The sequence below is a fragment of the Dermacentor albipictus genome, chromosome 8, assembly GCF_038994185.2.
Source record: "Dermacentor albipictus isolate Rhodes 1998 colony chromosome 8, USDA_Dalb.pri_finalv2, whole genome shotgun sequence".
Taxonomy (NCBI): domain Eukaryota; kingdom Metazoa; phylum Arthropoda; class Arachnida; order Ixodida; family Ixodidae; genus Dermacentor; species Dermacentor albipictus.
The window spans coordinates 28,967,730-29,111,908 of NC_091828.1; the positions used below are offsets into that span (position 1 = coordinate 28,967,730).

A 144,179-nucleotide genomic window follows, 5' to 3' on the forward strand; every position below is an offset into this window, starting at 1 on the left:
TAAACAATAATTTTTTTTATTCTGCGCCCACGTGGGGGCACCCTAGACGCTTGAATTGTTTCGTTCCGAACTGGTCACCGATATTATTATTTTCTGTTTAGGTGGAGTTCTAGTTTAGTCACGTTAGAAGAATATCATTTCACATGCGGTTTTTGAGTTCGTTTCGATGCCTTCGTCGGAATTAGGTAAGAAAGCAGGTGTCTGCATCAAAATTATGTCATATAAGTTCTATACAAATATACATGCTCATCGTGTGCTGGCCATCGAATTAAACATACCTACAAAAGCACCAAAAGGGAATGTGGCGTTTCGTAGTGATTAGCTGTGTGGGGCGAAAGAAGACATACGCTCCAATAAATACAACATCAAGCTATTATCTTAAAATCATTTCTTCTTGATACAAGAGACTATGTACTGACAACAGGATGGGAATGTGAGATCAACAGAAATAATTACATCAGAGTATGCAATGAGTAAAGACCAGTCAACTAAAAATAGTGCACAAGACATGACAATTGCCTGCAGCGCAGGCTGGTATTGTGACGGTACACTAACTCTTCCTGGACTAGGTCCACTGAATCCTTCTTTATGCAAGTGCGAATTTCATGCAATGCTGTCAGCTTGCGATTGCAATCCCCCCTCCCTATCTCTGCATACGAATAAAACCACTCGGTGCCCAAACTCGGATTCACAGCTACATGAGCTCCACTGAAGAGCTAAAAGTCCTCTCTACCGTTGCGAGCGTTCTTCGCCTGCTCCCACTGTCGATGATTTTTGTACCTGCCCGTCTAGCCCGCATTGCAAGTGCAATGCTCAAGCCAGTCATATATACGATCCTCCCGCGTCCCCTCCCCCGGGCGCACACCCCCACATAGCACTTCAGATGCTTCATGTCACGCAGGACATTACACGTGTTTACCGGTTCTTTGTGAGAGCGCGGAAAGCTTGCACAGAACAGAAAAGACCACCTGAAAATGGACACGCTGTCCTATCTACTTTGGTCCGTGGAACACTTCATTCTTGACTAAAATGACAGCGACTGTTGACACGTATTGGTGCTCTGTTCTGCGCCCACGGTGATTTTTATTTAGCCATTCTTCTTTAAGCTGCGGATCACCTCTACTAAGGAGACAAGCAGGGCATCGGAACAGCGTAAGGCCTTCAAGCTGAACACCTGTGCTTGGAAGCTGGCTGCAGGTTTGTGATTTTAAGGTCGGTCTAATGCATTGGGGAAACAAGAGAGAACAATGGCCGTTTTGACCAATATGCTATGCCTTGACAAGAAGGTCAGTAGTGGCTTGTGAGCGGGGTGTTCGCCAGCACTGCACAGATGGTCTGCGGAACAAAACATTCTTAAGGTGAGAGGATGCAGAGCGAATCCGATTCTAGTATTTGCTGCGTTATGGCGAGAGGTGAGCGACGCTTTCCAAAAGTGGTTAGCAGTGCTTAATAACAGTACGGAAACTAGACGTATCACACTGCAATGTAGCTAAAGATCATCGTCATAATGAAGGTTCTCATCATATGGGTGCCTTACGACCGATCATGTGAAGCCTTATGTAGTACAGCGAGAAATAAGTGAGTAAAAAAAAGCATAATGCCAGAGGCCATGGGCACACATCTTTTCTGAAATGTTCACATTCCCCGTACTTTGGCATCAGGTAAAACTGCACAACATTCGCAAAACTTCCCAAATTCAAATCTTGTTTGTTCTTCAATTCCTGTGCTCACCGACGTTATCAGTGTTTTCATTCATGCAGTCTAAGAATATTATGTCATAGCCAGTAGTGAACAATTCTTGTTAGCCGAAAACGCGGCGGAACCGCCAACATGATTACGGTTGATGAAAAAGCATCGTCGATGACTTATAGGTTTACTTTTCGTTTTGAAAGCTATTTCGTTCAGCCAATATCTTTTTTCTGAAACGATAACGCTGAAAGAAACTGCATGTTTATGAATCTCTGCTGAAAATAACAGTTGCAGGCCAAGCTTTTTTCGCAGATACGTTTTCCCAAGGCACTCAATCTAACCCCTTGAAACGCTTCATTGCCTGGCTTTTACTGTAATTACAGCGTTTTAGCTCCGATGAGACTAGCGTATACTCGCAATTTGCATACGCCCGCTTAGCTTGAACGCTAGTGAGCTTGCGCACAACACTCATGAAGGCAGTAGCGCCAATGTAGCTCCTCTCGCTCCACTTACAAAGCCCATTGAGCGCCGGGTGAGAGTGAATAAACTTGGCTAAGTGGTCGTTTTGCCATTGTGTTGCTGCCGAGATGCAAGCGCGTCGCTCGCGTATCGGCAAGACGCACTTATGGAACGTGAAACTTACGAAGTTCTCTACAGTGCGGCAGTGCCTGAAATCTGAGCAGAGTGGAATATAAGCGACCGCTCTAAAAAACGGTTCATTAGGTTGACAGTGGCGCAGCGATGAAAACACGATCATATAGCATCCTGAGGATACGAATGTAGTTGTTTAATAGGGGAAAGGAAAATTCTGGTTCTTTGTCTCAAGGAACAACAGACCGCTCATTATTGCATAGTCAAGTCAAAACATCCCTGACAGAAGATACTTTGTTGAGATGCTTACCGCCGGAGACGCACGTCTTTTGATGTTCACAGCCGCTACGAAGGCGCAGTTAAAACACAGCCGAAAGCTTCTGCAGGCGACCTACGCGAGGAAAACGCGAGCAACGATGCAACTGCGTCTTATACAACACGCATGTGGGAGCGTCTGTTGGTAAATAAGGCGTGAAGAAAGGTTATGGTTGACTCCTTTATCACAGGAACCGGTGAAACGCAAAAGTAAAACGTGGCTTCATAAAAGCCGTTCATTGCACGTGCCGTGGCACTGTGCAAGTCCGTTAGAAACCACAAGCGTTCGTAAGCAATACATGCGAAACCGAAGGGGTTGATAGTTTTTTCTTTCGTAAACTGACGGGTTGATGCAACGAGAGACATGATGTTCTGGCTGGTGCCCGTGTCGTCGATTTCATTGGCGGGTGGCATTCTGCTGCCCCGGTCGTTTCACCGAAGGTACAAATATTTTGATCCGGCTCCCTAGTGTCTTGGGCAGCCGGTTGTGTTGCGGCGAGTTCAGCTTCAGGAATGGGAATGGAAATTCCCAGCATGCGCCGCGAAGGCGCGACGGTGTTCGATTTCACGAAGGCGTTTCTGTTCGCGAAGTGTTGTTGGATTCGCCGGTCGACGCAGCTGTCTTTCTGCGTCGCTTTGCGAAGCAGTAGATGGTGGTTTTGGTGAAAAACGTTCATTACAGGAATGAGATATGTTAGCCCCATAATAGGGCTCTACTAGATGAAGTCCCTAGTCAGGAACTTCAGTGGTCGAAGGCGGAAGCCTGGCTTTCTGGACCAAGGCCTCCTGGGCATAAAGATCTAAGCAAGCAAGCACGGTCACTTCCCAGTCCTCTCAGGTTGGGTGTGGGCTGGGCGTTAGGGTCCAAGTGCACTGACAGGCCAAGACCGTGTGGTAGGCATCGGCTACCTGCTCACAGTGCTGGAAACTGTCGTTGAGCGTAGGATCAAAGTGTTCCATCGTAGTGGAGCAGAATACCGTGCTAGAAAGAAGACTGAGGAGGACGCGTTCGTTCGGCTTTCTCAAAACGGTTAGCCGGGGTGAGATACTGGCGGCGACCAGCCTTATGTAGGCTGGAATTTCTCTGAACCTAAGAAGAAGGCCCCCTTCTTACTTGTGGGGAGAGTTGTCAGTAGGTACCCAGGAAATGAATGTGCGGGCAGCCGCATTGGTGGCTTCATTCCCCTTTGAGCCCTGATTACCTGGATTCCTGATTATGCTTGGCAGTGGCATCAGTGTCACTCATGCAAGCTCGCAGTATTCGTTCCGGGAGTGTGGTTACCCGGCCTGCATCACAGTGGCTGCGTGCTTTGTGTGAGTTCGTGATAGTGTGTTTAGAGCGAGTATCCGAGGCAGCGATTGCAATGGCTACCTGTTTCACCTTTATAGATCCTGGTGTATTAAACGAGAGTCCGTCCAGCTGTCTATGCTACTGGATAACCGCTGTCATTTACCACCACCGCGGGCTTGTGCCAGCGGTGCTCACTCCCTCTTTCACGGCGCCTTTCCAGCACCAGTGGACATGCTTTCCGGCGACCGCTATGAACCTCGCGATCCATCTATGTAGGGAGTAGGTGAACAAGTGTGGCGAGGTGCCATTAGCTAGGGCACCTGTACTCTCTCATATATGTGAATGTTATGTTTCATGGGTTACTCACAGCCAGTAAATCACATCTAGATTATGCTTCAGCCAGTCTAGTTTACTGGCTGATGAGGTGAGTCTCTTTGATTTTGGAGAAGTGGTCAACACTCTTAGAGCGAGGAGGCGTCCATTGAAAGTGGAAATGGGAATATCATGGGCTCCTTTTACTCTTTTACCTAGGATGACTTTGACTTTGCCTTCATAATGCTTCCTAAGGTGGACGTAGGACACCTAATATAAGATTCGGCTGGTGAAAAAAGTGTGGGCTGGCCACTAAGCATCCTTGCTTCTGAGACCAACTCCCTGGATGGAGACCCATGCCCTACACAATCCATCTGGTCCCCAATCTTCCGTAGCTTGGCTAGTGTTGTGTCCACGCGTAATTGGTTGTGGATGTTTAGACCAAGTATTCTGATGTCGCCCGATTCGTGTATGGGACCGCTAGGTACGGAAATTTTGACAATCGTATTGTCTTTAAGGGAGCCCGTGATGTGGACAAATTCCTACTTGTTTGGGGTACATTGGAGACTGCAGCGGTGACCACGCAAGCTGCTGCTTGTAGGCCTTCCTCCATGCGGCCTAAGTTGCATTGTATCACCCAGAGTGTGATATCGCCGGTGTACAGCGCGTGTTCTTAATCTTCAATACCCTGCAGTTGTGCCGGGAGGTACATGATTGCAATGCTAAAGTATGGGGTGGCAGCACTTCCCCTCTTGTATCCCCCTATTCCCCTGTTGTTATGGCCCATATTCATTGTTCTGAAGATGGATCAGTGCAGCTCTGCTCGACAAGAAATCCTTAACGTAGTTGAAGTTGCTTCGATAGTTTGGGTCTCACTGAGGTCTTCAAGAATTTTTGCGTGTTTGACATTGTCGAAGGCCCCGTGGAGATCTGAGTCAAGGACCAACTGATCGTGGTGCTCCATTGTGGCAGGCTCTATTACCTCTCGATCGAGTTTGAAGAGAACGAGCTGCGCTGATTTCAGAGGCCTGAAGCCGAACATTGTGTCCGCAAACATATTGGTGGCCTCAACGTATTCTGAGAGGAGATCTCGCACCATCGTCTCCACGAGCTTCCACACGATGGACCTAAGTGGTGCATGTTTACTGGCTTGTCGGCCTTTGGAATAAAGGTGGCTAAAGCTGTCGTCCAGTTTGTAGGTAAGGGGATTTATTATTTCCAAATCGTGCTATTGTATTTCAAGACATCAAAATACTCCAGGTTAGGGAGATTCGCCAAAGATTTGACCGTAACCTTGTCCCACTCATGCGCGGTTCCTCGTCTCATTTTAGCCAGTGCCGCTTTGACGTCGTGAAGCTGGAAAGGTTGATCCAGCTCCGGCTTATCTCTGCCTGCATAGAGGCACTCCGCCCCACGCGAGTTTTGTTGTTAGCATAAGTACCTGTCTCTAAGGATTCCCACCAAATGTGTTGTTGTGCCCTGAAAATTGTGTAGACTTCTTTGGAGATGACGCTCAGTCTCCCCTCTAGTTTTCGCGGGATCAGTAAGGCCCTGCAAGAGTCATCTTTTCTTTTGAGACACATTGTCTGTGGCTCTGTTACACTCCTATGCCCAGTTAGAGTCAGCTGAGAAGTATAATTTGCTGCTTGTTGGGTGATACCTTTCATTGCTTTGCGAAAGCTGCGGTTGAGGTTTTGACGTTTCCAGCGTTGAGTGAGTCCCTTGCGTACGTCTCAGAGATGGAGTGAGTGGCTGTCTACCGCAGGGTGTTCTGTTGCTTGGGTGAGATTTTAGTGTTTCCTTAGAGTAGAGGGTAGTGTGTTGCTCCAGGACACGAGACTGCGCAAGCAGGTTGGAGGGAAAGTGTGACATGCGGAAAGCCTGCCAGTTTGGAAGCTTAGCTTGGGTGAGAGCTTGTTTTAGGGGTCTAGGAGGTACCAACATATTAATGATGCAGTGATCGCTGTCAAGGGTGTCTATCATGTTAGTCCACTCACCGTATTGTGTATCTTTCTTGAGTTTGAGATAACGCCAAGGGAACCGATTGACTGAGCTAGCTATTCGCGTCTGGTTAGCAGCATCGGTATGGAGGGTGATGTGCAAATTAGAGATACGTTCTGCAAGATTGCATCCCCGGGCCTCCTGTCGTTTATAGCCCCAAAGCCGGCTAGGGGCGTTAACATTCCCCACAATGACTAGAGGCTCTCGACCTGCCAGATTTAGTGTCCGACTACGTGTACGTGTATGTATACCGAGGAATCTGTCATCCGCAGGGGAAGTACCGTAACCATTGTGTAAGAATAGTCATTGTTAAGGTCGAGATCGACTTCTTGAACTGTGTTTGGCTTTTGTACCAACAGGCAGGTGGATGGGTTTCATTGAAACCTGTTACAGCCCGTGATTTTACTTGAGCACGAGGGCCACCAGGGCCACAACGGCCGCAACGGTGTCTAGGTAGAGACGAAGTTCGACTAAGTTCTGTCGGTCCCGCAAAAGTCTACAATTCCACTGTATTACCAATAAGGGTTCGGATCTCTTTTCATTTTTCTTGAAGTTGTTCTTATCCACAATGCTTCGTTTTTGAAGGGATTGAATTTCGGATGGATTCACTAGCAGAACCGTACCGGCACCTTGTAATGTACCAGTAAATCAGAAAAATCTTCGCGTTCCTTGTCCTCTGTTGCGCGGAGGAATTTGCTCGGTTGCCCGCCATCCCTCATGGTTTCTGAGGGGTGGAAGGGCCTTGGGTTTGTTTTGATCCATTGGTCAAGGTATTGAGTCACTTGTTGCGTAACTAGTGTGACCATTGCTGCGTTCGCAGTTAAATGGGAGATTGGACTGCATGATTGGTATTTGCGAGTTGAGACATCTGTCCCGTTAAGGCCTGTATTTACTGCTCCATGGCGTTAACCCGGGCCTCTAAGTCGTTAGTAGGTGACTTGCGTGCTGACGCTAGGGTGTTGCAGAAACATGCGGATACCTAGTATTCCTAGTCATCCATGGGTCCTCTCGGAATCGCAGTGTCTGCCCCGGTATTTTCAAGTGCGAGCACATGAATGCACAGTGGGCGACGAGGCTTGAGAAGTCACTCCTGCCCAGTTACTCACCTGTGTTCAAGAATCGCCAAAAGGGGTAAATCCCCAGCTTTGAAACCTGCCGGCCTTGACCCAGTCCTGGACTGCGCGACATTCTGCATCCCCTGCGTTGTCCGGCCCAGTGGTGCTTGTTCGGACTTCATCGTCACTTCAGCAGAAAGCCTGAAATCTTCATGTGTAGGGGTGGGGGTTGTTGTCCTCCCCATTGCTGCCGCGTTGATGAAGTTGCCCCTTCTCTTGATTGGGTCGTTGATCACGGCCGCTGCAGTTCGCGGAATTTTCCGACATGCTCTGAAGATCGCGTGAAGTGGGCTCCTTTGCAGATTATGCACAATAGTGAGCACTATTGTTCTGCAAGTCCATCCCTTGTGGAGGAGACTTGTTTGACGCGGTAACCACATCTTCCTCACTCTTGATGGCGGAAGTTATCCGCCCTGTTGAGCACCATGCCGAATCTGTAGCACGCGGGAATGGTCTTCTTGTACACTCTTAAAGAAAATTACACTACAGTAAAAGCTCGTTAATTCGAACCGCAAGGGGAAGCCGCTTCAGTTCGAATTAGCGAAAGTTCGAACTAATGAAAGTGAAGGAGGGCAACAGTACACTGCGATTTGGAAGCAGTAGGGCATGTCAGAAATTTGGCGTGTCAGAAAGTGATGGCGTGTGCCCGCGGCACACGCCATCTTCAAGTCGAAGCTCTGGGTCCGACTGTGCCACACCACCGATGTTAGCCGAGGCTTAACACCATCACAATGAATCGCGACGGCCGATACCTCCTAAGCTGAAAACAGAGGTGCGCAACCGATGAAGACTGCCGAGACAAAGACGCTGAACATGTGAAGGTGGCGAAGGCCCTGATTCGTTGGTTCTTCATTGCAAGCGCAGCTGCGACGTACTTGATTCGCTGTGTTTTGGAGCTTGCCGTGCCATCTCCGCACAACATTAGCAGCTGTACAAGATTTGCAAAGCCTCCGAGATTCGCAACGTGCAAGAAGTCTCGGAGGTTACGTAGAACGGAGAGGCGGCAGCCGCCGCTGCCTTCTGGCTGACCCCGCGTCAGTTAGATTTTTTTCCGATTTTGCCTTCTCTCGCCGTTCTCTCCGTTTCGGAGGCAATACAGCCTTGTGTGTAGGCAGTAGGCGCGCTTCTCTGGCCGTGTGCCAGGCGAGCGTAGTTCGAATTATCCGTGAGGGAACCTTCTCGCGTTCGAATTAACGGACTTTTTTATACATAGACTTCTGTGGAGCTTGGCCGGACTAAATCATGCAGTTCGAATTATCCATAAATTCGAATTATTGAAGTTCGAATTAACGAGCTTTATCTGTATTTGGCCCGGATGTTGCCACACAGAAATATTAGCCATCTGTCTTGCCCGCATTTCATTCCTTCAAGGCTGCGAGCCCGGTATTTGCAGTCACGAGCGGCCCGCGCATTATGAGCATGACAGGAAATTCTCGACAAGAAAGTAGCTAGCGCAGTGTATCCAAGTAAGCAAACGCAAGCAAGACAGATGGCGATTATGGTTGTGTGGTAAGATACGACCGAAAGGGTGTACATTTCTTTGGGAATTTATGCCCTCAGCGGGACGCATTCATATTTATATTGTATGTAACGAGGGAATCTTCGGCCCACAAATCTAACCACCTCTTCTGAATTGAACTACCGCTTCTAACCACCTGAAGCTAATTCAGCTTCAGATGACTGCGGAATCGATCGAAGTGTTTCACTACCTGCAGGTTGAAGTCTTTGACCAGCTTGTCACCTACCGGTCTAGCCTGCGTGACGCGGACGATGACGCTCTGCTCTCATAGAGGTCACACATTGAAATCCCTGGTATCCTCTTCACGCACGTATTGAGTGACCACCGATACCATGTCACCATGCTTGAAAGCCACCTTCAGGTCCAGGGTACCTGGGGCTTCAACTTTACGATTAGGTCCTTGGAACAGTGTCTGGGCGTTTTGTTTCGGGCACCAAGTGCAAGCCGCCGTCGTTTGCAGCAGCCGCGCAGCGCGAGAACCTTCGGGATTACCGGCACGGGGTGAATTCCCTGCCGCCGCTCACGTCAGCGGCGCAGCCATTGCTCACCGTGTTCGCTTTTTGCTGGCATTGCCATGGCGTACAACTACTTGAAGACACTCACTTCCCTTTGTCGGTATGTCCTAATTTTGGAGAATATGCTTGATTTCAGAGCAATTCGTGGATGTCGGGTGGTACCCGTTGACCTGCGTCACTATGCCCGCGAAATTCCCTGCGGGGGCTGCGCAGAGCCTAGCCCTCGTGAGAGTTAGCTTGATCACGGCCTGGCAAGATCTTTAGATTAGCGTCAAAGTGCCGAAAATTAGCCAACCAACCCCAGGTCGTGTCTGCAGGATCCGTGCAATGTTCGTCATGGAATGACAGCAAAAATTTCGGGGTACAGTATGCTGGTCCTCGGTTCCAGTCGAAAATGCATGGAGCCGATGCGCCGTACGTCGGACCTCCCGGAACGCTATATGCGCCCGAAGCAGTAGATGGCGTGTAAGCACTGTTGATGCATGTTGAAGCTACACCCGGTAGACTACGAGACGTCACAGGATAATCCGACGTGAATGACAAACTATATGCGGAAACTGCATCGTCAACTCAGCAGAAGGCCTGAAAGCCCACACGCGTCGACACCTCGTTGGAGCTTCCGCTGCGCAGGAACGTTCGAAGCGCTCACTGTGGGGGCTTGTTCGTGTCATGATACAGTACTTCGCTTCAGCACTTCTCGATGGCGGCTCCATCTATGTCAAGATGGAGCATGTTTTACGGATTCGCGCCGACGTCACATCCGTTACATGAAGTTGATGGTGGACCCCGGGATAAAACACCTTCGCGTTCGAAATCAGAGAAGACCTGAGCAATTATGAGTTGTGAATTCAAAAACATCATTGGTTATTTACACACCGCTGAATGGTCGATCCAGTTATAAACTCCTCGCGGGGAAGCTAGTATAGACACTTGGCACGTTTTACTTTGGCCTTGTCGAGGCGCAGCTACAGAGTTTGCCCGGACAAGTAAAGCGCTGATAACACAGGCTTCCGAGAGCGAAAGTGACGCGGCGTCGCGGCGATGCCATTTCCCTTCACGCAACACATGGTGCTAATACGGCAGCAGGTGTTCCCTAGCGTTCGCTCCGTTCCGTAGAGGCGCACTCATGACGCCGCGTCGCAGCCAATGGCAATGGTAATGGTAACGGTACGAGGGTTTCTTGCCCAATGGGCTGTTTGAAGCTTTTACATCAAGAAATGACAACAAATTTTGCTTCATTTACGAAACACAAGATTCATGGTAAAAGGGAATTTACTGGCGAAAACGTCATAGTGTGCGCGGTATTCTTTGGAGGTGCTTATTTCCTAAAATATGGCATTCCTGGCTTCAAGGGTAAATCAGAAGCTTCATAAATAACGATTGTAAAGAGTGCTGTGCACTGTATGACAATTCCCCAATGCCGAGCACCTGCCGCATTTTTATGGCAGCCTCCAGAAGAAAGCTGGGTTAGTTGAAATGTATTTCAAAATTTAGAGATATTAATTTAGCAATTGAAAAGACTAGAACGACAACAATGGGATCACAAGCGTCATGCCCTGTGTACTTCTCACTCTCGTCTGCGCCTGTTTAGCGCTATTCGAATATGTCCCACTGCAAAAACCCACCGGCTACGGATACGTTTGCTGCCAATCATCCCACGAGAAACCATGCTCATCTCTTTTACATTATCCAACGCAATTGTCTCTGCACCTATATTCTGATTAGACAAAGCCGCACTGCTATGAAATTGGCGACATATATTACTAAATTTGACATAGGTTTCACTTCGAATCAAACGATATGGTAACAACATGGATAATGTGGTTAAATGCTTACCCGAAAAAACAAGGTGAAGCAAAGCACAAGTAACTAGCTATATTTGGGAAACAGCTTTTTTTATAAGCTTTATGCCTTCATGTTCAACACCCACGCATTTTTTTCATTTTCAGGCCCCAAAAGCTGCAGACGAATGAAATAGCAATGAAATTCCTGCATTACACGTATTTTCTCACCTGCTTTTGTGCCGTGTTCTGGTTTGGCGAACGTGAGTTTTGTTTTATTGTTGGTAATAATTGGGGATAAAACATTTAACCAATAAATATTGTAATATTGTACTCTTCTGTAATTTTCGTTATGCTAGAATAATTTGATTTGTCCCCCAAAACTACTAGGTCGCTAGCAGTTCGCTATCCGACTGCTTCAATAAGAGCAGTTACGAAACTCCGGATAGGTAGGGTGTTTCAGAATTTAATACGCTTGTTTGCCAATATTACTTGGTTCTGTTGACTGTAGCGTTACCTATTGGCAAAGATAGAAACTGCTGATTGCTGATTCTTGTCTCGCGCTGCACTCGGAAGAAAGTTCTATCGCATTTCGTAGAGTAAACATGCAGCGGGATCAAAGTGATTCGTGACGTAGAAGCACTCATGGGTCTCTAACTCCTCATTTTTGTCGATTGCAAAGTGCAATGCTCGGTCAAATGTGGCCAAGTGGTTTCATAACTCATCAAGCGTCCATTATTGTTTACATTAGTGTTTAGGTTTTGCAGACGATGTTTCTCCAACTGAACACTTTTTCATGTTCTAAGGTGACTTGTTGCCATTTTAGTTGCAGTGGTGGCCTCTTTGACCGAAATGCACTAACCTTGCACTTCACTGCCCTGTTTTTTGTTTGTTTCTGGATGAGCCGCTTTACGCAAAGCATTTTCTGGGTGCATTTCTTCCTGCTTATGCGTGCACGAATCTTAAAACATCGCAGCGAGTTTGCTGAACTGCTGAATTCATTGGGGAAACAGACAGTGGTAACAAACATGATTTTGCGTGAATGATGAGAATTCTACTTTATTCGGTTTTTCAGTGTCGATTCATGAAATTCAGCATGATGCAAAGTAATATTTGAACATTTTTTGTGTGGCATAGTGTTTCACAGAACGCAGCAGAATGCGCTTTCCACGAAAGACTTTGAGCTCGTACAACAAGCGTTTCGCTCCCACGCGAAATGTGTTAGCGCATGTGCAAGCTATTGAAATAACACAAAAAAGACAATGGTGTTCGCGGCATTCTTTCAGTGTTACCTGCTAGCTCACTGCAATGCAGTACGTTTCTTCGCACTGCTGGCGCCTGGTAATGTGATTAGCCTAGCTGTACGCATCTCGCTGCTGTAGCGTTTGTGTCTGCCATCGATTCATAATTAAAACTAGTAACAATCGTTTGCGACCGATTGCACTGCTGTAATTCGTAAAGTGTATCGTTTCTCACTCTACCCTATCAACGGCTAGACGTATGTAATGCAATAACCACCTACGTCCTACGCATTCTATCTGCAATGCTATGCAAAGTACAAAGGGGCCCACTTCGGTAGCATACGGGATCGCAAACTTCTCGCGAAGATTGCATGTATAATGCCCCACCTATACGCCACACATATTTTCCAAGAAAGAATAACTTAAGTCATAAAAACGTGGCATAAAAATCATACGTGACAAATACTTTAAACACGGTCATCAGTAAGTATTATGCCGTTGACGCACATGCGATCACTTCAGTTAAAAGCCTTTTCATTACAGTGAAGGGCCGCGGCTTTCCAGACGGAGTTTCGCTGCGGGCGCATGATACAGTGTGGGATCCTTCATACGTTTTCAGTGCGCAATGTAACAAGAAGCATGGCAGGGCACATTTCAAGTGAGACTGACAAATTTCGAAGTTAGTATATGAGGCTAAATTGCATAACTCCTAGCTACAAAATCGTTCTAGCAAGCGCTAAATTTATTTATCAGTCACCATTGCGTTTTTACCAGCTTTGTGTTCGGCGAGTTTGCCAATTTCTTTCCCACAAAGTTGTTCGACCGTCTCCTCATCGGCATGGGATCTGAACCAAAAAGGAGATACCCCTTTTTGTCTGTTTTCCATCGCTTGAACGGCTGTACAGTAGACGTCCACTGTTCTAGATGACTTGGGGTGCCTATGTGTCAATGGCATACAGCGGCCACGTTGGTCGTTTCGAGTACGCCAATACAAAACGTAAAATAACAGCGATGGCATCAGTGTCACAGTGATTTTCGACAGCGTCGCAGAGTAGAGCTTGTAGCTATTTAACCTTGTATTAAACAAAGGCCGGCGTATGACAGCGTTGCTACGCAGCCATCTGTAAGTGAAAGGAGCGCACGCGGCGGCGATCGCAATGGAGAATGCAGGGATGAGGTTTTGAATTGTTGGCAGCGGCGGCCAGTATGTTTCCTAAGCCCCGCAGAATCGTCCACGAGCATTTGTGTGTTTCACAACACACACACACACACACACACACACACACACACACACACACACACACATATATATATGTATAGACATGTTCAAATTAGGAAGGAGAGTTCACCTTGCAACCATTAACCTTCCTGTGTACTTTTTATCTTGCTGCTACTGTCCTCGCGTGCAATAATGTTCCAACATTGTTGCCAGTTCGATCGTAACGTATGCTCTTTGTTCCAGCCCCATCTTTAAAACGCTGAACATATCCGTGCTTCGCTTCTAGGTCACTTGTTCTATGTCCATTGTCATTTGACAAGCGCTTTTAATTCTATGCACTTGGGTTTGCTGAAACTGGAGCAATGAACGCGGTTATCCTGCTTCAGTTGGTACATAGCGTTAACTTTTGAGCTATCCGAGCTACTAACCTGCCCACCAACGCAGAGCCGGACTCTTCTCGGCTGAGCGTGTTATACGTTGACTTGTTTAGTAAGAGCTCGTTCTCGTCACAAACCACCAGGGTTGGAATTTCTACCGATGACTTGGAATATGCAAAAAAGTGACGTGACAGGACCGTGTATCGTGGAAGACATGCAACGAAGCAGATTTTTGCCTGAAACGTCCACGGCAACACGAACTCTAAACGCGAACGGCAGAGCGGAGCTCACGATGCTCGCGACAGCGATGCAAATGATGGCGCGGCTCTTGGAAGGGCATATGGGCTCGCAAGGTAACGCAGTCAACGCGGTTAATGGTGACGACGCTACACGACCGTTCAACGAAAGCACTGCAATCCAGATGACTACAAGTCCTGAGCTCACAGCGACTCTCCCAACGTTCTCCGGAACAGACAACGACAACCTAGACGAATGGATAACTTCCGTGGAGAGAATGTGTGAGAGATGTTCATGGAACGAAATGGCTACGCTAAACGTCGAAATTTCCAGAGTTCGCGGACGCGCAGCAGCTTGGCATCGCACGGACGGCGTAAGCCTGAAGAGTTGGACAACTTGGGTAGCAGCTATACGAAAGGCGTTTGACAAGCAGCCAATGTTTCTATCTAGCAAATGGGTGGAGAACGTCAACGCACGGCGACAGAAAGAAGACGAAACCATAACTGACTGCATGTACTCCAGTCTGCAACGTATAAAACCCGGCAAGTACGCCCTAAGCCACGACGACATTGTGGACTGGTTAATTCAGGGTGTGCAATCGGAAAGTGCAAGCCCTGTGCTCGCGGCGTTCCACGACCTGAAGAAAGGGAGCGTGTCGGAATTCATCAACTATGCACGATGATTCGACAGGCGCATGGCATCGACGAGAAGCGATGGCACGCACGTGAAGTCATTCCCACGAAACAAGGCACCGAAGAACGCCCTGAAAGGTGACCACCCGCAAGGCAAGCCCACGAGATTTGCCGTGGACATCTGCGCTCGCTACCTTCAGCGGGGGCACCGGGCAAAGGATTGCCCGAAATCCGACACAGCACTGAAGAGAATCAGGTAGCCGCCGCACGATGAAGAGACGAAAGAGCGGCGCGAGAGCAGTGCACCAACTGCACCGTGACAGCGCGCTCGGGGAACAACGTAATCCTTGTACCAACGAAGAGCAATGTCACAGAGACGCTAGCACTATGGGATACGGGATCAACAGCAACTCTAGTGTCATCAGCGTTTGCAGAACAGCATAACTTCCATGTTTTACCAGACTGGGACTGCATAGTCATGTTACCATTCTGAGACTCAACAGCTCCTCTCGGGGCAACCTAAGATCACATCGCCATCGAGAATGCAAGCGCAACCACCGATGTAAAAGTGGTGAACAACTTGCCACATGACGCTGTCATAGGGACTAACTGGCGACAGTGCATCAAATTCAATTACATAGAGCGATACACGAATGGAACACATACGCTTGAGTGGATAGCGAAAAACAGGTCAGAAGAAGCGCCTGAAGCGGAACATCGTAAAAACAACACACCACAACAGCCACTGTGCAACGATGAAAAAAAAGCCACTGCGGCAGTGTGGGGAACTGTTGACGCGAACAACCTCCACAAGCAAGGGAGTCCCAAGCTTCCATCACCGGAGGAAGTGCGACGTGAGATATTACAGGTGCAACGGCAGATTTCCTTACGGATGAAGTAGAAAGGATGAGGTCAGTACTCATCGCAAATATTCATCTTTTTAAAAACCCGGCAACGAACTGGGTCTCTACACGCATGCCGAGCGTACGATTAACCTCCCCGATGAGAAACCAGTTCGTATGCAACCTTACACAACAAGTAATGTGAACATAAAGTTGACCTGTCAAAAAACCGAGGAATGGCTAAAAAAGGGCATTATCCGCAAGTCGAAGTCGGCATATGCCTAAACTGTGACTGCTGTGGACCAGCCCCACCACGAATCAACACCAAAAAGAATGTGCGTCGACTACCGTTTCCTGAAAGCAAAAACCATCAAACGGGCTTACCCAATGCCAAGAATCGACACACTACTTCGCAAAGTGTCAGGGTCACGACGTTTCTCTAAACTAGACGTGAAGAAGGCTTTTCTCGCTGTCCCAATACGCGAAGATGACATCGAGAAGGCAGCATTTGTGACTTACGAGGGACACTATGAGCCAACACGTATGATCTTTGGCTTGTGTACAGCACTGGCAACCATGCAAAGCATCATGGACGCAGGCCTGCAACCGCTGATCGACAACGAACGTGTTGTTGTGTATATGGAACATACATGCGTATTCACTAATAACATTGAACAACACATCCGAATGGTGAACGACGTTTTAAAGACACTGACGGACCTGAACCTACGAGTGGACTTAAGGAAGTGCAATTTCACTGCTGACTCTATCAGCTTCCTAGGGTACATAATTTCGAGAGACGAAGTTGCCATAGACCCACGACGTACGAGTGCCATAAAACTATGGGCAACGACGCTCGAAAACGGAAGTGCGATCATTCTTAGGACTGACGCCTCACTACAGGAGGTCCACCATAGATTACGCAAAGATCGTTCCACCACTGACGCAGCTTACCAAGAAGGATGCACTACTGACATGGGTTGTTGAATGCCAAACAAATATGGACATACTGAAAGAGAGACTGACTGAAGCACCAATACTCGCAAACTTCCACCCAGCACTCCCAACACAAGTTCACGTCGATATGTCGATGCATCATATAGTGCGTTTGGGGCTGTCCTTTCGTAGAAAAATGCGGACGAAGCACGCATTGTAGAATACGCAAGTAAAAAGGTGTCCGACTCAGATATGCACAAACACTCAACAGATTTGGAGGCAATTGCCATGCACCGGGCTGTGACAGACAGATTTCACCAGTACCTCCAAGGGCTACAGCACTTCGAAATATACACGGACAACTGGGCGCTAGCGCACATCATATCAAACAAGAATCCGGAGAGGCGATTCGCTGGCATATTTCTCGACCTGATGTCATACAACTTCACGATTCGCCGCACGTCAGGCAAGACAAATGCCATCGCAGATGCGCTATCACGAGTTCCAGAGAAGACACAGAGCGTCTTTGTCCTGAAGGCTGAAGACAATCGCCTCAGCAGAGCACGATGAGATGATCCTATGCTTGCTCAGGTCATCGATCAAGCTCGAGCAGAAACGAAGGCTACACCGTACAGGATAGTACAAGACAGACTTGTACACGTCACCACAAAGGGAGAACGAGAGAAACATTGCATCGTAGTACCACAAAGCTTAATGCAGGCAGTTTTGACGTCCTACCACGACGAGGACGGCCATAGTGATACTTCTCGGACACTCATAAAAGTCCAGCAACGCTACTTCTGGCACAGCATGAACCGTGATGTTGAAGATTACGTGTGAGGATGCAAAACGTGTCAAAGGTACAACACTAAGACAGGAAAACAAAGCGGTTTGCTAAACCCGCGCATGCCAAGGCAGACACCATTCAACGCCATTGCCATGTTGGGCCAATCCACACCGAGGACACCAACAAGTAGTTCATAACGGTTGTTGATGTCACCACGAGATTCATCACTGCACGTGCTGTACCAGACAAGTCAATGGAACACGTGCTACGTTTTCTTGAAGAGGACATCCTATTCACATTTTAGATGCCGGAAACTGTGATAACAGACTATGACAGAGTGTTCACTTCACGAGCAGCAACACGTTACATCAGAGACAAGAGCATCCACTACAGGTTGACCGTACCCTACGCACCCGAATGAATGGTCTTGTCGAGCGCGAAAATGCTAAAATCCTGGCAGCACTCAGAAAGAACTTAAATGACAACGTGGATCACTAGAGCGTATACCTAAAGGAAACAACGGTCCAGGTGAACAACCAGCCGCACGTTGGTTTGCACATGTCACAATTTCAACTGCTGCACAATTACGTGCCCCGTCGAACCATCGACAATGAGCTGTCGGCGCCAAGAGAACCGCAAGACAAAGCAGAAGCTAAGCGCCAGGAAGCACGAACTGCGCTAATCGACTACTTGCATGAACTAAAGCTCAAGTACAACTCCAAACACAAACCACCATCTTTCAATGTTGGTGATGAAGTTTGGTATCACCAAAGTTTGGCCAATGTACGACGGACCCTACACGATCACAGCGGTAGAGAAAGAAACGTACACCATCTCCAAGGGGACAGAAGAAGCGAGGCTGGCTACAGCTAGGCAGCTAAAGCATTTCCACACGCAACCCGACTTCAACTGGACACATTCCCAAGCCGCATGTGAAGAAGCAACCACGGCCTGTGACGAGAATGATCACGTCCAAGCCAAGTGTGATACGTGTGTCAAACTACCACTAAACGAAGGTGAACAGACGCAGTTTCGAACAGCTGACGGTCGGCAATGTCGAAAGAACCCGCCGCGGTGGCTCGAAGACCAGGTCACCGAATATTGCGAGGAAGCAATAGATTAAAGTCCCGGCCGTTTTAGCTGAGGGACTATAGAGGCACCTGTCGGCAAGCGGGAGAAGTACGGCAAGCGACTGGCGAGTGAGGCGGAAGAAGACGTCACGGGGCACGTGGGGATGAGCGTTCGGAGCAGGAGGACACGCTCGCCGAGAGCTGATCGTGCAATCTGCAATCATTGCAAATAAATCCAGCTGTTTTTTTTGACCATCGGTTGCGCCATCGTGTGCGTCAATCACTGACATATTGCTTTTGGAAAAGGTGTGTTTCACGTAATATAGCAATGTATCCATGCTCTTTCGCCCACGCCACTCTGAAGGTGGCCAAGGTGATGGCGGTAATGGTCGCAGTGTGTACACTACTCGACGTTCTCATGGTTGTCGTTGCAAACATGCAGGATGATAGTTGATCTGTGTCATCCGTGCATGGCGTCGTCTGGAATCCCTGTCTGCGTAAATGATCGAAGCTGCCGTTTGGCGGCGTGGTTGTGTACAAGTTGTGCTGTTAAGACGAATAATTTAACGACATTCGCCTTTCTCCGGCTTCAACCCTCCCTCCACATCCCGCGGCTAGCGGAGTTTGTCGTAGCGGTGGTGCCTGCCAGCGTTCAGCCGAATGATGACGCATTCAAAAGGGCTTAGCATGTTCAGTTTAGTAGCAGGCATGTCAAGCGAGTTCAACTGCCGATAAGGGGTCTCTTTGTGCTTGCAAGGATGCAGCAACAGAGTGAAGTACTTCACTGCAAACCCGTACACACTGCTCAGCAGTTGCACTTTTGAGATGCCGAGGTACGTTCAGGCGAAGGAGAAACGAGTCATAGTCGACTATACGCCGTGAAAATGCTGCACTGTAGACTCAGACAAAGTCGGGACACCTGCTGTTGCATTCGCAGCTGCAGGTGGTTCGTGCTTGCGGTAATCTGTAGGTCATTAGCGAGCATCGCACTCGTGGATATGGCCTTCAGGCATCGGGAATTGCGTATTTCGTTTCCCTGTGTGCTCAGTCCGCCTCTTCGTGTCCGTTGTTGTGCCAATACCACAAGCCCGGATTCCGAGTCTACAAGATGGAGAATTTATCCTGCGAACGCCATTTGGACAAGCCCGGGGCTGCGCCGAAAGGCACAGCGCCCTAATTCTCCCTTGAAAAGTCAAGGTGCTGAGCCGTCAAGCAGCGGTGTCCTGCAGAGAAGCATCGGCCAGCGACATGTCCAAACGTGCAACCAAGTGCCAGACAGCCCGGCGCCATACCTCCTTTTGCCCGGAGGTCACCACGCGCGCCAACTTTGAACCGGGTGGCCAGCGCGGTCGCTGGTTGGACCTCTCGGACGACCGTCGAGTGCTGGCTTTGTATTGGGCCGTTTGAGTGACAATGGTTTGTCGGGGCATTATAAGCTGCGACGACGCCGCCTGGAAAACCGGATCCGCCGACCCACCGGGAGCTGAGTGCCGCTCTCGACTGGAGTGAGATGTGTAGCACGTACAGTCGCGTTTGCTGTGAGCTCTCGGTCCCAGTGCCGATCCGATCTTGTCCTGTATAATCCTGTATAAAATGTACTGTATATAGTGTATAAAATCCCTTTCGTTATTCTCACCGACGCCTGACTCGGAGTCTTCGCTACCAACGCTCTGTCACGAAACGGGTGACGAGCGCTACGGGACCACCTCAAAGTCGTAATAGTGGTGGCAGCGGTCCAAAGTCTTAACACCGTGCGTGTTTTAAGACAACGAAGAATTCGCTGGGCTGCTGCCCTTCGGGAAAGTTTTCCCGCATATCGAATACGGTAGTGGGAACATGGCATTTTCGTAGTTCTTCTTTTCCCGTATATTTGCACTATTTCTTATTTGTGCCAGGCAAACAGAAAATGAATGGCTACACTTCTGTAACGATTTAGAACACAATATTGACCTATATTCATACAATGCGAACGCTGAAAGGATGTAGGATTTTAAAATTGCGTATTTTATTGCACAGAAAAAAAGGTACACTGGCTGTACAGTAAACTTCTCTCTTTATGGAAGCAAATGTAATCCTTTCACTAGTAGCTACCGTTGTGCTCGGTCTCCTCGTCCCACTTGTGACACTGCATGGGCTGGCTCACGGACACCAGTTATAGCCGTGGCATTTTATTCTTCCCTGCATGGTCCAATCAATCAATCAATCAATCAATCAATCAATCAATCAATCAATCAATCAATCAATCAATCAATCAATCAATCAATCAATACCTCTATACTATTTCCTTTGGAATATTAGAGGAGAAGCATAACTGCGAGTCAGCCTAGTTGAAACAGATTCATCTTAAACGTTTTTGTGCGCAAACAGACAGGGACGAAGAATAGAGGCAACACAAGGACGAGCGCTTTCTAACAACTGGTTTTTTTTGAAGAACCACGTCCTTAAATACCCACAGATCTGCGCGATCTAGTCGACAGAGCACGCCTATAGCGCTTATGATACCCGCAGATCTGTGTTATCAAGTCACGAGAGCCCGTAAATAGTACATATAACACTTGTGATAAAAAGACGTGGACAAAAGCCACCCGGTCAACATTAAAACAGCAAGGTGCATAAAACAACCACTTACAATAAAATGCGTTAAAGATGCGATGATAGAAGCGAATTTTCTTTATCCAACAATGAAACAGAAGGATGGCTGATGCATTTTCTTTTTTGTTTTTCAATGCAGTGTGCTTCGGCAATTTCCCTAGCCGTTTGATTCCTATGCCTATACAGAAGGTCTATGCTACTAAGATAAGGTGAACAATCCTGTTTTTGGCAGTGGATTGCCAAATGCTTACTAGGGCGAGCTTTCAGGCTCGACAAGTGCTCCCTTAACCTCGAGTTAATGCATCTCGCAGTCGGCCCTACATATACATGACCACACGTCATAGGAATCCGATAAACAACGTTCTTCGCGCATTCAACAAATAGGTTCTTGCGCGGATGTTTAGCACTACATTCTTTCTTTACGTCATCCTTACTTTCGAACCTCTCTTTAACCTTGGAACACACACTACCTGTTTCGTTTTTTGCCGAAAATACCACTTTTACTGCGTAACTACCAGCCACCTTTTTAAGTCTGTGTGAAAGGCCGTGCACATATGGAGTCACTGAAACCTTGGAAGCTACATTCTTCTTCCTTTGATTCTTTGTGCATTGTGCTTTATCCTTTTTAAGTTCGTTCATTTGTCTAGCGCACGACGCCAGCGTCACAGCGAGCGGGTACCCAGCCTTTCGCAACCTACCAACTTGCTCAAAAAATGCAATCTTTACGGTGTGGTGAGATGACTTCAACAACGCTGACCGGAAACACGAAATGACTATCCCATTCTTCAGAAGCCGGGAATGGTTTGAGGCATAGTTCATTAGCCCTTTTCCAGCTCGGGGTGAGAATGACGAACACACATGTTCCGGTAGGAATTTGAAGTTGACATAAAGCAACTGTAGCTTATTATCTACAGGTACTTCCGAAGTAAATGTTAAGCCCCTGCCCAGAGAATCAAAGGCTTCTACAACCCTATTCCTAAAAGTACCGTTGTCTACATGACAGCCTAAAATCAGGTATTGATCGATATATATGTATACCTTACTTACTACACCTTCTAAATCTTTGGCCAACTCGCTGTCTATGCTTCCACAAAAAAGGCTACTTAGAATGGGAGTACCTTTGACACGATGCACACACCCCTTGCCTGTATATGCGTTTCACCACAGAATCCTACATGTGTATTCGCTAAATAAAAATGCAGAAGTTCAAGAAAGGATTCAACGGCCATGCCGCACGTAGTGCGGAATGACACCTCGTCATTCTCACTTGTGCAATCTTTAACACTGCACATCAGGGGTCCATGCGGTAAGGCATAGGAAAGATCTTGAGCATCAATGCTGAATGCCCAGCTGCAGCTTGTACTATCTGATGACAGACAATTCACAAGGCCTTCATAGTTTTTCAATAAGAACGGATCCTGTACTTCTAGGGAATTCAACATTTTTTGCAGGAACTCCGCGACCAGAAGCTGCCAACACCTTCGCTCGGACACAATTTGCCTAAATGGAATTTCTTGCTCGTGGGCTTTTGCCGTAAAAATATCTCCAATTTCATTCCTTTTGAGTTCTATACACGTGACACAAGCTTATCTTGGTCCCATTTTTTCGATAGCTCCACCGCTTTCTTTTTTTAGTTCTCTACATTCACATCACATTTCTTAAAGGACTTGTTCACCTATAGGAAAGCCTTTTCCAAGTAACAATCATTTGGTACAATAACCAGAAAGCCTTCCTTGTCTGCTTGAACAACACGCAAATTATTCTCAACCAAATACTTAGCAGTCCTATCAATATTGGGTCTGGATCTATGGCTCACCAAAGCTTTGCCCACCACGTCCACACATTCCACCACACATCGTTCTTTTTCTTTCTCTGGTACACTCCTGGCATTGTCCCTTGTAAGTGCTAACCTGTCGACGATGTCGATCCTTGGTTCCACGCAGAACTTTCGCCCCCAACTTGAGAGCCTGTTGATGCCGTTCTTTCACCGTTGCGCCCCCTAGTAATAGAAGACGTCCCTCTGGCACTTCCCTTTTATTCTTCTTCATCAATTTTCGACGAACATCGTTCCATACAGCCTCAGTCACAATATTTGCCTGTCTGCACCAGTCCCGAAAAGCCTTCACGTTAAAAATACCATCGGAAGCAGACGAACAGGCCACCTTTAGACATTCTTTGAAATGTCTAACCTGTCTCCGGCTCTCTGATCGCAAGATCTTGATCATTCTTCTCCCGTGTCCTGCAGGCAGGGGCAACCATCCAGTCACCAACAACACCTCATCGGGGCATTCCCTAATTTCAGGAACCAGCTTAACACCCGTGCTCTGCCCTCACAGACCTCGATAATAGGCACCAGAACTGCTGGGTTGTTTAAGCTATAGTTCGGACAAGTAGAAAGATGGCCGCAAAAACTAGAAATGAACTGAAGTATAACTGCGAGTCGGCCTAGTTGGAACAGATTCATCTTAAAACGTTTTGTGCGCAAACAAACAGGGACGAAGAATACATATTTTTTACGGCAAAAACCCACAGGGAAGAAATTCCGTTCAGGCCAATTGTCTCCGAGCGAGGGTGTTGGCAGGTTCTGGTCGTGGAGTTCCTGCAAAAAATGTTGAATTCCCTAAAAGTACAGGATCCGTACTTATTGAAAAACTCTGATGGCCTTGTGAATTGTCTGTCATCAGACAGTACAAGCTGCAGCTGGGGATTCAGCATAGGTGTTCAAGATCCTTACTATTCCTTACCGCATGGGCCGCTAATGTGCAGTGTTAAAGATTGCATAACAAATAAGAATGACGAGGTGTCATTCCGCAATACGTGCGGCATGGCCGTTGAATCCTTTCTTGAACTTCTGCATTTTTATTTGGTGAATACGCATGTAGGATTCTGTGGTGAAGCGTATATAGAGGCAAGGGGTGTGTGCATCGGGTCACAGGTAGCTCCCATCTTAAGTAGCATTTTTTTGGGAAGCATAGACAGAGAGTTGGCCAAAGATTTAGAAGGTGTAGTAAGTAAGGTATACAGATGTATCGATGAATACTTGATTTTAGGCTTTCATGTAGACAAGGGTGCTTTCAGGAATAGGGTTGTAGAAGCCTTCAATTCTCTGGGCAAGGGTTTAACATTTACTTCGGAAGTGCCAGTAGATAATAAGCTTCAGTTTCTTGATGTCAAGTTAAAATTCCTACCGGAACATGTGTGTTGGTCATTCTCACCTCGAGCTGGAAAACCGCTAATGAACTATGCCTCAAACCAATCCAGGCTTGTGAAGGATGGGATAGTCATTTCGTGTTTCCGGTCAGCGTTGTTGAAGTCATCTCACCACACTGTAAAGATTGCATTTTTTGAGCAAGTTGGTAGGTTGCGAAAGGCTGGGTACCCGCTCGCTGTGACGCTGGCATCGTGCGCTAGACAAATGAAAGAACTTAAAAAGGTTAAAGGACAATGCACAAAGAATCAAAGGAAGAAGGATGTAGCTTCCAATGTTTCAGTGATTCCATATGTGCACGGCCTTTCACACAGACCTTAAAAGGTGTCTGGTAGTTACGCAGTAAAAGTGGTATTTTCGGCAAAAAACAGTATAGGTAGTACGTGTTCTAAAGTTAAAAAGAAGTTCGAAAGTAAGGATGATGTAACGAAAGAATGTAGGGTTAAACATCCGCGCAAGAACCAATTTGTTGATTGCGCGAAGAACGTTGTTGATGAGATTCCTATGACGTGTGGTCATGTGTACGCAGGACACACTGCGAGATTCATTAACACGAGGTTAAGGGAGCACTTGTCTGGTCTGAAAGGTCACCCTAGTACGCATTTGGCAATGCTGCCAAGAACATGATTGCTCACCTTGTCTTAGTAGCACAGACATTTTGTATAGGCATAGGAATCAAACCGCTAGGGAAATTGTGGAAACAGACTGGATTGAAAAACAAGAAGGAAAATGCATCAGCCATCCTTCTGTTTCATTGTTGGATAAAGAAAATTCGCTTCTATCATCACATCTTTACCGCATTTTATTGTGAGTGGTTGTTTTATGCACCTTGCTGTTTTTATGTTGACCGGGTGGCTTTTGTCCACGTCTTTTTATCACAAGTGTTATATGTATTCTTGACTTGATCGCGGAGATCTGCGGGTATCATAAGCTGTATAGGCGTGCTCTGTTGACTAGATCGCGCAGATCTGTGGGTATTTAAGCAAGTGGTTCTTCAAAAATAAAACCAATTGTTAGAAAGCGCTCGTCCTTGTGTGGCCCATATTCTTCGTCCCTGTTTGTGTGCGCACGAAAAGTTTTTTTAGACGAGTAGACAGACCAAAAGCCTATTAGAGCTTCACTAAGGTCCAGCTTCATATTACAGCTAACAGCACGTGTAGAAGGTAGCATCTTTCTCCAAGCAACCTAACAGACGCCCCAAAAGTATTCATGTCTATGAAATGTCACAAGAAAGGACACACACACAATGTCAGGAGCATACTCGGCATTTTATAAATGAAACACACTTCAAACGGCCACAAGAACACGAAACATGTTATTCATACAACAAAAGAAAACAGGTAAAAATAGAAGTACTAAGCAGAGCGAACAACAGGAGGGCTTATATATGATGTTTAGACATTAGTCAGGCATTCTAATACAAAAGTCCTATGCACCTATGCTCAGGCATACTGGTGCACTGGCAGATCCTTTTATTTGCAGTGCTGGAGCTACATAAAGGTTCTATGTGATGCTCGACAAGTAAATTAAAGATAGAGTTTACTGTGTGAGTGAAAAATCCCTTGCTGTAATAAGCACCAGTAGTGGAAACATAGCATTTTTTATAGCTTCTTGTTTCCCGTATACTAGAATAATTTTATTTGTGCCTGTGAAACAGCAAATGACTACGCTTCTGTAATGATTTAGAACTCAATCTTGACCTATAACTATACTTTGCGAGCATAGCAATGATGTTCGATTTTGAAAATACGTACTTTGTTGGGCAGAAAAATAGCACACTTGCTATACAGTGTACTGCTGCTTTTTTATTTTTGAAGCAAATGCTATCCATGGAACCTTGTAATACCAGTGGTGCACTAAGCAACGATTCCTTATGGAAGCTGTCAGAACACCAACGAGTTTAACATTACATTTGATTTTGGCAGGAACGAAATATCCCATTCATGCAATAGCAGCAACAGCAAAGGGTGGCTTTTTAAGCCGATGTCCGACGTATTCATTCGAAGTATAATTACTCAACAAAATCCTTCTTGACTGTGTTATTATTCTGTTCCTCTGTAACTGAAGGGAAATCTGTTACGTGATTGCGTGTTGGAATTTCCCGGTGCAAATTTACTCAACGGAGCCTCTAGGCAATTCTCAAATACAGGTGGCTTATCTGATGGAGATCCACTCTCGAGCCTACCGCACTCATCGGGTACCAATTCTCTGCTCTTCCCTATGGCAACGCCACACGCGCCGGCAGTAGGATATTTAAATTTATTCGTCAAACCAAGAAAGGAATGCCGCAGCATCACTTTGAATTTAGGATCATACACCTCTAGAGTGAATAAAGGGAAAATGAGACATCCACCTGATCGCAGCAATTGCTACAAAGGAAACCCAAACGGGTTCCTCGAAAGAAAAGCCTCATAGTTGAAGAAAAATTCGTCATGGTCCGGGACTCAAACCCGGGAACACCGCCTTTCCGGGGCAGCCGCTCTACCATCTGACACCTTGGATTGACACCTTGACATCTGACACTTCTCTCCACCTTGCGGGTTTTCGCAGAACTACTACGTCAAACCTCTAGAGTGTTGCATAGTGCACTCGCAACGTTGCCTTTCAGGTGCTCCATGACGTGTGGTCCGACAGCTTGCTATCAACAATAACAAGATCACACCAGGGATAAAAACACTATATTCCATACTGAATCTGGCACCAAGCTATCAGTGCCACGGATTCACGTTTTCCTAGTCTTCTTAAAGCCTGCCATTTCGTTCTCGTAGCCTTTCGCACTGTAAGTATATATATATATATATATATATATATATATATATATATATATATATATATATATATATATATATATATATATATATATATATATATATATATATATATATATATATATATAATTTCCTCAATGAAGTCATGCGAACGAGTCTTCTAGAACGAATGCATTGTTTTGTACAATTGTCGGGTAAGCGCCGTTTATATACTGTATTTACTTGTATAAGCTGAAGCTCGAAGCTTCATTGAGTGTCTATAAGTCACCCTCGTGTAAGACCCGCACCTGTTGACAATTGAAAACATGCTAGGAGCAAGATTCAGTTTTCAAAAAATACACCTCCTCAAAATATCATCCGAAGGAATATGTATGGGTCGGAATACCAGATGGCACGGCGTCGGAGCATTGTGGGATGCATAAAAGATAGCTTTTCCTTATGCTCTCGACAATAAATTCGACTGTTGCATTGTATAATCTAGCGCAGCCACACGTCGAGATTCATCGAGCTGCAGAAAACATAAGCGCTTCCGAATTACGTTTCAACAAAAATGGCGGCCGCAGCCAGTATAGCCAGATCACTGTAGATTTTGAATATAGCTTATTATTGTGCAATTAAATATATCAATGGAATTGCTCGCCTCTCTATCTAGCTTTGTAAATATTCTAATTGTCTTCGAGGGTTCAGCACACTGCTCAGATGCAATGTGGTCGTAATCAACAGAAACAACTATAGTTCAAGGCGCAGCACAGGTATGGCGTGAAAGCAGGGGTCAGCGAGCGACGAGCGACGGTACCCAAATTTGATACAAGGCATGGCTGTTATAACAGGCCTAGGTTTTAGTCGGGCTTGCAAAATGCTTACACAGCAAATCGAAGGGATTAAATTTAGCCAACAAAGGCAACGGTGGTTGGGAACGACATCTAAACGACTGCCATATAGCATTGACGAGGTTCGCTGAGCGCCCAGACGATGGCCATTCGTACTAGCGCCATAGTTCAAAAACAAGAAAGGGGCTGGCAGATGGAATGGCACACTGTGGTATAAACTTTTTTAAACAGGGTTGAAGTACCTCAGACAGGCTGGCCAACGTTTCGATAGGTGGACCTATCTTCGTCAAAGGCGGCCTCGTCATCCTCGGCGTGTTAGTTTTAAAGGGTTAGTGCAGTGACGTCACGTGCGGGTGTTGTCGCTGGCGGCTGGTTTTAAAGAGAGAGATTACAAGAGGGAACAGGCGCTGTCGTCCGACGTCTGTGAGCCTCATTCTCAAGACGAAGGGACAAGAGCGTGAGAGTGGGCACGCGGGGAGGAAAGAAAAGAAATAGAAGCAGAAAAAAGGGAAAAAAAAGCAGGGGGGTGCCAGGGCCGTACCAAGACACAACAAAGGGGGGGTGAAAGAAAAAGAAAGAGAAAAATGCAATCTTTAAGAAATACGGGGGCTTGGGAGCGTGTTGGGAATGCGAAAGGTTAGGAGGTAATCCGGGGGAGTCGTTGGCGGCATGTTTTTGAGGCATTAGAACGGCCGGTCAAGCAATAGGTCGAGTAATTTTGAAATAGTTAAGGTGGCGACGGGGAGTCTGCGGTGCAATGTGTGGGGTGATTGAAAGGCAGCGGCATGGTCTTTCAAGGGGCACTGCCCCACGCGCTTAACGTAGGTGTCGTTACGGCGGCATCCAGAAGGCGATGGTTGAGGCGCCGAAAAAGGCATATTGACTTCGGAATGTGTTGTCGAGGGGGTTTCAAAAAAAAGACTAAAAAAGGGGTGAGGGGGAAGGGGGGGGGCGAAATCGGTATAGCAAACAGGAGGGCGACGCGTGCAGAAGCGGGCGCGGGCAAGTGTACATGGAAGAAGGGGATCGTACACTTGGTATAGACGTAAAATCCTGAAAGAGTACATTAAATTGAGTAGTAGGCAGGAAATTTTTTTTTCTCTTTTTCCTTTCTTCCCCTCTCCCCCTCTCCCCCTTTGTTTCCTCCGAAATGAAAGAGTAGGTGAGGTTAAGAATAAAAGTTGGCTGGTGGCCTAATGTGTTTTGTGTATTGGTTGATGATATGAGAGTTTCAGATTTAAGTTACAGCTTTTAAAGATTCTAAGTTGCCGCGTGCCAAATTAATTCCTGTCGGGTGTAGGCAATTAAACTTGTGTATGAGGTATGATTCCGTGTACTTCCTTTCGCGAGGGGAACGGAAATTTGTTTGTAGTATATAGAGCCTTGCTTTGTCAAACATATGTCCATGTTCATTAAAGTGGCTGGCTACTGCTTTGGGTAAATTGTGTTTTGTGTCCGCGCGGTGACCATTGAGTCTTGTATTGATTTGTTGTCCGGTCTCACCTATGTATTGTTTGCTACAAGCGGCGCATTCTAGACAGTAGACTACATTGCTTGATGTGCAGGTGAAAGCCGAAGTTACTTTGTGTGTGTAATTCGACGCTGTACTTTTTACTGTAGTAGTGGATTGAATGTGTTTGCATGTAGAGCACCTGGGGCGACCACAGGGATTGGTTCCCAACTTCTTCTTTTTCTGTAGTTTGGCGTGCACAAGAACATCTTTAAAATTAGTGTTGCGTCTGTAGGCTACTCTGGGAGGGTCGGGAAAAATCTTCTTAAGTTTCTGGTTGCTGGTGAGAATCGGGTAGTATTTGCTTAGGATGTTATTCACGTTTGGGAGTGCGTTTGAGAATTTAGTAGTAAGAAGAGGCGTTGTTGTTCTTGTGATCTTCGGGCGGGGCTTGAGGACCTCGGCTCGATCAAGTTTGGTTGCAGCGATGTAAGCTGTTTGAAGGTCACTGTTTGGGTGGTTCCTGTTTGATAGCGTTTCTTTAAGGTGATCGAGTCTATCTATGTAGTCTTGGTTTTCAACGCAAATGCGACGTAGTCGTGTGGCTTGGCCTTTAAAGATGCCTTGTTTGCAATGTCTGGGATGGTGGCTGGTATATTCTAGGTACTGTTGTTTGTCGAAAGGTTTCCTATACAGCGTTGTCTTTAGTTCACCATTGTCAATGTATATTGTTGTGTCCAGAAAGTTTATGCGCTCAGTTGAGGATTCTGATGTGAATTTTATTGTTGGGTGAACAGAATTTAGAAAGGATACATATTTATCTAGACTGTCTTGGCCCTGTCCCCAGATTATGAGTATGTCGTCTATGTATCGTAGGTATGTGTGGGGCTTGGTAGTGCAGCGCGATAGGAAATCTGTTTCTAGAATCCCCATAAATATGTTCGCGTAGGTTGGTGCAAAAGGCGTACCCATGCTTGTACCATGTATCTGTAGGTAGTAACTCTCTTCAAATTCGAAGTAGTTATGTGTGAGAACTAATTCAAGGAGAGACAGGTAAACTTCAGTAGAGTGTTGTGCACTGTGTTTAGACAGCGTTTGTTTTATCGAAGATAAACCATCAGGGATTGGAATGTTGGTGTACAGCGCCGTGACGTCTAGTGTTGCGAGAATTGTGTTGTGGGGTAGTGTGCCTTTAGTATTAATGTCTTCTATAATTCTCAGCAGGTGGGGCGTATCTTGTACAAATGACGGAAGTGTTTTCGGCAAGTTACCAAGGTAGTGGTTAAGGAATGTGGAGATGTTCTCTGTCGGGGTGTTGTTTGATACTATCGGACGGCCTGGGATAATAGCAGTGTATAGTTCAGCGGATGGAATTTTATGAATTTTCGGAAGGAGGTAAAAACGTCCGGCAGTTTTGTTGCTTGGTTTAAGAAATTTGTATTCTGATGGTGTTATCAATTCATCAGCCAAAAGTGATTTCAGCCTGTTGGTAATTGTCACTGTATAGGACAATGTCGGATCGTTATCTAGTTTGCGGTAATGTTCTGGGTTGTTTAGTTGTCTGTAAGCCTCGTGCTTGTATTTTTCTATTGGCCAAATAACTATACTTCCACCCTTATCTGCTTCCTTAATAACAATGTCATTCCGGCAGCTCAGATTTGAAATGATATGACTCTCCGACGCAGTTATGTTTTTAGGTCGCTTAGATGTCTTGGATTGGCTTATAATTTCTTTAGTGATAGTTTTAAGGTATATGTCAAGTTCTATGGCTTGTTCTGGTTCGGGAGTCCAAGTGGATTGGGCTCTAAGTGGTGTCGTCCCGGTGTCTGGTGTGTCTGCAAAAAAGTGTCGCATACGCATTCGTCGGGAGAATTCTGAGAGGTCCTTGTGAAGCTCGAATTCATTTATTGTGTTGTTCGTGGGGCAAAAGTTTAAGCCCTTGCTGAGTACGGCTATTTCTTTTTGACTTAATGTTTTAGAAATGTCTATAACATTGGAGCGGTTTAGTTCTGTGGAAATTTCCTTTCTGTCTGGTCCTTCTAAGCTCGAGGTCCCTCTTGTCTGGGTGTGGTGGCTGTTTGGCTGGAAGGTTGTTTTTTGATTAAAATTTGCTTTTTTCCTTTGTTTTTGAACCAATTTTCTAGATTGTTTTTCGCCGTAATGTTCTAAATCTCTCTTCTCATCTGGTGTCAGGGTTATGTTCCTAAGTCTGTGGTTAAAAGTTTCGATTTGCTCTTCGCAGTGTTCTTTGAGGATATTCAAAAGTGAAAGTGAGGCATTATGTAATGTTGTTTGCCAGTTTGCGCGATGGTGTGGTGGGAGTGTTCCTAGAGCTGGTACAGCCTTGAGTGTTAGGCCTTTAGGAATTATATTTTTCTCGGTGCAGCTTGTGTAGGTTTTCAGATGGGAGGTGTAGCTCACATGTTTTTTGGTAAGTTTTCTAGCCTGTAGGAATTCGGTGCTTCGTGGCATTGAGGAATTATTGATTTGCGATGTCTGTCATTTACTTGTCTTCTTGCGGGCAGATTTGCGTGGGGTGTTTTTCCGTTCGGCCGGTTTATTATCGTATGCCTGGCTTAATTCGATCTCGGTCTCTGTTTGAGTTTGTGTGTGTGCAGGCAGGCGTGTGGGGGTCTGTGTGTAGACTTCGGTGGTGGGTTTTCTGTTGTCTGTTGCCATTGTGTCTGTTTGCATGGTGGTTGATGTCATTTTTGGTGGTGTGTGTGCCTTCTGGTTCTTTTCACATTCCACTGTCTGTGTTCCAACTGTTCTTGTGTTGACTGTTTCACTTGTGCAGTGGCTTGCTTCACATTCCACTGTCTGTATTCCCTGTGTCCTCGAAGTGACTGTCACAGTTGTGTTGTTCGCGGTTGCACGTTCCGCAGAGTTGGTGGAGGTGGTATTTGAGGTGGAATTTAAAAGAGTTTTTCTGTACTTGTCCTTAATAAAGGACTTGATGTATTGGGAAACTAGCTCTATTCCACTGCGGTTCAAGTGGAAGCCATCCCAAGCTAGGTGTTCGTGTGGTGCTTCGTGTATTTCCGCGTGGTGCATGGAGTCAACATTGTTATGGACGTTTTCTAAGTTGAAAATTAGTGAGTTTAGCTTGTTAATCTCCTCATTGTGTTTCATGAGTGCATTAGTTTGGTAGAATAGTGGGCGGTGTTTGTTTTGTAGGCGGGGAGCGACAGTCGTTATGGTTATGTGTGCGTTCGGGCGAGCGGCTTGAATGGTTCTTATTACGTCGCTCATGGACTCTATCGTGTCCGCGGCGCTTTGTGTTCTCAGGTTGTTTGTGCCTACATTGATAATAAAGTGTGTGGTGTCAATTGGCGCATCACATACTAGCGGTAGAATATCTGATGTTTGTGCCCCACTAAGGTGTTTTATGTATGGCGCGTGTGGGCCTGGTGGAAAATGTTCCTTCAGGTATCTGTACTGGCTATCTCCAAGGATTGCTACATGGGCAAAGGATAACAAGGGGCACTTACCCTGTTCCGTCATCGTCAGCTGTCATGGAAGTCCAAAAACAAGAAAGGGGCTGGCAGATGGAATGGCACACTGTGGTATAAACTTTTCACACATAACTACTTCGAATTTGAAGAGAGTTACTACCTACAGATACATGGTACAAGCATGGGTACGCCTTTTGCACCAACCTACGCGAACATATTTATGGGGATTCTAGAAACAGATTTCCTATCGCGCTGCACTACCAAGCCCCACACATACCTACGATACATAGACGACATACTCATAATCTGGGGACAGGGCCAAGACAGTCTAGATAAATATGTATCCTTTCTAAATTCTGTTCACCCAACAATAAAATTCACATCAGAATCCTCAACTGAGCGCATAAACTTTCTGGACACAAAATATACATTGACAATGGTGAACTAAAGACAACGCTGCATAGGAAACCTTTCGACAAACAACAGTACCTAGAATATACCAGCCACCATCCCAGACATTGCAAACAAGGCATCTTTAAAGGCCAAGCCACACGACTACGTCGCATTTGCGTTGAAAACCAAGACTACATAGATAGACTCGATCACCCTAAAGAAACGCTATCAAACAGGAACCACCCAAACAGTGACCTTCAAACAGCTTACATCGCTGCAACCAAACTTGATCGAGCCGAGGTCCTCAAGCCCCGCCCGAAGATCACAAGAACAACAACGCCTCTTCTTACTACTAAATTCTCAAACGCACTCCCAAACGTGAATAACATCCTAAGCAAATACTACCCGATTCTCACCAGCAACCAGAAACTTAAGAAGATTTTTCCCGACCCTCCCAGAGTAGCCTACAGACGCAACACTAATTTTAAAGATGTTCTTGTGCACGCCAAACTACAGAAAAAGAAGAAGTTGGGAACCACTCCCTGTGGTCGCCCCAGGTGCTCTACATGCAAACACATTCAATCCACTACTACAGTAAAAAGTACAGCGTCGAATTACACACACCAAGTAACTTCGGCTTTCACCTGCACATCAAGCAATGTAGTCTACTGTCTAGAATGCGCCGCTTGTAGCAAACAATACATAGGTGAGACCGGACAACAAATCAATACAAGAATCAATGGTCACCGCGCGGACACAAAACACAATTTACCCAAAGCAGTAGCCAGCCACTTTAATGAACATGGACATATGTTTGACAAAGCAAGGCTCTATATAGTACAAACAAATTTACGTTCCCCTCGCGAAAGGAAGTACACGGAATCATACCTCATACACAAGTTTAATTGCCTACACCCGAAAGGAATTAATTTGGCACGCGGCAACTTAGAATCTTTAAAAGCTGTAACTCAAATCTGAAACTCTCATATCATCAACCAATACACAAAACACATTAGGCCACCAGCCAACTTTTATTCTTAACCTCACCTACTCTTTCATTTCGGAGGAAACAAAGGGGGAGAGGGGGAGAGGGGAAGAAAGGAAAAAGAGAAAAAAAAAATTTCCTGCCTACTACTCAATTTAATGTACTCTTTCAGGATTTTACGTCTATACCAAGTGTACGATCCCCTTCTTCCATGTACACTTGCCCGCGCCCGCTTCTGCACGCGTCGCCCTCCTGTTTGCTATACCGATTTCGCCCCCCCCTTCCCCCTCACCCCTTTTTTAGTCTTTTTTTTGAAACCCCCTCGACAACACATTCCGAAGTCAATATGCCTTTTTCGGCGCCTCAACCATCGCCTTCTGGATGCCGCCGTAACGACACCTACGTTAAGCGCGTGGGGCAGTGCCCCTTGAAAGACCATGCCGCTGCCTTTCAATCACCCCACACATTGCACCGCAGACTCCCCGTCGCCACCTTAATTATTTCAAAATTACTCGACCTATTGCTTGACCGGCCGTTCTAATGCCTCAAAAACATGCCGCCAACGACTCCCCCGGATTACCTCCTAACCTTTCGCATTCCCAACACGCTCCCAAGCCCCCGTATTTCTTAAAGATTTCATTTTTCTCTTTCTTTTTCTTTCACCCCCCCTTTTTTGTGTCTTGGTACGGCCCTGGCACCCCCCTGCTTTTTTTTCCCCTTTTTTCTGCTTCTATTTCTTTTCTTTCCTCCCCGCGTGCCCACTCTCACGCTCTTGTCCCTTCGTCTTGAGAATGAGGCTCACAGACGTCGGACGACAGCGCCTGTTCCCTCTTGTAATCTCTCTCTTTAAAACCAGCCGCCAGCGACAACACCCGCACGTGACGTCACTGCACTAACCCTTTAAAACTAACACGCCGAGGATGACGAGGCCGCCTTTGACGAAGATAGGTCCACCTATCGAAACGTTGGCCAGCCTGTCTGAGGTACTTCAACCCTGTTTAAAAAAGTTTATACCACAGTGTGCCATTCCATCTGCCAGCCCCTTTCTTGTTTTTGGACTTCCATGACAGCTGACGATGACGGAACAGGGTAAGTGCCCCTTGTTATCCTTTGCCCATGTAGCAATCCTTGGAGATAGCCAGTACAGATACCTGAAGGAACATTTTCCACCAGGCCCACACGCGCCATACATAAAACACCTTAGTGGGGCACAAACATCAGATATTCTACCGCTAGTATGTGATGCGCCAATTGACACCACACACTTTATTATCAATGTAGGCACAAACAACCTGAGAACACAAAGCGCCGCGGACACGATAGAGTCCATGAGCGACGTAATAAGAACCATTCAAGCCGCTCGCCAGAACGCACACATAACCATAACGACTGTCGCTCCCCGCCTACAAAACAAACACCGCCCACTATTCTACCAAACTAATGCACTCATGAAACACAATGAGGAGATTAACAAGCTAAACTCACTAATTTTCAACTTAGAAAACGTCCATAACAATGTTGACACCATGCACCACGCGGAAATACACGAAGCACCACACGAACACCTAGCTTGGGATGGTTCCACTTGAACCGCAGTGGAATAGAGCTAGTTTCCCAATACATCAAGTCCTTTATTAAGGACAAGTACAGAAAAACTCTTTTAAATTCCACCTCAAATACCACCTCCACCAACTCTGCGGAACGTGCAACCGCGAACAACACAACTGTGACAGTCACTTCGAGGACACAGGGAATACAGACAGTGGAATGTGAAGCAAGCCACTGCACAAGTGAAACAGTCAACACAAGAACAGTTGGAACACAGACAGTGGAATGTGAAAAGAACCAGAAGGCACACACACCACCAAAAATGACATCAACCACCATGCAAACAGACACAATGGCAACAGACAACAGAAAACCCACCACCGAAGTCTACACACAGACCCCCACACGCCTGCCTGCACACACACAAACTCAAACAGAGACCGAGATCGAATTAAGCCAGGCATACGATAATAAACCGGCCGAACGGAAAAACACCCCACTCAAATCTGCCCGCAAGAAGACAAGTAAATGACAGACATCGCAAATCAATAATTCCTCAATGCCACGAAGCACCGAATTCCTACAGGCTAGAAAACTTACCAAAAAACATGTGAGCTACACCTCCCATCTGAAAACCTACACAAGCTGCACCGAGAAAAATATAATTCCTAAAGGCCTAACACTCAAGGCTGTACCAGCTCTAGGAACACTCCCACCACACCATCGCGCAAACTGGCAAACAACATTACATAATGCCTCACTTTCACTTTTGAATATCCTCAAAGAACACTGCGAAGAGCAAATCGAAACTTTTAACCACAGACTTAGGAACATAACCCTGACACCAGATGAGAAGAGAGATTTAGAACATTACGGCGAAAAACAATCTAGAAAATTGGTTCAAAAACAAAGGAAAAAAGCAAATTTTAATCAAAAAACAACCTTCCAGCCAAACAGCCACCACACCCAGACAAGAGGGACCTCGAGCTTAGAAGGACCAGACAGAAAGGAAATTTCCACAGAACTAAACCGCTCCAATGTTATAGACATTTCTAAAACATTAAGTCAAAAAGAAATAGCCGTACTCAGCAAGGGCTTAAACTTTTGCCCCACGAACAACACAATAAATGAATTCGAGCTTCACAAGGACCTCTCAGAATTCTCCCGACGAATGCGTATCCGACACTTTTTTGCAGACACACCAGACACCGGGACGACACCACTTAGAGCCCAATCCACTTGGACTCCCGAACCAGAACAAGCCATAGAACTTGACATATACCTTAAAACTATCACTAAAGAAATTATAAGCCAATCCAAGACATCTAAGCGACCTAAAAACATAACTGCGTCGGAGAGTCATATCATTTCAAATCTGAGCTGCCGGAATGACATTGTTATTAAGGAAGCAGATAAGGGTGGAAGTATAGTTATTTGGCCAATAGAAAAATACAAGCACGAGGCTTACAGACAACTAAACAACCCAGAACATTACCGCAAACTAGATAACGATCCGACATTGTCCTATACAGTGACAATTACCAACAGGCTGAAATCACTTTTGGCTGATGAATTGATAACACCATCAGAATACAAATTTCTTAAACCAAGCAACAAAACTGCCGGACGTTTTTACCTCCTTCCGAAAATTCATAAAATTCCATCCGCTGAACTATACACTGCTATTATCCCAGGCCGTCCGATAGTATCAAACAACAACACCCCGACAGAGAACATCTCCACATTCCTTAACCACTACCTTGGTAACTTGCCGAAAACACTTCCGTCATTTGTACAAGATACGCCCCACCTGCTGAGAATTATAGAAGACATTAATACTAAAGGCACACTACCCCACAACACAATTCTCGCAACACTAGACGTCACGGCGCTGTACACCAACATTCCAATCCCTGATGGTTTATCTTCGATAAAACAAACGCTGTCTAAACACAGTGCACAACACTCTACTGAAGTTTACCTGTCTCTCCTTGAATTAGTTCTCACACATAACTACTTCGAATTTGAAGAGAGTTACTACCTACAGATACATGGTACAAGCATGGGTACGCCTTTTGCACCAACCTACGCGAACATATTTATGGGGATTCTAGAAACAGATTTCCTATCGCGCTGCACTACCAAGCCCCACACATACCTACGATACATAGACGACATACTCATAATCTGGGGACAGGGCCAAGACAGTCTAGATAAATATGTATCCTTTCTAAATTCTGTTCACCCAACAATAAAATTCACATCAGAATCCTCAACTGAGCGCATAAACTTTCTGGACACAACAATATACATTGACAATGGTGAACTAAAGACAACGCTGTATAGGAAACCTTTCGACAAACAACAGTACCTAGAATATACCAGCCACCATCCCAGACATTGCAAACAAGGCATCTTTAAAGGCCAAGCCACACGACTACGTCGCATTTGCGTTGAAAACCAAGACTACATAGATAGACTCGATCACCTTAAAGAAACGCTATCAAACAGGAACCACCCAAACAGTGACCTTCAAACAGCTTACATCGCTGCAACCAAACTTGATCGAGCCGAGGTCCTCAAGCCCCGCCCGAAGATCACAAGAACAACAACGCCTCTTCTTACTACTAAATTCTCAAACGCACTCCCAAACGTGAATAACATCCTAAGCAAATACTACCCGATTCTCACCAGCAACCAGAAACTTAAGAAGATTTTTCCCGACCCTCCCAGAGTAGCCTACAGACGCAACACTAATTTTAAAGATGTTCTTGTGCACGCCAAACTACAGAAAAAGAAGAAGTTGGGAACCAATCCCTGTGGTCGCCCCAGGTGCTCTACATGCAAACACATTCAATCCACTACTACAGTAAAAAGTACAGCGTCGAATTACACACACAAAGTAACTTCGGCTTTCACCTGCACATCAAGCAATGTAGTCTACTGTCTAGAATGCGCCGCTTGTAGCAAACAATACATAGGTGAGACCGGACAACAAATCAATACAAGACTCAATGGTCACCGCGCGGACACAAAACACAATTTACCCAAAGCAGTAGCCAGCCACTTTAATGAACATGGACATATGTTTGACAAAGCAAGGCTCTATATACTACAAACAAATTTCCGTTCCCCTCGCGAAAGGAAGTACACGGAATCATACCTCATACACAAGTTTAATTGCCTACACCCGACAGGAATTAATTTGGCACGCGGCAACTTAGAATCTTTAAAAGCTGTAACTTAAATCTGAAACTCTCATATCATCAACCAATACACAAAACACATTAGGCCACCAGCCAACTTTTATTCTTAACCTCACCTACTCTTTCATTTCGGAGGAAACAAAGGGGGAGAGGGGGAGAGGGGAAGAAAGGAAAAAGAGAAAAAAAAATTTCCTGCCTACTACTCAATTTAATGTACTCTTTCAGGATTTTACGTCTATACCAAGTGTACGATCCCCTTCTTCCATGTACACTTGCCCGCGCCCGCTTCTGCACGCGTCGCCCTCCTGTTTGCTATACCGATTTCGCCCCCCCCTTCCCCCTCACCCCTTTTTTAGTCTTTTTTTTGAAACCCCCTCGACAACACATTCCGAAGTCAATATGCCTTTTTCGGCGCCTCAACCATCGCCTTCTGGATGCCGCCGTAACGACACCTACGTTAAGCGCGTGGGGCAGTGCCCCTTGAAAGACCATGCCGCTGCCTTTCAATCACCCCACACATTGCACCGCAGACTCCCCGTCGCCACCTTAACTATTTCAAAATTACTCGACCTATTGCTTGACCGGCCGTTCTAATGCCTCAAAAACATGCCGCCAACGAGTCCCCCGGATTACCTCCTAACCTTTCGCATTCCCAACACGCTCCCAAGCCCCCGTATTTCTTAAAGATTTCATTTTTCTCTTTATTTTTCTTTCACCCCCCCTTTGTTGTGTCTTGGTACGGCCCTGGCACCCCCCTGCTTTTTTTTTTCCCCCTTTTTTCTGCTTCTATTTCTTTTCTTTCCTCCCCGCGTGCCCACTCTCACGCTCTTGTCCCTTCGTCTTGAGAATGAGGCTCACAGACGTCGGACGACAGCGCCTGTTCCCTCTTGTAATCTCTCTCTTTAAAACCAGCCGCCAGCGACAACACCCGCACGTGACGTCACTGCACTAACCCTTTAAAACTAACACGCCGAGGATGACGAGGCCGCCTTTGACGAAGATAGGTCCACCTATCGAAACGTTGGCCAGCCTGTCTGAGGTACTTCAACCCTGTTTAAAAAAGTTTATACCATAGCGCCATAGTTGTAATCCTCCGTAGTGAGTTCCCGGCTCGCGTATTCGGTGGCTCTCTTGTAAATATTTCTCCGCTTACCGAGTACAAGTCCAAGATTGGTTCCGCCGGCTTCAATATGAACTTTGACAGGCGCGATCGGGTATATCAGAAGATAACGGAAGCCTGATATATCAGATAGGTTCTTGTTGGCGTTGGAATATGGAATTCAGATATGGGTCAAATGTTAGTGCGGTGACATACGCAATAGAATATTCAGAAACGATGTATTTTGGTTCTCTTTGACGTAAGAAAAAGTGAGAGTTCCCTAAATTGAGTTGCGTGCCAGTATTGGTCATTCATTTCAAGACATGCTAAAGGGCTGAAGTTATGTGGCGAAATCGCGAGCAAATACCGCGGAGCCGTTAAAGTAATGTAAGCCCTTTGTCGGCTAACAGGCATTCAAACATTTTCTTTATGCTTCTTGAGAGGGTAGCTGTCGCATCACGCAGGTATAACGGCTTAGAGAGAAAGTCATTACCCCACCTGGCGTAATTGTTAATGTCCATGGCTCCTTCTTAGATGCGTTTAGGTATGCGATAGTTTTTCTGTGAGATAAGACTAATACTTAATATGGTTGCGCGAATTCTCTATGCGTCTGTTTGATTTTCTTCCTGTTTAATTCGTACTCACGGGTACAGCAGTATTGAGCCCTCACTCGTTTGTTTCTTGCATTGTGACTCCCTATTCAATTTTGCACTATCCTTCATAGCTGCACTAGTGTGTAGAATAAAACACCCTAGATGTCCTACGGAAATACATTTCACGTAATGTTTCTGCTTTTCACAATTTTTCATCATTACTGAGTATGAATAAGGTGACCAAAAACGTACCGTGAGATAGGTATCTAAAATTTCTGTAGGATGCTGTGAAGGAAATTCACACAAAGAATTAAAAGTGGTCATATTGCATGGGCATCATGTGGGAACAAATGCGCCTGTTTTTTTACCTTTCTGGCATTGACAATATCTTTCACCGAGCTCTAGTTCAAAATCGCTAGTTAAAAAAATAAGAGTGCCTGCCAGCACAGGTTAAAATAAATCTTCACAACATAATGAAAGCGTGGCGAAAAAGCCATAATTTACATTTATTTGAATGGGCTACAATGTTCACGTAGGATAATATCAATATGGTGACGTGGACCCAGAAGAGGTTTTGCTGGCTTGCGCGAGCGCCTGCTCCCGGTACACAGGTGCCGTAGTACGGGAGGAACCTAGCAGATAACCATCCTATTCAAACGAGATTTGCGAGCATGAGCTTTACACAGATGGTTCAGCAAGCTAGCTTTGTTGCAATCCTATTAAAATTGCGCAGAAAAGCAATGCTCGCGTGGGGTACAGTATTGGTCGTGGTGTTCACGAAGGGTAAAATACACGTAAAATAAATTATTCGCCATCATTTATCATCGATCTATGTTACTGTTTTTCATTGAGACAGTTCCATTCGAGAACATGAATAATCTCTATAAAACAATTTCTTCGCCAAAAAAATAAATTACATAGATTTCCTTACGTTGTTCTTGTTACTATAACAATGCACATAAAGTGAACACATCCTGTGAAAGGAGGCCATAACTGATAATGACCTTCTGCATGACAAGCACCTTCTGCAAATAAAATGAAAGGACAAAATAACAAGGCAATTGCGTATAAGGTTGTCATATATACGTATGGCTTGTTTACGAGAAGATTGTTTTTACGCGTGCTCACCAACATAATTTTTTTGTATATAATACTGCAACACGTGGTTACCTTACTATTGCCTCCGCAAGATATTCTTAAATTTTCTTGACTACGTTAGAGGATCATCCCTGCAAATGGCTCCTTCTCGGTTTTCCTAGATATAAAAATGAGAACACTTCTACAGTGGCGTTGCGACAAGTGAGATGGTTTTGCATAGCAGTACGGTTGTGCATTCATTACAAAGACGGCGCCGAATAAAACAACACACGAAGAAGGCAGACACAAGACAAGCATGTAGGCGCCTACACGCTTGTCTCGTATCTCCCTTCTTCGTTTGTTGTTTTATTCGGCGCCGTCTGTAATCATGCTTAACCTACTAGCCCACCAGCACATGCTCAGTGCATCTATTGTACACGTTCTTTTGCATTTCTTTCCGTTTTTTAGCAATTCATGGTTTTGGATTTAAATCAAAACAAGGTAGAATTTGGGAGACTGTAGAGAAAGTGAGTACATTAAGATTTCTTAATTCATTCAATGAAATAATAACTGATTGGAGCATTTCGCGCGAAAAGAAGTAAATTGTTGATGCACTTTTCTGTACCCAACAGGCTCCTGGGGCTCTGAATAGTGTGTTGATCAGTGCATGAGACAAATATCGAGGAACATATTTGATATCATTTCGCCTATTCTGAGGAGTTTAACGATGTCAATATGGAGAAGATCAATCCAGATAGTTTATGTACATGTGGTCATTTTGAACAGCCCACAAAAAAATTAGCGCTGCTTGATTTCTGTAACAAAGCAGGTTTCCGCGGAATTAGCGGCTGCTAAGTGCCTAAGGACAATTGCAAATTGTCACCAATACATTTGTAAAGATATAGCTTTCGTTGGCCTTGGAAGAAAATTATAAGGTTCCCGCCTGCATCACGGTCTTGAATTGTGAGGCTATGCACCGGATAAATGCAACTCAACCCATAGCTTCTAAACCTTCAGACGTCGTCAAGGTTATTAAATGCTGAAAAGAGCAAACGCACTATTTTTCATTCACGAATCTTTATCTACATATCTAAATCTATATATCTAAATCTATATATGTCTAAACAACTGAGCAATTTGAACGTATTGACAACAATAAATATCTGGAAGGTAAATTTGATAGTGACCTTTATTGGAAAGACCGAACCAACACCGTTTGTAGAGAGTTCTCCTTCAGCTGCTAAACTTTCTACGTGCACGATATACTTTGAATCAACTTTGCTAGGGTCATTGTATTTTAGCCCATTTTACCGCCACCTTAGCTATTGTCGCGAATGCTGAGGCCAAACATTCGGAACTTACCTAACACAGTCACTCATTTTAAAATAGTGGGCTGTGTGTATCATTACTTTACCACTCTGCACCATCAAGTAGCCCTGTCTTTTACAGACTACGTGTTGTGTCGTTTATAACTATCTTGAACTACAATGTCTCCTGCCTAGTAAGCAAGATAATAAACACAAAACACCTATGCCTGGTTACGCCTTCACTTTGGCATCGTTAAACACACGACATGCAAGCAACGGCAAGCTTTTCCTTGGTTCACCCCGAAACAGCCAGCTCATCCAACCAGCGCGTCGCACAGCACGCACCGGCCATCCTGTCAGCGCCATCCCGCATCGTGCCCACACTCCTACATTCCAGAAGTCATTTTTTTTTGTACACACAGCCGACGACTGGAATGACCTTACCTGCAGCTAAGCTCTAGTCCCAGAACCCGCTGATTTCAAGAATGCCATCGAAGAAGTTATGTACTGCTCATAATTCTACTCAACAATCATTGTTATCCGCCATTCATGCGCCCCCCTCCCCTTATGTAAAGCCTCGTCGCGGGACCCTTGAGGTACAAACAACATATAAATAAATAAATAAATAAATAAATAAATAAATAAATAAATAAATAAATAAATAAATAAATAAATAAATAAATAAATAAATCCTCATCTCCCTGTATATGCTTCAAGGTGTACGTAGAAAGGCTAACTGAATTTTCTGAAGCTAAGATGTGGAATGACTTAGCTCTTGAAATAAAACTTGCAACAAATTTCGACATAATATGTAAGCGCTACTTCCTTTTTACAGAAGCACTGTCTTAAGCTTTTTTTGATGTACGTTTCTTAGTGTGTGCTACCCATAGTCCTTCTGGGATAGCGAAGCTGTATGTAGCTAAGGTTGTGTGATTGATCAAATACTTCATTTGAAAACAAGGTACTGACGGGTGACCTTGTTGTTGGGCAGCGAGGAGCCCCTGGGCCCGGGCGGCTTCTTCAGCTCCCTTGATGACCTTGGCCTGCATGTCAGGGTCGGAGCTGAGTGTATTTTTCGTGTCCGTCAAGAAAAGCTGTCACCATCACTGGCTCATACCCCTGTAAGCTAGGAAAAAATGCAATGGCTCATAACGCGAGAAAGTTCATGGTACCTCACACTGCGTGCGTTACTTGCGATGACACTACCACTTTGGTCGTTGTCGGGGATATAAATGAGGACGTGGCGGGACCGAAAAGGGGGTGGTTTACGCGTTTCGCACTGCAGACATATCGCTGGCGATGCCACACCGATCCGGTCTAATCGACCAAGTAGTGGCCTACGTGCATCGATTTGACATTATCAGATACTGTGTTTGCAGTTGGAAGTGTGCCAATGTGAAGACGTTCATGGCCGTGCACTTTGCATTGGTTGACTATGATGACATTACCCCTGCGCTCATTTTGGAGACTTAAATGTAGACATTTTAAAACCAGAGAAGAAAGGCTTAACGTGGCTTATGACAGAAAAAATTTGGTTTGGAGTATCACACTAATCCCAGTCACTCAACTACTCTGCAACCGTCATTTCTATGTTTAACTTTGACCAATATTCTAGGAACCAAATCAATCAGTGCACACCACAATACTCACAAAGTTATCGTCACTGCGTTAGGAAATGCTGAAAATAAATGCGTGTACCCTTGTCTAGCCCTGTGGGATTTGCTACGGCTTCGCTGGTCATCCACCTTCACAGAGTGGAATTGTTGCTTAATAATTTTTTTTATCTGACGTGCGTGTTCTCTTATTATTGTAGATTACTGAGTGGTTCTTCATATGGGAAAACTAGCTTTTTACTAATCACTAGTTATGTATGGCACTTATCTGTATTTGTTATCAGTAGTTTTTAGTACGCGATTGCTAATCATTTTTGCTTTGGCCCAACCACTGAACCAATATAAATTTTTGTAGATCAAATGATGAAGTTCCCTTTTCGATTTGTTGATTGATTGAAATCTCTTGTGTAGCAAGTTTTTCCTCGGCCGAGAAAGTACGAATACCGAAAAGAAGAGTCAAAGAAAGATGGTCACATCAAATAGGAAAATGTCTAATATGTTATCAACTCAATTTAGTAGTAGTTAACCGCCTCAGATCGTGCATTTGTTGTAGAGAGGTAGGGTTTCTTGTGAAAACGCCGCTGTGGTTGGTCAGTTGGTTGGAGCATCGCACGTGTAATGCGAAGACGGGATGGTGCCCCACCTGCGGCAAGTTTTTTCATCCGTTTTCAATTTTATTAATTTACGATTTCTTTATTTCAGTTACTGAGTACAAGTAAATTCTCATGTGTTGTCCATGGTGTTTGTAGCTTCTCATTACAAGATTAATACTGATCCAGCTCATTGGTTAGCCCGTTTTCTTCGGGCTCATATATATATACATACATACATATATATATATATGTATATATATATATATATATATATATATATATATATATATATATATATATATATATATATATATATATATATATATATATATATATATATATATACGTGTGTGTCTGTGTGTGCGTGCGTGTGTGTGTGTGTGTGTGTATCCTTGTCTATGAATGTGCTCGCCGCAGACATTTGAAGTTTTGTCGAAAGAAGACATCGATTGACGCAACTGGGTCAACATGAGTGACATTCTCTGAGCAGATCATTGCTCGCAATTTGTCGTCTTTCTAGAATGAGAAGAATGTAAATATCCCATGTCTGTTATTCATTATGAAAGCTAACGTACATTTGAAAACAATTTTCTTCATCAAACCATCCATATATTTGCCAATAATGTGGTGGGGTTTGCTGCGATCTCTGTTGTGCTGTAGAGTTTCAGTGTAGTTCAGTGGTTCTGTCGGTCAGTCGTCTGGGTTTGACAGCTCTTGTAGTGGCGCCCAATTTGCGATCTTTCGGGATACCGCATTAGCGCGTTCATTACCATAGAGAGAGGCGTGTCCAGATGTCGAGACGATACGCACCTTGTATAACGCTGTCGGGTGCAATGATGTAAGGACGCGCTGTGCGTGCTTGTCATCATCCATTGTGTCAGTTCTGCAGGTGATCTGGTAATCCGTGACCGCTGTGTTGGGCCCATCCGCTGCCAGTATATTTCAAACGCGTACGTTGGCTAGGGTGATAGCAGCCTCTTCCGCCGTGCCACTTTGCACATAGTTGAGCGTGGCCGAAGCCCTCAGAGTGTCTCTACTACCCAGTTCGACTAGACACAGGGCACGTCTCTGTGGGTACCTAGCCACGTCAATGTATAGGACCGGTCTGTTCGAAGCGTCATCGCCAAAGAGTCAAGCTAGGGTTTGCGCTCTTGCCTGTCTACAACCTTTGTGTTGGTCAGGTTGCATATTCCAGGGAACTGGGGCCACGTAAATTTTGTTTCGAATACTAAGCGCGAAAAGTGTATGGTCTTTCTTTTGTGGTTTTCTCGGTGTTTTATCCTATAGCAGGGATAGATTGAGGCACCCCTGCATTTTTCGTTGGAGGCGTTGCAATTGGCTGTTAAGGTGACCCTCGACTAGTTTTCGGATGGTGCTGTGCACTCCGAGTCATAGTAGGAGGGGCGTGGACGCTTGTAGGTGTAGTCCCAGTGCTGGCTATAGTGCATTTAGTGCTGGCTATAGTGCATATAGTGCGGGTGTGCATATTGTGCTTCTCGGTCTGAGTCACGTTATGATAAGGGCGGTGGTAGATTGATCTGCTAATTTTTAGGGCTTGCACGATTCCATGTACATCTTCTTCTTGGGGTCCTTGAGGGTGGTTTGTAATGCTCTTCATGATGTGCGTTACTTGGGTGGTTTGTTGGCGTAGTAGTAGTAGTAATAAGTAGGGTGTGCGTGTCCTTGCCATTGTATTGTGCGTAAAGGCCAAGTGCATGACGGGACCACCGCTTTTTTTCAATATCATCAGGGTTTGAGCCACCTAAGGCTTTCGCCCTAGATGGAGTAACTAATGCGCACGTCTAAATAATATACCAAAGTGTGGCGCTGATACGAGGTACTGGAGTGAAGGTATACGCCTGGTGTTTAAAATGACGGCTTTAATTTTCTTTTCAACATATAGCTTAGACCTTGTGCAGCGCACAAAGTGCGCGCACTCAACAATTACTGTTTTTAAACACACAAATGGATAAAAAAGTGTCCCACATAGGAGTCGCAAAAGTGAAAAAAAAAACAAAGTGAAAAATGCCAAACGCTACGAAGCCATTAGCAAGCTTTGCATTGGAGACTGAGAGTTCGAGGCGAATAGCTATCAAGCCGCCCCGGAGAACACTTCCAAGGGCCTGATTAGGAATATTTCCAAGAGCGAGAGCCCGGCAGACATCATCGCTGATCTAGTAACGCAGCGCAAGCCCGGAGTGCTGCACGCGAAACGCATGAGCAACACGGACAACATAATCGTTTTGTTCGACGGATTCCACGTACCGAGATATGTATATTAAGGACCTATGCTCGTCAGATGCTCCCTCTACAGGAAGCAGATTGACGTGTGCTACGAGTGCGGAAGGCTGCGACACCGCGCCGACGTCTGCCCCAATCTCAGCGACAAGATTTGCCGTGGATGCGGACGAAAGTATCCATCGCCTGACCATCGATGCGAGCCGCGGTGTCGACTGTGCGGCAAGGGACACTTCACGGGAGGCCGCAGTTGCAAGGCGAGATACAAGACCCCATACATAGTTAAGCGTCGCCAAATAGAGCGAAAAAGACAAGAAGAGGAAGAAGCAGGCACAGCGTATGGCAGCGGTTACAACAGCTGCAGCGACTGTAATGGCAACGCCGGCTACTACCTCAATTTTGCAGTGATAGACCGTCATTCAGTCCCCGACAATCGAAGAGGACGCTCAACTAGCCGCGGCGGGAAGGGCGGTGCGGGAAAATCCCGATCCCCATCCCACTCTCGCAATCGAACACAGAGGCCGAGAAGCACGTCGATGACGCGCGGTGGCGGCGGTCCGGGCACCGCAGCTGTGGGCTACATCAACCAACAAAGTCAGCAGCAGCAGCCATAGCAGCAACAAGGTCACAGGAGCACTGGGCAACAGGTGAGCTGGGCGGCTGTCGCCGCTTCTCCCGGCGGCGGAGGCGCTTCGGCGGGCCGCTCTGGTGGGCCTACCGTCGGCGGCGACGGTGGGAACGAGCTTGAGCGAGCGATAGAACGAGTCCTAAAAGAACGTTTAGAACCATTAGAATCAATAATTGCCGAGCTTAAACGTGAAAATGCGCTCCTTAGAGAGGAAAATATCAAATTGAAAGGTGAGGCTCCACAACCGCAGCAACCATCGCAACGTCAAACGACGATGCCGCCGTCCTCGGCGCCTCGATCACCGACTCCATCACGGCCTGAGCCGGCCGGGAAGGACACGGACAACGAGGGCAGCTCGAGGGAGACGGCGGATGAACGCGATGATCGTCCCGTTACCGCGAAAAGGATCGCACTAAATCCCGCAAGGCCCGAGAGCAAACAGGGTGCGGCCGTTATGAGAAACTACAGAAACGTGTAGACAACATCGAGAAGAGCCTCGAGGAACGTTTTACAAAACAGACGGCTCATATGAACGAAATGTTCAGTAACGCGCTAGCTAAGCTCTCTGAACAAATAACACAAATGTTCGCCGCGCACTTGGCGCGCATAGACGACATTGAAGCGAGGCTATCGCCAGCTGCAGGCAGACCAATCAGAACAATGAGCAAGCCGTACGCTAGACAGCAACAACACAATCAGCAGCAGCAAAACACGCTTACCGACGTAGAGACGCAACCGCAGGTGCAACCGCAGCAGCAACCAAGTCGCCTCGATGGTGACGGGTTAAATTAAACGTAGGCATCACCATGGCTACACACGCAACGAAGCACACAAACACTGGGAAACAACAATACACAATCTGGCAGTGGAACAGCCGGGGCTACAGGAGGAAGCGGGGTAATCTCCAGCAATTCATACGCAGCCGCGAGACGAAACTGGACGTGATCCTTTTACAGGAGACAAACCATCCGGTCAAACTTGCTGGCTACAAAGCCATAGACGCGACCGCGACGGAGAACAGGCAAAGAAGGAAACGAGCTACACCCCGCGTGGCGGGTGGCGCTAGGCCGGGGGCGATGGTGCCGCGCCGGCCGTCTCCCCCGCCACGCCTGTTGCCGGTCGCCGCCGTGCTCGTTCGACGCAATGTCACTCAGACTGGGATACATAGCGCAAAAATTTACTGTGTTCTGCTTGTCCCTGTGTCATTTTTTGCGCTATGTATCCCAGTCTGAATTAACCCACCAACATGCCCAAACTTCTTCCCTGGTAATATCACTGTGGCGCAATGAGAACTTGCCTGCGTAAATATACCTCATGTGTTCGTAGAATTAATCCCTAAGAGCGGCCGAGGACTCTTCGTCCTTAACGTGTATAGTAAACCCACGCTGCAGCACAGATTCGGGGACCTACTGCGGGGCGCACGCGCGGCTTCCGGCGGCGAGCCTCTACTTGTTGCGGGCGACATTAACGAGCCCCACGGAGCCTAGGGCTACACCCGAGAAACAACCAAGGGCAAACACCTTTGCGAAGACTCGCAAGACCAAAGGCTTGCACTGATCGCGAATCCCGCCGATCCTACACGCAGAGGGAACAGCGTGAGTGCCGATACGTTACCAGACCTTGCGTTCGTTTCAAATGTTACAACAGCGCACTGGCAAAATACGCAGGAAGATTTGGGGAGCGACCACGCGCTGATCGAGATCACGATAGGCACGGGCCCGAGCGGTCGTGGTACTAACCCTGAGGGCAAAGGTCGTAAGCTCAAACTCATGAAGTGGAACACGTTCCGCAAGAAGCGAGACGAAGCGGGGCGAGGCGACGAGCCGATTACGGACATAGACGAGTGGAGCGAGACGCTCATAAGGAACGTAGGCGCAGCAACTAGCGACGTTGTGCCCGAAGCGAACCTCGAAATAATTGACAGTAGGCTCCTACACATGTGGGAAGCAAAGCCAGCCCTCCTAAAGAGATGGAAATGCCAAAGACATAATAAGGCGTTGCGCAAACGCATAGCACAATTAGACAGAGGCATCGAAGAACACGCTCTTCAGGTATGCAGGGCACAATGGGAAGACACGTGCAATGGCCTCGAGAGGCAGATGATCGGGGCGAGCGCTTGGCGCCTTTTTAGACACCTATTAGATCCGGAGTAGACTCGGGCCGCTCAAGACCACAAAACTCGTAGACTAGTCAGAGAATATAAAGTCGATAACTTCCTCGACGCAATAAGTGACCGTTACTTTAAGAAGGCCGAAATCATCCAGCACGCCGAGTACGACGGCGTCACAAATGAGAAACTGGACGCGGAATTTAGGGAATCGGAAATTCGGATAGTCCTGTTCAAACTCAACACTCGATCGTCGCCCGGCCCGGAGTGGGTTACCAACAAGACTCTCCGCAACCTAGACGACGAGTCAATCTCCCGACTCGCGGCCTACGTCAATGAGTGCTGGCGAGAGGGTTCGCTTCCCGAAGCGTGGAAATGGGCCCGCGTTATAATGATTGCTAAACCTGGCAAGCAAGTTACGCTCGATAATCTAAGACCGATTTCGCTTACGTCTTCCGCCGGCATAGTCATGGAACACGCAGTTCTCACCCGCGTGACCGACTTTCTCGAAGATCATGACGCGTTCTCGCATACCATGCTAGGATTCCGCCGCAACCTCTCCGCACAGGACGTATTGCTTCAGCTTAAACACCAGATCGTAGACGACACTACCAGCTCCACTAAAGAAATTCTAGGCTTAGATATCAAAAAGGCCTTTGACAACGTTAAGCACGAAGCGATCTTAAAAACAATTAGAACATTAGGACTAGGTCAAAGAATGTATAATTACGTTAGAGATTTCCTCGCGGGCAGGCGCGCATGCGTCGTCGTCGGCGACGAGGAATCGCCGGAATTTGAGACGGGTCCGTGCGACACGCCGCAAGGATCCGTCATATCACCATTACTCTATAATTTAGTTCTACTTGGTCTACCCGAAATAGAAGGATTACATCACAGTCTCTACGCGGATGATATCATCCTCTGGGTTCCCGGGGGAGGATGTGACGGTCACGTCGAGCGAACGCTACAGGCAGGAGTAGATGCGGTTCAGAATTACTTGCGTGGAAAGGGCCTTGAGTGCTCGGCTACCAAGACCAAACTCTTACTCTACAAACCCACAAGTAGAGGTCGTAAAACACTGCGCGAAGAAGAACGGGAATATTCCAAAATACGCATTACATTGGCAGATGGTACTCCCGTACCGCACGTAGAGAAAGTGAGAATCCTAATGTTACACCTGCAGGCAAACGGCCACAACGGAGAGACGGTGCGAATACTTCGTCGTTCGGTAGATGACACGGTCCGACTCTTGCGTCGCATCACGAGAAAACGCAATGGTATGCGTGAAGAGTGCGCGATACGTCTCGTGCAGGCGTACGCGATAAGCCGCATAACGTATGTTGCCCCCTACCTGAGGTGGATCGGGTCCGAAAAAAAAAAAACTCGAATGCATGATACGAAAGGCTTTCAAGAGGGGGGTCGGCGTTCCACTCAAGGCGAGCACCGACAAGTTTCTAGAGCTTTGAGTTCACAACTCCCTTAACGAGTTAATCGAGGCGCACGACATTGCGCAATACGAACGATTATCGAGGTCAAAGGCAGGTCGATGCATCCTCGAGTCGCTCAGCATCGCGTACCACACTCAGCATGGAGAAAAGACGGCGGTTCCCGCCTCTGTTCGCGACCGCCTGATCATCCCGCCACTTCCCAAGAACATGCACCCGACGCACCACGCCGGGAGACGCAACAAACGAGCAAGCGACCTTCAGAAGAAGTTTGGTAACAGCAACGAGGCGGTGTACGTAGACGCGGCGCGATATGGAGGAGGGAGAAGCGCACCGGCGATAGCGGTTGTAGGCCGCTCGGGTAAGTGCCTCGTGAGCGCCACGGTGACTACGGGACACACGGAGGCGGCTGAAGAAGCCGCGATAGCCCTAGCACTCGTCGCGGTGCCGAACGCTGCGATCGTGATCAGCGACTCGCAGGCAGCAATCCGCGGCTTTGCGCGCGGTCGTGTCTCGCGGGAAGCGGCCCGCATACTCCAAATTTCTGACTACGGCGACTCGTCATCGCCCTTGCAACCCCAAAATTCTACGGTCTTCCCCCTCTGGACCCCGGCACATACCGATGTTCCGTTCGCGGGCAACGAGGCGGCCCACGCCACGGCTCGAGGTCTCACACGCTGAGCCGCCGCTGATTATGTGGCCGCCTCCGCCCCCGAGAGCGGGGCATCGGATCTGCCGGATCAGGACACTACAACAGAAACACAACAACAAAAAACACACTGGGCGTGGGGCGATCGCCTAACCACGTTCAGGGACCTCACCCAACACTACAGACTCGAAAGACGCACATTCCCGCCAGCGCACAATAAATTGAACGGGAACGAGGCCATAACTTTACGCTTGCTCCAGACACACACCTACCCTAGCCCCGCTATCTTACACCACTGCTATCCGCGTTTATATTCAACAGACACGTGTAAAACATGCGGACAGAGAGCAACGCTGCGACACATGCTCTGGGAGTGTGCCGGTAACAACGGTAATCAAACCAGCTGCGTTGGCGACGCATCCATAATCGCGGCCGTTGCCAGGGTAGGAGAAGGCTCGAGCTCGCTTCTTCCCGAAGCCGCCCCGGATGCGGGAGCCGCCGGGGACCTTCTCCGTAGGCGTCGCCGCCGCTGGGAGGTGGCTATCAGAAGTTCAGAGCTGGCAGACCAGCCCTGGGCCGCCCGAAAAGCCGAAGATGCCGCTCGAGTCCAAGGACTTCGAGTCGTCACCTGAGGCCACCAGAGCAAGAACTGCCGGACTATTAAAGTTTCTTCTTCTTCTTCTTCTTCTTCTTATTTTTACGGGAGAGTATAATCACTATTAGATGCCCTACCTCAAAGATTTCATGTACTTTATTATTTATGCTCTCCCATGTGATACAGATGTGAAACCTACTGCTGTAAGGTATTTGAATGAGTATGTCTTACAAGCTTACATCAATTCAGGCAGCCCACGCATGATCTCAATTCAAGTAGTTTTGTTTCTTTACATAAAGTGCACAGCTACGTGATATAAACACCTCATACGTGACAGAAGTGGACTTAGGCGAGTGAAAAATGTACGGTAGTGTCGTAAAAATTGCAGCCTTAGCCTTGCTCAAGATAACTCAGCTTGGCCGAAGGTTGGTCATACGTCAAATATGGGGTAACACAAATATTTATTCTCGATGTAGCTTCTGCAGGGCAGAGGTGAACTCATGATAAGCCGCGGCACATATGGAAGATCTGATTATCCTATGTGTGTACGATCACGCCCACTCGGATATTCAGCTGGTAAAATTCATCACAATTTAAGCTACTACGAAAGAGATATAAAGGTGAGTACGTGAAGTTGTTTTTTCTTTCATCTAGCAGCCGCTTTGCACGTTACAAAATTTGCGCCATCTAGCTTGGTTGTTTTGATAAGACTAATTTCACGCATAGGAGTTACACCATTCGTGAAATGTGCTATTACACCATTTAGTTACACCATTCGCACACATTGTGAAATTGTGCTATTTTGTGTAAGAGCTGACAAAATCAGTGATTTTAATATACTGTGGAATCGGACAATGTTCTAAACGGCATCCCGAAAGTGACCGCGAAATCGGCTATTCAGCGTCAAGTCTGTAGCATCTCGTGCAAAAGAAGAAAACTGTAGCAAACGCTTTTTTCTGCTGCAGATTTTTTTTCGACCCACGAAGCAGCAATGATCTACCGGCATTCTTCGGTCATCAAATTTCAGTTCTGATGGTGACGTTCCAGCTCTCGCACGTGGAACGTACGAGCTGGAACGTCAGCTGAATGTTGTATGAATAAAAACATGCGCTTCATACTTGAGAAGGGTATTTTTGTTGTTTAAGGTCTCAGCACTGTACAGTCAGGATATTTTCAAAAATGCATCGCTTCGTTAAGTGTTGGCTCCATATACATCCTGGTGTTCATTTCACCGCAGTCTATGTGAGTGACCGGCGCCGTTATTTAGAGCACTGTAATATTTTCCTTTGTTTGAAGTTATTATGCGATAAAGAAGTTCTCTGAGTACAGAAACAAAAGTACAGATGCAGAGTTAGGAACGAAGGATATGCACTCATCGTTACAGCTTCTCAGACCTAGTCACTCCACTTGGCATATTGCGATTTACGGGAGTATCATATATATGGGCCTCGCATTTTCTACTTACTCGTGTTCTTGCGCTTAGCGGATCCTGAAGAGCTCACAGCTGCAGCAGCCCTTGACACAACCTGTAAATTATCCTTGTCTGTGAAGGCACATAAATAAAAAACACAATAGTTTACAAATAACAATTAACGTGACCTTTGACAAACGCACGATAAAATCAATATACCGATCAGCTAAAACGCAATACTTCCAAGGCAACATGTCGAAGTGGAGTTATAAACACTGAATGCTGCCAGGTGGTAGAGGTAGGTACACTGGTCAATTTTTAATTATTGGTAAGCTTACGATACGAAGGCCGCCTGACTTAGTTTTCGACGACGTCGGCAAGGTTTGCACGCCGTATTTTGATCAGTTATACATCATTATTATGACTCATTTTTGCACAACTAATATTTCGCAGATCACTTGAGTGCGGAACGACTCGCAAAATTGCTTGTTGCGTTCCAGCAATGTTACCGCATTTTTCAGGAGAAGGAGAAACGTACCGTGGCGAAATTAGGTGAATTAAGGAGGATACGATCCTTTACGTGCAATTAGAACAATAGCTTACTGTGAACATGATGAACTCGATGCATAGAGGAATGATGCATGTTCGTGTCCAATAAAGAAAAGAAATGGACATATAGATCTTGAAGATCCCCAGAAAGCCACACGAAGTGACAAAACAGATTGCTGCCATATTGGCCATAGATACCACCGCTTGAATGATTCGCACATACAATGTCCTCAGAGAACGCGAACGTTGGTGAGAGAGATGATTTTTGATGAGAAACTGTCAAATGGGCCATTGAGCGGAAGAGCCGGCGTCTGCAGCAAAGAAACGGCGCCTAGATTGCCACTGGCTGCGGCGCCACGTAAGGCGCACGCTTCGTCGAAGCAGACACGGTGACGCGACCCCGCGAGGCCAGAGTCGTTGTCGTCGGCGAGCCAGTCGGGTGACGCGCGGGCCTCGCCCTCGGCGAGCGGCGTGCAGCCTGTATGGCTCTCTCAGCCCCACTCGGCTCAGCCTTGGTGGCCGCTGGTGCTTCCTCGGTCTCTCGTCGCGCAGGAAGCCGGTGGCACGCGACATCCTTGATATCTCAGAAATATCGTCCAAATGATTCCGGTCTGCAGCCAACGTGCAAACTTAGAAACTGTACAAGGCAAATAACCCGCACCAATTTATTCGTACAAACTCGATGACATACGCCGTAGCAAAACTTTACAACATTACTAACTATGCATAACTCGTAAGAACGTTGAGCGGTGCTCAATTCGACATGAATGCTTTTTGCATTCGCAGTCCTTCGCTGTTTACGTGTCCTCGGACTTTCACAATGAAGCTGCTAGCCAGTAGATGGTCGGGATGTTTCGCTTCATCGTGCTCACGAAAAAAAAGGAAAAGCTTCAACGATTCTAGCCAAGCGCTCCACAAATGCATTTCCCGGTAAAAATTACTGCTGTGCATGGTGCCAAGGCAATGGCAGCTTGCGACGTGGGGAGTGACGTCATGAAGCTTTTCATATATAAATGAATTAGCCTAGCAGCTCATTTCATTGCTGTTTCAGCGCAGCTATTGGTAGGCTCCCAATACTTAGTGCTGCCGAAGAGCAGCGTGAATACGAGCAGTGGCAAAGGGAAAAGAAATGAAAGTACGGCCAGCGGTGGCGTGCTGCTAAAATTATCCTTTTGCAAATTGCTACCATTACTCTAAACTACGTAACTCTTTATTAAATTAAAGCAATAAAGCATTGCTCACCCCCCTCAACAGTTGCAGTTGTAGTTTTCAACAGCTTTGCTGCACCTACACTTTCGCAGGGCGGGTATGGGGAGTCAGTATTTTTCCGTCCGTTTCTAGGACCATCGAAAACAGAACCATAATGTCGCAGAATTATCAGAATTATCTAATTTGACAAGCTAGCTTGAAAAGAAGTGCTCATAAAGCAGGTATGTCAGTATGACGAATGTCCACAAGGCCATGTCCCCTTATGAAGCCTATACCCTGTTTGCTATCTAGGGAAGAGAATGGACAACATAGGAAACTGAAAGATCCACTATAACAAAAACGAAGCATAGAACACAACAAACGTCTTCGTCTCCACTTATAAGTTTCAACATGACTGCATGTCGTGGCGTTGCCTAGTGACAAAGCCGCGAATGCGGCTAGGCACAGGCCGCAAGGTATAGAAGACATATTATACAGGACACAAATTAACTAGTAGCAGTTTGTGTATATTTCAAGATTGAAGAAATAAGTTCCACTCTCAATAATTTAACATGTCTCCTTCCTCCTGATATTTTAAGCATATTGTCATCATTTGGCAAATAAGTGCTTACATAATGTTGCATTCCTAGCCCCACCTTTTAAATTAAAATCTCACATAATACAATTTATTACATAGTAGGTTGAACGCGTATAATAATTTTCGGCAAAAAATACGATTTCGGAAACACAAAATTGGTTATTCTTCTGCGGTAACGAGAAAGTGATGGCCTACTGAAAAAAAATTTTTGACTCTTCATTTTGCCGGTAAAGGAAAATAGTAGATTAGATACTCTTCAACAACCGTCAGGCTTTAGAATACCACAAATATTTATCCCAGCGGCTTTTCTATGTTAAGTTGTGGTTTCGTTTCCTTTAAGGAGACACTGTTATGACTTAATGTAGAAGGTGGTCACGTGCGAAAACGACACCGTGACGTCTTATCACTCACTTTGGGTAGCTCGGTCGCCTATAAATTATGGAGCTACTGTTGTGAGCCCAGACGCAGCAGAATAGCGCAGCATCAAGATTGTTTGTCAAAATGTTGCGATGTCCGGCTCCCATCTGATTACCTTATTCGTGACGTCATGACAGTTACTTCCTAGGAAACTAAACTGAAACTAGCTAGTTAGCTACAGAATTCCTTCTACGTTTATGTTGGCACTGAGGGATTCCAGATTATTTTGATGTGGCTCGGAGGGATAGTATCTATTTATGATAAAGATAAAAGGTTCGAACATAATATGCAAGCACTCTTGTCAGCCATAAAAAAGTGTTAAGGATATCGCAGCAGCGGCTGGTAGAAACACTCTGTGAAATCTACACAATGGTGTAGAAGTTTCTATCGCCTCTCTGAATGTGCGAAACTATGAAGAAAAAATTATTGCAGCAAACCACACGTAAGGGTTCTTTTTTTTCGTATCGAAGCGATTTGTCTCTTGAAAGCCATCATTTAGAGCACTGCTGTTGTATTTTTGCTAATTGACATTCAAGCTTACAGAAAAATGGTCGAATCCTTCAGGCTGCATGAGCTTCACGTGCTTACTCTTGGAACTCATATTTTCGTGTTTGGAATCTGTCATTGACGTTGTTTGTTGCAATAGGCCGATAATTTCTATCATCGGAGGACATTTCTCCGTTTCGAAGTGCGATGCAATACTCCTTAGAAACTCATCTTCGGCTTTCTTCGGATTATCTGTTAAAGATCACGCTATTCTACCCTATATACAGAATGAGTGTTTTAATTTCTTGGGTAAATTCCTCATTTAGCGCCTGATTGGGGCCCATTGAGGCTATAAAGAAGACATTGACGGTTAAGCAATAGTTTGCTTAAAAATGTTATGGTAAATAAAACCGAATCGTTCTCAAAAGTTTTAAGAATGTCAAGTGCGTTGGTTTGCTATTTTCCTGATTTCTTACAAACAGACTGACTGACCATGTGCCATCAAGAATATATATATCTTTAGCTTGCTACGTCAGTTCGCCAGGGTAACATTTGTTTTAATTAGAATGCTAGTCTTTAAAAAGTTTGTCGTAAAATTAACCGTAAACAGATGTATTGTGTATGTCGATTTGTTCACGGTGTATTTCATCCGAATGAAAGATGCTAAAATTGCGCTGCTCATCACTCATCATCATCATCATCATCATCATCATCATCATCATAAGCCTGGTTACGCCCACTGCAGGGCAAAGGCCTCTCCCATACTTCTCCAACAACCCCGGACATGTACTAATTGTGGTCACGTCTTCCCTGCAAACTTCCTAATCTCATCCGCCCACCTAACTTTCTGCCGCCCCCTGCTACCCTTCCCTTCCCTTGCAGTCCAGTCCGGAACCCTTAATGACCATCGGTTATCTTCTCTCCTCATTACATGTCGTGCCCATGCCTATTTCTTTTTCTTGATTTCAACTAAGATGTCATAAACTCGCGTTTGTTCCATCACCCAATCTGCTCTTTTCTCATGATCCGGATCCGCGGTCACTACCTGCCCTAAGTAGATGTATTCCCTTACCACTTCCAGTGCCTCGCTATCTATTGCAAATTGCTGTTCTCTTCCGAGACTGTTGAACATTACATTAGTTTTCTGCAGATTAATTTTTAGACCCACCCTTCTGCTTTGCCTCTCAAGGTCGGTGAGCATGCATTGCAATTGGTCCCGTGAGTTACTAAGCAAGGCAATATCAACAGCGAATCTCAAGTTGCTAAGGTTTTCTCTATTAACTTTTATCCCCAATTCTTCCCAATCCAGGTCTCGGAATACCTCCTGTAAAAACGCTGTGAATAGTGTCACGTGGTAGTGACGTTAAAGAACACAGTAGCAGTACTGTGAAAGACAAAACTAGCTTTTATTGGGCGAACCTGTGCCCACAAAACAGGCTACACTTAAAGCGCAACGATAGTCGGCGATCGTCGAAAATCTGATCAGCGGGTCAAGCGCGTCGGCTTTTATAGATCAGTCGTCGAATGTTCCAGATTAACCGATGGGACCCGCGTGTCTTCCACAAAGTTCTACATCATTCGTGTCACGCGATGAAATCTGATAACACAAGGTTCGGCGACAATAGACAGGCGGATAGATGTATCGATAACTTTCCAGAAACTTCGGATGCATGCAGGCGCGTCCCGCGCCGTGCGATAACACTTGTTAGGCGGCGAAACGTCGTCGCCCGATAAAGATAAGTACACGTGTCAATACCTCGCTCTTAAAAAGCATTGACCCGATGCTAGGTACAAACGAAATAAAGAAAACACCCGTAGCAAAGAAAACAACAAAATAAGGAAGTTCGTCAGCGTGCGTAAAAGGGTTTCAGACGCACCACATGGACCACTTCAGATCGTGCGCGGCGCCGCTGTGAATAGGGGTTCGAAATAGCGTCGCAGTAGTTTCTCACTCAGTCCTCGTCGGCGTATCGGGGTCCAAACCGAAACACGGTTGCCGGGCTGGTACTCAACAAAACGTCGTCGGAGGTTGTAGTGTCGGCTGTCTGGGCTCTGTTGGTTCTTGATCCGTAGGCGGGCGAGTTGTCGGGCTTCGGCACGCTGGAGATAGCTAGCGACGTCAACATTCTCTTCGTCAGTGACGTGGGGCAGCATGTTGTCGAGCGTCGTCGTCGGATTCCTGCCGTAAACCAGCTTAAACGGCGTGATCTGTGTTGTTTCGTGCACCGCCATGTTGTACGCAAAGGGTACGTACGGCAGGACCGCGTCCCACGTCTTGTGTTCGACGTCGACGTACATTGCTAGCATGTCGGCGAGGGTCTTGTTCAGGCGCTCCGTGAGACCATTCGTCTGCGGATGGTAGCCAGTTGTCCTCCTGTGGCTTGTCTGGCTGTACTGCAGAATGGCTTGGGTGAGCTCTGCTCTAAAAGCCGTTCCTCTGTCGGTGATGAGGACTTCTGGGGCACCATGTCGAAGCAGGATGTTTTCGACAAAGAATTTCGCCACTTCGGCTGCGCTACCTTTCGGCAGTGCTTTAGTTTCAGCGAAGCGGGTGAGGTAGTCTGTCGCCACGACGATCCACTTATTTCCGGTTGTTGACGTCGGAAAGGGTCCCAGAAAGTCCATCTCGATCTGCTGGAATGGTCGGCAAGGAGGCTCGATTGGCTGTAGTAATCCGGCTGGCCTTGTCGGCGGTGTCTTGCGTCGTTGACAGTCTCGGCATGTCTTGACGTAGCGGGCGACGTCGGCGGTCAGACGCGGCCAGTAATACCTTTCCTGTATTCTCGACAGCGTCCGGGAGAATCCGAGGTGCCCAGCGGTTGGATCGTCGTGTAGGGCATGCAGTATTTCTAGGCGCAGCGCTGACGGTACAACAAAAAGGTAGCTGGTGCAGACTGGTGAGAAGTTCTTCTTCGCGAGCAGGTTGTTTTGTAGCGTGAACCCGCGCTTAAATGCCCTAGGGACAACGTCGGTTTTCCCTTCCAAATACTCTACGAGGCCTTTTAGCTCCGGGTCGGCTCGTTGCTGTTTAGTGAAGTCTTCGGCGCTTATTATCCCAAGGAAGGCGTCGTCGTCCTCGTCGTCTTGCGGTGGGGGATCGATGGGGGCGTGCGATAAGCAGTCGGCGTCGGAGTGTTTTCTTCCGGACTTGTATATTACCGTGAGGTCATATTCTTGTAGTCTGAGGCTCCACCACGCCAGCCGCCCTGAAGGGTCCTTTAAGTTAGCTAGCCAACACAATGCGTGATGGTCACTGACGACTTTGAATGGCCTGCCATAGAGGTAAGGGCGGAATTTAGCTGTAGCCCAAATGATGGCGAAGCATTCCTTTTCAGTCGTAGAATAGTTGCTTTCCGCTTTAGACAGCGACCGGCTAGCATACGATATCACCCTTTCAAGTCCTTCTTTCCTCTGGACTAGGACGGCACCGAGGCCTAGGCTACTGGCGTCAGTGTGGATTTCGGTATTGGCGTCCTCGTCTAAGTGTGCAAGTACCGGCGGCGACTGCATGCGTCGTTTGAGTTCTTGAAATGCCTTGGCCTGCGGCGTTTCCCACTTGAACGCGACATCACATTTGGTTAGACGTGCTAGCGGCTCCGCGATGCGTGAAGAGTCCTTGACAAAGCGCCTATAGTAGGCACACATGCCAAGGAATCTGCGCACTGCCTTCTTGTCGGTTGGCTGCGGGAACTTTGCGATGGCAGCTGTCTTCTGTGGGTCGGGTCGTACTCCTGATTTGCTGATCACATGGCCTAGGAACAAAAGCTCATCGTAAGCGAAGCGGCACTTTTCCGGCTTCGGAGTGAGCCCTGATGACTTGATGGCTTCTAACACTATTGCAAGCCGCCTAAGGTTATCGTCGAAATTTCCGGCGATGACAACGATGTCATCCAGGTAGACAAGGCACGTCTGCCACTTCAGTCCGGTTAACACCGTGTCCATGACGCGCTGAAACGTTGCAGGCGCCGAGCATAGTACGAATGGCATGACCTTGACCTCGTAGAGGCCGCCAGGCGTGATGAAGGCAGTCTTTTCACGATCTCTCTCGTCGACTTCTATTTGCCAGTAGCCAGACTTGAGGTCCATCAACGAGAAGTGTTTAGCGTTGCAGAGCCGATCCAATGCGTCGTCTATCCGTGGAAGGGGGTACACATCCTTCTTCGTGATCTTGTTCAGTCGACGATAGTCGACGCAGAAGCGTAGGGTTCCGTCCTTTTTCTTTACCAGGACTACAGGAGAGGCCCACGGGCTTTTGGACGGCTGGATGATGTGGTCGCGCAGCATTTCGTCGACTTTTTGCCTAATAGCTTCACGTTCTCGCGTCGAAACTCGGTAAGGGCTCTGGCGGAGTGGTCGAGCGCTCTCTTCGGTTATTATGCGATGCTTTGCAACTGGTGTCTGTCTAATCCTCGATGACGTCGAAAAGCAGTCTTTGTATCGTCGGAGAAGACTTCTGATCTGTTGCTGCTTACTCATAGGAAGACTTGGATTCACGTCGAAGTCTGGTTCGGGGACAATGCTCATCGGGATAGATGCGGCTGAATCCGAGAGGACAAAGGCATGGCTGGTTTCCAGAATTTCCTCGATGTACGCGATCGTCGTGCCCTTGTTGATGTGCTTGAACTCCTGGCTGAAGTTGGTTAGCATAACTTCCACTTGCCCTCCGTGGAGTCGAGCGATCCCTCTTGCGACGCAAATTTCACGGTCGAGCAGTAGATGTTGGTCGCCTTCGATGACGCCTTCTACGTGAACGGGTGTTTCGGTGCCGACGGAAATAATAATGCTGGGGCGCGGCGGGATGCTCACTTGATCTTCGAGCACACTCAAGGCGTGGTGACTTCGACAGCTCTCCGGCGGTATCGCTTGATCTTGTGACAGCGTTATCGATTTCAACTTCAGGTCGATGACTGCGCCATGTTGATTCAGGAAGTCCATGCCGAGAATGACGTCTCGTGAACACTGTTGGAGGACAAGGAAGGTGGCAGGGTAAGTTCGGTCATGAACGGTAATTCTTGCCGTGCAGATTCCAGTCGGCGTAATAAGGTGTCCTCCAGCGGTCCGAATTTGGGGGCCCTCCCATGCAGTCTTAACCTTCTTCAACTGGGCGGCAATGTGTCCGCTCATTACGGAGTAATCGGCCACTGTATCGACTAAGGCAGTGACTGCGTGGCCGTCGAGAAGCACGTCAAGGTCGGTGGTTCTTTGGCGTTGCAGTTGGGTCTTGGCGTCGGATCACCGCTGCGTCGCGTTGAACTGAAGCTGGAACCTCGCGTCGTCAAGTCGTCTTTCATCGGTGTAGTCTTGGCTTTCTGATTTCGTCGGGACGGCGGCGTGTCATTATGTCGTCGAGGTAGTTTCTTGGGTGTCTTCGTCGGCGGCGGAGGATCTTCGTCAGTTCGACGAACAGCAACCGCACCTCCATCGGTTGCTGCTTTTAGTTTTCCGGATATGGGCTCGCAGAGCGGCGCCGGGCTGGGCCGGTGTATGGTCGGCGCTGCGGCGACAGGTAGCGGCCTAATGACGGCGAACGGGACGGTCGTCGAGGGCTCCATTGAGTAGCGGCGAGGTAGTCAGCGATGTCACGTGGGCGCTCTCCAAGCTGTGGACGCGGCGCGTTGACGGCGAACCCTCTCAGTCCCAAGTCGCGGTAAGGGCATCGCCGATACACATAGCCGGCTTCTCCGCAGTGATAGCAGAGCGGGTGGTGGTCGGGGGCTCGCCAAATGTCTGTCTTTCTCGGGTAGCTGCGCTGGGCGCCGGGTGGGTGTGCTGGCGGCGGCGGCAGTGGTCGACGGAATTGCGGCGTTGCAGGGCCCTGGCATGGTCGTGGAGGGGGACCTTGACGGCGGGCGACGGAGGTGTATGTCATCGCTTCTGGCTGGGGCTGCGATGATTGTGGTTGTAACTCGGGAACTCCGAGCGATCGGTGCACCTCTTCTTTAACGATGTCCACGATCGAGGCCACTTGAGGCTGCGACGAAGGCAAGACCTTGCGCAGTTCTTCGCGCACTATGGCCCTGATGGTCTCGCGCAGATGGTCCGTGGACAGTGATTGAATTCCTGCGTAGTGGGTAGAGCTTGTACGGCGGTTGAATTGCCGGTTCCGCATTTCGAGTGTCTTCTCGATGCTGGTGGCCTCGCGAAGGAACTCTTCTACGGTCTTCGGTGGGCTTCGTATCATTGCGCCGAAAAGTTCTTCGTTCGCACCACGCATGAGAAGGCGGACTTTCTTCTCCTCGGGCATATCCGGGTCGGCATGGTGGAACAGACGTTTCATTTCTTCCGTGAAGATGGCAACGTTCTCGTTAGGTAGCTGCACTCGGGCGTCCAGCATGACTTCGGCCCTTTCCTTACGCACGACGCTCGTAAAGGTGCGCAGGAAGCCGGTACGGAAGAGGTCCCATGTCGTCAAGGTCGACTCCCGGTTTTCAAACCACGTTCTGGCGGCATCTTCTAAGGCAAAGTATACATGCCACAGCTTGTCGTCGGAGTCCCAGTTGTTAAAAGTCGCGATTTGTTCGTAGGTCTCCAGCCAGGATTCTGGGTCTTCAGTCGCTGCTCCATGGAAGGTCGGTGGGTCCCGAGGTTGTTGTAGGATAACGGGGGACGCAGGGGCAGCCATTGGGGTTGCTTTGACCACGATCTTCTTTGTCGACTCAGTTAGAAGTCCTTGCTCTGGAGGCAGTCGTTGCAGTCTGCGGCTAGCACGCTGGTCTTGGACGATGTTAGTTTTGTCCTCGGGCTTCGGGCTTAGATCGCGGCTTTGTGGGGGCGTTCGGTACATGAACGCACTAGCACCTCCACCAGATGTCACGTGGTAGTGACGTTAAAGAACACAGTAGCAGTACTGTGAAAGACAAAACTAGCTTTTATTGGGCGAACCTGTGCCCACAAAACTGGCTACACTTAAAGCGCAACGATAGCGGCGAACACAGTCGGTGATCGTCGAAAATCTGATTAGCGGATCAGCGGGATCAGCGTCGGCTTTTATAGATGAGTCGTCGAATGTTCCAGGGGCTCTATTCTGGACACGCATGGCGGCTGCACGGCCGCCATTAACCGCCATGTTTACTCTCTGATTGGCTGTCGAAAGATCACGTGTTTTGAAATTTGTGCCGGGAAGCGGAAGTATTGCAAAATGCAATTTTGCGTTTTCATCAAGATGACGAAACGTGACGTGGAGCTGCAAATGTTATGGACTAATACATTTTTTTGGTCCTTGGCAGATATATTGTGATGTTAGCGCTTCAAAAAGAATGTGAGCGGTATCGTGCAGAAGCCAGTGCAATGCATCTGCAATTGCGCGAATATGTGGTGGCGATTCAAGATATGCGCCATGCCAGCTTGCTGATTGGCTAAAGGAATATCTCATGAGGAGCGTCACAGGAAGGGCTGTTTCGTAAACGTCATTTTGACGATGCGTGACGTTGCGCAGGGCCGCCATTGCTGAGATTTTCCGCCATAATTTTTGCTGTGACGAGCCGCGCGAATTATGCTAATGGGCAGCCATATGCAATGGCAGCCGAGAGGAATGCGTATCGCCACATTTTCCCCGTCGTTTGGCGCCGCGAAAATCTTTTGTTCATAACGCATGCTCATAGTATTTGCATCGCTCTCGGGTGGTGTTGGCATTTGTGTTTTGGGCCATCGTTTTTTAAAAGAACGCCTAAATACGAAATAATATTGGTTGAATATAGCAAACTTTCAGCAATGTTGTCCACTTTTCACTGCTGCATTTGTATTGTAATCGAGATTAATGCCTTTTCGCACAATCAAAAGTTATGACAACGGCCTTTTTCTAACTTACAAAAAGAAATGTACGCAAGGCGGCGCCTTGAAGTTTCCTCCCGCGGTGCGAGTAACCAGCGAAATGAACAAGAGATGGCAGCGCCGGCGCTTGCGTCGCTCTAGTGGATATCTCTGGCGCGCGCAACGCTATCGGTGATATTCGGCCGTTTCTAAGCCAGCCGAGTCGGGCTGAGTCACTTGCGTTTCACGAAATAGCGATAACGTGGCCTAGAACGTGCGCGCATCACCACTGGTAGTTCGCGTATGTTGTCTCAAGAAAGAAAACAAGCGCGTTGGCACGAACATGCGATGACTCATTCCATTTTCCAGGGACACGCATCCGAGCTACTGAAGCAGACGACGGCTTGTACGCAGCAGACGACGGAAGCGAGAAGCGTTTTCGACAGAATAATCATACGCTTTGAGATAGCTGCTTTATTTTTACTGCGGAGGAAAACTGTTTTGCTTTACCGATAACGCTACATTCAGTGCCTTCATTTCAGTTTCTTAGGCGAAACGTCAAGTTGGCGTCACGTTACGTAAGCAAAACCGGGCCACCAGCGCCATTTTGTTTGCGTCGCGCCTACGTCACGCTCCGAAGAAAATGGCGGAATGTCCAGAATAGCGCCCCAGATTAACCGATGGGACCCGCGTGTCTTCCACAAAGTTCTACATCATTCGTGTCACGCGATGAAATCTGATAACACAAGGTTCGGCGACAATAGACAGGCGGATAGATGTATCGATAACTTTCCAGAAACTTCGGATGCATGCAGGCGCGTCCCGCGCCGTGCGATAACACTTGTTAGGCGGCGAAACGTCGTCGCCCGATAAAGATAAGTACACGTGTCAATAGCATTGGCGAGATCGTATCTCCCTGCCTGACGCCTTTCTTTATTGGGATTTTGTTGCTTTCTTTATGGAGGACTACGGTGGCTGTGGAGCCGCTATAGATATCTTTCAGCATTTTTACATATGGCTCGTGTACACCTTGATAGAGTAATGCCTCCATGACTGCTGAGGTTTCGACAGATTCGAACGCTTTGTCGTAATCATTGAAAGCTATATATAAGGGTTGGTTATATTCGGCACATTTTTCTATCACCTGATTGATAGTGTGAATATGGTCTATTGTTGAGTAGCCTTACTTACCTTATTAAATACTTTGTAGGCAACAGACAGCAAGCTGATCGGTCTATAATTTTTCAAGTCTTTGGCGTCTCCTTTCTTATGGACTAGGATTATGTTAGCGTTTTTCCAAGATTCCGGTACGCTCGACGTTATGAGGCATTGCGTATACAGGGTGGCCAGTTTCTCTAGAACAATCTGCCCACCATCCTTCAACAAATCTGCTGTTACCTGATCCTCCCCAGCTGCCTTCCCCCTTTGCATATCGCCCAAGGCTTTCTTTAGTTCTTCCGGCGTTACCTGTGGGATTTCGAATTCCTCTAGACTATTTTCTCTTCCATTATCGTCGTGGGTGCCACTGGTACTGTATAAATCTCTATAGAGCTCCTCAGCCACTTGAACTATCTCATCCATATTAGTAATGATAGTTCAAGTCCCCCATATTATGCGGAAAAGATGCAATGCGCCTCCTGAACTTATACAGAAGTCTCATAAGGTTGCACCTAGAATACGAATGCCCAGTGTGTAACTCTGCAACGCCTCGTGCTTTGGAGATGCTAGATTCAATTCAGATCTGTAGGTGCCTTCAGGACTAGTCCTGTAAAAAGCCTGTACGTTGAATTTAACGAATTCTCGCTACGTCTACAAACAATATACTTAACTTTCTCCTACGGCCGTAAAGCTACAAATCTGATATTGAGGATTCATATCGTTTTAGCGTAATTGCGAGATGTAGACTATTATAATTTCCCGCAACCACACAGCCATCCGTGTTCCTGTATCCCGTCGGTTGGAAGCGCTCTCAGAAAAAAACAGGGGTCCCTGTTTGAGTGCATGTCCTAATAGATCCTGCTCGCCTGTAGCCCCCCCTCCCCTCCCCCCCCCCCCCCCCGTGGCAGAATGGCAGACCATTGAATGCGGCATCTCTTATGTAGAAATACCACAGCGTGCACCGTAAACACATATACACTAGCATTTTCGTGAACTCCAGGACAAGTACTCCGTCGCAGAATACTCTACAGTGCTTCGAGGTCATATACTGGTGTTTTTACGCAACTCTCAGACCTTCGTTTTCAACACCCGGCGGACTGAATCTACACACAAGTATCTTTACATCTTAAGCTTACGCTATAGTCATGGCTGTACATAAGGCTCCCAAGTTTATCTAAGGCTATTCTCTTCACAGACTCACTAAGTTTAGTGAGAGCCCCAATGAGTCTACGAAAACACAAGAAATCATTTTTGAATTAATAGTACAGCTTGTTGTGCTCCGCGTATATTTGCAACCAAGTTATTCTCTTATGCAGAGTACCTGGCCTCAAATGTATAAAAACAACGTAGCTGGTGACGAAAACACTACGTCAGAAAATTTAGCAACACAGAAATAACACCAACCCTGCCATAGACCTAAAGCCTTTTCCATGCCGTAAACTGAGAAAGTATTGGCACTGTGTGGGATACCCAAGCAGTGAGTAGGTGTGCATGATAATACCAAGATTGTGGAACTGATTAAGTGAGAAAATAACAGGGTACAAAGAAGTACTTGTTTGCCGATTAAACAAAGGGCACACTTTTTGTACTCGCTCTTACCTCTTGACTAGGAAGGATCCTGCGACTTCTTGAACGTCTGGCAATTATCTCACTCTCCTACATTTTCATTCAATGCCCTGCAATCAAAGCAGAGAGTAAAACGTATTTCCATTCTGCATATGGCGAAAATATACCTCTTCAGCCGGAATTATTTCTTAGCAATGAGACGCTTTTTAACCTCAAAATCGTCGTTGAGGTTTTACCTCAAACAGGCAGCCTGGAAATCATTTGGCCAGGTAATTTTAGCTCGCGACTAATAACCGTTGTATTCAGGAGCTCTCTTGAACCTTTATTGTCACTGCTCTGTTGTATCATGTTCTATCTTGTTTTCAAGAAAACTCAATTGCCATAGCCCACATCATTAACTAAACAGTGTCATTATTTTAGTATATATTTCTTTTACTCCATTTCCATGCAATTTGAAGGCCGTTTTACATCCATGTCACAACCGCCATGAGGAATTCAGTGTTCATGCCATCCGGAATTCACCGAAAACATTATCATTTGTCATGGCAAGGTACTACCAAATTAAGAAGGCAACCTAAGCTTCAAGAAAGCACTACCTCACCAGTACAGGATTTGTCCTCCCTGGTGCAGCATTCGACAACTCACTCCCCCAAATGACTCATTCAGTTACCCAATGGCCTTCAGACCCCAGCGACTGCAGTGCATCTAACCAAGGCAGCGGTAAGAGCAGTACCGTAGCAGAGTGTGCTAAGAATCTCAGAACCCGGACAGGCCGCCAATAGAAACTGACCGGTGCAAAGTTTAAAAACTGAACCGTCTCGAGTGAAGCTAGCCTAGCAGGACTCTTTGTGGAACTATCAGACATTGCTTGGGATATCATTGGCATTAGGTAGGTTATGGAAACTGGTGCAGCTTATACAGTGCTAACAAATGCCCATGTCCTCTGCTACAGAGGACTACCAGATAAGAAGCAGTTCGGGGTAGGATTCCTAATCTATTAGCACACTGCTGGCAAGATTGACGAATTCTACAGCATTTATGAGAGGGTAGCAGTAGTCGTAATAAAGCTGAATAGGAGATATAGAATAAAGGTTTACAAACCTACGCTCCAGCATCCAGTCACACGATGAAGAAATAGAGTAGTTTTGAGAAGATGCTGATTAGAGATGCGAAAAGTGAAAATTCAGTACACGCTAGTCATGGGCGACTTCAATGCGAATGGGGGGGAAAGCAGGTTGGGGAAAAAGCAGTTGACTACTACGGCGTGGATTCTAGGACAACTCGAGGAGAGTTGTTGGTAGAATTTGCGGAAAGGAATATGCTGCGTATAATAAAAACCTTCTTCAGGAAGCGTTGGAACAAAAAGTGAACCTGGAACAGTCCTAATGGTGAAACAAGAAATGAAATTGACTTTATACTTTCAGCCAATCAGAGCATAGTGCATGATGAAGAAGTGTTAGGCAGGGTAAAGTGCAGTGATCATCGGTTAGGGATCAATTTGAATAGAGAAAGGGTGAAATTGGTCAAGAAGAAATAGGCCTACCTAGACGCAGTAAGGGTAAAAGCAGACCAATTCAGGTTGGCACCTGAAGGAAAATTGGCTGCCATAGAAGAGAGAATTGAAAATGACATAGAGGCAAATATTGAAACTATAACTCGGATGGTTTCAGAAGCAGCAATTGAAGTGGGAGGTAGGGCACCAAGCAATCGGTAGGTAACCTCTCCCAAGCAACAAAGAACCTAAAAAAATGAAAAGGAACAAAAGTGTCCAACTCAAGAGATCAGATAGAATTCGCGGAAATGTCGAAACTATGCAACAAGGAGAAAAAAGGGATATTCAAAATCGTAACCTAAGAAAGACTGAGGAAGCTGTAAAAAAATAGACGCAGCGTAAAACAGTGAAAAAGAAACCAGGCAGCGGACTAACGAATATTTTTGTACTCAAACATAGACAGGGTAATATCAACAGCAGTCTCGAAGATATAGTAAAAGCAGCGGAAGAATTTTATACTAACCTTTACAGTACCCAAAGCAGCCACGATACCTCCATTCAAAGTAGTAAGGAGCAGCTTAGAGAGGCTCTTTCTATAACTAGCGATAAAGTTAGAAGGTCCTTGCAAGACATGAAATGGGGAAAAGCAGCAGGAGAAGATGGACTACTAGTCGATTTAAAGTATGGTGAAATCATAATGGTTGACAGATTAACGGCCCTTTATGCGAAATGCCTAACGAATTCAAGGGTCCCAGAGAACTGAAATAATGCCAACATTATACTAATTCACAAAAGGAAGGCGTTAAAGAATTGAAAACTTATGGGCCCATTAGCTTACTTCAAATATTATAAGAAATATTCACCAATACACTCTTCAATAGAATAAGTGCAACAGCGGATTTTATTTATTCAAGTGAGCTGGCAGGTTTCAAGAAGGAATGTTCTACAATGGATCACGTCCATGTCATCAATGAGGTAATATTTCTATATGGCTTTCATAAATTGCGAAAAGGCATTTCAATCAGTCGAAATACCAGCAGTCATCGAGGCATTACGTAAGCAAACAGTAGAAGACGCTTACGTAAATATATTGGAACGTATGTACAGAGATTGCACAGCCACCTGAATTTTCCGCAAGAAAAGTCGGAAGATGCGTACAAAGAAAGGGGTCAGACAGGGAGACACAATCTCTCCGATGCTATTCACTGCGTGCGCGGAAGAAGTATTCAAGCTATTAAATTGGTAAGGCTTAGGAGTAAGGATCAACGGCGAATACCTCAGCAACCTTAGATTTGCCGATGACATTTTCCTGTTGTGCAAAACTGGGGACGAGGTACAACATATGATCGAGGACATTAACAGATGGAGTATAAATGTGGGGTTGAAGAATAATATGCAGAAGACAAATGTAATAATCAAAAGCCGAACGTGGGAACAAGTTGAGGATCGCCAGTCACCCTCGAGAGTCTGTGAACGAGAACGCGTACCTCGGGTTGGAGCGCATTCGGCAGACATTTTCACATCCGGACTGGAAGCTTACCATTATTATTAAAAAGGAAGGTGTACAATCAAGGCATTCTAGCAGTGCTGATATATGGGAAGAAACTTGGAGACTGAAAATAAGCTCGAAATCAAGTTAAGGGCCCCGCAAACAGCGATCGAACGAATAATGTTACGCATACCGTTAAGAGACAGGAAGAGAGCGGTGTTGATCAGAGAGCAAACAGGAATACCCGATATTCTAATTGACATTAGGAAAAGAAATGGAGCTGCGCAGGGCATGCAATGCGTAGGTTAGATAACTGGCAGAGCATTAGGGTTACAGAATGGGTGCCAAGTGAAGGGAAGCGCAGTCGGGGTTGGCAGAAGACCAGGTGGGGTGATGAAATTAATAAATTCGGATGTGGTAGTTCGAATAGGTTGGCGCCGTACAGCGGCAATTCGAGATCGCACGTAGAGGCCTTCGTCCTATAGTGGACATAAAATAGGCTGCTGCTGATGATGATGAGCATCATCATCATCATCATTATGAAGCCGCTCTTTGGCCAATACTGGCCTTTCCGCCATAAAACACTACACATCATCACTGAGCCCTCTGCTGCACGGGAGAGGTTGGGACCTTAGTCGTCTGAACCGCCCAGGTACACGGTGTCACCCATTGCAAACATTCTGTAATGGTTCGGGTAGTGAGATAGTATAGCTGTGCCATAGCTTCGACAACAATATTTGCGATATTTTCAGGTCTCGCAGACACATGGACATAGACTATATCGGTAAGTACTAAATTTCATCTTTCTCGCATACTTCATATTCTCAATGACTGCGTATTCTAACCACTGTTCAGCTTGTCAAGTCGCGGCAACGAATCACGTTATGCCTTATGTATTCTTAAATTGCTATTTATTTTGTGATTATCTTATTATGAGAACAAGTCATGTAGGAAAGGCGGAAATGACGTGCTTTGGCTAGACATTCCAACTTTCTTTTTGTGATTACTCTTGCATGTAAACTGCAAAGCCAGTATGAACAGGTAAGTCGTACATACTGCAAAGCTAGTATCAACAGGTTAGACGTACATACTAGTGAATAATAAAATATGAGTGATTCTCATTTACGACCATAATGTGAGAGAATGGGGTTCACATTAAGTAAACTCTGTCGATATTATGTTGCATGTGAAATGCTCCAGAATCTCTAGATTCCGAATGTCCATAATTGCCTCTCTTGGAAAGCAGTGAATGTTTGAACCATACATGAAAGCCTGAGATAATATTGTGAGATCTGGCTTGTTTTTCTCAATCACCTATTGATGATGTCTACGGGCGAAAGCTTGACTGCGCTCGCTGATGGACTGTATTGGGGTCGGAATTTTTTCAAGCTGCAACGTACAGTTTGACTCAATGATAACCCCCCCCCCCCCCCCCTGTGTTTTCTAAGCAAGACTGCTTTTTGTAATTCAGCGCAATCTAACGGCTCCTCATAATCTAGTGGATCTAACATCATGTAAACTATTCCACCCGCCTCTTAGTAGAGGCTCGGAAACTCGTACAGGTGCTGGGTGCGTTCAGCTTTCCTTCTGCTGGAGAAGAAAATATTTTTTGCCCCTGCTAATAATTATTTTGAACGAATTCACAAGCACAGCTTTGCAATAAAATTTAGGATTGAAGTGTGCAGCAGTGGAGCATCACAGATATCAATGGGGGCGAATTTTTACAACCACTTGTCTTCGTCTTGAAGAAGGTATTAACAGATGTCGTTGCAGAAAACGGTCAAAGAATGATAGACGATAAAAATTATCTGCCCTTGTTCCCTTTCCATAAAGATTTTCAGTTTCATTACGCTCTAGTGAGAATGAATGTCTTCGCAAAAGCTGTGGAGTCACCGCAACACTACAATGAAAAGCCCAATTGCAGCACTTGTATTGGATGCTGAACGTAACTTGATCCAAACGCTATTATTAGATGTCGAACACATTGGACGAAAGAAATCAACGGTCTGCTATTGATCACAGTTGTCATGAGGCAATCACCGTATATGATGAAGTATGCTGACTTAGCTAATAGGTTATCTTGTAAATAATTCATTTTTCTCGTAGGGCTTTTGTCGTGCTCATAAAATCCGACGGAACCAATGCGATGATAAATGCCGACGTTGTGGCAATTGGCACTAAATCATTGCAGTGGCAGGCCGTACTACCTCGGAAGAGGCGCCTTATGAGGCATGTATTCTGCCGGGTTTCTAGTCTTGCACTCACCTCTTACCATGGCTGGCTCTCGAGCGGCGCCGTGGTAAAGTCCGCTCTTGGAGCAGTTGTTAGTCCATATTCAGACAAGATTGTCCGAGTCTATATGACTCGGGTTCAATATGGTCCATGATCTGGTAAGCTTTTCATTGTTTTTTATTAAGGACCGGCACATACCCGCTGCCGCATACGACCACGACATCATCACAACGATAGTATGATAAGAAATAAAGGACGATGACGCAATGACGACGGTTATATGACAACGGGATGAGGACAAGGGGAGGACTACAAGTGTATAGTGACAATGGCGTGATGACTACTTTATCATGAAGCCTGTAGGCCGACGATGGTGTGACAAGGAAAGCATGACGCAGAAGAATGACGAAGCTAGACTGACGACGATGGCAGAAACATGACGGCAGGACGATGGCGGTCTGGTAGCAGGGGCATTATAGCAACGGCATGACAACGGCGGCATCATTGCGTTGAATGCCGACAGTATGCGCTGACGAGTGACGGCTGACAAAGCCGGAAATACTAAGAGGCAGCGACCGCGATTGTGTCACCACCAGAAGCACACGTCTAGTTTCCCAAGCAATTGGAGAACTTGGGCCCCTGGGTTCATGTAGAAGACATGGCGACCACCGCATGACGAGAGAGATCATGAAGCTTCAATGACGGCAGTTCACTAGTCACAATGTTGTTGTGACAACGAAATCATGAAGGAAGTGTAAGAGTAGTCTGGCGTTAAATCTGCAGTAACGAAGATGCAACGACCACAATGGCACCACGACCATGACCACGTACCTAATGACCCAAACTATTATTAGACACGCTATTTTTAGTAGAAGGCGTGACCATGACTGTATGACGACAGTGAGATTATGAATAATGAAGGTGGGATGACGTTCATTGAACGACCCGACGATACAGAGACAGCGTTACCACAATTAATACATGAAAACTGTGGCCATAACGAAGACGCCTAACGACAGTTGTATGACACAGCTTGAATAACGACGGATCAAAGACCAGGCAGGCATCTAGACCACGACCGCATACTGAGTAGCCAAAGGTATTAGATTGGTTTCGTGACTGTATATGAGTAGAAGGCTTCACGATTAGGACAGGAGGAGAGTCAGATCACGAAGCTAGAATGACAGTGATGGAGCGACCACAACTGCATTGGGACGACTAGCACGCTCCTATGGCTCTTGCCGCCGGACCGAAAAAACGAAAAATGCGGGACAATCACAAGTTACGAGGTGCAAAGGTAGTTCTAGTATTGACAACCTACTAGATAAAGTGTACCATGCTGGCGTTCTGCAGTTATTTAAATAACTCTTAACTTCGGTTTAGCGTGTTGCTTAACACATTCTCCTGATTAACTACAGCGTGTGCTTTATTACTATAGCGCATATTTACGTCTCTGTGCTTTTCTGGACTTGTTACTGCGCCTGTGGGGTCTACCGCCCACTCCATCGCGGTAATGGATGTACAACACCCCAACGATCCTCCCGGTTCCCATTCAACTGCGGACATCGGTTCGAGGAAGCGAGGAAATACGTCGAGTGGTAGCGAGGACACAGAGCTGTACTGCGCATCAGGTGACGAGTCCTCGGAAGACAGCTTTCGACTTGTCGAGTACCGCAAGTCCAAACGAAGAATTATCAACTCATCTTCGGCGTCCAGCTCGAACACTGTGAAAACAGCTCCAGAGCGATGGCCTCACTCCATCCTGTTTGTGCCACAGGACGCTACCGACAACCTGCGCGTCCTCAACAGGCAAGCACTCTCCGTGTATCTAGAAACACCGTGCCAAATGAGATCAAGGATGTTAGGATAAACACTAGGCGAAACATCCTGGCAATCGATGTGATGAACCCGAGTGCACTGACCATACTACAACATGTAACGCAGCTGGGAAACATCAAGGTCCGCTACATCGTGCCAATGAATGGTGTCACAATAACAGGAGTCATCTATGACATTGACAATGAAATATCTAATGCAGACCTCCCAATTATCATAAAACCAGCAAGCGAACACAACGTAATTGTGCATGTTGGTCGCCTCGGCAACACAGGTTGTGTGAGGATAACCTTCAAAGGCGACTGCCTTCCACCATACGTGAAGGTCGGCGACTTTCGCCACCAGGTTCGACCATTTATTCCAAGACCAATGCAATGCTTCAATTGTCAGAAGATTGGACATCTGAAGGGAGTTTGCGAAAATTCGGCCGTGTGCCCTCGATGTGCCGAACCCCACTCAAAAGACAACTGCAGCGCAAACACGTTGAAGTGTCCTAACTGTCGAGGTGATCACTGTGCCTCTTCCAAAGACTGTCCCCAGATCAAGAAAGAGATCACCATTCTTAAACAAATGGTGAGAGACAACTCTCCCCACAAAGAGGCCGCTGTGAAAGTACGGCGAAGACGACGTCACCGACGAAGGTCTTTATGACGGAAAACATCAAGCTTTAAGGAAAAGTCAACTCATCAAGTCAAGCATCATCATCAGTGGAAGTTTCCAGCACTCCGAACACCGATGTTGGAAGGGAGAAAACAGCCAGATCTCTCTCCACAAAGGAATGGCCGTGACTTCCGCGTACACGACCGCCAGAAGAGCCGCAGAAGAAGCCCCCCCCCCCTCCAGTACAGCAAGGTACTGTATCCGAGGAGTCGCGGAAAACAGATGACCAAGTGATAACACTTATTGGGCCTTTAATGAATGCCATTCGCCTGTTGCTAAGGAACATGCACACACCGTCTGCCAGAAGTGCGCTTCAAGTACTGGACGCTCTGAGTCCGGTGCTTGCAACCCTTGAGTATATCATGGCTCCACAGCCACGGTCTTTTAGGGAAGAGGTCCGACAAGCAGCTATTTTTCAGTGGAACGCCCGCGGACTCAGAGCGCGCCTTTCGGATTTCCGTCTCTTCGTGTACGCCAATGTGTTTCCCATTATCGTCATTTGCGAGCCGAACTTATCGAACAAAATCAGGCTTTCTGGATATGAATCATCTATGTCGTCAACTGTTTATGAAAACAGTTAGGTTTTGGTGTTTATTCGCCGTGACCTCACCTACACTTATCAGCCTGTACCACCTAATGACAATAACCGATATATATGCCTAAACGTAAGGAAAAAGAATCTGGCTTTCACTTTTGTAGGCGCCTACCTATCTCCGTCAAGTCGATTTGATTACAAAAGAATACGAGACGTCCTTTCCTCAACTTCCAATCCATGGGTCACCATTGGAGATTTTAACGCCCATCATACACTCTGGGGAAGCCCGATGATCAACGCAAGAGGCAGAGCTCTGGTATCTTTCGCCTCCAGTAATGAACTTTGGCTGCTGAATGATGGAAGTCCTACGTTCTTACGTGGCTCCACGTACAGCAGCTGTCTTGACTTGGCTTTCGTCTCAGGAAGCCTTGTCAGACGTGCAGGGTGGTTTGCGGACATAGAGACGCACGGAAGTGACCATATCCCCACATACATCAAGATCAGAGGTTTGGCCGCTTCCAAAATACGGGATACGATCCAAAGAGTGGACTGGCCTAAATTTCTGTCTATTATGGAAGAACACTGCGACGCCAATCCATCTTTCGACTTCGAAGAGGCAATCAAGAGTGTGGTGCAAGACACTATGCGTACTCTCACATGCTCGTCGAAACTGAACGAATTTGATGTGGAACTAGAACAACCTCGAGCAATCCGACGACGTGCTAAACGAAGATACCAACGCATGAAAAGAATGGACGATCTACGGACCACCAGGCGCACGCAAAAGAAGATACAGCGCCGGTTAGACAAGCTCGAAGCGCAACGTTGGGCTGCCTTCTGTGAGTCGCTAGATGCACGCAAGCCTTTATCGCAACTATGGAGAAGAGTGCGTAGATTGCGGACGTTTCCCGTACAGCGATTCCCATACAAGGTAGTTGCCCTCTCTCAAAAGAGATCGGAGATTGACGTGGCAGAGGATTTCTGCGCAAGATTATCCGGCCAACTGACAGCTAACAACAATCCATCGCCTTCGAGCAGCTGTCCACCACCACGCGATCACCGGTTGGATCTACCATTCTCGATCCACGAACTTAAGGCAGGATTAGCTTTGTGTAGCCGCACATCAGCGCCAGGACCTGACGGAATTTCCGACCGAGCTCTGTGTCACCTGGGGGAGTGAGCGAGAGGAGTTCTTCTTGAGGTGTCTAATGAATCTTGGAGAAATGGCACGCTACCAACAACCTGGAAGACAAGTCGCCTTGTTCCACTGCTGAAGCATGGCAAGTCGCCGTTGGAACTCTAATCGTATCGCCTGATCGCTTTGGCGAGCTGTGTGGGCAAAGTAATGGAGAGGATGGTCTTAGGACACCTGGAGTGGTATTTGGAGTACCACAACACCTACCCAGATACCATGGCGGGCTTCCGACGCGGTCGATCATCGATCGATAACGTCGTCGACCTGGTGACCTACATTCATCATGAGAAATGCCGTAAGCGTCTCTGCGCATCTTTATTCCTCGACGTTAAAGGGACGTATGACAACGTTACGCATGAAGCCATCCTGTCTGCTCTCGCAGAGGTAGGAGTGCGTGGTCGGATGTTTCAATGGATACGGAGCTATCTATCCATGCGATCCTTCTTTGTAAGCACCGAGGAAGGCCATACTTCTATACTATATATCTAGCGCGGCGTCCCCCAGGGTGGTATACTTAGCCCTGTGTTATTTAATCTAGCACTAATTGCTCTCCTTGAGCACGTGCCAACCACAGTGAGGCTATCAATGTACGCGGATGATATCTGCATCTGGACGTCTGCAGTCACACGCCTACAGTTGCGAGCGAGAATTCAAATAGCCACCACACAAACTGCTATCTACCTCCGTAATCGAGGCCTGGAAATTTCCTCCGAGAAATGCGCACTAGTGCCATTTATGCGCAAACTCATGGCAAACTACAGTGTAATGATAAATGGCCAAATAATACGACAGGTGCGATCGTACAAGTTTCTAGGTGTCATAATCGACAGGGTGTTGTCATGGAGCCCACACATATCATACGTGAAAAAACGGTTGACAGGCATCTGCCACCTATTCAAGTTTTTCGCTGGAAAGACCTGGGGAATGTCGCTAAGTGCCATGTTACAACTGTACAGGGTGCTCTTTCTAGGATTCCTGCGATACAGCTCGCCAGCAATAAACAACATAGGCAAAACGAATCTACGCAGAATACAAAGTCTTCAGGGTCAAGTGCTCCGGATCTGTCTAGGCCTGCCTCGGAGTGCTTCAACAGTCGCTACGATAGCAATTGCTAGAGACCACCTTGTCAAGACCCACGTTGAAGTGGAAGTACTCAGGACCGATATGAGGAATCTAGCCAGGACTCCTCGTCACCATTTAGCCTCTCTACCAGTGGACAGGCCGCACACATCTTTCAGCCGAACGTTAATTGCATATGATGAATCATTGCCAGATTGTTTCACTCCGGCTGCGAGACCTTCGATCCCTCCATGGTGCCTCACTCAGCCAAAAATCAAACTCGCAATACCTGGTATCTCGAAAAAAGCTGATCTGTCACCACCAGCCCTTAGGCAGCTCACGCTACTATATTTGTACGAGAACTACCGTGACTCTACGCATGTTTACACTGATGGATCTGTCCTTCCAAACAGCTCCACGGCGGCAATCGTCATACCAGCGAAAGCTACAACAATCAAATTTAAGACGACCCACGCGACAACATCGACGGCAGCAGAGCTCGCAGCGCTCTTTACTGCCCTTCACATTGGTGATTAACCCCCACACAAGTGGACATTATTCTGCGATTTGAAGGCGGCACGGCAGTCTCTACTGTCACCTTTACGACGCGGACCGCACGAACAACTAATATTCCATATTACAGACACGTTACACCATATAAGCAATGCAGGCCATGAAATAACCTTCCAGTGGCTTCCACGTCACTGCGGGATTATCGGCAATGAAATTGCGGATCACGCTGCCCGCTCAGCCCATACTGAGGAGCGCCACGTCCCAGTTCCTCTTTCTAGAACTGAGGCGGCACGGAAGCTCCGCCTACTTGCTCGGCAGTGCACCGCGTTGCAGTGGAGTGAGCCACATTTAAGAAATACGCGACTGTTCTCACTTGATCGCACACTAAGTCTTCGAGCGCCATCACAGCTTCGCCGTAGAGACGCCACGCTTTTATATCAACTTTGCTTGGGCGTAGCCTTTACTAAAGCCTATGCATTCCGCATAGGGATGACCTACACCCCAACCTGTGACCACTGCGGCCATGAAGAATCAATTGGTCATATTTTGTGCGCCTGCCCGGAGTACAATCCACCGAGGGCGTGCCTTCGCCACGAACTTGACCAACTGGACGACCAACCGCTATCCGAAAAAAAATTCTGCAACATCGAAAGGACCTACCGTCACAGAAGAAGGCCGTTGAAGCACTTTTGCACGTCTTGCGATCTACCGGCCTGTGTGAACGATTTTAACTGGAACGCCTTTTGTGTGTGTGTCTCCATGTGTGCGCGTTCCTTTTTTTATCTTTTTTTAGCGTTTTCCTCTCTGTCATCTTTCTAACCCTTATCACCCATCCCCAGTGTAGGGTAGCAAACCGGAGACTCACATCTGGTTAACCTGCCTGCCTGTCCTCTTCATTCTCTCTCTCTCTCTACTGCAACGTGACTGAATCGTTCAGAAGAGATTGAAGTGACTGGAGTTACTGTTCAGTTATTTTATGCATTATTGTAAAAAAATGAGTTTCCTAATTTTGATGTGGCTCATTTTTGGAAATATTGCCACGCTAAAATCCACGGAGGTATAAAAATCGCCGACAACTACTGCGGAATATGGACAAACTCAAATTCGTAAGGCTTTATAAGAAAGGTACCACTCGTAACAATGGGTTCTCTTTCTAACGAGTGGCTTGTGGAATAATAAGTCACGATAAACTAGCACAACCTTTCCCCCTCTCTTTCTCCAAGACACCGAGTAGTTCTCCCTAAAGGGTTGGAGAAATTAGCGCCCCTTACCTCTTCACAATCGTTGTCTTTCAATTGCAGCCACTCGTAGAAAGGTGCCTTTTATTCAACGGTGCTCTTTATTTCAGAGGTGCTTTCTTTGAATTACCGAAGACTACAAAGAGGATAATTAACATATATGCATACCTGGGTAAGAGCTCACCACTTTGCTGTCTTAGCTTTTTCGTCCTTTTCTTATACTGCACAGCTCCTACAGTAATATATTTGCTGTGTGATGACACTGTGCAATAAAGAGATAGTTTAAAAGAAGTCAAACATTGTCAGTATGCCCGGTAACTGTAAATCTAAACTTCAACCGCAACTTTTGCAAGCAGTCACTGTATATTAAATAAAGGAAGTATTTTTATATATTGTCTTCTTCCAATTATGGGGAAAACAGATCAATCACCAGTAAAATAGGGGGAGGAGGGTACAGGCTGTCTTGGCATTATGACATTGCGCAGAATGTAGACTTACATGGCGTAAATGTAGTGAACATGGCATAGAAACTGCTATGGATTGTTTAATTTTGAATTGAGCAAAATGATTAGCAATGTCCAGACTAAACATATTACAATAAAGGCAAAGGCGGAAGGATCTGCTCCGCTGTCTAAAGTAGGGAACATCATAATCTGGATAATATATAGTTAACTAATGACCTCTAACTTAACTGTGAAGGCCGCATTAAAAGTATGACGCAACCAGCAAAGTGCTAAAACACGTAAGCTGACCTAAGCAAGAACGCATGTTATCGAAATATCACTGAATATCAAATTTTGTAACATCTAAAATCAGAAAAATATTAGTGCAGTGCAGTACGGTAAAATATTTGTATTCGTCTACCTTTGGCAAATGTAACTCCATGCTGGAAAACGATGGCAATGTTTCTATGCTAAGAACTTGGACCTTACCGCTGTTTTTACAGCATGGTAAACAATTGAATTTATGGCGACAGTAATACAATATTTCTCCCACAACTTCTAAAACGCATTCCAATGCTAACAGAATCGTATCCCTACACGCGAACTACTGTTCACGCAATATTTTTTTTATGAGTGACATGCAATGTTACATAAGAAGGCATATTATACCCCCGATTGTTGTTGATATGACACGGGCTGCATTGGTGTCTTAAGCAGAGCCTTGAAAATGCCCCCTTGTAGTTGCGTACCCAAAATTGTCGCTACAGCAACGAAGACGACCGCTAAGATAACACCACGTGCTGCAACCTTCTTGCAGAGCGACCTGTAACATGAAACGTAGTCTTCAGAAGGGCGTTAATTTATACACAATATTAGTACACATTGCAGCGAAAAAGCTTTTCCTATTACCATTACGAAATATGCAGACTATTTCTGGCTTATAGTCGCATAATATGAGCCTGTCATGAAATCATGACCACTACTAGCGGTAGTTGGAAATGGGATGGTACCACAATTGCACCAGACTGCCAAGCCGAAAATAGCTCTCGCAATACCTGTCGCAAGAAAACACACTCGTACTGCCTGTGCTCTAGATCATCCAAGTTTACAGAATTTTTTCATGCCGATACCCTAGACAGAAAAAAAACACTTTTGGCACAGCGCGTGATGGCGGAAAACCACAATGCCTTGTGTCCTAGACATCAACTATATGTTGTACTGCTGCGGAACCAGCAAGTCTGTGTCGGCATATATCTGCGAGAATAGAAACTTAAAATGTTAAAATAATATACGGTTATGAATGCCTCAGAAAGCGGAATCAAAAATAACAAATTTTCGCCATTAGTGTGGCCCGAACCACCACATAAAGGACCACATTCACAGCAGTCAGTTAAGGAATGTTAAGTTACACAATTGTTGTACATAGCACCCGCAAAGGATGAACCTCATGAAATGGCGCTAAGGTAGATGTGCTAAATCTCCAATCTCCAACGCTGTGTATGTCGTCTATCGCTGTCCTTGTCCTTCGCGCTGTCTGTTGTTTCTGATTTCCAATATAGTTCTCATTACAAGAACATCAGATATATTGTTAATTTTTTGTTTATTGGCAGATAAATCATGCATAGGTCAGATAAAAAAGCGGAGTTGATGAACAGGATTCTTAATGTCCCACGATGTCAATAAAGTAGGAAATATGTGTAATAAATTTAAACGTCATACATCATGTCGCAATGAATAATAAAGCTCGACAACGCTTGGAAAAACGCTAGGACAACGTTATGCCTCAGTATATAGTGAAATAGTAAACACAACTAAATTAAACACAATTAGAAATACAGCAGCCCCCGATAACAAAGCAGTTGTATTGCCGTTGGCCATACTAAAATTTATCGAATTTTTTTTCCGCACATTTAACCTGAGCTCGCCTTTCTACACGTTGCAGGTACTGGACAGGTAGAAAATAAGATATCTGGATGGTACAAGGTGTTGTACGCTAACAAAGTTTGTTTTATTTTGGCAACAGAAGAACAAGGTAAGAACCAAATATATTACGATGTAGTACAAATGTTTGCTGGCAACGTGCATATATATATGAACCTAATTACTAGGGAAAGTTTGCAGCAACATTTAAAAGCTAGGGCAAATCGTTTCAGTTCCCTAAACTAATAGCTCACTAACGTATCAAATTGTAATGTTTGATTATATGCTTTAGAAGGCTTGCTTAGGTACTACCCGGCTATAACTTGTTTTTTTAGTAAAGCGGAAATTTTACATAGGGCTTGGCCGCCTAAATTTCCAAAATAAAACAACTTACCTTAGTAGAAGTGCATCCTCTTTGGGCGTCTACTTCCAGGGTTATCGCTCCCGTGCATGCCCTTTTGCCGAAAGAATGCTTTGAGGGCTATATTATTTATGCGTTTTTAAAGAATTTAGCTGAAGAATTAAGGTGGCAGCATTTACTGTTGCTCACTCATACGCAATCGAATTTCCGACGTAACACCTGTTTCCATTATATCCTACTTTAAGGAGCATTTCTTAAAAAAAGTATTGAATGCCCTTCTTTATGGCTAGCCATCTGATAGTTAGATACGAGGCACGAAAAACAAGAACATATTGCATGCTAGTTTTGTGCTTGTTATTAAATAATATTTCATAGTTCTTATGAAGGCGCTGTCAAATGTTGTTGTGTCATTTGGTTGGCTGGCGAACCTGCAGTGAATAAATTAAAACGTTTGTACTCAATACCAACATAAGGCGCCCATTATGTTGAAAAAATAGACATTCAGCAACGTCGAAGTTCCTGCATAACTATGGAACGAGTACGTCCTTGACACTTGCTCTCTTAAGTATTGCATTGGCTTCCAGCCATGCTAATTACGTTTAATATAGAGCGCTAGAGATTGTGAGTTCGAATTACTTATTCTTAGAAGGAAAAAAAAAACTACCTGAGACACAGTGCGCCCATCCGAAAGCAACTGCATTGTTGCCGATCCACTTCCAGCCAACTTCCTGTCGCTTTGTGTATGTCTGCTTGTTGTTTTTGCCCTTCTTCAAGTTTGATGGCATTCCGCCGGTAGAAACATGTACCAATTAGTCCAACAAGCCACTCTTATGGCGCCGATATTCTCAAAATGTAAAGCTACAGGTAGCGAGGAGAAGGAATGGTCCAAACTTACAGGGTCCCCGTAATCTTCAGTTTCATCTGAATGCCTTAATATAATGCGTTACAAAAGTACGTGTTTCGGCCTTTCCGCATCCTGAGTACGCAAAGCGTCATTGTGAATTCAGGGGCCTTTTATACACAAAGGTAGATGCGATTCACCTATCTGTATATACTAAACACAAGAACATATTGCGCCCTAAAGTAGAGAAGGAAGTAAACAACTTGCAGAACAAAAATAGCGTCACGGTGAAGAACACAGCGCCGGAGGTGGGCAGTACTTTTGATCAGAGTGAAGGGCTTAACCCTGTCATGGGGCGATCGCGCAGACGCAGGGAGCCGGCGTGGGGTAGTATCGCGGCATGCAGAGAGGACAAAAGCACTGGTTAAACGACATTTCATGTTCACTGGTCTAAAGTTAGGCCCGTTGCTGGAGGCGTTTGATTGGCCTAGGCAGCACGCCCTTGCGGCGTTCACGGAGAGGCTGCCTGAAGATGCTTGATAATTTATCAGCACAGAGGTCAGTGCCTGCAGCAACGTGTAACGGGAAACTCGTCTCATGGATACTCAGGCACCCTGGACACCATCGTCTGTGTCTCTACGTCTCCTGCAAAGTAGTCGTCATTAAGTCTCCGGATTACATTCAAGCTACCGTGGATGTCACCCTCTGACTGCTCATCTCTACATTCTAGTTCTGGTTTTTGTTCCCTAGTGAAATGACGCAACCCACTCTGTGCGATTGCCTATGAATCGGGCGGTGTAGAAACTATTACCATATTTTTCTAATAAGTTTGGATGACAAAAAATAACTTTTTTGCAAATGGCATATAAAGTGTCGACTGTTACGGATATGAATAATCAATTATCTAAGTATAAACTAAAATAGAATTTTGTTAGCAAAATAAGTGTTAAGAGTTTTGGCATGCAATTCTTTTTGTCACGCGCAGGAAGCTGCAGAGGGATTCACATACGTTCCTCTGGCTCAAACCTAGTATGGTAGATGCAAAGGCAAGAGTTACAGGAAGAGCTAAATTCAAGCCAAGCTTTTGGAATTGTTCTGTAAAATGTTTTCGGTTGAATAATGCAATGGCGGCATGTCAAAAAGATGTGTTGCAAAGGCTCACTCTGATGGCATAAAGGGCACAAAGGCGATATAGCCTTTGGGCCCTAGTAGCGATTACGAGACCACAGTGACGAGTGCCCCACTGGACTTGTTGTGTGCCCCAGTGACGAGTGCCCTACTGGACTACAAATTTTTAAGTGGAGCACCATTTGTTATTCGAAACAAAATCAAGAAGCGCGAAATCAGATTTTGCCAAAGACAATCGCGCGAAGTTTCTTGCAATAGTATGTTTTCTGAATCGTTCCACAGTTACGAAATCTTACGTAGGTAAAATGGGGATTATAGGACCGTCGTGGCGGGCTACTGCTAGTGCATCTGCATATTCGTTTATGGTTAGACGTTTGTGGCCTGACAACCACACTAAACGAACGAGACGTAAATATCTTGGGAGAAGAAAATAGAAAGTTTATAGTGAATGGAACAATTTTGATGTGGCTAGTGAAGAACAGACAGGCAGGCAATCAGTTAAGATTACGGCTGATTACAGAGCTGATGGTAGTTTGCGTAAAGCTAAGAGATTGGCCAATAGTTCCGCCTGGAAGTTAGACGTGAAATCAGGCAGCTGAATCGAAATCGACTAATTTGGATGTTATGATACAATGCCGACACCTGCCTTTTCTTCACAGACGGAAGCATCAGTAGCTATAACGGTCTTTGTATCCAGGCGTGTAAGGTTGCCTTCTAAAATACTATTCAGCTATTGATAGCGAAGATGTTTAGTATTATTTCTAAAAATAACATCTAATTCAATTTTAGCGACTGGAACAGAGGAATTTAGTAAGACCACCTCTCATGGGTGAACATTTCGTGGGTTCAGTTATGTTTCTTGAATATGTGAGGGCGACGTGAGCAATATTATTGCTAGTTAATAACTGAGGCTGATTCAGTAATGAAAATATATTGTAGCGAAGAGATTGTAGAAGAGACGCTAGTGGGTTCAGCGCTACTGGCTCTAAACGCTAGTGGGTCGAGCGCTCCTGCTCAGCAACGGCTCTCGTGCTTGAAAGCTGTGACTGCCCTGCCCGTCGACGTTGCGCTGCTCCCGAGCTCTATAATAAACACCTTTAGAATTGGTGGAGTGTGCGGGGTAACCACAGACCATCATCCTGGAACTCCGGTCCCGTACCCTACCATCTACAATGCCCCAAGACGCCTCCCAGCAAACGCCTCCGCCTGCACCCACTGCGTGTCCCGGGGTGCCTCGTCATCGCGACCCTCCTATCTACACTGGAGCGGACGACACTGACGTGGACGAATGGCTCACGGCGTACGACAGAGTAGGCGACCATAACAAGTGGGATGAAGCAGCCAAATTGAGCCATGTTCTGTTCTACCTCGCTGGAGTGGCCAGCCTGTGGTATAACAACCACCAAGCAGAGTTCCAGACATGGTCGGAATTTAAGACTTCCCTCGCCGATGTATTTGGTCGCCCTGCTGTTCGCAAGCTGCGTGCCGAGCAACGTTTGCGAGAACGAGCTCAACAGCCAGGCGAAACGTTCACCAGCTATATCGAAGATGTCCTGGATCTATGTAGGAAAGTCGATTCGACCATGGCGGAGTCTGATCGCATCCGAAACATGCTGAAGGGCATAGAAGACGACGCCTTTAACATGTTGCTGGCCAAAAGTCCACGCTCTGTGGCTGAAATTGTCACACTGTGCCAGAGCTATGAAGAACTCCGCAGGCAGCGGTCACTGACCCGTCGATCTCTACCGCGTGACGAACACCTCGCTGGTTTGGCTGCCATGTCCAACCAGGCAGCGTTGCTCGCAGAAATGAAGGCGTTCGTCCGGGAGGAAGTTGCCCGGCAACTCTCGTTGATGGATTTTGCACAGCTGCAGTCGGTACACGCGCCTACGCCAAGTTTTGCGCCTCCGCTTCGCTGCGTCATAGCGCAAGAACTGCACGAGGTTTTGCCTGAGCACCACCAGCGTGTTCCTGCGGCTGCGCCTCACAGCTACGCCGAAGTCATGGCCAGGCCCCAACAGATGCCGACGGCTGTGCCACTCAGCTACGCGGAAGTCGTCACCTAGCCTCAACAACTCCCGCAACGGGGATCTCTCACGTACGCCGAAGTCCTCGCTATGCCCCGACAACAGCCGGCTATGCAATCACTTCACCAGGCGCCACGTCCAACGCGTCATTCCACATGGATGGGACCTGCCTCAACGACTCGGTGGCGTACAGCGGACAATCGACCAATATGTTTTGCGTGCGGCTATGCAGGCCACGTCGCACGCTACTGTAGTCGCGTGCAGTCGCCTAGCGCTACACCTTATGGGCCAAGTTCTATGGCGGGTTCGCCGCGCCCTTATTACGACGACGAACCTCGGGCTGCGTCACCACCATTCCGCCGGTCCGCCAACATCCGCCGCTCAACTTCTTCACGCCGACGCTCCCCATCACCGATGCGGCCTCGTCCCGAAGCTCGGGATGTCGAAAACTAATCGTCGCAGTCCATGAGGCAAGGGCTGCGACGCCGTCGAAACGCGAAAGTCCTCAACGTAGCCCGACCAATGTGATAGACGTGTTATTTGATGGTGTGCGCACATATGCCCTCGTGGATACCGGAGCCGCTGTATCAGTTATGGACGCAAAGCTTTGTCGCTTCCTTCGAAAGGTTATGACGCCCATTGCTGGATTCGCCCTCCGCACAGCAGGCGCACAGCGTATTCACCCGATTGCGGTGTGCACCGCTCGTGTTCTCATCGAGGACGTTGTATACGCCGTCGAATTTATTGTGATTTCCTCGTCCTCCCACGAAGTTATCCTGGGGTGGGACTTTCTCGCCCGCCACGATGCCGTCATTCATTGCGCATGGGCCGATCTCGAACTGTCGCCGATCTCAGATATGACGCTTGCCGATGATGCTTCTTTTGCAAACAAACTACTCGTCAGGCACGACACCAACGTTCCTCCCAACTCGTCAGTGATTGTATCAATGCATTGCGGCAGCCTCTCCGACGCCGTCGCACTACTTTCTCCATCAGGCTGCTTTTACACTCGAAAACGTCTGCTGCTGCCTTTTGCGACTGTGAACGTCAAACAGGGCTCCACAGCTATTTTTGTCTGTAACCCCTTCTCATACCCTGTGATGCTGCTTCAAGGCGAATGTCTTGGCCACGTGGAAGTGCTCGACGCCGTACAAATTACGGACGTTCCCGAAGACACGTCCTGCGCCAGTTACAACACGCTCGGTTCTCTGTCGACATCCAACCCTCTGCCCACAGGTGTGTTCGATTCATCTATTGCCGATGGCCTCACCCCACCTCAGCGTTCGCAGCTTCTGTGCATCTTAGAATTTCGTTCTTCTTTTGATGTCGAGGAACCTTCCTTGGGCCGGGCGTCTGCTGTCACGCACCATATTGACACTGGCTCCCAACCACCATTGGGGCAACGACCATATCGCGTCTCTGCGACGGAACGTCGTGTGATTAATGAGCAAGTGGACGATATGCTTCGCCGCGAAGTGATCCGACCCTCGAACAGTCCATGGGCATCCCCTGTCGTCCTTGTTACGAAAAAAGACGGCTCGATACGGTTCTGTGTAGACTATCGCCGCCTGAACAAGATCTCTCGCAAAGATGTATACCCGCTGCCGCGAATTGATGACGCCATCGATAGCCTACAAGGAGCAGAATTCTTTTCATCTCGAGATTTATGCTCCGGCTATTGGCAAGTACCCATGGCTGACGTCGATAGGCCGAAGACAGCCTTTGTCACACCCGACGGCTTATACGAATTTAACGTCATGCCGTTTGGACTTTGTAATTCGCCAGCAACTTTTGAACGCATGATGGACACAGTCCTCCGCGGTTTGAAGTGGCACACGTGCTTATGTTATCTCGACGACGTTGTTGTTTTTGCCTCTGACTTCACCACGCACCTTCAACGCCTACGGCGTGTTTTGACTTGCTTAGCGAACGCTGGCCTTCAACTGAACCTAAAGAAGTGCCAATTTGCAGCGCGGCAGCTCATGATACTAGGCTATGTCGTCTCGAAGGATGGAATCCTCCCCGATCCAGCCAAACTTCGTGCCATAGCCGAATTTCCTAAACCAACGTCCGTCAAAGAACTGCGCAGTTTTGTAGGTTTGTGTTCCTACTTCCGGCGCTTCATTCGAAATTTCGCCGCCGTCATATCGCCCCTGACGAAGCTCCTTGACAGCAACGGACCTCTCCATTCGTGGTCGTCCGAGTGCGACGAGGCGTTCACTAAGCTCCGTGGTTTGCTGACGTCTCCTCCCATTTTGCTCCACTACGATCCAACGGCACCTATTGAGGTACACACAGATGCCAGCGGTGTTGGCCTCGGCGCTGTCTTAGCACAGCGCAAAGAAGGGTTTCCTGAATATGTTGTGGCATATGCAAGCCGTATGCTTACTAAAGCCGAGACCAATTACACCGTCACGGAAAAAGAATGTCTGGCGATCATCTGGGCGCTTACCAAGTTCCGGCCCTATTTGTATGGTCGCCAATTTGGTGTCGTCACGGACCACCATGCACTATGCTGGCTGTCGTCATTGAAGGATCCCTCAGGCCGTCTCGCCCGCTGGGCGCTTCGCTTACAGGATTACGATATCCGCGTACTGTACCGCAACGGACGCCAGCATGCTGATGCTGACGCCCTCTCACGTTCTCCCTTGCCAGACGACAATGCCTGCTGCGCAATATTCCAGCTTGACGTTTCTTCCGTCGACATTGGGACCATCGCTTCTGAGCAGCGGAAGGACCCCTGGATTGCCTCCATCATAGACTGCCTTGCTGATCCGTCATCGCAGCCAACCACTCGTGCATTGCGCCGTCAAGCTCGCCATGTCGCCATTCGCGACGACCTGCTTCATCGACGCAATTACACCTCTGACGGCCGGCAGTGGTGATTAGTTGTACCTCGAAGCCTGCGTTCTGAAATCTGCGCATCGTTCCACTCTGATCGACAGTGTGCGCATTCGGGACTTTTCAACACCTACCAGCGCCTCCGACGACGCTACTACTGGCGAGGAATGTGCAACTACATTAAAAAGTTTGTTCGTTCATGCCCCGACTGCCAGCGCCGAAAATCTTCACCCCACCTCTCGCCAGCTGGCCTGCAGCCTCTACCCTGCCCTACCCAACCGTTCGGGCGCGTTGGCATCGATTTGTATGGACCACTTCCCCTGACGTCGGCTGGTAACCGCTGGGCCATTGTGGCAGTAGATCACCTTACACGATACGCTGAAACCGCCGCTCTCCCAGCAGCTACAGCGCGCGATGTTGCATCCTTCCTGCTTCGCCGATTCATCCTGCGGCATGGTCCACCTCAAGAATTGCTCAGCGATCGCGGCTGCGTCTTCCTGTCGGAAGTAGTTGAAGCGATTCTCAAAGAGTGCCACGTTGTTCATCGTACGACTACGGCGTACCACCCTCAAACGAATGGCCTCACCGAGCGCTTCAACCGTACGCTCGGCGACATGCTTTCAATGTACGTTGCCTCCGACCACACGAACTGGGACGCCATTCTGCCATTCGTCAGCTACGCGTATAATACCGCTACGCAGAGAACCACTGGATTTTCACCCTATTTCTTGCCGTATGGTCGACACCCTTCGCACACCATCGACACCATTCTTCCGTACCGGCCGGATGCATCCGAGTACGTCCCTATTTCTGACACGGTCCGACATGCAGAAGAGTGCCGTGACCTCGCGCGGGCCTTTACTTCCGATGATCAAGAGCGCCAGAGGAGCACTCGCGGTGACGCCACTGCCACGGTCACCTTTGATCCGGGAGCGCTCGTGTGGCTCTCAGTCCCTTTAACTGCCCCTGGCCTCTCATCAAAACTGGTCCCTAAGTATGAAGGCCCTTATCCTGGTCTCGAACGCGCATCTCCTGTAAACTATGTCATCGAACCGGTTGAGCCATCTGAAGACATGCGCCGCCGGGGACGAGACATTGTCCATGTCGACCGTTTAAAGCGTTACTACGACCCACTCATCGTGACGAGCAGTTAGGTCGCCGGACGGCTCCCTTCTCGCTCCCGGGGGGTGGTTGTAGCGAAGAGATTGCAGAAGAGACGCTAGTGGGTTCAGCGCTACTGGCTCTAAACGCTAGTGGGTCGAGCGCTCCTGCTCAGCAACGGCTCTCGTGCTTGAAAGCTGTGACTGCCCTGCCCGTCGACGTTGCGCTGCTCCCGAGCTCTATAATAAACACCTTTAGAATGTTGAGATATGTTTGGTGACGCGTATATATTTAGAAAAGTTGTACTGTCTGGATATGAAATCGCATGAAAGAAGGCAGGCGTGCTTCTTGTTATCATTAGGTACAAATTTTGGAAGCTTAAGACATAAACGTAATGCCTCTGGTTCTAACAGAACCAGAGGCCTAATTTAGTGTACAGATGCGCCAGAAAAGAAAAGGCAGTCGAATTATATTATCGGGCGAACATATATGCAATATATCGTAATGAGTTCGTGCCAACGCAACCGTGGTCGATTGCTGCTTGGTATATGCAGCATTCATTACTACTATCTACATTACTACATTACTATCCCCTTCACCGTAGCAATTACTACAAAAAAAACTCATACGGCTTCCTTGAAAGGAAAGCCACGCAGTTCAAGAAAAATTCGTCCTGGTCCGGTACTCAAACCCTGGACCACCGCCTTTCCGAGGCACGCTTCGCTTTGCTGCTTGGTTCTACATTCGGATGGATTACATTGTTGTCGTTCCAGATACTCTCTATTTTAAACCAATATCTGAAAACTGCAATAGAAATTTATTTCGGGGCTACAGCTATGACCCGCAAATGTTTGTCTTCTCGTAAGAACCCGAAATTTCATCTATGCACATTTGAGTCAACCATAAAGCTATTATTGCGGTCAAAAGATTCCATGCTCTCAGTCGGACTTGTGCCACATGTGGCTCACGATGGCAGTAACAAATACTTACTCATTTTGCGTGGGAATGTGTTATACACCCATGTGACCCTTTTGTAGAACATCATACACTACAGCGCACATTTCGCACATTTCTCCTCGCTACGATGTCATTGCGGGAGCCTACCGTGAGAGCTTTAAACCAGTTGGACTCTATACCCTTTTCAAAAATTAAGTTCCTTCCTACTTGTGCATTTGCTTCACTTTAACAAACAACAGTGGAAGTGTTATTGCAGAGCTCCAAGATGGCAGGTTCCTGGAGAGGGCCCATATACTCGGAGTGCATATTCAAGTGTGCGTAAATCTGGGTCTCTCGTCGTCCCTATATTTATTTCCCGCAGTACAGGTTAGCATACAGGACAGTGCGTCTGGTTACCCTCCCTGCCTTGTCTCGGTTCTGTTTATCTCTACATACATATGTATACTAATGTCTAGCTGGGTCTCTATTACTTGTTCGCGTTTCCTGTCAAACGTCTTGTGAAAAGTAGCACAATTAACAAAAATTATATGAGAGGAAATAGGTTATGTGTTTTATTGCGCTGGAATATCGGACTGCTATCGGTTCTAATACACTCTGCTAAAAGGCAGAAGCCGGGAATTACCCTTGTGACGATCAGCGTCGGCCCTAAAGAGATTAGCATTGAGGTAATGTAGCGACACGCGGTATTGATGGCGCCCAAATGAGCCATGTAAGAGGCGTACATGGAGCTACGCTTCATTATCGAACGAAACTGCACGATATAAGGGCACCGCCTTAAAGTGCGCGTGTGGCGCGTGTGTGAATATGGACTCACTCAGGATAATCTGAATATGCATGACGCGCGCTCAGTTCCACTCAGCACCCTAGAAATTTCACGATTATTTTTGTCATTAAAGAGCGACCCATATCAAGTGGCACATCTTGATCACACAAGTTGGCGTGAAGGATGTTACTTTTTTTAATGTTCGAGGCATTTTCTGGAATGCATATGTATTAAAGATATTTGCAAAGGCACGTCAAATAAATGCGTGTAGCCCTGTTTGATCCAAGTACTGCAACAATGTGGTTGAGTACATTTGTCTTCCATTATCCACCTGGTAAAATCACCTTGAACATTTGGCTTTAATTTGACCTGCCTGACGCTTTTGTGCATAATATTCTCGGTACCTTGATATTGAAGGGCAGCGCTCACCCAGTGACGCTTACCGAGTGACCAAAGCAGATGTTAAAGAGGTCCAGCCAAGACCAGCTTGGCGCAAGTGTCACATAATGATTCAGGCTGGATCGACAGATGATAGGGACACGGTTTCTCTGGCAACCAATGGAACTGCTAGGTTTCCACCCTATGGAACTGCTAGGTTTGCAAATAATGTGCAGATTCTATGGAAGTAGCGAATGATTAAGAATAGATTTTTATGATGTCGAATTTAAAGTATAACCTATTAAAAAACAAGTGGAATATATATTCCTAGCCGATTGCAGCTGTTTCCTCCCGGTAGCAAAGTGAAATTTAACGATACAGAAGTGTGGCACTACAGTAAGGTCAATCGCGTTGTTGATGCGACAGGAAATATTTGAATTGCTTTACAATTCAAACGCTCGAAGTAAAAGACTTAAAGGGACAGTTACTTTCTTACCCTATGGAAATGCATTTTTTATGGGAACCACCGCGCGACGTGCAAGAGATGGCATCGATCGAGTTTAGACTGCGGGCACTTAATTGTGAAGAAGCGTGACGTATTATCGATGATCTCGATGTCATATTATTTGATATACAAACTACGTATTCCTGATATACAGGCATCGTAAAAAAAATGGCGAACAATATAAACATCTGCAAACTAAAGCGATTATTATGGCCTTGAAACTATCTACGTTTGAATCTCGTTGATATGACCTTCACTGGAACCAGTAAAAAAAACGTATTATCCTAAAATCGTATTATATAAAGTAAAATTTATAAAGTATGAAAATTCGCGTACTTGGTCAGAAACGCAAAAGGAAAGGGTCACGTGGCGTCGAGTGATATTGCTTCGGATAAGATGCTATGCGTCGCACCGTCACTCGAAGGCGCACGAATTACCCCCACCGCACTTTTATTCAGCAAAGTTAAAATAGCTCTTCAGTTTGCGCGGGAGTTTCTCCCTTTCAGTGGCCGTGAAAAACCTATTGTGCAAGTTCAAGCAAAGCCACCATCTCCTCAGTCAGCTTAGCAGCTACCCAACTCGAGTCAATGCGGCCGTTGACGCAGCAGCATTTTCCCACCAATGTTGCTGTGGCCCATGACGTCCGTCGGCTGTTGCAATATTACTTAAGCTACTGCACTGCAATATAAAGCTATCAGTTTTCGAAATACCAGTTCCCCATTCATATTATCCAATTTTAAATGAAAACGCCATCGCAAAATCCGTGAGATAACATATTGGTCCTCTGGGATGTTAGTAGGGCAAATGAAAAAAAAAGAATGATCAGCTCAAACAAGGCATTATGCAGAATAACATCAACGAAATTCCTCAGTATTGCGATTGCAGCAGAACATTATATCAGACTCGGCACAAATTTAGAATAATCGTTTAAGCCTTTAGAGAATCCTTCGCTAAGCTATCATAGTCATATCTTGCTGCATCATTGTCTAGCGTGGCGTAGTAAATAATTGAATAGACATCTCCACTCTAAAGGACTGGCTACTGAAGTCAATCTCAGAAATTGCCAATGGTAAAAACCAATTAAAGTAGCGCAGGAGAAACATCGAGAAGAAAGGATATAGTGCAAGCGCTACCAAGTGTCAAACATACTCGTTAGAGCGTCTGGATCTCAATTGCACAGTGCCAAACACTGCAATTTCAATCCACAGTCGCAGAGAGCCTTTCATTTTTTTTAGACCAAAGGACGACCGGACGGACACACCAAGCACAGCATTGAGCTCTTTATTTCTTTTGTACAATGGTCCAGGACTGATGGCAACCTCAGAATGTCTCCAAGTGGACAAAATGTAGGTAGTGAATAGACAGTAATAAGGAACTAATTTCTAGGTACTATAGACATATGGTGAAGCTTAACAAAAGTTTGCAGAGTGCACCTATTCTTTCACAAATATGCTAGTACTAGCCAGTATACCTATGGCAGTCAATGCTTTATTCCATGTAATCAACTACATTACCAATAAGCAATACAGCTTTAGAGGCTGTATGAAAACGTATTGTTCCAGATGTTGACTTTAATACTATTGCTGCATTGTTTTTCTTTCAGCAATGCCAGCGTGTTTGCTTTGGCGAAAAGTACGAGCTACACCACTTGAACGTTATCCGTGCAGGAAAGCATACAAAGAGAGGTGTAGACACTATAAAGGACATAGTCATGTGTACAGCAAAGCAGAATGTATCACTAAAAACAATTTGTAGGCCTGCTTGTTGCTCATTCATATAAACCGTCTTTGCGGTAGATTGCCACAGCTAGCAATCAATTATTCTGCGCTCGAGAAATACTGAATTCACAAGCACAACCTTTCCAGACAATTTGCCTGCAATCACGTGCTTTGCTTCTTATATACAGAAATTGCCGCATATTGTTTTCATTGCAATAATGTAAGAAATAAATAAGTAATAATGAAAGTACTGTGTCCTGGCTGTGTTCTTAAAACTTGTTAATATTTGATGTGCACTCAGACGACAAGAAAAAATCGACTGTGTTTTCATTACACCTTGTTAGGCGAGTTCATTTAGAATTGCTGGAGTGCAAATGTAAATAGTACATGACCTGGGCAGTTGGAGGAGTAGGGGAGAGGCCTTTGCCTTGCAGTGCGTGTAACCAGGCTGATGATGATGATGATGATGATGATGAAATTCGAAACAAGGGCAAGAAAAAAAAAGAAGTTTCTTGACTTTTTTATTTCCTCCTTGTTATTTACGCCCATTTACTCGCCTACTGTATTTTCATTGTTCAAGAATATTTTAGGTGCTCGACACTCAAAAACACGGTGAACTATCGAAGCTCGTAGAATTTCATAATGTGCCAATCACTGTGACGCCACATTGATCACTTACCGTTTGTAAAGGAGTTGCCTCCCATGGCGATCTCTTGAGCCTGAGCGAGGAAGAGGTCCCGGAGGGAAGGAAAAATATAACTTGATTCAAGTACAAGTCTAAAGATCAAGCTAGATAACCAGGATATTCCAGCTAAACTTCTGATTATCACCTTTGTGCTGAGTGTACAACCGCAAGCCCTAGAGACCAGATACAGAAAAATTCAAATCAGACCTGATATTCTAAATCTCCCAAAGATGTTTGAAGTGTCAGAGATATGGCCATGTTTCGCAAAGCAGCCCAGGCCGAATGATCTGTGGGAAATTTGGTGAACACGAACTGGCATCCGACGGCTGTAGTGGAACGCTCCCCTGTCCTAACTGTGACAATGTGACATAAACACACTGAAAAACTTTTTAGGACACCTTAGAGCTTTTTGTGAGTGTTGAATACGAAAACATTAATGAACAAATTAACGCTGCTGAGCAGTCATTCTAGTCTGGCGCTCCCGTGTAATGTTCTCGAAATTTGTTGCGGGGCGTTTTATCATATTTAGCGATTGCACTGCTGCCTGTTATTTTATTTACAGTTTCTACGTTAGCATGTTGGCTCTAGACCGCAATTATGTGGACGATATTGCTTAGAAATCAACTGAATTTGTTTTTCAGGTATTCTCACATCTGCCTCTTTGCTCGTTTTGCTGCGTTCTTCCACTGTCCGTCTCCGTCTGCGGCGTACTGGTGCAGACGGCCACATTTCGTTACTGCTGATGTTGCCGTCACCGACGTTGTAGGTGCTTCTGAGTATAGCCTTGCACGGGATCGGGCTTACCCGACAGCCCGGGCCCGGTCCGGCCCGAGTGCAGTGCCGGGATGGCTAGGGTAGCTTATTCAAGGGCTCAGGCCGTTCTCGTGAACGGCATGTGATTTCTGACCCGGGCCCGGCTGGGCTCGGCTTTTTTGACGCGGGCCCGGGCCGGGCTCAGACTTTCTGGTTTTATGCATGTAACGTGCACGGGATTATCCTCGCACGTCTCTACTCTGAAAAAACTTGTTGCCCCGGCGCAGCTGGAAGCTAGCAGTGCCACTCCAGTGTACTTCAATTTTTTTCTTCTGTCGCATATTGCGCTGAACAGAATGTAAAAGTCCAGAATGAACGAAGTTCCCCCACACCAAAGGATGCCATTGTATGCCTTAGTTATATCAATGTAATAATTGCTTTGAGCGCGGTGTAAGTGCGTTCGCGACTTGTTGATTCTTCAAAGGCGAATTGGTAAAACGATGACGGGTCAGATTGAATTGAATTGAATTATATTTCTCGATCATTCAAAATAGGATAGACTGAGACTAAATGACTAAAGAAAATCGACACCTGGCTTAAATATGGCGCTGCATCCATCGATGATTGCACGCATGTTCGCAACCGGCCGCCTAGCAGCAGCGTATTATGCTGCATCCTGGAGGAACGTGAAGCTTTCGGGCTCTACTTACTATATTTAGGCATGGGAAAGCTTTGCGCCGGGAGCTGACAAAATCATGTATGTGATGATCAAGAACCTCTACCCTGACAAACAAATAACACTTCTCGCTCTTTATAACAAAATACGGTGACCGGTTTCCTTCTCAAGACATCATGCTGCAACTTTTCCATCAAGTCATAGATCCACATCAAGCTCCCAAGCTCTATACAAAAGCCATACTCGGACGAGTTCTCAAAAAGCATTTGACAACGTAGGCCATAATGCAATACTACAAGGAATTTCTAACCTAAACGTAGAACATAAGACATACCAATACACTGCTGATTTTTTTACCGGCAGAACTGTCCCTCCATATTGAAGGACTCAGGTCGAACATTGTGAACGTGGGTGATGAAGACACGCCTCAATGATGAGAGCTATCATCACTTTTATTCAACATCGAACTCATTGGGCTCCCGGGAAGGCTCGAGAGCATCCTGTGCCTACACCACAGTTTATATGCGGATGATACAACGTTATGGGTGACGGGTGGGAGCGATAGCGAAATGTAAGAGACCCTGCAGGAAGCAATAGATACAGTGACACCATATTTTGCCACCTGCAATGTGGCAAAAAAGAAAACAGCACAACAGTCCAACACTAAAAGGCTCACATGGTTCAGATGGGCCGGCGTATTTCGAGATTTGCTACTAGACACATCGGCATGAAAGAGAACAATATCATTCGACTGGTACAAGCCTTTATCATCTCCCCTATAGCGTATAGTGCGTCATTCTTAAATTTCACGCATGCCGAGAAGCACACGATTGACATTATGACAAAGAAAGCATTAAAACAAGCATTGCACCTTCCTACAAGCTCAGCAAACGAAAAATTATTAGCCCTAGGATCACACAATACACTGGACGAAGTTAGAGGAGCATGGAGAACATCACACGAGGAACGCTTAACACACGCGAAGACTGAATGGGCAATACTAAACAAGCTGGCTATATAATACCAGAGGCGAATTGTCGACAAGAGAAATATTTCACCGGACATCAGGAACACCTTCATAATACCCCCACCCCAAATGACATGCACCCAAACCATAACGCAGAGTGAGGGAAAGCAACGCCTCAAAGACTCAACAAAGTGCTCAAAGACTGAACATGTGGCTTATGTTGATGCTGCAAAGTATCCGTCACAACCAGCCATGACTCTGGCAGTTGTTACGGGTACCAAAATAGATATCACAACAACTAGGTCCACACGTACCAAACACTCATAAGTGGAAGGGGCTCCAATAGCTTTAGTATACACATCAAGCGCTGCATTAGGCATCGTCACCGACTCCAATGTAGCCATAATTCATTACACCAAGAGACTTATATCACCTCAAGCCTACCGAATTCTCATTGAAACACATCCTGTCCGCAGAAGAACTGTTCGACTCGTCTGGACACCAGGCCATGCAGGAATAATTGGGAGCGACGCTGCACACCACGCTGCCTGAGCAATTATCAACTGGGAGAGACACTTGCGTCGTCCATCTCTCTCTCTGGACAACAAATCCTCGGAGAGACCCAAGCAGAACTGCGGCCCCCAAAACCAGAACCAGACCAAGAAATAACAGCTTCCCAGTACGAAGAAATGATTAGTTACGGAAAAATCCTTGATTACTACCTAAGTGCTCGCTATAGATATCCTCGTCCTTACAAACCCTTTTACAAACACCAGGTAACTACGTGAAGACTTCTACAAACATGCACCTTCCCTACGCCACAACTCATGCACCAAATTCACTCAGAAGCATACTCAGAACACTGTAAGACATGCAATACACCACATGCAGCCCTCCATCAGAGGCATGCCCATCAACTACAAACAATAACAGACACAGCATAAACAACAATGATAAAATAAAAACCCTTGAGCAGTGGGAGGCTATACTGCTCAGCGAATGCAAAGAATACCAAGTCTGGGCTGTCCGGCTGGGGAAGGACGCCGCTACAGTTCAAGCCCTGGCCTGCGTCTGCCTGAGAGTGGAGCTTTACAATGCTAGCCTCCCAGCCACTCCGTTGCCATTTCGAACCCAGCAGGGACTTTTCAATAAAGATAGTTTATTTCCCTTGCAGAGAAGCTATCATAGTCAGAATTTTGAACCAGGCTAATGACTCATCCTCGGTCAAAAGTTGCGTGCAAAAGCTCTTATCGGAAGCCGCTGCAAGCTTGTCGGAAACATGTTAAATCGTAGTCTTTTGCATTTCTTCGAATTCTACAAATTACTTGGTTTATACCACTGTGGTTTTCGAGAACGGCGATCGGCAGCTCACCACCTCGTGCACGTCGAGGGTTATATTCGCGATGCATTTCTTCGTAAACAATACTTTTTACCAGTGTTCCTTGAAACCACGTGTCGTGAGGGGTCCTGAAGGACCTGTCAAGAAGCGGTATTCACAGAAACATCTTCACCGTTATCGAGAGCTTCTTATCAAACCGGACATCCCGTGTTCAAATTGCTAATGTTGTATCCAGAGCATTTATACAGGAAACTGGGGTAGCGCATGGTGGTGTACCTAGCGGTATCGTTTTTATAGTAAAAATGAAGTCCTTACGCTTATAAGCTTCACGGAGTTTGTTTTACTGTGTTTGCGTTGAGGACGTGCAACCGGGATCAGATTGTCTAACCTCACTGTCTGTGAGCGACACGTCTAACCGGCCTAACCAAATTGATAAAATTGGCTAACCAGAATTGGTTGCCGCTTAATGCTCAGAATAGTTTTTGCCTCCTTTTTACACGGAACTGAAGCCTCGTGCCAAAGCCCACTATTAAATTCCATGGCCAGCGCTTACCTCTAAACGCGGAGCACGTTTTTATGTATTATACCTGGTACCAAACTGTCCTTTATTTGCCCCAAAAGTATGTTAGAGTAAATGCTTAGAAAAAGTGAACATTCACGAAAAACTCTCACACGCAACATGGGGCACTGACAAGGTGTGTTTATTGAACCTGTGCAAGAGCCTCGTACGGTCACATTTTGATTACGGCGCCCTGGTCTATCGGTCTACCTCACCAACGACGATAAGGACACTGGATTGGATTCACCATTTAGGCATCCGACTGGCCACAAGCGCCTTCAGGGCAAGTCCTGTACAAAGCCTCTACTTAAAATCGAATTAATGATCACCTAGTTTCTAGAGGTCATACCCTTTACTAATTTTCTGAGTACATTAGAGCCCTGAACGCAACCCTTACGCTAGCGTAAACAAACACATCTGTCGCACTATTTTGTAATTTAGCTAAAGCAAGTGAGCGCTTCATACAGCCTGTCTGAAAGCTAAGTGGAGAAATGGGTTGCTGATACCTCAGTGGCAGTGGCCAGTGGTAGAACGTGACTCATCGTTTATCCAGGTGTGTTTGTAGGAGATTTGAAAATTTTCACCAATGACATTTGGTATGTAGCATCACCCCTTCGCAATCTACAATTGGCGTTTATAGAACACTTCATTTGTCATTTTTATAATTTCATTACGTATGCATGTCACGGACTTTACAGCGACTGTTCTTCAGGCCTCTTTACAGCCATGTCACAACAACTCTCCTAATTTCTTACCCAATTGACAGATTTTTATCTGTGGCCTGGCGCTCTTTGGCCATACTTGACTCTTGCCCGAAGAAACACCGAGTTCATCATGACCATCACAACAAAGCCGTCGCGAAGGTCGCCGTGGTTTGAGCCTGTTCATACAGTAATAGATTTCTGCAGAAAAATACAGCTCGGTTATGAATTCTGAAGAATTATCGTTAAGACGCTGTCAATATCCAGTAACACAGCGGCCGTCAAATGGTTGTCAGTTTGCAAAAAATGATACGAAGTCAACGTATATTGAATAGACTTTCCATTATCATTTATCCTTACTAAATTTGTCCTATGTTTCAATTTACTGAATTTCCATGTTCTCAACACATATTCTCAAAAATATGAGTCTGAGCGATTTGGTATGGCTGCGTCATTATTCTAAAGTGACAATGCGAATATAATACTGGACGCTATTCAATTGCTTGATTCGATAATATTTTGAGCAAAATATAAAAATATTGCTTTTTCAGCGAATACGTAATGACGTTCAATGACGCTCTTATTAGACAGATAGCAATGACGATGACGACTGTTCTGAATTATTCGGCTGCATGGGAGCTGTGGTTGCCCCACAAGGGCACCGCTTTGTCTGCGAATGTGCGAAGGACATAACTCGTCCTCAATTAGTATTATTGATGAAAAAGAAAGCATTTCAGATTTAGGAAGACAACTCGCGACTTCATTGCCTCGATTTATGCAAAGCTATATGTTCTTAGTAAACATATCGCTCTTGGCATAAATGGTCGCAACACGAAGCAGGTGAATAGGAAAAACGAGAAAAACAGCTGACCGCAAAAGCTCTGGCGCTGCTCAGTCTCTCTCCTTTTTGTGTTCCACCACTCCCTGCTCTTCTGCATTCTGCCAGGAACCATGCGCTTAGTAACCCTACGCACCAACTCGTCCAATAATAAGTTATTTTAAAGTAAAACATTCTCTGACCATTCGTGCTACTGGAAAACAAGATACGGTACTGCATCATCACCTTTCTCAGCCTAAAAGAAACAGTGGTGCAGTGCTAGCTCCTTCTTTACAGCGAAGCTGTATGTGGCCATGGTTCCACGTATTTTTCGTGTTTCATCGCAAACAATAAAGAGAAGGTGAGCATGTGCCGACGCAAGAGATAGTGCAAACCCGGCCGACCCGCTGTGGATGTGAAGCATGCTTTAAGCACTCTGCCAATAATAATAATAATAATAATAATAATAATAATAATAATAATAATAATAATAATAATAATAATAATAATAATAATAATAATAATAATAATAATAATAATAATAATATATGAAATAAATTATTTAACAGGCATTGTTTCAAGTCGACGGGTACAATAGAATCGTTTGTAAACAGAACATTGACGCACGAGCAGGAGGCGTTGCCGTATACGCAAAGAACAAAATCTTTGTACAACCATAGGCGCTGAGTCGGAAGAGGACAAAGCCACCGAGTTGGACGACGTCTGCGCCACACAAACAAAAGACGGAATTTTCATATCCACTGTGTAATATCTCGTCACACCCAAGTGTGGTATCGAGAAGTTCATGACCACGCCCTTTGCACAGGTTAGTGGTGAGAACTAATCGCAATATATTGCAATTTTCTCTGCATAATATTGGCATGGGAAATATTAATGTAACATTTGATGTAGTGTACAAAAGGCGTCATTGTATGCTAATGACACTGATGAATTTTTTTTCATTGTTTACATCTGAAAGCACCAAAAGAGCACTCGAATGTATGCTTGAAGATTCTACATAGTTCGATTTCTATTTCTCAAAGGAAATGTAACACGTAGGAATATGGTGGGTGCTTTTAAAAATGTGTCCAATGGATGCATCTCTTAAGAAGGAAGTAATATAGCCGAGCTCCAGCGAAAATCTCTCCCCTACACGTACTCCATGAAATTATCAACGAGCACAAAAGAGAAACTTCTATCGCTTTGCTTTGAAACACAAATATTGCGAGTACTATATTTACCTCTCACCTCCCTCACCTCTACATAGCACCTTCATTCTGAGCCGCGACTTCTTTGTTGTCGTGGCTCGAAATCTTGAAAAAAAAATTACTTGGAAGTGGTGGATGTTGCTTCTCGTTCCCTAAGTCGTCTACCCGTTTCTTCCTGAAGCTTCGCATGGGTAGTCGCATCACTTCACCATTTGCCGCAATGTTCAGTCAAGACCCACCCTGCACAACTGACGCCGCTGTCTCGGCGCGGCCTTCTTCCGTCTGGAGCATCAGCAGCCGTCAGCGTGAGTCCTAAGTGCTCGCTGCCTTGCGCAGCGAAGAACTGACTCGATAACTACGATGGAGCCAGCTACTACAATAGGTAGGATAATTCTCATAAACTCCACAACGTCCCATTCCGCATTTTCGATGTCGCTCAAACTTGGTTCTTAAACTAGTAACCTGACCTACCTCAGTAGATCACATTCGCGCAGAGATTTTCTGCTATCTTAGGCGTTCCTGCTATTCGCACTGAACTCAAGAAGAAGCTCTCCCAGCATGTGCAAGTTTCTATAGAACCGTACACGTCTTACAGTGATGATATCCACGCCTTGTGGAGGTGCGTAAACTTCTCTATGTCAATAAGCAACTGCGTTCATCGCATCAACATAGGAATCAACGCTATTGGCTTCAACGCTTTGGCCACACAGAACTCTACCACCGTGCAATATGCCATCGCCTTGTGCCAGTGCCTTTGGGATGTGCAATTCCTTTGCATCCACACAGATATGTATGACGGTTGTCTCCCTGAGGTTACGGAAATGTTCATTTTGATGCACACTAGTATACGTGAGGAGCACCACCCAGAAAGCTGTTCCCGTGCTTCTGGTACCGACATCTCCCCTTCTGTGGCCGCCTTGCCCGTATTCATTAACGAGTTCGTGTCTACTTCCCGTGCCATGTGTTCTGTCGTCACCAGCGCTCGAAATGGCGAAGTCGCCGCGATATGTTGACTTACGACCACAACTTGGACCGCACCTTCTGCACATACACCCGGGCTTGAGTATCGGCGCAGACCCGTGCTGAACCATGCTCCTGTGCTGGGTGCCAACAGGACGAGGGGCCACGCAGCTCAAGAACGCTCAGATACCCGTCTACCTATGAATTTCTAGTGGCTCACATACCATCTTCTCCACAGCGTCTTCCCAATACATAGACGATATGTCTCATACTTGCCTCACATCTCGGCGTCACTCACTATATTCATGCCATCGCTCACTGTCCGCTCTTCGTTCCGCCTCATAGGCCTCTGACATCAACTCGGAAACTTTTTACGCTACAGTTTTAGGAGGGGAAACGGAATACATGGGACTGCCTATAATTTCTGCACAGCTCCCGTAGACTGTAATAACAGCGTCTGTGGAAGGTGGTTTTGTCAAAGCCCTTTTGACAGTGGTGCCAAAATTTGTATCATTAATGCTGAATAATGCTTCCGTCTACGAAAATCGACCACACCGTAGAGCGGTGCTCCTTTGCGTGGAGCGAACGATGCCACAATTCACGTGATCGTACACTGTACTGTACATGTCTCTACCGATGGCATCTGTCATCACATAATATTTGCAGTGCTATGTGAGGGAACTCAAAAACTAATTTTGCATAAGGATTACTAGCCTCGCGCCTCAGCGTTTATCCGTGGTCGCCAGGACCTTCTTTCTCTGAATGTCACCAGCCAGAAACGCCATTCTACTGATGACGCGCAGATCCGCATGGTAAAGCCGCAGATTATATGCTTTAGCTGTATATAGAAGAAATCGCTCCCGCTCATTCCGCCGGCATTGTACATGGCGACGTGTTGTTCATCCTCAAGGCCGCATCTCACCTAGAGAAATTGTGAGCGCTCCACGCCTTCTTTGTTTCACTGATTGGTGTGCAATGCTGAATGCATTGAATACTTCCCTCAATAGCCAATTTTTGCCCTGTGGATCAACTCACGCGCTGTACATATTCCACCAATTGTCCTAGTCCCTGTTACAGCGGAAGCGACGGTGTCAACTTCAACTCCTCGCAACTCTTCTGACAAGTCCCATAAACTGAGACATTTCACCCCCTCAGGATCCACATATTGGTACGAGTACTTGTTGACCTGGTGAGCGCATTTTGTCGTTTAACATATCTTATCGCTCAGCGCAGGACATGCCTATAAGTTTCTGGAATCTTATCGATGGTTCCGTCCCCTCTCTGTTGTCCCCAAACCTCATCTAACCTGATTGCGTGTATGCATGACGCGAATGGTCTAGAACATTAGACCAGACACGCGTACACCAACAATTACTCTGGAACTTTGGATAAATAATGTATGAAAGCCAACGCGCTTAACCCGCTGTTCCGATTTCCTCGATCGCGGACCATGTTCGCAGCTACTGCTGTGCTTTCACTGAAACTTGCGTTTGTGGGCAAATGTTCGCCCACTAAAAAGTTAGTTTCTTCATTCACAGTTTCACCGCCGTAGTATTCACCGTTACTACTACGTCACATCTGGTGGAGATGCTAGTTCGTTCATGTACCAAACGCCCCCAGAAAGCCATGATCTGAGCCCAAAAGCACGAAGAAAACACCAACGCCGCCAAAGATCAGCAAGCTAGCTGCAGTCTGCAAGGATTGTACCCGAAGCCCAGACTTTTGCCTGAGACGACCAGGAAGATTGTACCAAAGTCAACGACCACAACGGCAGCACCAGCGTCCACCATCGTGCTTCAAGAACCAAGGGAGCCGGGTACCTTCCATGGAGCTTCGTCAGAGAATCCGGAAACCTGGCTGGAGCGTTTCGAAATGATCTCGGTCTTTAACAACTGGACCTCTGAGGATTAACTGCGCCACGTGTACTTCTCCTCAGAAGATGCCGCGAGGGCACGGTTCGAGAACCTGGAGTCTACGCTTACAATGTGAGACCTGTTCCGCAGTAACATTCAGAGAATTTTCAAGAGCATCGTGCGGAAGAAAAGGGCCGAAGTTCTACTGGAAGCTGTAGTGCAGCTACCTAACGAGTACGTTGCCAACTTCGCGCAAGAAATGAGCCGTCTGTTTGGCCACGTCGGTCCGGAAATGCCCGAAGAGATGAAATTCCGTCTACTCATACGTGGTGTGAAGGAAGTACTTATTGGCGAAATAGTACGAAGCTCACCAAAGACCGTCGAAGAGTTTCTTCGTTAAGCAACCAACATCCAGAAAATACTGGAAATGAAGAAGCCACAATTCCACTGCCTCTACAACTCAACAAACAGCCGCAGTTCGATCACTGGCCACCACTACTTTCATGAGACGATCATAGCGGTGGTGCGGGAGGCACTTCGGAACTTGTTCCCTTCATTGCAGCCTGAAGTGGGTTTGACTACCGACGTCCTACTTGAGGAGCTCCAACAATCACTCGTAGTCCCTCAAACGCCACGCTGCTCCTATACGTCCGGTAACGCCACAGTTCCATCGTCCACCACCACCACCGCCAGCACGCCAACCTATCGCCCCGCACCTCATTCCTAGGAAGACTGAGGTTTGTCACCCCCCCACCATCGTCTGCATTGCTATCACTGCGGAGAAGCGGCCGCATCTACCGCCGATGTCATTACCGTGGGATGGAACTGAGAGGGTTCACTGTCAACTTAGCGTGCCCACAGCAAGGTGAACACCCACTTGACATCGCCCGCTAACTCGCCGCCACTAAGTCGAATCCTCGACGACTTTCCTGTTCGCCATCACCAGGGCACTACCTGTCCCCGCAATGGCTACCGGACACTAGCCCAGTGCGTGGCCTGTCTGCAAGCCCATGTCCTGAAAACTAAAAGTTGCAAACGATGGAGCTGCGGTTCCTGTTTGTTGAAACGACGAAGATCGTCCTCCGCCAAAGAGTACGCTGAAAATACTTTTTCTACAATATATCAGCGAGACGATGTCATCTCAACGAATCCTGACAGTTAAGAATGAGCTGAACAAAGACGACTTGACAACGTGACCTCCAGCTTCAGGTCAAGACGGCGCAGTCATGATCCAACGCGAAGCCCTAACTGCAACGCAAGAAAAAAACCACCGATGTCGACATGCTTCTCGAAGGCCACGCAGCCCCCGCTTTAGTAAACACAGAATCCGACTACTCCGTCATGGGTGGACCCATCGCTGCTCAGTTGAAGAAGGTTAAGACCGCATGGGAATGCCCCCAAATTCGTACCGCTGGAGGACACCTAATAACGCCGACTGGAACTTGCACCGCAAAAATTATCGTTGATCACCGGACTTACCCTGCCACCTTCGTTATGCTACAAGAGTGTTCATGAGACGTCATTCTCGGCATGGACTTTCTGAACCAACACGGTGCAATCATCGACCTGAATTCAAAGTCGGTAACGCTGTCGGAAGATCAAGCGATATCGCCGGAGAGCTTTAGTAGTTATGACGAGTTGAGTGTGCTCGAAGATCAAGTGAGCATCCTGCTTCGCACCAGCATTGTTATTTCCATTGGCACTGAAACTCCTGCAGGCGTTGAAGGAGTAATTTAGGATGATCAACGTCTACTGCTCCACCGTGAAATTTGCGTTGCAAGAGGGATTGCTCGACCGCATGGAGAAAAAGCGAAAGTGATGCTCACTTCAGCCAGGAGTTCAAGCACGTCAACAAGGGCGCAATGGTCGCATACGTCCAGGAAATTGCAGAAAGCTGCAATGTGCTTGTACAATCGGACTCTGCCGCATTTAGCCCGAGGACCATAATTCCCGAACCAGACTTCGACATAAATTCGTCTCCCCCTGAGTGTACAGCAACAGCTCAGACGTCTTCTTCGATGATACAAAAGCTGCTTTCGACGTCATCGAACATTCAACGAACACCAGTTTCAGAGCATAATGTAATAACCGAAGACTGCGCTCGACCACTCCGCCAGAGCTCTTATGGAGTTTTGACTCGAGAAAGTGAAGCAATAAGGCAACAAATCAGCCAAAGTTTGCGCGACGACGTTATCCAGCTGTTAAAAAGCCCATGGACATCAACTCTAGTTTGGTGAAGAAAAAGAATGAAACACTGCGTTTCTGCGTCCATTATCCTCGACTGAACAACACCTCGAAGAGGGACCTATACGCCCTCCCACAGATTGACGAGGTATTTAACGGCTGTGCAACGCTAAATACTTCTTGCCCATGGGTCTCAAAACCAGCTACTGGCAAATAGAAGTTGACGTGAGGGATCGCGAGAAGACCGGCTTCATTACGCCAGACGGCCTCTATGAGTTGAAGGTCATCTAAGTCGAACTGTGCTCGGCGGATGCAACGTTCCAGCGCGTTATGCACACGGCGTTCGCAGGATTGAAGTGGCATATCATCTTTCGTGTTTACTTAGGATGACGCCATCATCATCGCCGGAAATTTCGATGATCACCTTAAGCGACTCGCGATAGTACTATGAACCATAAAAACATCAGGGCTCACTCTGTAGCCGGAAAAGTGCCACTTAGCTTACGACGAGCAATCCTGGGTAACCTCATCAGAAATCTGGAGTGTGCTCCCACCCGCAGAAAACAGCTGTCATCCCAAAGCTGTAGCAGAGAATTTACAAGAACGTAGTGCGTAAATTCATTGGCATGTGTGCCTACTAGAGGTGCTTTGTCAAGTCTTTTCACGCATCACTGAGCTGCTGACACACTTAACTAAATGACATGTCGAGCTTAAGTGGGAAATGCCGCAGGCCGACGCATTTCAAGAACACACTGCAGTTGCATTTCAAGAACTGCAGTTGCCGCCGCCACTTGCGCACTTCGGTGAGGACACCGATACAGAAATCTGCACTGATGCTAGTAGCCTAGGCTTCGGTGCCGTCGTAATCCAGAGGAAAGACGAACTTGAATGGGTGATAGCTTAAGCTACCCGGTTACTGTCAAAAGCGGAAGGAAATTCCACGACTCAAAACAATGCCGTGCCATCATTTGTACTACAGACATATTCCGACCTTACCTATATAGCAGGCCGTTCAAAGTCGTGAGCGAGCATCACGCGCTGTGCTCGCTAGCAAATTTAAAGGACCCTTCAGAACTCCTGGTGCAGTGGAGCTTCAGTCTGCAAGAATACATCACTGTGATCTAGATGTGCCGACGAAAACATCCTTATGCCGACGGCCTCTCTCGCGCTTCACCGAGAAATGAAATTATATTGGCCATTGGAAATATGGCCAATATAATGTATCTGAACCCGTGTAGCCTGCTGCCGAAACCTTCTTAAATAGTAACTCTAACAAGCCTGCATCGTTTAATTGTGCCAGATTTTTATTGCCGAAAATAGTGATTAGAGGTCTTCCTCGCCCGTAATCTTAAGGCGAAGTTTTCACGACCGTTGGTTTACACACACCGATTTTTTGCCACTCTTCAATGGACATGGCTATTGCCTAACTCCTTTGACCATGCTCTGAATATTGGTATTGAAGTGGCAATCATAACATTAAGATCTTAGACGTACCGGACAACCCTTTCTTTATTATGAACGGCCTAGTAGTCTGACTGGAGATCTTGTATGTACTTATCGGTAATTTTTACGCGTTGCGTGAGAACAGTTGACTTTCCATTCTCAGTGTTTCCCATACAAGGCACTTCGATCCTTTTACGAGCCCTGGCTTCTTCTCGGCGTTCATTCAAGTACCGAACTCGAACATCGCCTCCTGTTTTTCACGGAAACAGCTTTCACTGATATAGTGTTGTTCAACCGGGCGTTTTCCTACGTGGGCACCGTTCGGATATTGGCTTCAACTTGGTGCTAATCGCTGAAGACCACCTATGTTTGGATGTAGTTGATTCGCTTTCTGCATTTGGTATCATTGCAAATTGATCAACTGTTCGAAGTCATGTCCCGTTTTCTGTGCGCCGGCTCCTATCGCTGGTATTGCTAAAACTTTTTCGTTGATATTTGTCAGCCAAAGTATACCGGGGATGGTTTGGTTTGAAACTTCGCAGAATATTTCATTTGGAATATTTAAACCTACTAATGATAACTTCGACGAATTTGCTGACTCCTCAAGTTGTTCACTTTGTTGGACAATCTCAATAGTCTGTAGGTCGGCATAGACGCTTCGATGGGCTTAATAGCTAAAATCCTTATAACATCCTAGTGGTATTGCATAGCATTTGTAGCTTATCAAAATATTACCAAGAACATTTCTTGCTTCCGTGTCCAGCAGCGAGAAAAGATAGTAAAAATCGAGGATGTTTCTGGTTGGCGTAATGTGGATGGTTAATAACAACCATCTCGGAACGGTCGTGATTTGGTGATGGACCAGTCAATCTCTAAATGTCCACTCTCAGTAGTCTCGGACCAAGTACGATTGCGAAGCTGACGGGGTGACTGTCGTATTGGTGGGCTTCCGGATTCAGCGGATTTCTAAAAACGCGGATAAAGTCGGACGTTTCCAGCCGGCTATGCAGCCCGTAAAGTCCGATACGTCAAGCTGTCAAAGCCAGGATTTTAAAAAATTTGGTCTGTGTATGCTCGTAGAGGACAGTGCGTTGACCTTCTCCCTGAGAATCTGCGGCGATCAGTGGATATTACAGCACATGCACACAAGGGCATCGTGAGCTAGCACATTTTTAGTTTGGCGAAAACAGCAACTCGGCACGTTCTCTTCAGTGCACCCGAACAGCAGGCCGGCATTCTCGGGACCAGCGAAGATAGCGAGTAATTAACTCTTGTCTAGCGTCTGTGGCGTGAGACATGACGTGGTATATTGGAGCACCGGCTGCTTTAAATCGCACCGAACTACATCGGCCACGCTGACTTGTATTCACTTTTATTCTCCTGCATGTGGTGTGCTGGAACGCGTGCTGTGGCAGTGATTTTACCGGGCCATTCCCTCATTTACCGGAGCACTTCAATGAGAACTGTTCATTTCATCCAGGCGCCCATCGTCGGTGCAAAGTGACCATGCTCCTAATGGACCTGCTGGGCCATTATCGACGGGGCTTCATGCAGCCTCTTGAACGGAGCGAGTTGAGTCTATGGGATGCGCAAAGCCGCAGTTCTACAGGGCAGAGTACTCGGCACGAAGATGTCGCACTCACAGCTCATGAGACACTAGTGGGCCAGGAATGAAGGATGAATGAGCTCGTCGAGTGCGTGAGAAACCTAGATACCAAATCTACACTTATGTGCTTGAGACTCAGTGAAGCCACATACTTTCTTCGGCAAATGGCTTCGACACACTCCTATTCAACGATTTGCAAAAATTACACTTCTGCGTCCACAACTGATGATTTCACCAACCGACTTGCACGAGAATAAGTGCATTGGCGTATTGCAATGAAGCACGAGAGAAGGCGCAGATGGGTCTCTAGACTACGTAATTGATTCTTCTCCAGAAGCGGGTCGCCTTAGCACGGGAAAAGGCAAATGCAGAGGTCGTGCCTGAGGCTGCCTCGTATTCGCCTGCTGTGCGTATACCCTTCAAGACACAAACGTCGCAATTGACTCATAACGTGTCGCAGCATGGTAACGAGAGAGAGAAGCGAGCCTTTTTGGTGATCTTCAAGAGGACAAAGTCAGTACCTTGTGGCTCGCCTTCCGACTTCCTACTACTCTATGCCCTGCTTGAACGCAGCATAGAACTCTCTATTCCAGAGACTTGGACAAGTAAAATTTGTGTTTGATGGCAACGAAGACTGCTACTTAAAATTGGTCGCACTGGACGAGAACGCGGCGCCGGACCTTTACGCCAAAGTTGAAGAACGGCAGAAAAACTTTCAACACTTGGAATGTGGAGTCTGTATGTTCAACCGAGAATACCTCTTCCTCGTGCGCCCCCCCCCCCCCCCCTGTCCATCGTCTGTTAAACGTACATGAACACATTCCAGAGCTGCTCGTCTGAGGTTTCAGGCAAGCGGGTACGGATTCTATGGATCCAACAGGTTTGAAGCCATGTGTCGGTGAGGCTTTGTTTTGGGGAACGATACCGTGACATTCATCGTAACGCTCATGCGCAAATGGAATGCTCCCGGAGAATTCAACACGGCAGAAGGAACATCCAGCTCAACGGCGCCAGTCACATCAGATGAAACGTAGCCTATTCTCTTCGGTCGTTTGAAGCCCTTTATATCATACTCCTGTCATGTTTCTATTAAAAATATGTTTATGTACTGTTCTCAAGTTCAATATTACGCAATCACTCGCGTGAACCTATGCAGGTATTTGATTTTGTTCAGGTAACGTCTGTACAAGTGTGCGATTGAATTTTCTATTTCTTAATAGTCACTTTAGTGACAAGTAGGCTATGGACTACATGGCACAAAATGTAACAAAAGGGGGCAAGCTAGGCAATCCGGATGACAATCGTCGAAAAGCTCGGTTCTACAATGCACAGTTAGCTTCTTACCGAGAGCTGCAATTTCATTTTACACTGCGTATAAAATACACTTTTAGACAATGCAGATGCAGAACCGCCTCCATGCAATATATTAGATGCAAGATTTGTGTGGGTGCGCCAAATAAGGTGACCAAGAATAAATGCGTTTGATAAGCAAATATTAAAAACCCGCGGCTCATTGCAGAATCACCGATGCGACATGACGTAACTTGCACCATATGAGCTAAGCACCAGGTTCATGCGTCGTCCTTTTAGATGTTCTCTAAAGGTTGCTTAACTATACAATTATTACGCCTAAGCTTTCCTAATATGCGTAAGTGGTATAAGTACTCATTTGCTCCAAACTATCCCAAAGCAAGATTTCGTTACTATTGGGCTTTAATAACGCTGAGAAATATAAGGAGCACAAGGAGGTAATAATAAAAACAGTATTATAATCCAGAATAATGATATTGGCGAGAAATATATGAGAAAATCGCAATTCCAATATACGCAGGAAGTAACTGATGTTTTGTGGAGGAACATAAAATACTTTGCTACACCGTTTAGAGCAGGAGCAATGGCAATGAATGGGTTGATCAGCATTAATAAAAAAACGCTGTCCAAGCTCGCCTTTACACTAAAACATCTGTACATGAAAGAACTGCGTCAAGTAGGAGAAGGTGGCTACTACACAGTTCCTATCTGGCGTGTATCTTTTGTTTACGCCTTAACGGAGACCAAAGAAGTTGAATAATCCAGGCTGCCGAGTACGAATGACGCAGGTGTTGTCTAAAAAGAGTAAGTTAGGAATTTGTTTATGAATAACGTGCCCGGGCGAGCTTATCGGGCGTAGTAAATGCAGGGTATGAATAAGCATGAACTTCTCCCTCTGGTAAATGGGGCATTTGAAGGGCACTCTGTCTGTGGGAATCAGTTTTCGTGCATATGATTCATAATTAGTTGCAGTCTTTAAGGCATTAGGTAAAAAAGAAGTTACTGCCTTTCATTGCTGTATTTTACTGAGTTAAAGTGAATAGCGTAAAGTTGGAAACCAGGTTTGCTTTGTGCGACCGTCCTTCGAATCCATAACGCCGAAGAATAACATCGTCGTTACTATAGGTACTATGCGCGCTTGAGGATTTCTCATCATGATTTTCACCAAAGCTGCACCTACTCGTGCTGCAAACATCCAAATTTCACGCAAATTGGCCTATATAGAAAGACACTGTGAGTTCATTTCTGTTCAGCCGCGAGATTAAGTCTCTTCTGAGTAATACAGCAAAAATCATCTATTTACAGTCTGGAATAACGACAGTCACCCTTTACATGCTGTGAAACGCTCATGAACTTACTACTATAAAAACGCATGCTGTTTAACAAGGTAGGTTAAACGTCAGTTTTTTTTTCGTCTTTATTAAATACAGCAGGACGTTCGCTCAGCACATCAAACGTAGTAACGTTGACAAAACAGGCACCGGCCAGACAAATTAGCGTAGAAACAATACGTCGCTTACGATCGCTGAGGGAATCGGAATTACTTTCACCATAGCTGGGCGCGCTTGACAGCCGGACCCGCTAACCAACGCCCCGATTTGCAAAAGAAAGCCGATAATTCTTTCATGGTCCTGTACTTCGTACCGGATCATGCACTAGCGATAATCACAGTGTCCTCAATTCGCAAGCTACTAACATGAAAGAGAACAACAGAAACGCTTTCCTAGAAAAATAGAACGTGAAGTAATGCGCTGCATGTTTATTGTGCATGTACGGCGTTATAAACTGGGACATGCCTTTCCTGGAACTTTAGTAGGCACCGCATGTGCGGCTTTCGAGTGCTCCTGCAGGAGAGAAACAACATTATTCACTATTGTGGAACACATTCACTTGGTTCTTTCTCGGCGCCGCGATTTCTATGGTAGCCACTCCGAGGTGCTCAATCATTATACTTTGTACACCAGCCGATTTCGTGGAAGTACCGACCACGTGGCTGCGGCATCTTGCATTGTATGCGCCACGTCGGCCATGGCGGGTGTGCGCTTAGATTGTTCGGAGTGTTTTATAGAGCAAGACAGCTGAGATGTTTACGCGTTTTGTCTCCGTTTGTTCTGGTGACCTACTATGCTTTCTACTGGGTGTTTTTGTATCAGAACTAGAGAGCGTTGCGCATTGTTGAAATTCTAGTCTGAGTGTCGCCAGCACCAGGCATGCGCGTACGATGTGCCTAGCACTCAACAGTATACGCTTGCCCTGATCAGCGTCTATATGAAAGTTGTATTAGGACGGAGTTATTAAAAATTGTGCGCAAATATCGAACTCCTGTTCAAAACGTGAGCAATGAAGTAATCATTATTCAATATTACAGTAATGCATTAATGAACAATCGAAGTAATAGCTATTGCGAATGTATAAATTTGCTGCTTATATGAATGGTAATTTGAATAATGCTTGTTTGAGTTCACCACTGACGTCGCGGCTATGTATTGTAATAGCAGCGACAGGCTTGCAATCGCAGCCATCATTTGCAGATAACTACGCGATGATGGACAAAAAACGTGAAAGATTTCACATTTGGAAATTATAATATTTGGGACACCTTTTTCAGCAGGTGCGAGATGGATAATACGAATGCACAAAGAAAAGACGTGTCATAGGTCATCCGGTGCGTTTTTGTTCTCCTGTGCTATCCGCTTGGAACAACGTCCTTCAAGGTGTACTAAAGACATGTCATTACAAGCACCTGATGCTCTGTTTTTATTATTTATATAGGTTTATGTACAAAATAGAAAAGGCAATCTTAATTTCGCTTTCTGATGCATCAGAGAAGGCGGCTCGGTTCATTTCCACTCTAACTTCTTGAAACTGAGGTCATCCGCCCATGAAACCTGCGATTGAGTGATGACTCTGTGTGCTTCAATAAAAGGTAGATCCGCCACGCCTTCACAAGCGTGCAGTGCACGTTTCTGAATTTTCTGGTTGAGGATGACGTCAAACGTTTGCTATTTAATTTTAAGTGTGAACCCGCCATTTACTCTTAGTGATTGGCCGAACTGACTCATGTGCAACTCATATGGATCGGCGCCGCCCCATGTGCGTTTCTCACATACATCTGTTTCTTACGTGTGCATTTAAAAGAACTTGATTATCGTGATAAGCCTTCACTTCGTAAAAATTTGCCGATTAACTTCGCAATAAAAGGCCGAGAAATGCATCACATCTGTGGCTCTTCCCTTTGCTTTTGCCGACTTGCTTATCAATCACACATAATAAGCAATTACAATGCAGTATAGCTAATTTTTGTTGAAGTGTACCATTCGGCTGAGAAATAAATGTTATTATGATTCCCATTAAACTGTGGAGTAGATTTCAACAGACATAGATGTTTTGAAACAGGATGGCATTAGCAAACCTGAAGTAAATTTTTAACCTTTATTAAACATTATTTGTTTGTCGAATGTCTCTGAAAGTAAATCATAAATAGTGTAAACACCAGCAGGGTTCCGGAAGCGCTTATTTACTTATTTATTTATTTGCTTATTCTCTTCTTTTACTTCTTCATACCACAAAAGGCACTCAAGAATTTGGAAGGGTAGGTCATAAAAAAAGCTTGGGCCGGTGGGACCGCAGCGAAGCTGCAAACGGCACCTAGAGCTATTACCCATCGTCACATGGCTTCAAATTATTCTCACGGTGATATGAACATGCACGTTATGTAATTATTAGCCACAGACGTTTCTACAGTCTGCGATTTGGCTTGCGCCGTCATTTAGTGCACCAACAAAGGGTGGACCAGACAGAATTGACATGGACTTAACCTGGAACAACAGTCGATTACACATGGAGCAACAATGTCCAAATGCTGCTTCCACGCGTTTATTCTTGCATTTAAGATTTGCAATATTGAAATGACTGACTGCATTGTGCCTCTGCCGCATGACCGTGTTTTCTGCGTCACGACATTCAGAATCATCCTGCCGCACATGGCGATTAGACTAAGCATATTGAGAGCGAGGTTAATCCGTGGCACGAGTATGATGCCATTGTTCATACTGTCGTCTCTCCTCTCCTTCGTGATGCTGATGTGCAGGCTGCTCTTCAGGAGTGCTAACTAGACGCGGCCTTAACACAGAACTGTCACAACACAAATGCAATGCGTTGCTAGGCGTACCTTTTTATATTTAACTAATGTAATGGCGTCCCGCCCTGTTTCACAAGCTGTGCTGTCAGAAACGTGTACTTTAGTTCATATTTCATATGAGTATTGACATCACGGCCCCTGTTACAAGCGGATTTTGTTAACACTTATTCTTTGCTTCCTATTGTTAACGATCGCGTTATCATCACTAGTGTTTATGCTTTGTCTTTATCGAAACGACGGATGTCGTAGCACTGTATCTGTGATTTGAAAGGATATTCACACTTTTTCGCTTCAATTTGAGCCTAAGGTTGAATTACCTCCGAGATCGGCCCGCAAGAGAGGCTATTTTTGCCCACAGACTCGACAAATGCACTGGGGGGGGGGGGGGGAGGTAGATGTGCAGTGCTTTTCTGTAAAATCTCAGTACCAGATTTGCAAAAATGCAGAAAATAGCCGACCTGCCAACCTTGAAATAAAAACTTACTACTGCTGAAGCCGCAAAACAACACAATATTAGGGAAATCCAAAATGAAATAAGAGGCTGTCAGATGGAATAGCACACTTTGGTATAAAGGTTATCAACAAGAATAAAGTGCCTCAGAAAAGATGGCCAACGTTTCGATAGGAGGACCTACCTTCGTCAAAGGCGGCCTCGTCATCCTCGTCATCCTTGGGAGTGCGTTTGAGAATTTAGTGTTAAAAAGAGGCCTTGTGGTTCTTGTGATCATCAGGCGGGGTTTGAGGACCTCGGCTCGATTCAGTTTCGTTGCAGTGGTGTAGGCTTTTTGAAGGTGACTGTTTGGGTGTTTCCGGTTTGACAGGGTTTCTTATAGGCGATGGCATATTCTAAAAGTTGTTTCAATATTGAAGATGCATCTAGTTTCTTCAAAAAATTTATATGACAGTTATGGAGGGGTGATTTTCTACATTCGCATCAAAAATGATTTGCCTCAGCAAAACTGAAAATGATGTGGATACTTATTCGTGAAATAATTATATATTGGCGGCCAGTTTCACTTTCCCTTCTTGTGGTGGCACTACCGGCGTTTCGACACAATAATAATGCAGGTCCAAAAAAGACGTGTCTGAAAAATCGCTCTCTTGCTATGTACCTGCATTTGGTTGATATCATTTCAGCGCTAAGGGCGAAAATGAAGAATCGCAAAATAATTGGCATAAATACTGCAATTCTAAACTAAGCATCTGAAATCGAGCATTTTACGAGAAGAAGGTCAAAGTTGGCAGGCGTCAAAGACCGCAGAAATCATAGTATCGCAACTCTTGGCTCAGGAACTTCGTCATAAGTTCGACTGATCCACTTGTTAAGACATTTTGGGAGGAGTACCTAAAAAGGTTAAGGCATTTGCGAAAAGGAGTTACTCTTATATATCACCTTTGTGTGGTGGCAGATCCGGATGATAAGGATATTACTATTGATCTATCAGCATTGCAGTTCCCATTGTTTAGGGGGTGAAAATGAAGTGAGATACAGTAATTGCTTTGGGAAAAGGTACCTAAATTGGGATTGGCTAAAAAACCTGTTATCATGCCTGTTTGCGGGAAATGTACATCCAACGCTAACCTGGAATTACAGTCTTTCAAAAACTTACGGTTTAACATAGGTACTCTACCATCACATTTTTTTCTGATCGTTACTGCGATAAGATTAGCACGAGGCACTGAATTATTAGCATCTTCATCCTCGTCATTCTTTCATAAGCGGTACTATAGAATACACTCTAATAATGATTCTGCTGCTCATGACCCACTCATGTCTGCGAGAAGGGACAACTCTTAAAAAAGATTTTCGTTTTTGCTGTGTGCATGATGTAGTATGACTTCATGTCTTTGACATTTATACATCTGTAGAACCAGCTACCTGATAGGGTTCTAACTATGCCTGATCATGCTTATTGGTGCAGTGCTCCTAAACAATACATATTGATGCAATGAATGTTTACACATTGGAATCAGTAGAAAAGATGCTCGATTTACAATTGTACCCTTTGCTTTCAATTTGTGTTAATATTGCTTGTTAGATTTTAGACCTGTCGTCTTGTACCGTTTTGCCTACACAAAAACACGCTGCTTGCTTGCTTTTCGCATTGTTGGCCGTGTTTTACATGTCGGGGCAGGAGGGTGTGTTTTCACTGTGCCATTCTAGCAAACCAATAATTTACTAACCGTAGAGTTAATTACCGTTCAAAGCAAATGTAAATGCAGGCGCAGTAAGGGTTCAACGTCCGCAACATATTCAAGGTTTATTCGTTTCGGTGCAGACAAACTATATTCTCCAGAGAAGAGATGCAAGCTCAATTGGTAGAGCATCGCACGCGAAATGCGAAGGTTGTGGGTTCAGTTCCCACCTGCGGCAAGTTGATTTTTCATCCACTTTAATTTCCATTACTTTATCGTTTCTTTATTTCATTTATTAAGCACAAGTAATTTCCCCTATGTTGTCCTTGGTGTCAGTGTTTGTTGGCTTCTTATGATATGACTAATATATATATATATATATATATATATATATATATATATATATATATATATATATATATATATATGTGTGTGTGTGTGTGTGTATATAAGTGTGTGTGTGTGTGTGAGTGTGATAAGAAGACGTTCAGTAGGTCCGGTGCATAGGTAGTTCAAGAAACGAAGGGGCTCTTACGAATATTACATGTTTAATTGTTCAACGTCCCGGCTGTGGCATGGCCTTCGTCAGACTAGAAGTTGATCCCGACGAAGGGCGTACCACGGTCGAAGCGACAAACCATTCAAGACCGTGCGTTGCTTCAACTATATATATATATATATATGCCATCAGCCATCATGCTGATGGCATTAGGACGGTTGTGTAGGCACATCCCACGGCAGCGCTAGTGGAATTTTTAACCGCTTTCAGCTTTTCAGGCAGTTTTGGCCTGCTTTGCCGATCGCGCCCTCGGCCTGACCGGATTTCTTCGCCTCGATACCAGTGGCACAGGCAACCCTTCTTCGACCACTTTTCAGCACCTGGGTGCTCAAACGTAGTCATGACATGGGATGCCGTCCTGCCGTACGTAGCCATCGCTGGCAGCACGGCGGTGAAAGAAACAACGCAGATCACGGTGTTCAATCTATTTACGGCAGAACCCCTACGACGACTCCCGACTCCATGCTTCCACGCATCGCCGAAGACGAGAATCTCCACGTCACCGCTTATCTCGAGCATGCGGAAGAAGCCCGAGTGCTCGCCCGCCTGCGCGTAAAGAACTGGCAGAGGACCGACAGCAGATACTACGATGCCTGGAATACGAGCCTGGTGAACGTATTTGGGTTTGCAGCCCGATACGCCGATGAGGACTTGAGGAGATTTTACGCAGCTATTTCGGACCCTACAAGTTCATTCGACGGATTGGATGCACTAAACGATGAGGTAAGACGGCATGCCACTGTCAAAGTGCTGCCGCTCATTACCTCAAATAGTCCATGTTGTGTGACTTTAGCCGTTCTAAGAGCGCTAACGATCTTTGAAACTTTGCATAGCTGGGGACCTATAATGTAAAACTATTCCAATATGTTTTTATTCTAATCTCCCCACATCAAATTCGCGTAACCACCGACGCAAGCATCGGGCGGTGACTCGCAAGGTTTTTTGAAGAGACCAATAAAACGCTTTCCTCATTAATAGGAGGTCACTTTTGCTTGCTTTAATGCAGAATAACCCTGCCTACACCGAGCGGCTTTTCTCATCTCATTGGCTGACAAGAGCTGCCTACCACTGCGACCGATCTGCACGTCGAGGAGGAGGCGTCCTTCTCGCAATTTATAAAGATATTCCATCATTTCATATGGATATTAACATTGAACATGAAACCAGGTTAGCTTGCCTAACTCTCAGTCACACAAAGATAATCCTCGCCGTTTGCTAGGGCTCACCCTCACCATCTGCCACTTTCAATCAAGAGCTACACGAAGCTAATATTAAACATTTTTCCCGTTTTCCCACGGCACCAATATTCTTACCCGGCGATTTTAATTTTCCACATGTAATGTGGAATACGCATCCACCCACCATAAAGCCTTTCTGCGTTCATGCTAAAGATTTCTGTGAACTGTGTTCCCTGTTTTCATTTTCCCAACTTGTGACTCAGCCTACCAGCTCATCAATCAGAACCGCAAACACGCTTGATTTATTCCTAACTATTCGACCAGAGCTTGCTTCTTCTATAACATCTTTACCTGGTATTAGGGACCATACCTTACTAACATTCGGTTTAAAAGTCTGCTATCCCAAAAAGACAAAGTTAAGAAAGTAACACGCGATCACAATAAAGCCAACTTTGAAGCCATCAACAATGAACTATCGTCATTTATTCAAACATTCCGGTTGATTTTGAAAACCATTCGGTCCAGTCAAATTGGGATACATTTGTAGACCAGGTACGCCTAGTAATTGAAAAGTTCATTCCTAATCGCGCCATCACTTCTAATCATCAATCCCCTGGTACAACTCCTATATTAAATGCCTATATAACAGAAAAAAATGTATTTATCGCTTAGATAAATCATCTGCAAATAAAACAACTTGGAAAACCTATAACGCTGCCAATTCTGCGTACTTACCTCAACTAAAAAATGCTAAAGAACTTCATTATCCCATACATTACCTGACATGCTTACCACAGATATCAAAAATTTTGGCGCGTCATTAACCCGCCTTCTGATAGCTCTATCACCTTGAAAGATGAGTCAGGTGAAGTTATTCCAAGTGAAGCTTGCGTAAATTTTCTCAGTGAATCATTTGCAAATATTTTTTCCACTTCATTGAACATTGAACCACCACACAAAGAACACTACAACTATCTCATTATGCAACCCATAGCTCTTGACTTTGCAGGTATTGCTAGGCTGATTGACTATTTGCCTTTAAACTCAGCTCGCGGTTACGATACTATTAATAGTAAGTTTTTGAAAAGCACTAACACATACAGTTCCGCATTTCTTGCTCATATTTTCCAGCAATAACTAAACACATGTGCTATCTCTGCTCAATGGAAAATAGAGAAGGTGGTTCCGTTGCGCATGTCTGGTAAGAAAAGCTCACCCTTTAATTACCACCCGATTTCGCTTACCAGCACCGGTTGCAAATTTCTTGAACATGTCATATTTACTAATCTCGTTAACTTTCTTGACTCGAACTCATTTTTTTTTTACCTCAGCGCACCATGGTTTTCGCAAAACGTTCTCCTGTGAAACCCCACTAATATCTTTCACTCATAGATTGCACTGCATTTTAGATCGGGCCTCCTGTGCCGACTGTGTATTTTTAGACTTAAAAAAATTAAATTATGGGGTTTTACGTGCCAAAACCACTTTCTGATTATGAGGCACTCCGTAGTGGAGGACTCCGGAAATTTAGACTACCTGGGATTCTTTAACGTGCACCTAAATCTAAGCACACGGGTGTTTTCGCATTTCGCCCCCATCGAAATGCGGCCGCCGTGGCCGGGATACGATCCCGCGATCTCGTGCTCAGCAGTCCAACACCATAGCCACTGAGCAACCACGGTGGGTTATTTTTAGAGTTTAGCAAAGCGTTCGACAAGGTTTGCCACAAACTGCTGCTATTCAAGCTGAGCCTTTTAAACCTGGACAGTAGCCTGCTGAAATTGATTGTTTTCTTACTAACCGTTATCAATTTGTTACTGTGAATAATTGTGATTCATCATTGACTGAGGTTCGTTCGGGTGTGCCTTAGGGATCAGTAGTAGGGCCCCTACTTTTCTTGATATATATTGTAGACCTACCTTCTTCACTCGCATCTCAAATTCACTTGTTTGCTGACGATTGCATGAGATATCGTGAAATAATTACTAACGACGACACTAATGCTGTTGAGTCTGACTCAGACTAGGTGATTGATTGGTGTAGCAGTTGGCTTATTGAACTTAATATTAATAAGTGCAACGTTATGCGCGTGCAGAGGAACACCAGTACTCTTCCTACTTACTATCTAAAAAAATTCCTCTAGAACCCGTTAACTCGTACAAATACATAGGAGTTCATATAACAGCAAAACTAGCCAGGAACCGTCACACTGAGCACATAATAAGTAAAGCTGATAGCATGCTCGGTTACTTACGCCACAAGTTTTCCAAAGCACCACCATCCTCAAAATTATTACTTTACCAGTCGCTAGTGCTTCCTAAATTAGGATACGCTGCAGCTGAATGGGAGCCCCGTACCATGAAAACCTTATTACTACAATGGAGCTTGTCCAAAATAATTCAGTCCGATTCATATTTTGAAATTATAATCGTACCGCTAGCATAACATCAATGAAGGACAGTCTATCTCTTCCATCACTTGCACCCCGTAGAACAATAGTAGGAACGAGGAAACCTGTGGCTATACGGAAAAAAATTAAGTTTTCTCCGGCACATTAATGCATCTTTAGCGCGTACAGGTCACTTGGACGCTGTGAGTTGTCGCGGTTTTGTGACGTCACGTGACAGGCAGGTGAAGGGGGTGTAACCCTGCACCGTTTGACCAATAGCCGCGGTGTAATGGCGCAAAGGAGTCGAATCAGAAACAACCATTTTTTTTTCTTTTGTTCGGTCCAGTCGTGCATAATCAGTGTGTACACGTGATATCAGATGGGAGCTAACGCCATTTTCGTGATGTCGCTTGACGGACATGTGAAGTGGGGGGTGGCCCGAAAATATTTCGACCAATCCTGTAACGCTGATTGCGGAATTGGAATAAAAAAGCTTGGGATCGTATTACGTTATAGCGCTCCTGAACTTTGGACTTTCCTTGGAATTTGTTTTCTTTGGACTTTCTTCCTTTGTTGTTTTGTTACTTTTTCTTTATTTAGTGTACTCTTGCTTTTCGCTCTCTTATTGCGTGTGTAGCATCGGGACGACGTTTTAGAGAGGGGATATATACAAGAGTACCTGTTTATGGGTGACCACGTTTCATAATCTATCAAATTTTATCGCTCAGTGCCGGACGCGCCTGCATTTATCGGAAGTTGCTAAATATTATCGATGATTCTATGCACTGTCTGTTGCCACTGCAGCTCGTGTAATCTGACTGCATGTATGAGCAACCGGAATGGTGTGGGACTTTCTACACGACCCGTGGGCACCAGCGATTACTCTCGAACTTTATATGACTGATGTATAAAAACCGACGCCCTTGACCCGCTGATCAAATTTCGTCGATCGCCAGCCGTGTTCGCTGCTATTGCTGTGCTTTGAGTGTAAGTTGATTTTCAAGGCGCAAGTTCGTCCAATAAAAAATTTGTTGCGTCATTCACAATTTCACCGCTGTATTGTACAACTGTACTACTACATGACAATATAATCAATTCGTTACTTTTTGACACTAATTCACCCGTTCACGCTAAGACGCCTTTCGCTCCTTATCACATCAGGTCGATTCCTTACGCATCGTTGACCACCGTCCATATAAAGTGCCTCCTACCAAGGTAATTAAAATGATACGTCCAACAGGCTTTGACGTAATATAATACGCCCTTCCTCCAGTACCTGGTCTTCTCCAGTGGTTGTTCTACAAAAAAAGGATGGCTCAGTACGCTTTTGCCTAGGCAACGTGCCCTCAACAAAATCGGACGCGTAAAGTGTATCTCCTGTCAGAAATTTATGACGCGTTGTAGTCGCTGCAGGACGCTGAATACTTTCGTAGTGTTGATCTGCAATCTGCCTATATACTGGCAAATACTAGGCACGAGTCTGACAAGTAGAAAATTACATTTGCAACCCGTAAGCGCTGTACAAGTTCAAAGTAATTCCTTTCGGACTCTGCGACGAAGACCTGCCTGTGTTATATTGACTAGATAATTTTATTTTCTACAACACTCTGACATTTCGAGTGCATTGATGAAGTTGTAGTCTCTCTTGCCAACGCTCGACTACAGTTGAACACAAACAAAAAAAGATCTGCTACGTGAGCAAGACCATCGAGGCTCTCGGATATTCTGTAAAGAAGACATTTAGCCAGACAAGGAGATGGCGACAGTCCTGAACTTTCCCGGCGCGAAACTTCAAAAAGACTTCCGCACTTTTATCGGCTTCGCCTCCTACATCCGCCGATCTATAAACAACTTCGCAACGCTTCCCTCCCCCCTCCACCAACTACTTGGAGCAGTCGTGCCCTTCCTATGGCCATAGGATTGCTAAGAAACTTTCCAGGCTCTAAAATGAGCCATGACATCCGAGCCGATACCGTACAATTTTTACACGACTACACCAACCATCGTTGACACTGACGCAAGTGGTCATGGTAGAGGCGCTGTGCTATTAAAACGTGACGATACCTCTCGGGAGCAAGAGGTTGCCCATGCCAAATGTTGCCTGTCGGCAGCAGAGCAGGAACTGAGCCCACGTCAACCATAATTGAGCAGGAATGCCTTGCTGTAGTTTTGACTATGCCAAAATTCTGCCCGCAACTACATGGCTTCCGCTTCATGGCCTTTACATACCATCACGCATTTTGCTGGCTCTCCTCCCTCAAGAACTTATCTGGTCACCTAGGGCCCTAGGTTATTCGCTGATGTCTGAGAGGGTTTAACATTATCATGACCGCACATGGGTACCACATCCTGGCAGAAGTGTTAAACTTTATTTGAAGTATGGGGCTGTATTTAATTCAAATTATATAATTATATGTATAGGTTGTGTTAACAGTAGTTTACGATAGGTAGCGAGGCACTAGAAGTGGTAAGGGAATACATCTACTTTGGACAGGTAGTGACCGCTGATACAGATCATGAGACTGAAATAATCAGAAGAATAAGAATGGGCTGGGGTGTGTTTGCCAGGCATTCTCAGATCATGAACAGCAGGTTGCCATTATCCCTCGAGAAAAAAAGTGTATAACAGCTGCGTCCTACCAGTACTCACGTACGGGGCAGAAACCCGAGAAGGGTTCTACTCAAATTGAGGACGACGCAACGAGCTATGGAAAGAAGAATGATAGGTGTAACGTTAAGGGATTAAGAAAAGAGCAGATTGGGTGAGGGAACAAACGCTGGTTAATGACATCTTAGTTGAAATCAAGAAATAGAAATGGGCATGGGCAGGACATCTAATGAGGAGGCTAGATAACCGATGGTCATTAAGGGTTACGGACTGGATTCCAAGGGAAGGGAAGCGTAGCAGGGGGCGGCAGAAAGTTAGGTGGGCGGATGAGATTAAGAAGTTTGCAGGGACGGCATGGCCACAACTAGTACATGACCGGGGTTGTTGGAGAAATATGGGAGAGGCCTTTGCCCTGCAGTGGGCGTAACCAGGCTGATGATGATGGTGATGACGTACGAGGCAGAAGCCTGGAGGCTTACGAAAAGGGTTCTACTTAAATTGAGGATGAAGCAACGTGCTATGGAAAGAAGAATGATTGGTGTAACATTAAGGGATAAGAAAAGAGCAGATTGGGCGAGGGAACAAACGCGAGTTAATGACATATTAGTTGAAATCAAGGAAGAGAAATAGGCATGGGCAGGACATGTAATGAGGAGGGAGGATAAGCGATGGTCATTAAGGGTTACGGACTGTATTCCAAGGGAAGGGAAGCGTAGCAGGGGGGCGGCAGAAAGTTAGGTGGGCGGATGAGATCATGAAGTTTGCAGGGACAACGTGGCCACCATTAGTACATGACAGGGGTAGTTGGAGAAGTATGGGAGAGGCATTTGCCCTACAGTGGGCGTAAGCAGGCTGCTGCTGCTGCTGATGATGATGATGATGGATTGTACAAATACATTCGTGGTCTGCACCACGTTTCTAGGTGCAAAAAAGATGGTTCTGTTCGGCGCAACACTTCTTTCGGGCATGGATGGGCGTGGCGCTGAATACACGCTTTGGAGCCATTTTGCTGGCGCGTGTTTAGTGCTCCTGCATAAGTGGCCAGCTTCAACCGGTCTCTTCAGGCTATCGACGATTGTAATGCTTACGCTATCACATGCCAGCAGGCTACTTCAACAGCCCAGCACCTGTATTTTTGGGGCATAGGAAAGCAGGCACAGCACGTGTCATACGCGCAAACTGTGAAACGCTTCCGTGGTGGTTGTGGTAGGGATGCGCGGAAGCAAGCGCCATGTGGTAGTGTTAGGAGAAACCCAGCGGCATGCCGGACAAGACCATCACAGCAGCAGTGACCTTGAAAGTTGGGAGAAGAGGCAAGGAAAGCGTCGCTTTGAAAGCTCCTCTCGTGGGCCATCTTCATCCGTTTTAGAAATAACAACACTGCATTGGCCAGGCACTGAACGCCATCACGTGCTTATTGCGTATCAGTTTGCGGACTCACACTGTCGCGCTGCTCTTGACCGCCTAAGCGGTTCCTCCTATCCACCAGACGCACGTCTGCGTCGACAACTTGACCAATTGAAGTTTCCCAACGGGGGCCTATGCCACTGCATTGGTCACTCCGGTAGCCAGAAATGAGTCTCCGTCATTTTCTGTTCTCTGTAAATCGATGTTTTACAAATTTTTAACTGCAATCAAACCATAGCTAATTTTGGATATCACAAGACTTACGACAAGATCCGAAGCCAGTCCTCTTATCCTAACCTCTCCTAAACTGGGGACAAGTGTATTGCCTCTTGCGTACATTTTCAGCGGCGCAAAGCCCCACATCTGCTCTCGCCTACCCCTCCTTTGTCCTGCCTCAGCCTTTGAAGCAGTCCATATAGACTTGTACGGGTCTCGCCCTCAGACCGCCAACGGTAATCGCTCAATTGGGACAGCTGCCGATCACCTAAGTCGCTATGCTGAGACAGCTTTTGTGCATTCTGGCACAGCTTCTGCAGTTGCAGACTTTCTCCGACTAAGCAACTTTTTACGCCGTGCAGCACCACACGTTCTCCTCAGCGACGGCAGCAAGGTCTTCCACTCTTCCACTGTTTGCGAAATTCTGGCAGCCACCATCATTGTTCATGACAAAATATCCAGCTACCACCCACAGACCAATGGCTTCAGGGACCGTTTGCATCGTGCACTCACACATGATCTCAATGTACATCCTTACGGAAAACGCAAAGTGGAATACATTTCTACCGTTTCTAAATTTTGCCTAAGCACTGTACCTCAAAGTACCACCCGCTTTTTCTCCACTCTGCGTTATCTATGGCCACTCACCAGCTTTTGTCCTTGACACATCTTTCTTCTCGGCTCCTGTCGCATCGGCCATGTCTTTTTCCAAAGGATTCCTTTCGCGTCTCACGCACTGTCCCCACTTCACGCGCATAAATCCCGGCATCTTGCAGGACATTCGCAAGCGTCATTACCACTTTTTAAGTCGAGTGGTAGAGACGCCAACGAGCATTGTGACGTTCAGCTCTGTCAAGTAATTATTACTCTAGACATAGTCTGTCCTTACCGCATAACGCCTCTTGATACTCGCTCGGATCGTCGTTATCGTGTGACAGAGATTGTGCGCGTGTGCCATATGAAGCTTTATATACGACGTGTTTCATAGCATACTTCAGGGGCCAGGCTAGCCAGTGCCGCCCACAGGGGAAATTAAAGTGAGCGCAATATTTGCGTTTCCTCTTTCTCACCTGTATGTATCGTCATCACCACGAGGCACGCGAGTTTTTTGCAGTCGCACCTTGGAATATTGGATTATTAGGAAGTTCCTTAGAAGATAGATTATTGTAACATTAACGTTCCCGTGTGTACCACTCCCACCGGCAGGCAAACCATCTATCGAGGTTTTTTTTGTTTTTTACCGGCAATCTGTAACTTTTTTCTCACGTCATCTTTTATCGACTCAGCTTTGGAGGTCAGCTAGTAGTTTGTGTGGCTGCAGTAGGAAGTATGACCAAGTCATGTAGATGTGCGTTGTTTACCTGTTTGCTTACCTATTTGCTTGGTCCGCAAAAAAGGTAATAGTGTCTGCATCGTGCGTACATGACATTATTACTCTATCGCTACTTGTGATTAGCGTCGAATTTATCAACAAGAGAAAAATGGGCAGCTGGTGCTAAAGTAATCTAAGTAGGGTTGGTAATATGGAGCCCTCCTTGCCCGCTACAGTAATACGCATTACATCACCTATAATAAAGGCAGAGACGCCACAACTCTGAGAAACTGTGCGAAGTAGTGGATCATGCAAGAATTATCGGCATTCATTTGCCAATCGGGGCGTTGGTTAGCGAGTCCGGCTGTCATGCGCGCGCTGCTGTGGTGATAGCAATTCAAATTTCCCCAGTGGTCATAAGCGAGGTATTGTTTCAATGCTAATGTGTCTGGCCTCCGCCTGTTTTGTCAACGTTACTGCGTTTGGTGCGCTGCAAGAACGTCTCGCTCTATTTAATAAAGAGGGAAATCTGACGTTTCACTTACCTTCTCAAACAGCATGCGCTTTTATAGTAGTAAATTCATGAGGCTTTCACAACACGTAAAGGGCGACTCTTGTTTCTCCAGACTGTAGATCAATGATTTTTGCCTTATTACTCAGAAGAGACTTAATCTCGCGGCTGAACAGAGATTAACTCAGTGTCTTTCTATATAGGCCAATTTGCGTGAAATTTGGATGTTTGCAGCACGAGCAGTGCAACATTGTTGAACATAGTGATGAGAAGTCCAAGAGCGCGCATAACTTTAGTAACGACGATGCATTTCATCAGTGTTAAGGATTGGAGGGACGGTCGCACAAAGCAAACCTGGTTTCCAGCTTTAAACTATTCACTTTACCTCAGTCAAACACACCAAGAAAAGGCAGTAACCTTTTTTGTCGGTTGTCTTCAGAACTGCAACTTATTATGAGCCACATGGACGAAAACTGATCCCCACCGAGAGAGTGCTCTTCAAATGCCCCATTTACCAGAGGGAGAAGTTCATGCTTATTCATACCCTGCTTTTACTAGGCCCGATAAAGTCGCCCGGGCAGGTTATTTATAAATAAATTTCTAAATTATTCTTTTAGACAACACATGCATCACTGGCAACTCGGCAGCCTGAATTATTGCTACATCTTTGGTCTCTGTCAAGGCGCAAACAAAAGATGCACGCCAGAAAGGAACTGTGTAGTAGCCACGTTCTCCTGCTTGACCCAGTGCTTTCATGTAGATATGATTCTTTTTATTCTAAAGGCAGATTTGGACAACGTTTTTTTATTATAGCTGATGAACCCATTCATTATTCGGGCTTTAAACGGTGTAACAAACTATTTTACGTTCTCCCACTAAAAATGAGTTACTTCCACCATATAACGGAATTGGGATTTTCTCATATATTTCTCGCGTAGATCACGATTTTGTCATAACACTGTGTTTTTGATATTATTTCGGATTGCTCCTCAAAATTTCGTGCTATTTTTTTTAAAGCCAAGCGTAACGAAACCTTGCTTTGGGCTAATTTGGAACGAATCAGAATTTATACTGCTGAAGGATACAGGCACGTACCCAGGATTTTTATTCGGGGGGGGGGGGGGGGGCCACCACCACCACCACCATCATCATCATCATCATCATCATCATCATGTTTTATGTCCTCTGCAGGACGAAGGCCTCTCCCTGCGATCTCCAATTACCCCTGTCCTGCGCCAACAGATTCCAACTGGCGCCCGCGAATTTCCTAATTTCATCGCTCCAACCTAGTGTTTTGTCGTCCTCGATTGCGTTTTCCTTCTCTTGGTACCCATTCTGTAACCCTAATGGTCCAACGGTTATCTAACTGGCACATCACTTGACCTGCCCAGCTACATTTTTCCCTCTTGATGTCAATTAGAATATCGTCTATACCCTTTCGCTCTCTTATCAAAACCGCTCTCTTTCTCTCTCTTAACGTTATGCCTGGAAATCTTCGTTCGATCGCTTTTTGCGCGGTCCTTAACTTGCTCTCAAGTCTCTGTCCCATGGATATGTCAGCACTGGCAAAATGCACTGATTGCACACCTTACTTTTCAATAATAATGGTAAGCTTCCAGTCAGAAGCTGGTAAGGTCTGCGGTATGCGATCCAACCTATTATTATTATTCTGTGAATTTCCTTCTCATGATCAGGGTTCCCTGTGATTAATTGACCTAGGTAAACGTACTCCTTCACAGGCTCTAGTGGCCGACTGGCGATCCTGATCTCTTGTTCCTTTGCCCGGCTATTTATCATTATCTTCATCTTCTGCATATTAATATTCAACCCCACTCTTACACTCTCTCTGTTTAGGTCTCCAATCATTTGTTGTAACTCTCCTGCATTGTTGTTGAATAGAACAATGTCATCGGCAAACCGAAGGTTGCTGAGATATTTGCCGTCGATCTTTACTCCTAAGCTTTCCCAGGTTAATACCTTGAGTTCTTCTAAGCACGCAGTGAATAGCTTTGGAGAAGTTGTCTCCCTGTCTGACCCCTTTCTCTATAGGTATCTCCCTGCTTTTCTTGTGTAGAATAAAGGTAGCTGTAGAATCTCTGTAGATATTCTTACGCGAAGGACGAATCACTAAGACGAGAAACTATTTACAGATTATATTTAAACAACGGTTGCAGCCCTGTTCGTTCTTCCTCCTCTTTTCTGGAGTGATGGCGCCCACGCGCCTCGTTCAAACAAACAAATACCACACGCATGTAGCAATACTTTCCAAGCTTTTTACGCAAGCGTTCTGTACTCCTTGATTACGTAGTGCCGCTATGACTGCTGGTATCTCTACTGAATCAAATGCATTTTCGTAATCTATATAAGCCACATAGAGAGGCTCATTGTACTCTGCAAATTTCGCGATCACCTGATTGATGATATAGATGTGATCCATTGTAAAGTATCTCTTCCTGAAGCTAGCCTGTTCCCTTGGTTGAAAAAATCCAGTGTTGCCCTTATCCTGTTGGAGATTATTTTAGTAAATATTTTATATAATACTGGGAGCAAGCTAATGGTCCTCTAATTTTTCAATTCTTTAACGTCTCCTTTTTTGTGGATTAGTAAAATGTAGTAGTTTTCTGGGACCCTTGCAGTCGATAGACACTTCGTATAAAGAGCCGCCAGTTTTCCAAGCATTATGTCTCCTCCATCTTTGAATAAATCGACTGTTATTCCACCTTCTCCTCCCGCTCTTCATCGTTTCATGTCTTGCAGGGCCCTTCTGACCTCATCGCTAGTTATAGGAGAGTTTCTGTATCCTGTTCGTTACTGTTTCTAAGTGAGGTATCGTGACTCCTCTGGGTACTGTATACAGGTGACCTTAGAATTTTTCCACTGCTTTTACTATATCTTCGATATTGCTGATGATATTATACTTCTTATCTTTTAGTGCATACATAATGGTTTGTCCTATGCGAGGTTTCTTTTTTACTGATTTCAGGCTGCGTTCATTTTTTACGGCTTCTTCAGTGTTTCTCATGTTATAGCTTCGAATATCAGTTACTTTCGCTTTGTTCGCTTGCTCCGATCAGTTTTCACAGTTCCGCGAATTGCGTAACGCTGTACGGCCGCCAGTCCCATACAACCGCGTGGAGCGCAGGACTCCGATTCTGGACGTACTGCGCTCACCGCGAAAGGTTAGAAAGACACCCACATAAGCACAGCAGAGAAATGGCTACGTGAGGCGGTTCGACCGATAACTGTAGAAGCGTCATTCAAAACAAGTAATTGTTCTCCACTTCCGGCGGCGTTTTCTCTACTTCCTTTTTAAATAAAAAGATGTTGCTCCATAAATAGTCTCATGAACAACGGTTAACTTTTTTATTGTTCGCTTTTGCTTGCAGTTTGGTTGTTGCGTTGGCTCTCTCCCTTAGCAGAACGCTTAATTTCCCAACTCCTTGCAATTTTTGTTTCCAGTTGACAATTTTGCACGAAAAGTGCTATACAGTTAGGGAAAAACAGACGAGGTAACGGGCGACAGTCATCTTGTTTATGGGTTTAAGGGTTATTGCAGGGTTTCATGATGGACCGTCTTTAACATTATTTTATTTCCCACCTTATCTATATCACGTGTATATGGTTCCGGGCATCTGCCAGCGCCACGGCGAGCCGTAACTCAAGGAAATAATGAAGCAAAGGGAAAAGTTAAACGCAATTGGCGTTTTCTTCGGCCGCAACTCGTTCCACGAGAGTACAGACCAGCTGAGTAAGAGCCGCATCCCTCCCCTGGTCCCAGGATCAGCCTAAACAAAAAAGGTTGAACTAACAAAAACAACAGGTATGCGCGTGACGGTTGAATAGATGGTGACAACTGAACGCATCTCGATTTAATCGCGCGGGTGCGGAATCTATGAGAAAACAGTCCTTCATATTACAATAGATGCCGATAACTACCGCAATCTAAAAGGAGTGATAAAGGCAGCATAATGCTGACTGATGAACAGCTGCCAAGTCTCAACATTGATCTGGCGGCGCTTTAGGAATGTGTGAGGAGTGGTGGCGTGGGTGCGAGGGGGGGGTATGCCACTTGATTTCGGGGGGGGGGGCCCGGGCCCCCCCCGGGCCCCCCCTGGGTACGTGCCTGGAAGGATAGTAGGAAAGCATAGGGTTCGTAATTGTATAATTAATCAACATTTAAAGAACGTCTAAGAGGACGATGCCTGCACGTTGTGCTTAGCTTATATTGTGCAAGTTACCACATGTCGCATCGGTGATTATAGAATGAGCCACCGGATTTTTACTATTTGCATATCGAAAGCGTCGACTTTTTGGTAAGCTTCATTCACGCGCTCACACAAATCTTCAATCTAAAATTTTGCGCGGAGGCGGTGCTACATATCTGTACTATTTATGCACTAGAAGATGTTATTGCAGCTCTCCGTAAAAAGTTAACTGTGCATTGTAGAACTGAGGTTTCTGACCATTGTCATCAGGAATGGCTAGCTTGCCACCTTTTGTTACATTTAGTTGCCATGTAGTCTATAGCCTACTTGTCAATAAAGCGTCTATTATAAAATATGTAATTCAATCGCGCACGTGTACAGACATGACCTTAACCAAATCATATGTCTGTATAGGTTCACGCGAGTGATGCGTAATATTGAACTTGATAACAGTATATATACATATCTTTAGTAGAAACATAACAGGAGTATGATATAAAGTGCTTCAAACGACCGAAGAAAATAGGCTACGTTTCATCTGATGTGACTGGCCCCGTTGAGCTGGATGTTCCTTCTGCCTTGCTGAATTCTCCGGGAGCATTCCATTTGCGCATGAGCGTTACGCAGAATGTCACGGTATCGTTCCCCAAAACAAAACCTCGCCGACACATGGCTTCAAACCTGTTGGATCCATAGAATCCGTACCCGCTTGCCTGGAACCTCAGACGAGCAGCTCTGGAATGGGCCCATGTGGGTTTAAACAGACGATTTACAGTGGAGGATGAGGAAGAGGTATTCTGGGTTGGATGTGCCAACCGTACAGACTCCACCTTCCAAGGGTTGAAAGTTTTCCGCCGCTCTTCAACTTTGGCGTAAACGTCCAACGCCGCGTTCTCTTCTAGTATGACAATTTTTACGTGGCAGTCTTCGTTGCCATCTAACACCACTTTTGCTGTCCACGTCTCTGGAATAGAGAGTTCTATTCCGCGTTTAAGTAGGTCATAAAACGGTAAGAAGTCGGAAGCCGAAGCGGAAGGTACTGGCTTTGTCCTTTGGAACATCACCAGAAAGGCTCGCTTCTCTCTCTCGTCATCGTGTTGCTCCGACAGATAGTGAGTCAACTGCGTCGTTTGTCTCCTGAATGGTCGACGCCCAGTAGGCGGATAACAGACAGCCTCAGGCAATACCTGTGAATTTATCTTTTCCCGTGCTAACGAAAGGTGACCAGCTCCTGCAGGGGTATCAATTACGGAGTCTAGAGATCCATCTGCGCCTTCTGTTGTGCTTCTTTCCGATGCGCCAATGCGCTGATTCTCTTGCGAATCGGTTGGTAAAGTCGTCAGTTCTGGTAACATAGGGTTAGTTTTACAAATGACGGTGGAGGAGTGTGTCGAAGCCATTTGCCGAAGAAAGTCTGTCGCTTCACTCAGGTTCAAGCTCATAAGTGTGGATTTGGTATCCAGGTTTCTCACATGCTCGACTAGCTCATTCATCCTTGATTCCAGGCCCACTAGTGTGTCATGAGCTGTTAGCGTGACATCTTCGTGCCAAGTACTGTGCGCTGTAGGACTGCTGCTTTGCGCATTCCAGGGTCTGAAATCGCTCCGTTCGAGAGGCGGCATGCAGCCACGTCGATAATGCCCCGGCAGGTCCGTTAGAAGCATGGTCACTTTGCACCTAGGACAGACGGCTGGATGAAATGAGCAGTTCTCCTCGAAGTGCTCCGGTAAATGAGATACTGGTCCCGTAAAATCACAGCCATAGCAGGCGTTCCAGCACACCACCTGCAGGAGAATACGAGTACATTAGCATGTGCAAAATACACTGTTGTAGAACTGCCAAGATTGACATATAAACGAGGCACTGAACGAAAATCTTGAAATTGCCATGGCGAATGCCCAACGTGACAATAACTTTAGTTTAGTTTGTTGGCCTGCAACATGTGTTTGCCAGTTATTCATGTCAAACAGTATGGCTACATAACGTACCTTAGGCTGACAAATCTGCGATATTGTACTAATAATAAAGAATCCCCATCGGGAGGCACTTTGAATCAAATTTTCCGTGGCAGCGCTGTCTGCTGCATTCAACACGGAAGACTAAAGTAAATGAATAAGCTGGACGAGGGCGCAGAGCACATAGCACGCCCCCGATGGCTTGGCCTCGCAATTACGTGTGGTGTTGAAACCCGGTGGCAGGCATTTCACTCGGAAATTTCAAGGGCTGCCTAAAAGACCAGCGTACATTCGGAGTAATACAGAACACCAGTCTGAACGACCGGTTCCGAAGTCGGATCTACTCCGAAGAGCTTGGCATAGCGGCGTTTATCATGATTCTTGAGAATTTCGCCAATATATGCGGTGAACATACAGATGATAGGGTCACGATGGACTATGACTCCGCAACATACGAAGAAGGCCAGGCAGATACATTATTGGGAGTGCTGCGATATCCAAAGTGTTATAATCATGTCTATCTGCCTGCGTTTGCCGGCGTGCTATTAAGGCGCAGATATAGTCCGGTGTAACACGGCCGCACACCGCGCGTGTCACAGTTACGCTGCACCTACGAAAAGTGGACACTGTACCTTCTAGCATCATAGCGCAGTCACCGGGCCAATGGAGCTCGGTGCAAGTTAACGCAGTCGGCGCAGGCATACGACACGTCCAGCCTCACGCCACAGCCCCTAGACTAGAACTTATTACTCGCTATCTTGGCTGGTCCCCAGAATGTTAACCAGCTGTTCGGGTGCACTTAGTACCGAGTTAGCATTTTCCCCAAACGAGAAGTGCTGGCTCACGATGCCCTTGTGCGCATGTGCTGTGGTAACCGTTGATCGCCGCCGATTATGTGGGCGAAGTTCAACATACTGGCCTCTTCGGGCATAAACAGACCAAAATTTTGTCAATACTGCCATTGATAGCTTGACGTGTCCTACTTTACCGTCTGTTGCCTAGCAGGTTGTAAACATCTGACTTTATCCGGGCTTTTTGGAAGCCGTTGAATCCGGCAACCCAGCTATACGCCAGTCACCCCGTCAGCTTCACCATTGTACTTGGCCCGAGACAACTGAGGATGGACATTTTCAGATTGACTGGCCCATCACAAAACCACGCCCCTTCCGAGATGGTTGTTATTAACCGCCCACATTGCACCAACTGGAAAGGCCAGCCATTTTTACTATCTTCTTTCGCTGCTGGAAATGCAGGTAACAAATGTTATTGGTAATATTTTAATAAGCTACAAATGCTAGGCAATGCCACTAAGATGTTACCAGAATTTTGGAAGATATTCAGCCCATTGAAAAAAACTGCTTACTCCATGTGCAAATCTATAGACTATTATCTAGCAACGTCAACATTGAGGAGTCGATAAATTCGTCGAAATTATCATCTTTAGCTTTAAATGTCGCCAATGAAACGACCTACCCCCGTTTACAGTGGCGGATAAATGTCAACGAAAGAGTTTTAGCAGTACCATCGCTGGGTGCCGGTGCCCAAAAGCGGGACATGACTTCGAAATATTATTCAATTGGCACTGATACAAATTGCAGAGAATGAATAAGCTACATTCAAACGTGGGCGCTGTTCAGTTATTAGCACAAACCTGACGCCAATAACCCAACGGTGCGCTTGTCGCTAAGCGCCCGGTTCGACAACTCTATATCCGTGAAAGGTGTTTCTGTGAAAAAAAAAAAAAAAACGCGATGCTCAAGGTCGGCACTAGAATGAACACCGACAAAATAGGGCTCGTAGCTAGATCCACGTGCTTGGTATGCAAAGTATTGTGAATGAATAGTCAATTGTTCACACCAAACACCTAGAAATCACTCATATGTACATGTAAGACCTCCAGTCAGACGACTAGGCCGTTCATAATTAAGAAAGTGTTGTCCGGAACGTCTATGAACATGCCGGAATCTTAGAAAAGATGTTAGTGCAACGATTACCATTTCAGTACCAATATTTCGAGCATGGTCAAAGGAATTAGGCAATATATGTAACGCCATATGTCCTCAGGAGTGCAGCAAAAAACGGATGTCTTTAAAGGAAGTCTCGAAGGCCTTATTGTTGTTTAGTAGTGTGGTTTGCAGCGGCAGTTGGCGCATGGTGACAGTATTGGGGCAGGACAACGCTGGACTTAAAGCTGTTGTAAATCCAGTGTTGTCCATTGCATGCTTCCTTTTTCTAGTGCTCGCGTCTGTTCTTGCTGGAACCTTCAATACTATCAACGGTACAACTTCTCCACTTGAGGAAGAATCAATGGAGAAAAATAGATGGGGATAGACGTTTGCATAGAAATGAACGGTTTTATTGTGTGTGCACTTTCGTCCACATCTCATCCGAGACTCATGTTATAGATTCTTCCTGTAACTGTTCCTATTTCTGCAGCATTGCCACGAATATTTTCTCACATGGACAGGTACGCAGGTCAGGACGCAGGACAGGACAGGTCTTATCTGACAGGTACGCAGATGAGGAACTCCCGCACCCAAAATTAATTAACACAATCGTTTATGACTCTATAATTTTATGGGAAAACTTGTTGCCGCTTTTCCTAGCAAAACAATAAGCGAGAAGCTGTTCACAAGGAGAAAAAATGAACACTTTTTTCGAAGTTAGCGCTTGTACGTCGTCTCGTTTCTTCTGTATACGTTTGACGGTGCTTTAATTTGTCAATATGCTTAAACTACAAGGTCAATCAGCCATAATTCTGAATATATTTTTTTTCTTTATTTCAAAGCTTCATATGCTTCTGCCCTGAGCGAGTGAACCTATGGTGTGCTGAGCAGTTTCACCCGTGTAAATGTTGGTGGCGGTCGCGACAATATTGGCGTGAGCTACACTAAGCTACACTGACGAGTCGTTTATCAAAGCAGCACCTATAGGGTGCCCTAATTCTACTTGAAATTAAGGTGTGAAGAATGGCACATGGCGTGTACCGTGGCAACGCAAGCCTTTAGGGTGTCTTGAGGTACTGTATAGCGATAAAACGATGACGACAGACATAATAACGGTGACACGGGGTCCCCATTTTATACATCAGTTCTCCATACTTTAGCGCTGTCTAATTTCGCAGCATTTCATGTCAAATAGCCCGGATTCCTCCTTTTGTGAAATGCAAACGAGACATTTCAAGTTGCTACAAGTGCAACCCTTGCTCATTTCGTACCTAAAGTATCCAGACTAAAGATTCCAGGCAGTGTCTAGTACTATACTCAGCGGCAATGAAAGGAACATGAGAAGGAAGTTCAAGAAGTGCATAAGCCATGTAGCATGCACCCAACGACTAAGTGGCGAATAAACTGAAGAGAGTCTGACGCACAGTGCTTTTGTTCCAAAGGCTTTGCCCAACCTGTACGACGGAACCTAATATCCTCATGAAAAGAATTCATTACAGGGATGAAAAAACAGAACAAGCCTCCTTAACATATTTACTTCGTTCAAACTACGCATCAGCAAAGCAGCAGGTACTGAAAACTTACTGGTAGTTATTTGTGATAACGCTTTACAAAGCATAAGCGTGGATACGATTCGGGCTAGCACGTTTGCTAACCCTTAATGCTGTTGCAAAAACCACGAACACTTGTCAACGACTGCATATCAGTGGTACAATACGTGCAGATAAAAATCTGATATTATATAGCACAAGGGAAAAAGGATAATGGTTTAGTTTATTTATTCGAATAATTTTCGGTTGAGTTCGCTGTCCAAAATAGTCAGACGTATTGCTGTCGAGCCTCTAGGTATTCAAGATAAAAGCTGGGAGATTAGTAAACTTCCATCCTTACTGTGATTGTAACACACAGGAGTTCCTCTAGCTATACACTCTGTTCTGTCTTACATTGCTCAAGCGGCCCCACCAGCTGCATTAACTGCACAGATCTCCAGGTTGATTGTTCGAAAGCCCGTAATTTCGCCGTCGGTCTGTCCCATCGGCCCCTTCTGTTACGCTGACGACGAACGTTGTCGTCATCGACGACACACAACGATGAGCGTTTTCGTTTTCAGGTCACCTCATCAGCCCCAGCATCGTTAATGCCACATTGTGAAGACAAAGGATCCTTTTTAACGCCCATCTCCTCTAGGATTTGAACATTTGCGAGTGAAGCAACGGCCGCTCTATGGGCGCGCGTTTGAGGGTCGAGCGCGGTAACTACTAAGCCAACGCACAATAATATTGCTGGGTAAATAATTCAAGGAGCGTAGACATCAAATTCTCTAGTGATGGGTCTTCACTATTAAGTATTACACAGCATATTGGGAACCGCTACAGCGGTCCCCTAATGGAGTTTATTGTCTACCCATCTAAGTATTTTATATAAATTTAAGAGCCGCAGCGGTCTGAAGGAAGCGCACATGCGAATGGAGAAGATTAATATTAAACGTAGCACACACCCACAATAGAGCTGGTGCCGAGAATAAGCTCGTTGGTGGAAAACAACGTCGATGCCAACAAGAAAAAAAGGTAACGTCAAAGCCACAAGAAAAGTTTGTTTCGCAAAGTAGTTCAGTCTATTCGCAACCTCCAAGCGAGCTAAATAGTAGTACTGCAAGTTTTAGACATTTAAAATGAGTGTGCCGTTCTTCTCGTGGTGAGATAGCTTAAAGAACTATGGGTCTTAATTGGAGCCATTGGCTGTATAAAAAGGTAACTGAATCAAATACACGATAATAATCTATGTAGGCATGCTTCCTAGCCGCAAGACATACCCGCTCTACAAGTAACATTCTTGTTCACGCAGTTTATTGATCGGCTCTTACTGTGAAGCCTCGACATTTCTTGAAAGTACAAGATGGCGGCTGAAGCCGGTTTCTTAGGTCACCTTGAGCGACGCAGCAGTTCCGTCGGGGAAACTCCAGTCGACTGCTCGTTGGTATCCGCGGAGTATTACGATGCACGATAGCTCAGGCATCTTATCGAAAAGACGCGGAATCATTATGCGTCAAAACGCCTTACCAGTGTATCGGGAAAACACACAGAAAGCAATCAATCTCCCCCAAAAGTCAGAAAACGTGGGAGTTAGCACCCGCAGGGAGAACGCTAGAAACCCAAATGAACACACACTGATCTCTGAGGGCGAAAACGCTGACTTGCTGGAGAACCCCATTGAGAATGCTCGTAACAGACCGCGCACAGGATAAAAAAAACTAAGGTTCTCGGGTGGCCGAACGTGCAGAATATAGAGATCAGGAGAAGCGAGCACAGCTGCTCGTCAGACTGTCTGCGTGGGGCGACATTGGCTGAATGTCGCCAGATAAGATAAGCGGTGTCGAGCGCAAAGCAACCGGTGCAGCCACAAACAAGCAACCACAACGTGCAGTACTACGGAAATTGGACTCGGCTGAAGCTACAAGGAAGACGAATCCATATACCTGTAGACATGCGAGAGCAGTTTTGCTTGGCTGGAGGCCGATGCTCTCCTCCGTTACATTAGCTAAGGATAAGATAGCCAAGGTGCATGAACAACTCGAGTTCTTAAAACGAATAGCAAAGAGAAATATGAAAAAACAGACAGAGAGACAGACAGACACAGACACAGACAGACAGACAGACAGACAGACATACAGACAGACAGACAGACAGACAGACAGACAGACAGACAGACAGACAGACAGACAGACAGACAGACAGACAGACAGACAGACAGACAGACAGACAGACAGACAGACAGACAGGGGAGCATAAAAGCCGCATGAGTCACACCTGTTTACTGCGCAATGGCGTTGCGACTTCGTTGCTGGGTTTCACGAAGGAGCTAGCGATTGATCCTGCTTTTCTTTCTCAAGATTGAAAAAAATACCCACAACATGTTTTCACGTAACTCAATCTAACGTTTTTTGGTGCATATGAGAACGCCTATTTACTGATCTCGCTGCATCCATCGCCGTCTGCTGCTCAATTCATACATACGTTTGATTTCCGGCCATTGTGTCCGAATATGTGTGGGACAAAATTCCAAAACGCCTCACTATTTAGTTCTAGGTGGCTGTTAAAGAAGCAAAGGCGGTAAAGAACACTAGGGCATCCTCCACTACTGCGCCGCTTATGGATCATTTTGACGGTGGTACTTTGGGTGTGACTTTGCTTGAACAAATGTGAGGCGCTCATTCCTTGTCTCAGGTGCCTCAGTTGTCTCCTTGTTTACGAGCGATAGCCATGACACCAGCGCGGCTCAGCAAACCTCTGTTTAGGCGGATATTATACATGGTGAGTAAATTATTGAAGGGAAAATCAGACTTCCACCCATTCAAAGCACGTGCTACAAAGGAACACATGAAGAAAAAGCCGCTCTGCAGATAATAGAGTGGCGGGCCCGGAAAGGTGGTGGTCCCGGGTTCGAGTCCCGGACCAGGACGAACTTTTCTTGAACTGGGAGGCTTTTCTTTCGAGGAACCCGTATGGGTTTTCTTTGTAGCAATTGCTAGGAACGGGTGGATGTCTGATTTTCCCTTCATTAATTACTTCTCTCCCCCTTGCGGGTTTCCGCAGAGAGATTACGTCAAATTGTCATTAAATAGGCTACGCTAAGCTTTGGCCACATATTGATAGGGCACGTAGGTGATTTCGACGCTTATTATGCCTTATCCAAACACCACGGACAAGGTAAGCGGTGCTTGTACGAAAAGCGTCTCTAGAAACGCATTCGAAGCTGTCCAAATTTTCGGCCTATGAAATAAATCAGCAGCAGTATGTGTTGTTCTTGAAATATTTCTTCGGCAAACATATTGAAGCAGTTTTTTCCCAATTTTTTGACTCAGTAATCTTGCTAGGTGCATTCACCATCTCATTTTTATTTTCCTGCCTAATTGCTCGCGCTCATTGCTCGTGCTCGTGGGTGTGGTCATTTGCAATAAATTCATTCTAGCAGCGCACACTGCTCGGACCGTGGATATTCCTATTATTGCCCATAAGAAATACGCATTATTGCGTCAATCGCTCACCCTGTGTATCGTCACGAACCGTTGAACTTCAAACATTCTTTTGTAGCCGCTCTAGTCGACGTCATCCATGTTTTGGCGCATTGATTCAATCTTGCACCCATTCTATAATTGCTTAAACGTTGGGTATAGTGCGGGCGTAAGGTTGAGTGTGAGTTCCTGGTTAGTGTAAGTATAAATAAAGTGCAAGATACTAATTATACCAGGAAGTGGTGATAAACCTTTTCTCACGTATAACTAGTAGCACTCCCTCTTGCCGGCGTTGCGAAGTTGTGGTCCCTTCTCTGGTTGTTAGCTATTTAATTCTGTTGAAAGAGCGAGCTTTTACAATGAGGCGGTTGGCTTCTAGTTGGCCAGGATTTTTTTGTCTGTGCTCACCCAGCAAACATTATGGTCACCACAGCCACTGGAAAAGAGCTTTGTGTTAGCGTTCATAGCCACTTTTCTATATTCAAATTACAACCCTATGTTGTCACGTCTACAGGCTGTGTGTGAAACGTTCATTACAAATTTTATCATGCATTTTACTTTGAGAGGGGAAATAATCACATTAACGCACTTGCGCTAGTCTGAAGGCCTACTAGAATGAAGAAGTATGCTGCGCTTTCGGAGACGTGCATGACGAAAGTGTGCACACAAGGTGAATATCCTTGACGCGTGGGCGCTCTGCGCGTAGCACTTGTCGCAGAGTGTGTGCGGCGACCGAAATCGCCATTATGACAAACAGGTGAAAAGTGGTACCAACACCTAGCGGTCGCGTCCCCTCGAACAGACCCAGAACGGCAGCTGGAACACGGCTTTGGCTTTGAGTTTCCGTGTAATGGAATTTCGTTTTGTCGCACTTTCAACTTACAACCCAAAGATATCACGTGTGCAGCTTCTGTGTAAGTCGTACTTTACACAATTTTTTTACACAATTTTCTTTTAAACATCCATTTAGTTCAGTAGATCACTTGAGCTTGGCTGAGGGCCTAGAAGTATTAGGATGTATGCTGCGCTTCCACATGCGTGCGAGTGCGCACGACTTATACACGCAGCGATGGTGGGGCATGTGTAACATCTGAAACAGTTTGGCTGTACGTACACTTTAATATGGTGGAATGGAGGCGGACTTTTTGATTCTAGAGGAAAGCCGCACATCGCAAAGGGCGGCTACGCAGGCAGTCCTTGTGTAGAAGTCGTCCATGGACAAAGTCAAAGCAATCCATTCCACTAGGAAAGATACTAGTTACTATTATGCTGCCAACTCCAGCACATGTTTTCCATCTATCGATCCACAATTCGCGGCAAGAATGGAGCAACGTGAGCTAGTGAACACTCAGTTGCAGAACACCCGCAGCTTACGGCACCATGACAAGCCAGAAGTAGGAATGGTTGTTATTCGCGCGCAATTGCTGAGGCAACATCCGGCGGGAAGCTTAAAGTGTCATGCCGTACCTCTGGAGCAAAGCACTCCTCGAAGGCATATAGCCGCACTGTTGCTATAGGAATTTAAACACCATGAATGAATGAAATATTCTGTCGGCTCTTGAATTTGGTTACCGTGCAATTCTTTTCTCCTGTTTTTTTTTACGAGGAACGTTCCTAAATATACGGTTGTGGTAAGCTATTGAGTTTCATGTTGTAACATGGCGAAAATGAATGCCAAAGTTGTATTTGCTAAGGTAGAGCCTTCTCTGAATATAACCACTTGTCCCAAAGGTAAATGTTTACTCTATTTCTACAGATGTTTCCAGCAGTGCGCGAATTTATTTCATTATGTTGATTTATTTACATGTTGGTTTATTTATACATAATGTATCATCAATAAGGCTAATGCAGGAGTGGTATGAACCACAAACACACAACCATTTATAAAAAAGCTTGTGCGAGCGGTTTAAGTGGTAATGAACGGATGCTGTCCGGTAATAAACTCCAGACTTCAATTGTTGACAGAAAAAAAGATGTATTTAAAAAAAATTAGTGTGGGTAAAAGAGGTAGAAATATTTAGAGCGTCGTGACTCCTCGTAGGTGAAGGTATGGAAAAAATGAAATAGTTATTTAGAGAATGAAGACGAGGAGAATTGATTCACATGTGAAGGAATTTTAGGCATTCAAGTTTGCGACGCTGTAAAAGAGGAGTGAGACCAAGCAGGGCATAGACTTAAACTGCGAAAAATCCTGGTTATATAACCTAAAAACAGAACGCAGTGCTTTTTTTGTCTGATTCTAGTTTTTCGACGACACAGTGTCTGTATGGATTGCATACAACGCAGACACATTTGAGGATGGGGCGAATGTGGGTCTCATAAGTTAGAAGTTTAGTATCT

General features: G+C 46.0%; 1 protein-coding gene across 3 annotated transcripts; it reads left to right on the forward strand.

Moving 5' to 3' along the window:
- The first annotated feature begins 1,242 nt into the window (after positions 1-1,242).
- Positions 1,243-95,245, forward strand: LOC135905269 (uncharacterized). 3 transcript variants are annotated; one of them, XM_065436287.1, is made up of 8 exons: positions 1,243-1,358; positions 11,298-11,392; positions 42,143-42,201; positions 53,326-53,469; positions 71,705-71,736; positions 80,331-80,392; positions 82,606-82,695; positions 95,089-95,245. In XM_065436287.1, the coding sequence occupies exons 2-8, from the start codon at positions 11,329-11,331 to the stop codon at positions 95,238-95,240; spliced, it is 603 nt and encodes a 200-aa protein (XP_065292359.1). In that variant the 5' UTR covers positions 1,243-1,358; positions 11,298-11,328; the 3' UTR covers positions 95,241-95,245. The 3 variants fall into 3 exon arrangements, with proteins under 3 accessions (XP_065292359.1, XP_070378877.1, XP_070378876.1); XM_070522776.1 differs by lacking the exon at positions 1,243-1,358 and adding an exon at positions 1,452-1,578 and having other exon boundaries at positions 42,146-42,201; XM_070522775.1 differs by lacking the exon at positions 1,243-1,358 and adding an exon at positions 1,459-1,578.
- The last annotated feature ends 48,934 nt before the right edge of the window (positions 95,246-144,179 follow it).

Excerpts from the sequence above, each read along its gene's own strand:
- LOC135905269 (XM_070522775.1), top strand. The coding sequence starts at position 1,508 with ATGAAGGTTCTCATCATATGGGTGCCTTACGACCGATCATGTGAAGCC. Across the intron at positions 11,393-42,142 it reads CGTGTTCTGGTTTGGCGAAC|CAATTCATGGTTTTGGATTT; the intron begins GTGAGTTTTGTT and ends TCCGTTTTTTAG. Across the intron at positions 71,737-80,330 it reads CATGGACATAGACTATATCG|AGGTGCTTTCTTTGAATTAC; the intron begins GTAAGTACTAAA and ends TCTTTATTTCAG.